The 112,220-nt window shown below is 42.9% G+C and overlaps 3 protein-coding genes across 14 annotated transcripts; all 3 read right to left on the reverse strand.

Annotated features, from left to right (window-relative positions):
- Positions 1–19,792: 19,792 nt before the first annotated feature.
- LOC132883074 (gastrula zinc finger protein XlCGF26.1-like) lies at positions 19,793–53,839 on the reverse strand. 7 transcript variants are annotated; one of them, XM_060916244.1, is made up of 9 exons: positions 53,525–53,829; positions 50,971–51,119; positions 47,921–47,982; positions 41,923–42,027; positions 41,144–41,261; positions 40,955–41,044; positions 40,712–40,795; positions 36,932–38,032; positions 19,793–20,434 (listed from the first exon to the last, which is right to left on the reverse strand). In XM_060916244.1, exons 4-9 carry the CDS (start codon positions 41,992–41,994, stop codon positions 19,968–19,970), a joined length of 1,932 nt encoding a protein of 643 aa, XP_060772227.1. In that variant the 5' UTR covers positions 41,995–42,027; positions 47,921–47,982; positions 50,971–51,119; positions 53,525–53,829; the 3' UTR covers positions 19,793–19,967. The 7 variants fall into 7 exon arrangements, with proteins under 7 accessions (XP_060772227.1, XP_060772221.1, XP_060772223.1 ...); XM_060916238.1 differs by lacking the exon at positions 19,793–20,434 and having other exon boundaries at positions 34,802–38,032; positions 53,525–53,690; positions 53,782–53,839; XM_060916240.1 differs by lacking the exon at positions 19,793–20,434 and having other exon boundaries at positions 34,802–38,032; positions 53,525–53,670; positions 53,782–53,834.
- A 9,961-nt stretch (positions 53,840–63,800) lies between these two features.
- On the reverse strand, positions 63,801–92,706 carry ilvbl (ilvB (bacterial acetolactate synthase)-like). Its single transcript, XM_060916230.1, has 15 exons — positions 92,324–92,706; positions 81,503–81,704; positions 80,734–80,861; positions 78,502–78,640; positions 78,281–78,392; positions 78,048–78,147; positions 73,541–73,638; positions 73,228–73,364; positions 71,706–71,840; positions 69,088–69,202; positions 68,801–68,970; positions 68,210–68,280; positions 68,044–68,115; positions 65,277–65,382; positions 63,801–65,104 (listed from the first exon to the last, which is right to left on the reverse strand). Exons 1-15 carry the CDS (start codon positions 92,423–92,425, stop codon positions 64,926–64,928), a joined length of 1,866 nt encoding a protein of 621 aa, XP_060772213.1. The 5' UTR covers positions 92,426–92,706; the 3' UTR covers positions 63,801–64,925.
- Positions 92,707–96,157: 3,451 nt separating this feature from the next.
- Positions 96,158–109,429, reverse strand: LOC132883077 (gastrula zinc finger protein XlCGF8.2DB-like). Of its 6 annotated transcripts, none has more exons than XM_060916260.1 (6): positions 109,380–109,429; positions 102,795–102,903; positions 101,705–101,819; positions 101,471–101,560; positions 101,172–101,270; positions 96,158–97,807 (listed from the first exon to the last, which is right to left on the reverse strand). In XM_060916260.1, the coding sequence occupies exons 2-6, from the start codon at positions 102,864–102,866 to the stop codon at positions 96,714–96,716; spliced, it is 1,470 nt and encodes a 489-aa protein (XP_060772243.1). In that variant the 5' UTR covers positions 102,867–102,903; positions 109,380–109,429; the 3' UTR covers positions 96,158–96,713. The 6 variants fall into 6 exon arrangements, with proteins under 6 accessions (XP_060772243.1, XP_060772245.1, XP_060772244.1 ...); XM_060916262.1 differs by lacking the exon at positions 109,380–109,429 and adding an exon at positions 109,077–109,096; XM_060916261.1 differs by lacking the exon at positions 109,380–109,429 and adding an exon at positions 108,092–108,128.
- Between the last annotated feature and the right edge of the window lie 2,791 nt (positions 109,430–112,220).

The following is a 112,220-nucleotide window of genomic DNA, read 5'->3' on the forward strand; positions in this document are numbered from 1 at the left end:
GCGCGCTCACGGGGCGTGTGTGGGCATGTGAGGACACTCCTCCTCACCAATCAGTGCACGGGGAGTGTCTCCTCACGCCCCCAGCCTCACTTGGCTCGCTTTGGCTCGCTTCAGCCCTACTCCAAAACGGTGCGAGTTTTAGGGGCTAAGCAGGGCTGAAGCGAGCTGAGTCGTGCTGGTTTTTGGTAGTCGAAACGCGAGCCGTGTCGGGCTGAAGTGAGCTGAAAAAGGGTAGTGGAAAAGGGCCATATGTCACCTAAAAAACAAGTTAAAACTTTGCAAATTCATCAGGGCGCTCTATTAAAGTGAGGAGATGAGAGTTGGACACACTGACGTTAACATCCCTAACGAAGCTAAAGTTAGATTAATGCTAATTATCAGTGAGATCTTCTACATTGATGTTCTCTGTTTGCTGTCTTACACTGATGAGATTGTGTTTGGACAAGTGGATAACTGCAGTGGATACTGTGACGCTAACGTCACTTAGCTGCAATCAAATGGTGTTGCGTCCTCAGTTGTTTCATGTCTCGGCTAGAGCCAGGTGACGACAGTCCAGTGTATGCGCGAGAGAGCATGTACGTGTCCAGCGGGGGAGGGGAGGGGGCTGACAGGGCGTGTGATGCTTTTCTGAAGCAATGGGGCAAAACACAACATGTGTGTTGTTATGAGAAGTGCAAAGACATTTTTGGTTCATAATGAAACTCTGGCGGGACAAATTAGATGATCATGGGCCGCCACAGTCTCGGTAATTAATGGGAAGCACTGTATTAGGAATTTTCATGTTTATGCTGCACGATAAGGTTCATTTATCCAAAATGAAAATTATATTTTCAAGTTACTTTTTTTTTTTAACTGAATAGAAGTGGCCCTTGAATTTGTGCACATTAAGCACTCAAGTTCGAACCTCTTTTCAATCATGTGTGTGTGGTTTTTAGGAGTGTGAACAATTGCACGAGGCTTACAACATCTTGAAGATCTTGTATGATGAGATGGAGAGGACTCTGAAACACAATGCAGAGACACTGAAGGTAAAATTTCTTCTCATGAAACTATCACTATAATTGTGCAAATATGTCAATAAAACCAACAAGCTTTAATTGTTGTATTTTTAGCTGTCCTTGGCTGAATCAGAGCACAAACATCTAAAGGCTCTGGAGACCATTAAACGGCTGGAGCAGCGGTATTTCTAGCTATTGAAAAGACCGGGGTAAGTCACGTTTTCTTGGAGCTTGTACTTTTTAAGCGACATTGGCATTGAGAGGTTGTTGAGGTTATATCTAACTTTACAAGATATCACCCACACACATTTTTCTTACTGATTTCTGCGCTGCTCTTTTTAAATTTGTGTCGTTCACTTCAGTTTCTGTCTCATTATTATTATTATTATCATCATCATCATCATCAATAATTATCAACTTCACCAGACAGACTTCAAGAGCTGTTGGACCTAGTAAATACTGTGTCCATGGAGTACAGTCTGGAGATCAGACTAAGACCAAGGTCACGGCAACAACGAAACAACCTACAGAACTGAAGATCTGCTGCCAGGGGGTCCTGCTGGAACAGGTGTCAACTTTCAAGTACCTGCGTGCCATTATTGATGAAACAGCTGGAAGCAGTCGCGAGGTTAGTGCACGCTTAGGAGCAGCGTGGGCAGCCCTTAGTTCCCTGGAGGTCATCTGGAAGGATAGAGACTTAAGGATGTCCACCAAGCTGAGGGGGCTGAAAGCCCTGCTCTGGCCCGTAGTGACGTACAGCTACAAAGCATGGACACTTCACACTAAGGATACTCAGAGGATCCAAGCCTTCGAGATGAAGTGCTACAGGAAGCTACTGAGGGTCAGCTGGACAGATCACACCAACATCTCAGTTCTGGAAGAGATGGGGATGGAAAGAACACTCCTAACCATGGGAAAAAGACAGAAGCTCCAGTACTTTGGACATGTCACCAGAGCCCAGAACATCTTAACCTACATCCTGCAAGGAAAGATCTGTGGCATCAGAAGCAGAGGGAGACGACGTCAGGGACTGGACAGGCAGGACACTATCAGACTGTACGCAGAGAGCTAAAGACAGGACAGGATGGAGGAAGCTGGTGCTGGAAGCTACCATAGTCCCCGACCCTCAAAATGAGGATGGGACAAGGTGAGGTGAGGTGATCAACACCCATAATGTCTCAGGAAACTGAGGCACGTGTCAATGGACTATTAAATACCACTAGTAATATTTATCATCAGTTTAATAAAAATATATAATTTCTCACACACATCTCTCTCTTTTAGGACCACAAAGACAAATTCTAAGCTACATTATTATATTACAACATTCAAAATCCCAGATGACATCCCATCTTACAAGACTATGATCATATGTCTTCCAAGTTTCTCTCTCTCACACACACACATACAGAAATACCATTTTCTCCAACACATCTAGGCTCAGTGGACTGCAGTAGCTCATGTGTAGCATCTGGACAACACATTTACGTTGACATTAACACTGCATGGCCAAATAAATAAATAAATAAATAATCTTTCTATTTTATCCCGATCTGTGACTAATATACCAAAGGCTGGCTATGGGATGGTCGGCTGGCTGCTTCTGCGTAGGCTGCATGTAGCGTTAAAACATCGGATTAAATTACGTCAGGGCAACTGTTAGTGTCTCCATGAACACAAAGTGTTGTTGACCTGTTCAATAAACTCAGTCGGAGTAAACAGACCCCCACTGGATATTTATTAAACCACTCAAACTTTTGAGCTCGCCTGGCTCACTAATCATACAGACCCTACGCTGTAAATTCAACATCACCAGCTACATGGAGCGGTTTCTGCACAACAACAACTCAAAGTTTCATCTTTATGCTGCATGATGAGGCTCATTAAACCACAATGAAAACAAATTACTAGTTGTTTTTTTTAACTGAATGGAAGCATCCCATTAAATGTGTGAACATTAAACACTCGAGTTTAAGCTTCTTTTCAACCTTGCCTGTGTTTTAGGAGTGCGAGTGAGTGCGGAAGGCTGACCGCATCCTCCAGGCAGAGAATAATGAGATAAAGAAGACTTTGATGCACAATGAGGAGCTATTGAAGGTCAATTCCATAAAATAGTGTATTTTATATATCTCTCTCTCACAGGGCAGCACGGTGGTGTAGTGGTTAGCGCTGTTGCCTCACAGCAAGAAGGTCCGGGTTCGAGCCCCGTGGCCGGCGAGGGCCTTTCTGTGCGGAGTTTGCATGTTCTCCCCGTGTCCGCGTGGGTTTCCTCCGGGTGCTCCGGTTTCCCCCACAGTCCAAAGACATGCAGGTTAGGTTAACTGGTGACTCTAAATTGAGCGTAGGTGTGAATGTGAGTGTGAATGGTTGTCTATGTCTATGTGTCAGCCCTGTGATGACCTGGCGACTTGTCCAGGGTGAACCCCGCCTTTCACCCGTAGTCAGCTGGGATAGGATCCAGCTCGCCTGCGACCCTGTAGAAGGATAAAGCGGCTACAGATAATGAGATGAGATGAGACAACCTGTAATTTAAATTTTTTTTTTTTTTAAATCTGAATTTTATGTAATGGATCTGCACCAAATAGTCTAAAGTTGGTGAAGTGAAATGAGAAAAAAAATATTTTAAAAATATTTAAAAATAAAAAAACTGAAAATTGGCGTGTGCATATGTATTCACCCCCTTTGCTATGAAGCCCCTAAAAATTCTGGTGCAATCAATTACCTTCAGAAGTCACATAATTAGTGAAAAAGTCCACCTGTGTGCAATCTAAGTGTCACATGATCTGTCAGTGTGTGTATATATATATATATATATATATATATATATATATATATATATATATATATATATACATACACACACACACACCTTTTCTGAAAGGCCCCAGAGGCTGCAAACAAATCAGGGACAAAGTTGTTGAGAAGTACAAGTCACGGTTGGGTTATAAAGAAAAAAAAAATCCAAATCTTTGATGATCCCCCAGAGCATCATCAAATCCACCATCATCAAATGGAAAGAACATGGTAGCACAATAAACCTGACAAGAGGGAGCTGCCCACCACAACTCACAGACCAGGCAAGGGCGGCATTAATCGGAGAGGCAGCACAGAGACCAAAGGTAACCCTGAAGGAGCTGCAGAGTTCCACAGCAGAGACTGGAGTATCTGTCTATACGCAGTGGTTCTCAACCGGGGGGCGCGCCCCCCTGGTGGGGCGCGGAGGTACTCCAGGGGGGTCGCGAGTAGGCTTCATGTATGGAGGAAAAAAAAAAATCTGGGGCTAACAGGCTATAGTAGCTAAGCAGATGCAACACATTTACCCACGTCAAAATGCAGGACATTGGACTATTACATACAAATCAATACTATTATAAAATCTATCATCAATCTATCATAAAATCTTGTGTGTGTGGCCGCATCAGTCGGGGGAACTGTGATATGTTCCCAAGCCTTGCAGACTTTATCAGTAATGCAGGCACTTCCCACGATTTCTCATCTGTCTTTCAAGCAGCGTCAGAGCACCTGTCGGTAATGAGAAAACAGTTTGCGGCATACTTCACAGAGGATTATCGCTCTTTTGCGTGGGTTCGAGATCCATTTGTGTGTACTGCTGACGAACTTCCAGTTGACATGCAGGAGCAGCTTATTGAGCTGAAGAGTGACAGTAGACTTAAGGCAGTCTTCACCTCATGCCCTCTTTCGACATTCTGGGCAGCATTGATGCAGGAGTACCCGCAACTGTGTGACGTAGCCTTGAAACTGCTCATCCCATTCGCATCGACCTACTTGTGTGAGGCAGGATTTTCAAAAATGACTGCGCTCAAAACGAAATATCGCAATCGTGCGCAAATTGAGGATGACTTGAGACTGCTTGTCAAACATTTCGCCAAGAATCGAGGATCTTTGTAAGGCAAAGCAGGCTCAGGTCTCGCATTAACGCAAATGCAGATCACAAAGGCACAGTAAAAAGTAAAACCTAAATTCACGCCTGGTCCCAATTCCCAATGATATCAATAGCCAGCTAATGATAAGCCTAATAAAATACCTAATAAAAACACTAATAATAATAATAATAATAATAATAATAATATCAACAACCAACAACAGCAATAATAATAATAATAATAATAATAATAATAGGCCTAATAATAATAATAATGCCTGAAAGAACATAAGTCTTGTACTACTGCCAACAGCTTAGTAATGATAATAGGCCATAATAATAATAATAATAATGCCCGAAAGCAGATTAGAAATGTGGTGCTACTGCCAATTATAACAATAGCCTAATAATGATAATAGGCCTATGTATTTCTATGGAATGGATAATGCTACTACTGCTACTACTACTACTAATAATAATAATCTAGCCCAGGGCTATCTATCTATCTATCTATCTATCTATCTATCTATCTATCTATCTATCTATCTATCGGTCGATATAAGGTGCTGTAGGTCGGGTGGCGTAACTGCGGGTGAGTGTGTTTGGGGGGGGGGGGGGGCGAGAAGAGGGGCCCCCAACTGCAATGAACCAGCTTTGGTGGGGCCCAGGTTGCAAAAGGTTGAGAACCCCTGGTCTATAGGACCAAAATAAGCTGTACACTCCACAGAGCAGGGCTTTATGGAAGCGTGGCCAGAAAAAAGTAATTGCTGAAGAAAACGTGTTTGGAGTTTGCCCAACAGCATGTGGCAGACTCCCCAAACACATGGAAGAAGATTCTCTGGTCAAATGAGACTAAAATGTAACTTTTTGGCCATGTGTGGTGCAAACCCAACAGCCTGAGAACACCATTCTTACAGTGAAGCATGGTGGTGGCAGCATCATGCTGTGGGGATATTTTTCATCTGCAGGGACAGGAAAGCTGGTCAGGACTGAAGGAAAGATGGATGGCACTAAATACAGGGCAATTCTGGAGGAAAACCTGTTTGAGTCGGCCAGAGGTTTGAGACTGGGATGAAGGTTCACAGTCTAGCAGGACAAATGACCCTAAACATACTGCTAAAGCTACACTGGAGTGGTTTAAAGGGAAGCCTTTAAATGTGTTGGAATGGCCTAATCAAAGCCCAGACCTCTATCCAATTGAGAATCTGTGGTCAGACTTGAAGATTGCTGTTCACCAGTGGAACCCATCCAACTTGAAGGAGCTGGAGCAGTTTTGCCTAGAGGAATGGACAAAAATCCTAGTGGCTAGATGTGGCAAGCTCATAGAGACTTATCCAAAGTGACTTGCAGCTATAATTGCTGCAAAAGGTGGCTCTACAAAGTACTGACATTAGGGGGGTGAATGGTTATGCACGTTGAAGTTTGTTATTTTGTCCTATTTGTTATTTGCTTCAAAATTTAAAAAAAAAAATTCACACCTTCAAATTTGTAGGCATGTTCTGTAAATGAAATGATGCAAACCCTCAAACAATCCATTTTAATTCCAGGTTGTTGGGCAACAAAACCCGAAAAATGCCAAAGGGGGTGAATACTTTTGCAAGGCACTGTATATATCATTTAATTGTGTACCAGCACCCAAAATCCCATAATCTGGAGCCACATTATGGAAACAGTGATTTCGAATAAATGTGAGGTGAAAAAATTGGTTTGATATAAAAACTGAAAAAATAAATATATATCTCGTGTTGTTAGGTGATCGCAGTCACCAAGCACATCAGGCAGGGAAACTGCCACGACGGTACTTCAAAAAGTTCTCGCCCTCAACCAAAAAACGTCACAGGAGAAAGATTGTTGTTGTGTTATTTTTCTACATCATCTCCTTTGACTTTAATGCACTCGGTCCACCAACGTTCAAGCTTCACTATCCCTTCACAGGTAGTCACATCTTGAGCCTCCAGAGCCTCTTTAACAGTACGGATGACTTCATCACTCTGAACATGGCGACCATGTGAGTGGGATTTCAATTTGGGAAGTGGAAAGAATTCAGACGGTGCCAGGTCGGGTGAGTAAGGTGCATGAGGCAACAGTTCAAAGCCACATTTGGCTGCTTCTGCCCCACCACTTACGCTGTGTGGACGGGTGCATTGTCCTGGAGCAACAGCACTCCAGCTTGAAGCGTTCCTCTCTTCTTCTTTGACTGCTTCTTTTGTTTAAGTTTTTGTGGACAGTAATACAAGGCTTTATAGTATACAGTTATGCCCCAAAATGGGAGGTATGCCCCTTGTTTCTGGGTGAGGCTGAGAACTTTTTGAAGTAACCCTCATACAGTGGTGCTTGAAAGTTTGTGAACCCTTTAGAATTTTCTATATTTCTGCATAAATATGACCTAAAACAACATCAGATTTTCACACAAGTCCTAAAAGTAGATAAAGAGAACCTAGTTAAACAAATGAGACAAAAATATTATACTTGGCCTTTTATTTATTGAGGAAAATGATCCAATATTACATCTTTGTGAGTGGCAAAAGTATGTGAACCTTTGCTTTCAGTATCTGGTGTGACCCCCTTGTGCAGCAATAACTGCAAAGTTAATGTTTCCGGTAACTGTTGATCAGTCCTTCACACTGGCTTGGAGGAATTTTAGCCCGTTCCTCCGTACAGAACAGCTTCAACTCTGGGATGTTGGTGGGTTTCCTCACATGAACTGCTCGCTTCAGGTCCTTCCCCAACATTTTGATTGGATTAAGGTCAGGACTTTGATTTGGCCATTCCAAAACATTAAATGTTATTCTTCTTTAACCATTCTTTGGTAGAACGACATGTGTGCTTAGGGTCGTTGTCTTGCTGCATGACCCGCCTTCTCTTGAGATTCAGTTCATGGACAGATCTCCTGACATTTTCTTTTAGAATTCACTGGTATAATCCAGAATACATTGTTCCATCAATGATGGCAAGCCGTCCTGGCCCAGATGCAGCAAAACAGGCCCAAACCATGATACTACCACCACCATGTTTCACAGATGGGATAAGGTTCTTATGCTGGAATGCAGTGTTTTTCTTTCTCCAAACATAACACTTCTCATTTAAACCAAAAAGATCTATTTTGGTCTCATCCATCCACAAAACATTTTTCCAATAGCCTTCTGGCTTGTCCACATGATCTTTAGCAAACTGCGGATGAACAGCAATGTTCTTTTTGGAGAGTAGTAGCTTTCTCCTTGCAATCCTGCCATGTACACCATTGTTGTTCAGTGTTCTCCTGATGGTGGACTCATTAACATTAGCCAATGTGAGAGAGGCCTTCAGTTGCTTAGAAGTTACCCTGGGGTCCTTTGTGACCTCGCCGACTATTACATGCCTTGCTCTTGGAGTAATCTTTGTTGGTTGACCACTCCTGGGGAGGGTAACAATGGGCTTGAATTTCCTCCATTTGTACACAATCTGTCTGACTGTGGATTGGTGGAGTCCAAACTCTTTAGAGATGGTTTTGTAACCTTTTCCAGACTGATGAGCATCAACAACACTTTTTCTGAGGTCCTCAGAAATCTCCTTTGTTCGTGCCATGATACACTTCCACAAACATGTGTTGTGAAGATCAGACTTTGATAGATCCCTGTTCTTTAAATAAAACAGGGTGCCCACTCACACCTGATTGTCATCCCATTGATTGAAAACACCTGACTCTAATTTCACCTTCAAATTAACTGCTAATCCTAGAGGTTCACATACTTTTGCCACTCACAAAGATGTAATATTGGATCATTTTCCTCAATAAATAAATGACCAAGTATAATATTTTTGTCTCATTTGTTTAACTGGGTTCTCTTTATCTACTTTTAGGACTTGCGTGAAAATCTGATGTTGTTTTAGATCATATTTATGCAGAAATATGGGAAATTCTAAAGGGTTCACAAACTTTCAAGCACCACTGTATGTTTAATGTTTTGTGTGTGTGTGTGTGTGTGTGTGTGTGTTTGATTTGATTGCTACTTTATGTATTTAAAAAAAAAAAAGTGCCCTGTGATGACCTGGTGACTTGTCCAGGGTGAACCCCGCCTTTCGCCCGTAGTCAGCTGGAATAGGCTCCAGCTTGCCTGCGACCCTGTAGAACAGGATAAAGCGGCTACAGATAATGAGATGAGAAAAAAAAGTATAGTTTTCAGGTGTGTCCTGTATCAAAGGCTCAAATGGCTAAACTGTATTTATTTGCACCTTTAGCTGATGTGTAAATATGAAAAGAATTCAAATACTTGGGCTTGATAATTAAATCAGCCCTATATTGCAGGATTAATTCCATCACAGCATGTGTTTGACACATTTTTAAACAGTAGATCAGAAGTGGGCAATTGCAGCTGTAAACATTCAACACTTGAGTTTGAAACCTTTTTTTGCCCCAGGTGCATTTCAATAATGTCAACAAGAATGGAAGGCTCACAGCATCCTGCCGTTGGAGTACGAGGAGATGAAGATGACTCTGACCTACAACAAGGAGTCCCTAAAGGTAAATTTCTTCATGAATCCATGAGGACTGCTGTAAAGCGTGCATGTGCGCATGTGTATCTATTTGTTTCCTCACATATTAGTGGTATTTTGTGGGGTTTTTATTGCCTGCAATCAGCGCTCGAAACTAACGGTGTCCCGATGTCCCGGGGACCATAAAAAATGTCATCGGGACACAAAATTATCATATCTGGGACAATCCCGGGACAATGGAAAAAAAATAGATCTAGAAAAAAAGTTCTACATTAATATTATTTACAAAGCCGTAACACATACGTAGACATTCACCTAATTTGTCAATTTTAATTTTAAAACGTTAACAGCGAAAAATACATAGTAGCTACACTTTCGATGCACCTGCATCCGTAGGCTACAGAGCAGCGCATTCTGTTCTAGAATCTTCGGCCGGAGTCCGCATTATATGGACCTGGAATGGAATTGCTACCGCACACGCTGCGCCGACTCTTGCCAGAACAAAAATGCTGAAGTGGTTGAAGCGGACCGACCGCGGGGAAGAAACTGAAAGCCCAGACATAACGTCTCCGGGACCTTCAGGATCCAAAGTGTCATCGCCTGGTCTGCAGGCAACGCTAGCAACTGAATGAACTGAATGAGCACTGTTAGACACGTTATAAAATACAACAGGAATGATGTGGATGATATTGACGGAAGATACCGTTCAACAGAATAAGTGAGTTTTCTTGGTGTCTTTCTAGTTCAGAAAGTTTAGTCAGTCAGCAGCACAGCTAGGCTCGGACCTGCCACTATGTTGCTGTTCCACCCACGTTTCGGCAGCGAAAGTTCATAAAATGGATAACGGAAAGTTCATAAAAATGGATAACGGAAAGTTCATAAAATGGATAACGGTAATGGTGAAAATTATAAGTTGGCCTTATAAGTGCCAACAGATATTCAAGGTATAAGTAGATGAAATGAACATAAAAGGGGTCTTATTTTCAGCTAAAGTGTACTGCAGATGTAGGGAGTTGAAACATTTTCTGAATGAGCTAGTTGGCCCCTTTAAATAAACGGGTATCTATTCATACAGTGAGATCGCCAAAGTTTAATAAACTGAAAATGCAATAACTGTAATTTTGAAGTAGATGATGTATAGGACATGTGTCGCTTGTGTCTTATTGTAAAAATGATATAAAGGGTTCAAAATCGCATAGTTACAAATATAATAGTAACTTCATATGATAATATTAACCACTGGTTATTTCAGAGAGGAAAAAAATGGGGACACTATTGCTTCCATTCGGGACAATACAACACAGAATTCGGGACCACTGGGGGACACAAAGAAAAAAAGTTAATTTCGAGCCCTGCCTGCAATACATTTGAGGGTATTCTACTGAATGATGAGCCAGTTTGAATGTGAATGCGTGTAGAATTAAATAAAACCAACAAGCCTCAGTTGGTTGAACTTTCAGGTCTCTCTGGCTGAAGCTAAGAAGAAACAAAATGTATGAAGGCTGTGGTGTCAGATGCTGCAATTCAAGCCAAGATACCCAAGCTGCAGTACCAGATGGAGACAGTGCAAGACACAACGCATGACAGCAACATCAAGGCTTTTAACCACCAGAAACTCAACAATGCAGTCAAACCCAACAAACAGTCTATCAACTTTATAAGAAGCCTTTGCTCTTCATTTTAGTCTTGATTTTTAGATTTAACATTCTGTCCTTATTGCATTGTAGAAAACGCGAGTCTAAGTTACTTTGTACAGTAGGACCACCGTGTCCACACACACCTGCTTTCACATTGGATATCTCGCAGACAGCCAGCGAGTTTGGTCCAAAAGTAATTTCTGAGTCACTTGGTGCAGCTCTGAGTCGCTGTAGCAGTTTAACTGGCTCATAACGGCCACCACTTGGGTCATTTCCCCACCTGAGACAGATCGGAAAGACCTCCTTGGGGCTGCAATGACAAGTCCGCAAAAGGGACTTTGGCAAAAAAGGAGCCATCATAGACATTCATTAGAGGACAGAAGGTTTTTGTTTAACTTTCAGTCAAAAACTTTCACCTCATCTCCTGGATATGTTGTTCATTATGAATTGTATAACAGTGATTAGAATGAGTGCTACTTAACCTGTTGTACAGAAATACAAGTTATCTTCCTCTTTTAACATTAATGGCCTTTAGCAGATACCCAGAGCAGTATACCGTACCTGGGGAGCAGTTGGGGGTTAGGTGTCTTGCTCAAGGGCACTTCAGCCATTCCTGCTGGTCCAGGGAATCGAACCAGTGACCTTTTAGTCCCAAAACTGCTTCTTTATCCATTAAGCCATGGATCCCACCAATGTCCAAACCAAGATGTTATTGATGTGCTTTATTTGAAACGTTCCATTCTGTTGGTCCAAATTTTCCAATGAGTTTGATGTCTCTCCAGCTGAAATTCCACATTTAAACACAAGAGAAAAGCAAACATTGATCGAGCTGTCCAATTCCAAATAACAGTTAACAATTCCACACTAATACATCCTGCCATCTTAGATGTAGTCTTCATCTTTAGGCTCTTCCGTTTTATATATTTTTCTGTTGGTGTCCCCCACAGGGCCTGATGTTGCTTCACCTGAAATTTCATAAACGGAATTCAAATACTGTCATTTAAAGTCTGGAAAGAACAAAACATACAAAAGGGGATAGGTCTGTGACTTGGGGTTGGTTCAGCCACATTACAATTAATTTTATTACAATTACAATGATTACAAATGTAATTACATTACAATTAATAACATCAGAATGGGCTGAATGTCCCTGACAGATGGTCTTCATCTTCAGGTTTTTCCATGTTCAACCGGTATGATGTGTCCCTCATTGCCTGATGTCCCTCCACCTGAAGCCGTACAAGTTTCTGTCCGCAAATCCCATAAAGCTAATGGCCAAGAAAGTCAACAATATTTATAGATACTGACCATACTGTCTGAGGGGACAGTAAAACTTTGGTTTGTTTAATTAGCAGGATTGTACAGAAGGAAGCGGATTGCCAACCAACCATCCATCCATTATCTGTAACCGCTTATCTTGTGCAGGGTCACGGGCAGGCTGGAGCCCATCCCAGCTGACTATGGGTGAGAAGCGGGGTACACTCTGGACAAGTCACCAGATCATCACAGGACTGGCACACAGAGACAACCAACCATTCACACTCACATTCACACCTACGGTCAATTTAGAGCCACCAATTAGCCTAAATCTGCAGGTCTCTGGACCGTGGGGGAAACCGGAGCACCCGGAGGAAACCCACACAGACACGGGGAGAATATGCAAACTCCACACAGAAAGGCCCTCACCAGCCACGGGGCTCAAACCCAGGACCTTCTTACTGTGAGGTAACGGCGCTAACCACTACACCACCGTACCGCCCAGCTGAATACCAATAAAATGTTTTCACAGGCAGGAGAATCTTTTACTTATTAAAACATATAAACCAACCTGTACTCTGAGATGAAAGAGCTGTTGCTGACTGCAGTAATATTTTATTGTATTTGTTACATTATTCTGAGAGCCAGCAGGAGTTTGTGGATTTTTCTCGAAGAGCATGGTTAGACCTCCACGGATTCCATGATAAGGTTTTAGGAGTTCTAAAGGGTTGTGATCCTGTAAAAGGAGTCTCAAATTATAAAACAGAACTTTAGAAGTTTCTGTAAAGCAATACACTTCATGAAAACTGAGATTACTTTAAAAGACCTCAGACACCTTTGGTGAGAATGCAACAGGCTACTTTCCTTTTTTTTTAAGTGGGAGAGATGCAGAAAAAAATTCCTGGTTAAAAAGCCAGTTTATCTGAATGAGAAAGGACACAGACAGAAGGAAAAGCAAATAAAGTTCGGCTGGTCCCTATCGAGATGAACTTTAACCCTTACCTTACTGGTCCCTTGACCGGGGGTAGTCGTGGGGGCGCTGTGCAGAAGTATATGCAACCTCTCTCCATTTGTGGCGATTATGTGCCAAACCCCGGGTTTTGGCAAAACTCGTGTCCATTCAGTGGTGTTATCAGCCCATTTCTTTTTCTGCCTACCCCTTCTCTTTCCTTCAACTGTACCCTGCAGGATGATTTTTGCCAGTCCATTTGTTCTTGTGATATGGCCATACCAGTTCAGATTTTTCTTTTTAATTGTCAGAAGGTCTTCATGGTGCTTGGTTTTTTAATAGTGTTTGTTTGTTACGCGGTCCAGGTAAGAAATGTTTAAGAGATGTGTGAGCGGCATGGTGGTGTAGTGGTTAGCACGGTCGCCTCACAGCAAGAAGGTTCCAGGTCCGAACCCAGCGGCCGGCAAGGGCCTTTCTGTGTGGAGTTTGCATGTTTTCCCCATGTCTGCGTGGGTTTCCTCCGGGTGCTCCGGTTTCCCCCACAATCCAAAGACATGCAGTTAGGTTGACGTGGGGCGGCCTTGGGCTGAGGTGCCCTTGAGCAAGGTACCTGACCCCTGACTGCTCCCCGGGCGCTCTGGTGTGGCTCCCCACTGCTCTGAGTGTGTGCGCGCGTGTGTTCACTGCTTCAGATGGGTTAAATGCAGAGGATGAATTTCACTGTGCTTGAAGTGTGCATGTGACGAATAAAGGTTTCTTCTAAATTTGTCTACAACACCGCACCTCAACAGCCTGTATTCTGTGTAGCTCTGCCGTCAATGTTCAAGCCTCGCAGGCATACATGAAGATTGATATGAAAAATGCTCACAGTCATAGTTTGGTCTCGAGTCTGATGTTTCCATCTTTCCATATCGGTCTGAACCTTGCCATGGCTGCTGATGTCTGCACTGCTCTTGAAATTACCTCCAGTTTTTGACTCTTCCTCACTGATGGAGCCCAGGTATTTGAACTGGCTCGAGTTCTTGTCCACAGACTGTTATTTGTTGTAGTTGGCCTTCCAATATTTGTCATCAACTTGGTCTTGTCTGCATTTATTTCCATACCAAATTTTGAAAATATGTTTCATCCATGCATTTTACCAAGTTGGCAAGCTCCTGTTCCCTTTCTGCTAGTCCATCAATGTTGTCAGCAAACCGAAGGTTTGTGATGGTTCTTCCTCCGATGCCGACTGTGCCACGATGGTTCTCAAGGGTGTCAGTCATGAGCCGCTCCAAGAAAATGTTGGAGCATAGGCGACAGGAGGCAGCCTTGTCATACACCCACTGTGGTATGGAACCATTCTCCTACAGTGCCTTGGACAAGTACTGCGCTGCTGGCCTTGGCATACAGTTGTTGGATGGTGTAGATCAGTATTTAGTCCATGTTGTATTGCTTCATAGTTGCCCAGAGTGCATCATGCCAACCTCCATCAAATGCTTTCTTAAAATTGATGAATACATGGTAAATGTCTTGTTGGTGCTGCGAGTATTTCTCACCCAGAACCCTCAGGTTAAAGATCTGTTCTGTGGTACTCTGTCCACTGTGAAACCCAGCTTGTTCCTCAGCAAGGATGCTTTCTGCCTGTGAGTTTAATCTACTGAGGAGGACCTTTAGCATAACTTTACTAGCATGACTGATGAGGCTGAGCTGTAGTTTTGGCAGAGTTGGAGGTTTCCTTTCTTGGGTAAAGTGATGACAAGGGACTTGGTCCATGGTGTTGGCCAGTCTCCTGTCTCCCAGATCTTGTTGCAGATTCTTGTTAATAGGTCAACTGCTGAGGGTCCTGCATTTTTTGATCAATTCTGCTGGGATGTTGTCAACACCCGCAGCCTTACCATTCTTCAAGATTTAATGGCCGCTTCTACTACTTCTCTCAGAATTGGGAAATTGTCCTCATTTGTTGAGTCTTGGACTGTAGGGACATCAGGGTCACCTTGAATCTGGTAATTGTAAACGCGGTTCCCAATATTCGGTCCATCTGGCAATGACGCCACTTTTTTCTGTGAGGCACTTCCCCTCGTTGCTTTGAATAGTGCTGACCCTTGACTGTCTGTGCCTTGTCAGGTCTTTCACTATCTGGAAAGCCTTTCTTCTGCTGTTTTTCTCCAAGTTATCTTCAATCTCTGTACACTGCTATTCAATCCATTTTTCCTTTGCTGTTTTCATATTTTCCTGATCCTTTTGTTAATTTCCCTCTACTCGGCTGTCTCTGTTGTGTGTCGAACCTTCTTTAGCTCCCTTTTGGCATCACACATTTCCAAGATCTCATTTGTCATCCACTGTTTGTTTCTGTGGCAGAGAGTCCCAACAATGTCCTTGGCTGTTTCTGTCATAAGTTCATTCAAGCTGTCCGTAAGCGCTTCAACCTCTTCTTCAGCTGTCAGAAATAGTGCAAATTTGCTGCCAGTTGTTGCTGGGAAAGACTCGTGTACAGTAGGGTCCTTTAGTCTCTCAAGAATAGTGGAAGTCCTCTGCCCAATGGTGCCATGTCAACACCATCCCCTCACACCGTTTTGCCAGCCAGCTGAGGCCATTACCCAGGGGTTGGCATGTGGAGCCAGGCATGAGAGATTTTTTTGGGGGGGGGGGTGAGGACCAGTGTGCATAGCCACTCTTAAGTTTTTAAGAGTGCAGCTGCTAAGCTATCAAAGGAACTTTAACCCTGGAACTTCATAAACACGAAGGTTATTTAAGAACCATGACTTCTTTAGGGGGGGTCCTGCTAGGTGGTAGTCCTGATATGCAGATATACAATCCTGATTCCAAAAAAGTTGGGACAAAGTACAAATTGTAAGTAAAAATGGAATGCAATGATGTGGAAGTTTCAAAATTCCATATTTTATTCAGAATAGAACATAGAGGACATATCAAATGTTTAAACTGAGAAAATGTATCATTTAAAGAGAAAAATTAGGTGATTTTAAATTTCATGACAACAACACATCTCAAAAAAGTTGGGACAAGGCCGTGTTTACCACTGTGAGACATCCCCTTTTCTCTTTACAACAGTCTGTAAATGTCTGGGGACTGAGGAGACAAGTTGCTCAAGTTTAGGGATAGGAATGTTAACCCATTCTTGTCTAATGTAGGATGCTAGTTGCTCAACTGTCTTAGGTCTTTTTTGTCGTATCTTCTGTTTTATGATGCGCCAAATGTTTTCTATGGGTGAAAGATCTGGACTGCAGGCTGGCCAGTTCACTACCCGGACCCTTCTTCTACACAGCCATGATGCTGTAATTGATGCAGTATGTGGTTTGGCATTGTCATGTTGGAAAATGCAAGGTCTTCCCTGAAAGAGACGTCGTCTGGATGGGAGCATATGTTGCTCTAGAACCTGGATATACCTTTCAGCATTGATGATGTCTTTCCAGATGTGTAAGCTGCCCATGCTACACGCACTAATGCAACTCCATACCATCAGAGGTGCAGGCTTCTGAACTGAGCGCTGATAACAACTTGGGTCGTCCTTCTCCTCTTTAGTCCGAAAGACACGGCGTCCCTGATTTCCATAAAGAACTTCAAATTTTGATTCGTCTGACCACAGAACAGTTTTCCACTTTGCCACAGTCCATTTTAAATGAGCATTGGCCCTGAGAAGACGTCTGCGCTTCTGGATCATGTTTAGATACGGCTTCTTCTTTGAACTATAGAGTTTTAGCTGGCGACGGCGGATGGCATGGTGAATTGTGTTCAGATAATGTTCTCTGGAAATATTCCTGAGCCCATTTTGTGATTTCCAATACAGAAGCATGCCTGTATGTGATGCAGTGCCGTCTAAGGGCCCAAAGATCACGGGCACCCAGTATGGTTTTCCGGCCTTGACCCTTACGCACAGAGATTCTTCCAGATTCTCTGAATCTTTTGATGATATTATGCACTATAGATGATGATATGTTCAAACTCTTTGCAATTGTACACTGTCGAACTCCTTTCTGATATTGCTCCACTATTTGTCGGTGCAGAATTAGGGGGATTGGTGATCCTCTTCCCATCTTTACTTCTGAGAGCCGCTGCCACTCCAAGATGCTCTTTTTATACCCAGTCATGTTAATGACCTATTGCCAATTGACCTAATGAGTTGCAATTTGGTCCTCCAGCTGTTCCTTTTTTGTACCTTTAACTTTTCCAGCCTCTTATTGCCCCTGTCCCAACTTTTTTGAGATGTGTTGCTGTCATGAAATTTCAAATGAGCCAATATTTGGCATGAAATTTCAAAATGTCTCACTTTCGACATTTGATATGTTGTCTGTGTTCTACTGTGAATACAATATCAGTTTTTGAGATTTGTAAATTATTGCATTCCGTTTTTATTTACAATTTGTACTTTGTCCCAACTTTTTTGGAATCGGGGTTGTAGAATCATAACAGAACTTGCATATCACAGTTACATTTAATTTCAGCTTATTCAGGTTAACTACTGGGGAACTTTAGCTTCTGACTTAGTACAGTTTAGATATAGAGACAAACAGGATTTTGCTGAATCCTCACATTTCACGCCTCATACCTCCCATGGAGCCCCTCTGCTATAGAGCTCATCAAATTCTTGCTCGTCTAGGCCGAGATGCATGGAGGGCTCACCAATCTGGTTTATTAATGGGGCCATGTATATAGTTATCACCAGCCATGCTGGCAGACATTTGAATGAACTGTTTGGCTGCAGGACCTAAGCAGTTTGAAAAGGAGAAGATAGCTTTCAGAAGCTAAAAACCAGCATAACCAAATGAAGCAGGCACATGGAACCATCATACTGCCAAATCCAAATTTGATATGTTGTCTATGTTCTACTGTGAATACAATATCAGTTTTTGAGATTTGTAAATTATTGCATTCCATTTTTATTTACAATTTGTACTTTGTCCCAACTTTTCTGGAATCAGGGTTGTACTTGGTTAATAAACCGCAACACCGATTCATAGACTTCAAGAAGAAGCTATCCAAATGACTCCATTAGGTAACTAACTGGGGCTGAGTCACTGGTGATCTGTGAGTTTGTGCAGTTTATTTGGATTTGAGGTTACTGGGATACATCATTACACTACTGTTAAACTGTACTTGTGTTGTACCACGGTTCTGGACTTACACCGTCTCCTGATAATGTTCACTTTTATAGAGCTGGGATGGTAAGCATCTTCACAATCTTGATATTTTTAGAATATACAAAATTATGCTATCTGAATTTTTGGTCAAGTTCAAAAAGAAAAAAAAAGGTTAAACTATAAAATTCCAGCTAAAATATAATGATACAGGTAGTCGTCGACTTACGACCTATGCAACTTACGACCGATCGACTTTACGACCTTCTGGTTATGACTGGCAAGTGGTTCCCAGCTGAGCTAGCTGAGCGTACGACAGTTTCCGCCCCAGCTCCTGGCAGCGCCCAGCATCCAGCCTCTCGCCGCGTACAACAGTTTCCACCCCAGCTCCTGGTTTATGAAAAGAGCAAATCCTCCCACCAGCCCGAGCGCTGCAACAGCTGATGATGACGTAGATGACCCACAGCCAAGCACCAGTGATGCCAGCGGTCACTAAGTTTTGTATTTTGCTATGTTTTACATTTGTACCTTGGTATGTTTCAAACTAAAATGTTTTCTATTTTTCACACCTGTATTTTGTATTTTTTGCTTTGCACATATTAAACGAATTGTACTGTACGCAGTGTAGTATGCAGTGTTTGACTTAAACCAAATAATGAGCCAAGGTAATGAAATAAGGAAAATGTTGATAAAATAAGACTTTAAGATGATTACAATATCATTACACATCACAGTATACTTATATTCATTTAACATAGGCCGACTTACGACCAGATCGGTTTACGACCGGTCAGTCGCAACCAAACGTAGTCGTAAGTCAACGACTACCTGTAAGTCACAATAATTCCAACAATTTATGAAAAATAAAAAATCTCAGGGGGCGGCCTGGTGGTGTAGTGGTTAGCGCTGTCGCCTCACAGCAAGAAGGTCCTGGGTTCGAGCCCCGGGGTCAGCGAGGGCCTTTCTGTGCGGAGTTTGCATGTTCTCCCCGTGTCCGCGTGGGTTTCCTCCGGGTGCTCCGGTTTCCCCCACAGTCCAAAGACATGCAGGTTAGGTTAACTGGTGACTCTAAATTGAGCGTAGGTGTGAATGTGAGTGTGAATGGTTGTCTGTGTCTATGTGTCAGCCCTGTGATGACCTGGCGACTTGTCCAGGGTGAACCCCGCCTTTCGCCCGTAGTCAGCTGGGATAGGATCCAGCTCGCCTGCGACCCTGTAGAAGGATAAAGCGGCTACAGATAATGAGATGAGAAAAATCTCAGTATATGGATCACGAGGCGTTTCACTTTTGTTAAACTCAAGGCACATCTCTCGCCTGCACCTCATCTCCTGAGAACTTCACGCTGAAATGATTTAATACATACTGCATTAAGAAACTGTGCACCGATACAACTATTAATCTGGTAGAAACACAGTAGTGCAGGAGCTTTCCATTAATTTAGAATATTTTACAAATTGTAAGAAATCAGGCCCAAGACTCCATCTCCTAGACAGGGAACAAAAATCAGTTAAGTCAGGCCGAGCCCAGAGTAACTTTTTATTCTACTCCTCACGACAAAATTTTCAGGCTTAAGTGTAAAGACAACGTCAGATATAAGAGGCTTTCTTGGAAGACATTGTGATCGTATATGAAATCACACACACAGGTTAAACATATCATCATAACTCGTATTAGGTCAGGGTTTCCTCGGGAGCAGTATTAAAGCGAAGGCTCCATACTGGAGCACTTGTGTATGTTAAATGCACCTGAATGAGTAAATCTTCGTCCACACTGGACACACTGGAATGTTTTCTCGGTGATGTGAACACACTGGTGTTGTATTACATTGTCCTTGGTTATAAAACTCTTCCCACACTGTAAGCAGTGACAAGTTTTTTTCCCATTGTGAGTGTGCTGGTGTCGTTGGAGTTTACTGTGTTGGGCAAAACTCTTCCCGCACTCGGAGCAGCGATACGGCTTCTGTCCCGTGTGAATGAACTGGTGAGCTTTCAGAGTACTGTGCTGATTGAAACTCTTCCCGCACTGTGCACAGTGATAGGGCTTTTCTCCGTTGTGAATGCGCTGGTGCCGTTGGAGATTACCCTGCTGGGCAAAACTTTTCCCACACTCTGGACAATGGTACGGCTTCTCTCCTGTATGGACCGAGTGGTGGATCTGGAGATTGCCTTTGGTTGTAAAACTCTTTCCACACTGTAAGCACCGATACGGCTTCTCTCCTGTGTGACCACGCTGGTGTATCTGGAGATCACTCTGTCGAATAAAATTCTTTCCACATTGCATGCAGTGATGTGGCTTCTCTCCGGTGTGAATGCGCTGGTGACGTCGCAGGTTGCTCTGATCAGTGAAACTCCGCCCACACTGTGAGCAGGGATACACTTCTTTCTGCGATTGCTGATTCAAGGCGTTACTGCTGACGGTACCAGGAATTGTTTCCTCAATACTAGAGCATCCTGTGGTCATAAGACTGTCATCTTTCATCTCTCCTAGTTTTATCAGTCTGTCATATTCCTCATAGTGGGATCTTCTGACGTGTTTGTGGAGGTAAATTTCAGTTGTGTAGGAAAGAGAACACCAGGCGCAGGAGAAGACTTGCAACTGCGAAGCGTTCATTTCTGGAGCAATAATTGAGAAGTATTAGAAATATGTCTTATAAAATGGAACAAAGTATTCAAAAGTGTTTTAAGGCTACTATTGTAGAAATCATGATACAAAAATATGAAAATTACAGCATTTTAAAACTTCTGTACATTCTGTAAATTTTGGTACGTTTGGCATCTGGTGGATGCAACACTCTTTTTACCCTTGCTACTTTTTTGCTCCCAATAGGCAAGCTTGATTACCACGACCTGGCCTAGTGGTTAGTGTGTCCGCCTCTCGATTGGGAGACTGCGAGTTCTACTGGCAATCGGGTCATACCAAAGACCATCATAAGAGTGCTCCAAGAGCACAATATCCCCCGCTGGCAACTATGCCATAACTGGTAAAATGTGACCGAATTGAACGAAATTGTAATATGCGTATTACCGACATATGACAAAGAATTCTGTCAAGTTTCGTGAAATTCCTCCAAAAATTGTGAGAGGAGTTTATTTCAGAAGGCGAGTACCCTTCCTGGGATGGACGGACAGACAGACGGAGCCACGACATAATCCCCCCTTGGGCCAGCGGGGGATAAAAATGGTACCTACTGCCATCTGGCAAGGCCTGCTACAATAACGATGTGAGTGGGGAGTAAAACTCTCACGGTTACCAGAGGACCATCCCCCATCTGTAACCCTAGCTGTATAGGTGAGAGGCCGAGGGCTACAGAAGTGGAGATCGGCGCCGCCCAATACGCCTTAAGGGCCTGGTTAGTACTGGGATGGGAGACTGCCTGGGAAGGCCGGGTCCTGGCATGGGAAGGACTTTGACTTTTTTTTTTTTTTGGCGCAAGTTTGATTAATTAATAAATTACATTTGACCACACACCCTGCTCCATGAGTCCTAGAGACAGTTCAGAAACACAGCAACTGCCCACAGCACTCAGATTCCCAACAAAAGTATAACAAAAACAGTACAGGATATAAATAAAGATCTTCATGTATCTGGGTGAAGGCACATCAATTCAAGGCTCTCGAGCAGGTGATGCATGAAGTAAAGGCACACATCCGTTTCTTCTCATGAGCAAGGTCATGCTCATTCATACCTCCATGTTATCTAGAGACCCATCGACCCACCAATACTAGAAGTCGACAGGTAATTTTCTGCAACAGGCTTCAAAATTCCTATTGGAGAAAATTATGATGAAACAAAAACGAGCAACGTTAGTTGCACTGGCAGATCAAAATAAACGCCAGTGGACAAGTGGGAACTCCAAACAACACAATAAATCTGCATCCCACATACGTGTTCCTCTGGCACAGTCCCTTATTTCTGAAGCGGGCCGTAATTTGCTGCTCAGAACCAATAGTGTGCTCCCATTGGCCAGCGTGCGGTACGGCAACCAACCATAGTCCTTGTAGGAACAGAATAAAGATAGGCCTCCGCAACCAACTTAGCATCTGTACATCAGACCGCCTTGTTAGTTTAAGCTACGCCAAGGCAGCCACCGAGGACTTCCCATTTGAGGAAGCTGCAGGACTTTTCATGTAACCTCATCTGAACCTGCGTGTGAAATCTCTAATGTTTACACACGGTCAATACGTACATGTAAAGGTTAGCTTCTGTGGTTGGGACAGCCATTACCAATTTACCACACCATGCGAATCAGGACTGAGCATTGCAAAATTAGGCACAAAGGCTACATGTGCTATTAAATGGCATAAAATAAAGAATTTTCTTGAAACAATTTGAGTTGACCGATACCTTTTGCAGAAATTCACTACCTAAAACACCTTATTTTCAGAGCTTCTCCCAACTGCTGTTTCATGCCAAGATTGTACCACAGGGCCCCAAATTTGCTTCAATATTTAACATTTTCCAGGGGGAGCATGCCCCCCCCAGCAGTTCTTCACTTGGCCATCAGATACCCTTCTCTCAATTTCCAGATAATACCCTTGGTTCATACACACGTTTGGAACATCCACATCATAATCTGCGAGTGCTGTGTAGAGAAGGCGTGTTCTCTGACTTGCACAACCCGGTCAGGTGGACACAGACTCCTCTACATCGTCCTCCTTGCCATTCTAGATTTTTTTTTTTTTAATTTTGAATACCAACATTTTTGAGTGTTAGTGATACTTAACCACAGACTGTAGTTGTACAGATGTAATCATCTTCAGACTCATCTTTTACACCCTTCATTTGAAATCCTCTGTTCTGTTGGTCGATATTTTCCATTGAGCTTGAAGTCCCTCCACCTGAAATTCCAGATTTACATTTAAATCCTTTCGACTCGAGTAAAAAGTCTGATATGATCTGTGACAAAACCCCTGTTGTCTTACAGAGATAATCTTCATCTTCAGGTTCTTCCTTTTTCACATGGATGTGGTGGTCCTCAGGTGTCATGTGTCCCACAGAACCCGACACTGCTTCACCTGAAATTTCATCAGAGAATTTTAATGCTGTTATTTAACATAAATAACGGGGGCAAGTTAGTGATGTGGGGCTGGTTCAGTCGCAAGTTAAGACTTACAGATGAAGCCTTCCTCTTCAGCTTCTTCTTTCTTTATGGGTCTTTGATGGTCAAAATGGTTGATGTGGCCCTCAAAGCCTGATGTCCCTCCATCTGAATCGCTACAAAGCTAGTCACCAAAGATTAATAACACTTATTTCGCCAAAAAAAGCCAACACTATTTATACAGTGCCATGCAAAAGTTTGGGCACCCTTACTGAAAATGTCTGTTACTGTGAATAGTTAAGTGAGCAGAAGATGAACTGATCACCAAAAGGCATAAAGGTAAAGACGACATTTCTTTTCAGCGTTTTCTGCAAGATTTGTGTATTATTTTTGTTTTGTACAATTGGAGGAGAGGGAAAAAAGAAAAAGAACACCATGCGAAAGTTTGGGCACCCCAATACGTTTGAGTTCTCAGGTAACTTTTACCAAGGTTCCAGACCTTAATTAGCTTATTGAGCTGTGGCTTGTTCAAATTCTTCATTAGGAAAGGTCAGATGATGCAGATTTCAAAGCTGTATAAATTCTCTGACTCCTCAAACTTGTCCCTAAAATTAACAGCCATGGGCTCCTCTAAGCAACTCCCTCGCATTCTGAATAATAAAATAATTGATGCTCACAAAGCAGGAGAAGGCTACAAGAACGTAGCAAAGTGTTTTCAGGTAGCTGTTTCCTCAGATTGTAATGTTAAGAAATGGCAGTTAACAAACAGTGGAGATCAAGGTGAGGTCTGGAAGATGAAGAAAAGTTTCTGAAAGAACTGCTCGTTGGATTGCTAGAAGGGCAAATAAAACCCCTGTTTGACTGCAAAAGACCTTCAGAAAGATTTAGCAGAGCCTGGAGTGGTGGTGCACTGTTCTACTATGCAGCGACACCTGAACAAATATGACCTTCATGGGAGAGTCATCAGAAGAAAACCGTTCCTGCGTCCTAGCCACAAAATTCAGTATCTGAAGTTTGCAAATGAACATCTAAATAAGCCTGATGCGTTTTGGAAACAAGTCCTGTGGACTGATGAAATCAAAATCGAACTTTTTGGCCACAATGTGCAAAGGTATGTTTGGAGAAAAAAAGGGTGCCAAATTCCAGGAAAAGAACACCTCTCCAACTCTGAAGCATGGGTGTGGATCGATCATGCTTTGGGGTTGTGTTGCAGCCAGTGGCACAGGGCACATTTCATTGGTCAAGGGAAGCATGGATTCGAATAAATACCAGCAAATTCTGGAAGCAAACATCACACCATCTGTAAAAAAGTTGAAGTTAAAAAGAGGACGGGTCCTACAATAAGACGATGATCCAAAACACACCTCAAAATCTACAATGGAATACCTCAAGAGGCACAAGCTGAAGGTTTTGCCCGGGCCCTCACAGTCCCCTGACCTAAACGTCATTGAAAATCTGTGGATAGATCTCAAAAGAGCAGTGCATGCAAGACAGCCCAAGAAACTTGTAGAACTGGAAGCCTTTTGCAAGGACGAATGTTTGAAAATCCCCCAGGTAAGAACTGAAAGATTATTAGCTGGCTATAAAAAAAGTGTTTACAAGCTGTGATACTTGCCAAAGGAGGTGTTACTAAGTAGTAACCATGCAGGGTGCCCAAACTTTTGCTTCGGGCCCTTTTCCTTTTTTGTCATTTTGAAAATGTAAAAGATGAAAATAAAAAATTGTTTTTGCTTAAAATAAGGAGGTAGTGGTTAGCACTGTCGCCTCACAGCAAGAAGGTCCTGGGTTCGAGCCCCGTGGCCGGCGAGGGCCTTTCTGTGCGGGGTTTGCATGTTCTCCCCGTGTCCGCGTGGGTTTCCTCCGGGTGCTCCGGTTTCCCCCACAGTCCAAAGACATGCAGGTTAGGTTAACTGGTGACTCTAAATTGAGCGTAGGTGTGAATGTGAGTGTGAATGGTTGTCTGTGTCTATGTGTCAGCCCTGTGATGACCTGGCGACTTGTCCAGGGTGTACCCCGCCTTTCGCCCGTAGTCAGCTGGGATAGGCTCCAGCTTGCCTGCGACCCTGTAGAACAGGGGTGTTCAAATTGATCCATAAAGGGCCGTGTGGCTGCAGGTTTTCATTCCAGCCATGCAGCAGCACCTTGATTTGGCTTATTCAATCAACTGACACACCCACCCTTTAATCAAGAGTGGGTGTGGCTGCAAGTATTTGACTGTGTGAAGACAGTTCAGTTGATTGAATGAGCCAAGTCAGGTGTGCTGCTGCATGGCTGGAATGAAAACCTGCAGCCACACGGCCCTTTATGGATCAATTTGAACACCCCTGCTGTAGAAGGATAAAGCAGCTAGAGATAATGAGATGAGATATAAAAGGAATGTGTCATCTTTAACTATGTGCCTTTTGGAGATCATTTCATCTTCAACTTGCTTAACTGTTCACAGTAACAGCAGTTTTGACCAGGGGTGCCTAAACTTTTGCATACCACTGTAGATCCTGAACATACTGTCTGAGGGGAAAGTGATGACATTGGTCTGATCAGTTAGCAGGAAAACATGCGAATTATGAATGGATGGTGACTAAAGGAAGCACAGTCTCACAGCCAGGAGTCGTTTTACTTCTTAAAACATTTAAACTAACTCATGCTCTGTCTGAAAGAGAGTTCTCTTTATCATCATCATCAATTGTTGTTCAGTAATCGTCCATAGCATCTGTTCCAATATTTGGTCCCAAGCTTTCAGAAATCAAACAGATCCTATATTGTAAATTGTTACCTGTGAGCCAGATGGAGCAAGAGTTTGTGGAGGTTTTTGGGAATAGCACACTTGGACCTCGGTTGATTCCATGAGGTCTGAAGGTTTGCAGTTCTGGAAATGGAGACCAAATCATAAGCAGGACACTGCAATCACCTGCAAACTAATACAAATACCCCACCTTTTAGAAAATCAGAACACGGGGTTCTGTTGAGCAGATTTTCATGGCCACGACTGAGAGGTGCGTCACTTCACAAGGGCTGAGAAGCAATGACCTGAGCATCACCATGTACTGTACCTTCTGCAAGTTCTACAAGGTCAACATCACCCTTCCTGTGGTGGGAGCATGGTGATCTACACTGAGCACATTCCCAATTCCCAGGTGAATTGGTTCCTCAGGACACTCTGGGTCTCTTGGTGTTAAACACCGCAAAGGGAATTACAGCATCAATTACAAATGTTACTGTGGTTGTGTGAACACTGGATAACCACCAGTGTTCCGCATCATCAGGTGCGTTCGGACCAGTTCTAGTTGTAGGGACTCACTGAGAGGAACTACCCACTATGGAGCTCCCCCAAGGATGACACACCTTCAAAAGGCTTTTGTTTATTTGCAACACCAGTAGAAATGCTGAAGTGACATAATCCAGCCAATGGTTGCTATCGTGACAGTTTTTCATATGTATGTACATCTTGGTCACCAATGTTCTAGCAACATTATTAGTATTACTATTAGCAACATTACGATTTAAAACTTGTCTACTTGCGTGTGTCATGTTTCAGTCATAGGTTTCTATAGAAACAGATCATTCCACTGCACCATACAACAGAAGAGACCAGGAAGTGTGACGTGCTGACAGTAAATTCTTTATTTTACATCATAAAGAGCAAATTTGTGGTGGGAAATAGTTTGTGATTGCTTAAAACATGTTTGCCTGGATTATTATTTAACAGTTTTTCTTATGATGGCTTAAAAAATAAAAAAAAAAATCCATGGACGAGCACATTAAGATTTTTATTTATTTTGCTTAGACGCATCAAAATCACATTTTATTTCCTTTATCGCATACAGACGCAATAAAGTATGGACTTCACCGTTGGTCCATTTGTCTGTGCTCCAGTGGTGCATATGTTCTACCAATCAACACACAATCACTCATGGTTCCTTTTGTGCTGGGAGAGACCCTACGGTGAAGGAGCTTTAATTAAAAAAAAAAAAGTCCCTCAAAACGGCCTTCTACGAACTACGATTGTCCTCAGATCCTGCAGTGTGGACAAAAATAAACAAACAAACAAAAAAAAAAAAGAAAAAAAAAAGAGGGAACTTCCTCCAAAAAGTACAAAGACCTACAGTGGTGCTTGAAAGTTTGTGAACCCTTTAGAATTTTCTATATTTCTGCATAAATATGACCTAAAACATGATCAGATTTTCACACAAGTCCTAAAAGTAGATAAAGAGAACCCAGTTAAACAAATGAGACAAAAATATTATACTTGGTCATTTATTTATTGAGGAAAATGATCCAATATTACATATCTGGGCGGCACGGTGGTGTAGCGGTTAGCGCTGTCGCCTCACAGCAAGAAGGTCCGGGTTCGGGCCCCGTGGCCGGCGAGGGCCTCTCTGTGCGGAGTTTGCATGTTCTCCCCGTGTCCGCGTGGGTTTCCTCCGGGTGCTCCGGTTTCCCCCACAGTCCAAAGACATGCAGGTTAGGTTAACTGGTGACTCTAAATTGAGCGTAGGTGTGAATGTGAGTGTGAATGGTTGTCTGTGTCTATGTGTCAGCCCTGTGATGACCTGGCGACTTGTCCAGGGTGTACCCCGCCTTTCACCCGTAGTCAGCTGGGATAGGATCCAGCTTGCCTGCGACCCTGTAGAAGGATAAAGCGGCTAGGGATAATGAGATGAGATGAGATTACATATCTGTGAGTGGCAAAAGTATGTGAACCTCTAGGATTAGCAGTTAATTTGAAGGCGAAATTAGAGTCAAGTGTTTTCAATCAATGGGATGACAATCAGGTGTGAGTGGGCACCCTGTTTTATTTAAAGAACAGGGATCTATCAAAGTCTGATCTTCACAACACGTTTGTGGAAGTGCATCATGGCACAAACAAAGGAGATTTCTGAGGACCTCAGAAAAAGCATTGTTGATGCTCATCAGGATGGAAAAGGTTACAAAACCATCTCTAAAGAGTTTGGACTCCACCAATCCACAGTCAGACAGATTGTGTACAAACGGAGGAAATTCAAGACCATTGTTACCCTCCCCAGGAGTGGTCGACCAACAAAGATCACTCCAAGAGCAAGGCGTGTAATAGTCGGCGAGGTCACAAAGGACCCCAGGGTAACTTCTAAGCAACTGAAGGCCTCTCTCACATTGGCTAATGTTAATGTTCATGAGTCCACCATCAGGAGAACACTGAACAACAATGGTGTGCATGGCAGGGTTGCAAGGAGAAAGCCACTGCTCTCCAAAAAGAACATTGCTGCTCATCTGCAGTCTGCTAGAGATCACGTGGACAAGCCAGAAGGCTATTGGAAAAATGTTTTGTGGACAGAGGAGACCAAAATAGAACTTTTTGGTTTAAATGAGAAGCGTTATGTTTGGAGAAAGGAAAACACTGCATTCCAGCATAAGAACCTTATCCCATCTGTGAAACATGGTGGTGGTAGTATCACGGTTTGGGCCTGTTTTGCTGTATCTGGGCCAGGACAGCTTGCCATCATCGATGGAACAATGAATTCTGAATTATACCAGCGAATTCTAAAGGAAAATGTCAGGACATCTGTCCATGAACTGAATCTCAAGAGAAGGTGGGTCATGCAGCAAGACAACGACCCTAAGCACACAAGTCATTCTACCAAAGAATGGTTAAAGAAGAATAAAGTTAATGTTTTGGAATGGCCAAGTCAAAGTCCTGACCTTAATCCAATGGAAATGTTGCGGAAGGACCTGAAGCAAGCAGTTCATGTGAGGAAACCCACCAACATCCCAGAGTTGAAGCTGTTCTGTACGGAGGAACGGGCTAAAATTCCTCCAAGCCGGTGTGCAGGACTGATCAACAGTTACCGCAAACGTTTAGTTGCAGTTATTGCTGCACAAGGGGGTCACACCAGATACTGAAAGCAAAGGTTCACATACTTTTGCCACTCACAGATATGTAATATTGGATCATTTTCTTCAATAAATAAATGACCAAGTATAATATTTTTGTCTCATTTGTTTAACTGGGTTCTCTTTATCTACTTTTAGGACTTGTGTGAAAATCTGATGTTTTATGTCAGATTTATGCAGAAATATAGAAAATTCTAAAGGGCTCACAAACTTTCAAGCACCACTGTATGAAAAAGTTCCTCCAGTCTAAAAGTGCCTATTCAGAACTGCTGCTGACCCAGCAGGCTCTTGGCAAGAAGGTTCCAGGAACAGAAGTCATGTGTGGTATTTAAGGAAATTCTACATCACTATAGGCACATAAGGCACTTTTGAACAAAACAGATCCAGGAGCTTAAGAGGAACTACCCACTGGGGATCTCCCCCGAGACCTACAGACCTTCAAGGGCTTTTTACTGTTTGCATTTGCACAGTTCGGAGGAACACTGAAATGACATAAGCCAGCTTGACAGGGTGATGTTAGCAGGAAATGCTCATGATTTTTATATTTTGCTGAAATGCATCAAAATTGTGAAGCTTGGACTTCATGTTGATCCATTTCTCCATTTTTTTGAACACTAATGTTAAGAGCTGCTGTTTACACATCGAATGTTGAATGCAGATTTTAAAAATGGGGATTCCTAGTGCTGCATTGGCTCGTGTTCAACCAATCAATGCACACTTACATACCTCCTGGTTCCTCTTGTGCTGGGAGAGAACCTACCATGAAGTAGGAACTTAAAAAAAAAAAAAAGCCACTCAAAACAATCATTCCCAGTTCCTGCAGTACGGACCCACAAAACAGTGGGATTTTCTCTAAGAACGATGAAAAAGTTTCTCCGGTCTGAAAGCATCTAAAGCCTCTGACGGTTATTCGCGGTTCATAAAAACAGTGACATTTGTAACTGGTATTACTGGGTTGTGATTTGGGTTGCTGGTATATCATTACGCTGCTACTAAAATGGTTTATTATAATCTGCACTATTCCAAGCTCCTGCTACAGATATACACTCACCGAGCACTTTAACAGGAGCACCTGCTCATTTTATACTGTGATACAATCAGCCAATTATGTGGCAGCAGCACAATGCATAAACTCATGCAGATACAGGTCAAGAACATCGGTTAATGTTCACAAACATCAGAATTTAGAAAAATTGTGATCTCAGAGTGTGACTTTCTTTCTTTCACTGTGGTATGGGTGCTGGTTTGAGCCAGATGAGTATGAGGTTTGAGTATTTCAGAAACTGCTGATCTCCTGGGGTTCTCTCACACAACGGTCTGTAGAGTTTACACAGAATGGTGCCAAAAACAAAAAAACATCCTGTGTTGAAGGATCTGCAGGCTGAAAACACCTCATTGATGAGATCAGAGGAGAACCACCAGACTGTTTTAGGCTGACAGGAAGTTGACAGTCAGCCAAATAAGCACTCTACAACCGTGATGAGCAGAAAAGCAAATCTTGGAAGGTCCACTCTAGGTGATTCCCCCCCCAGTTTGGACTGAAATACTCAGACCAATAATCATAACATGGTTAAAAATCACAAAGATCATACTTTTCCTCCCACATTCTGATGTGAACACTGAAGCTCTTAACCCGTATTTGCATTATTTTGTGCGACATGATTGGCTGATTAGATGACTGCATGAATGTGCAGGTGTTTCTAATTAAGTGGACAATGAATGTATATGTATATAGAGTCTTTGGTTTTTAGTCAAGATGAAGGAGCACAACAGGCATGCTGGATCAAGTCAGACTGATCAATTAACGTTATTCAAGTCCATTTGGGATGGCACGGTGGTGTAGTGGTTAGCGCTGTCGCCTCACAGCAAGAAGGTCCGGGTTCAAGCCCAGCAGCCGGCGAAGGCCTTTCTGTGCGGAGTTTGCATGTTCTCCCCGTGTCCGCGTGGGTTTCCTCCGGGTGCTCCGGTTTCCCCCACAGTCCAAAGACATGCAGGTTAGGTTAACTGGTGACTCTAAATTGAGCGTAGGTGTGAATGTGAGTGTGAATGGTTGTCTGTGTCTATGTGTCAGCCCTGTGATGACCTGGCGACTTGTCCAGGGTGAACCCCGCCTTTCACCCATAGTCAGCTGGGATAGGATCCAGCCCGCCCACGACCCTGTACAGGATAAGCGGCTACAGATAACAGATGGATGATTCCATTTGTTGTTATATTGATATAAAACAGACACCAATTAAACACCCAAATAAATAAACAAAACTTATAACCAGACATTTAAACCACATTAATATCGAACGGTGATTCAATCGGTCGATTAACATCAAATCGAATTAGCTACAGCTACACCACACTGTCAGGTTTATACCAAGACTGAAGCCCAAATCTCTCCTCTTTCACTAGGTAGTTAACCTACATAGTGTGAATGCAGCTCTCCATCATTCCTATCACACTTCAAAATAAGGAAGGAGCCATTTAGGATCCAGCCCCTAACCCATATCCCAACAACTCACCATTTTTAACTTACCTCAGGTTTTAAAGTAGAGCTCAGTGAAGATCCTCAAACACAGACGCAGTAACAAGCATTTAGTTTTACACTGAACCCATGTGATACTGTAAAACCCAGACAGCAATCTTTTCAGGCTGAGATCATTACCTCAGGACAAAGCTCCAGTTCCCTCAGCTCCCCTTCTGCTGTGGCTTTCCAGCAGAGTCCGTGTCCACAGCGCCGCCTGTTGGACCACTCTGTTCATCACAGGTCCGGAAGCATGCACACAGGACAGATAGGGAACCTACAAGTGCTAATAATTTTCACACGTGTACAACATCTGTAAGTTAACACATCTGCAGAACAGTGGACATTGGGTGACGCCCACAAATCTTAAAAAAAAGTTCACAGTGCTAAAATGGCACATCAGCTTGGCCCATATGATCATGGACACTAAGCACATTATACAGAAGAACCGCTTTCTTTATTCAAAGCAAAGTGTCAGTGTTGGTAAGAAAGGAGGGGAAGAGGGAAGAGTACATCCTTTGGATGGGAACAAGTACAAACCCCATGCAATATAATAATAATAATAATAATAATAATAAAAACAAAGCCTTCCCATGCCGTGTGGCAGCACTGATCTCCATTTCCGTAGCCCTCAGGCCCCTCAAGTCAAGTCAAGTTTATTTCTATAGCGCTTTTAACAATAAACATTGTCGCAAAGCAGCTTTACAGAATTTGAATGACTTTAAACATGAGCTAATTTTATCCCTAATCTATCCCCAATGATGAAGCCTGTGGCGATGGTGGTAAGGAAAAACTCCCTCAGACGACATGAGGAAGAAACCTCGAGAGGAACCAGACTCAAAAGGGAACCCATCCTCATTTAGGCAACAACAGACAGCATGACTATAACATTAACAGTTTTAACATGAAGTCAGTTTCGTTGATGTTATAAACTCTTCATTGATGGAAACTTGAGTGCAAAACTGTTCATGACAACTGCAGTCCTAAAGTTAGCAAGTCAGCTGTAGTCCTCAGCCATAAAAGCATTACTGTAAGAGTCCAGAGCGTCCTCCAGGTGTAACCCTCAACTGTCCACATGGGGCCGTCCTCCACAGGAGCGATGCGATGAGACTCCAGCCAGACACAGAGCACCAGGATGGATCAGGCAGGTCCGAGGAGCAGAAGAGGTTCAGCATCTCGATCCCAGGACCGACATGTAACTCAGAGGATTTCGCCTATTACCTAGCTAGGGTTACAGTGGGGGGGGGAGTCCTCTGGTAACCGTGAGAGTTTGACTCCCCACTCACATCTGTATTGCAGCGTGCCTTGCCAGACAGCAGTAGGTACCATTTTTATGATGCTCTTTGGTATGACCCGACCGTAAGTCAAACTCACGATCTCCCACTCGAAAGGTGGACACACTAACCACGAAAGCCAACTCACGGTTTTGTTAATTCACATGAACCTTTATTTAACTGACAAAAGTACAAATAACAGCTGTTCAATAGTTTTACTAACCAACTAAAGTGCATTTTGTAAATATAAACGAAATTAGAATTTGATCCCCTGCAACACAGACAAAGAAAGAAAGAAAAATTAGGACAGAGGCAAAATAAGCCTAAAAAGTTTACCGGATATTCAAGTAACACCATTTTGGAAGATTCCACAAAAAGCAGGTTAATTGGTCACATGATTGGGTAAACAAAAGGAGAAGCACCAAAGACTCAGTCTGTGCAAGGACGATGGGCGTGGCTCACCGCTTTGTGCCAAAATGTGTGACAGAATTGTTCGTCAATTCAAAAAGAACATTTCTCAATGCAAGATTTTAGGTCTTTCAAAATCTACAGTCCATAATATTGTGAAAAGATTCAGGGAATTCGGAAACATCTTGGAATGCAAACGGCGAGGTCGGAAACCACTGTTGAATGGGCGTGACCTTCAATCCCTTAGGTGGCACTGCATAAGAAACCGTCATGCTAATGAGACAAATATAACACGGGCTCGGGAGGACTTCAGAAAACTTAACACAGTCCACCGCTGCATCCAGAAACGCAACTTGAAACTGTATTACACAAGGAGGAAGCCATTCATCAATTCTATACAGCAACACAGGCGATTTCTCTGGGCCCAAACTCATCACAGATGGACTGAAAGACAGTGGAAGTGTGTGCTGTGGTCAGATGAGTTACAGTTCAGCTCATTTTTTGGGAAAACCGGACATCGTGTTTTCAGTGCCAAAGGTGAACACGACCATTCAGTTTATCAGAGAAAGATGCAAAAGTTAGCATCTGTGATGGAATGGGGGTCATCATTGCCCACAGCATGGGTGTTGATATATTGGGATTTTAGAGAGACACATTGCCATCAAGGCGACGTCTCTTCCCAGGAAGTCCGTACTTATTTGAGCAGGACAATGCCAAGCCTCATTCTGCACAGGCTACAACAGCGTGGTTTCATAGACAGAGTGTGTGCGCTTGACTGACCTGCTGCCAGTCCAGAGCTGTCTCCTATTGACAGTGACCCCTCACACCCTCATTATGGACTGTTCTCCCTTCTGGAAAGAGGTTCCGCAGCATTCGGTGCAGGACCACCAGGTTCTGCAGCAGCTTTTTCCCCCCCAGGTCACCAGACTGCTGAACTTCAAACCCAGAGCTTCTATTTATAACTTGAACATTCCAAATTCCACAGGTCACTTTATACTATTGCACTTTATAATATTTCTGCTGCTGTATAATTTAATACTCTTCATATTTATTTCTGTGCTGAGCCAATTTTTTTTTGCTGCAACAAAATTTCGTTTGGCGTCCACTTGTTGCGTACTGAATGACAATAAAGGTTGTTTAAGTATTGAGAATGGGTGGCACATCATGAAGAGGAGAATCAGACAACGGCGACCACGGACTGTCGAGCAGCTGAAGTCTTCAAAAAGTTATTGAAAATCTTTTCTCTCTCAGTTAAATAAAGGTTCACATGAATTAATTAAAAAGATTGTTTGTATTGCAGTTTGGAAAATATCCCAACTTTTCTGGAAATGAGGTTTATAAAATTATTGTAGAATATTTCGTGCAAAGACCTGGAATTTTATTTAATTGTGGTTCTCTCTCCCTCACACACACACACACACACACACACACACACTTTCAAACCAGCTTTATTAAGGGTTGAGTTGTTCTACACAGACCTTTGTGTAACTGTGTTCAGGATAATAGCATTAACTAAGGATAAAAGGTCTCAGCGAGTTTTCAGTCCCGCTACAGTGGATATAAAACTCCTGTTAAAATGGCAGGTTTTTGTGCTGTAAACACTGAAACCATGTTACGTTAGGTCATTTTTTCCATTTAATTGGATATAACCAGCCAACAAACTTTAAGTGAAAAACAAATGTAAATGTTTTAGGGGAAGAGAAAAAAAAATGCTTACAATAATCTGGTTACCACAGCACTGCGTTTTATAAAGGGGCATGCGACTGTGCTCAGATTTAAACATCATTCAAACTAATGTTCAAAGTTAATTAACATACACCCGCCATCAATGACATGATCCTGATTAACCCCAAATAAAGGTCAGCAGTTTTGTAGGATTTTCTTGACCTCACGGACTATAAAAAAAGTCCATAAAAGTGCCGACAAAGCATGTACAGAATCTCATTGATGAAAAGGTATCAACCAGGAGAAGGGTACAAAAGGTACTTCCAAAACATTAAAATATACCATGGAACACTGAAGGCCATCAAGAATGGAATAAACAGGACACCACAATGATGAGCAAGAACAGGAGGTTCCTCCAAAACTGACAAAAGGATGAGATGAAAAAAAAAAAACTCATGGAGGAAGTTGCCAAGAGACTTACAGCTACATTAAGGGAACTGCAGGAACAAGAACTGAACACTCCCTGAATTTGACCATGTCCATTCATTAGTTTTCTATACTCATTCTTTCGCTTATCCATTGTGGGTCACGGGGGAGTTGGAACCAATCCCAGCTAACTGGCAGGTTAGAACCCAGAACCTTCTTGCTGCGAGGTGATGGTGTTAACCACTGCACCACCATGCTGCCCCATGTGACCACAATCTCTCATGCTCTTCACATGCCTGGGCTATGGGGTGGGGTGTCTAGACTGAAGCAAAGCCTGACTAAATCACCCCAAATCAATTTCTCCAATCAGACAAAGTCAAAACATTTGGGGCATAATTCTAAAAAAGATAAGTTTGCTCTAAAACAAGACAAAGACTGCATATTACCCAAAGAACACTATATCTGCGGTGAAGCACGGTAGTGGAAGCATGACGTTATAGGGTTGTTTCTCTTCAGCTGGCACTAGGGCTCTCGTCAATACAGAGCGAATGAATAGCTCCAAATGCAAATATACTGTGGCAAAAAACCTGCAGGCCTCTGTCAGACAGCTGAAGAAAAAGTCACCTTCCAGCACAATGACCAACAGCACAAACCCAGATCAACAAAAGAACAGCTTCAGAAGATGATCAAAAGTTCTGGAACGGCCCAGTCAGAGCCCAGGTGGATAAGGCGCCACACCATAAATCCAGGGACCCAGGTTCGATTCCGACCCAAGGTCATTTCCCAATCCCTCCCTGTGTCTCTCTCTTTCCTGCTCATTTCCTGTCTCTACACTGTCCTAAAGGTGAAAAAAAGCCCAAAAAATATCTTTAAAAAAAGTCGAAAAACCGGCGTTAAAAAAAAAAACAAAATTAAACCGCACAAACGGCACTCACCCGGCTGGTGGACCGGAAACAGAACATTTTTTAATAATGGCCTCATGTTGCTCTGAAACGTGCACTTTCTGAAACAAGTTGCTGGCATTTCAGCTTCAACATTTGATACGTTGTCCTTGTTGACACTTGCAAAATCACATTTTGTTTTTACGTACATTGTACACAGCGTGCCAACTTTTCTGGAATTGGGCTTGTAAAAACATTTATTCATTTGCCAAACTACTCGCACCTAAACCGTTATCAATTTAGTTTATTTCCTGCATCACTGTCTCTACTTCACAGTCAGTGAAGTTCACCTTCTTCGACCTTTTAACATGCAGCATATCATCTGCAACAAGCCGTGCCATAAGCAAGCTCCTGGTGCGCTTTGAGAGGACTTGTGAACGAAACGCTTCCCACGCTGTAACACGGCTTCTCTCCCGTGTGAACACGTTGGCGTGGTCGGAGGCCGCGATGTCAAGTGAAGCTCTTCCCCCACTGTGAGCAGTGATGCAGCTCTGGTCCTGCGTGAACGCGCCAGTGTGCTTTCAGAGTGCTCTGTCGAGTAAAACTCTTCCCGCACTGTGAGCAGCGATACGGCTTCTCTCCACTGTGGGTGCGCTGATGAACTCTGAGATTGGTTTTATCGGTAAAACTCTTCCCGCACTCTGAGCACTGAAACGGCTTCTCTCCTGTATGGGTACGCTGGTGTCGCTGGACATCGAGCTGTCGAGTAAAACTCTTCCCACAGTGTGAGCAGCGATACGGTTTCTCTCCGGTGTGAATGTACTGATGTTTTATGAAATTACTCTGACGATTAAAACTCTTGGAACACTCTGAGCAGTGATGCAGCTTCTCTCCGGTGTGAAGGCGTTGGTGTATGTGGAGTTCACGCTGTCGGGAAAAACTCTTCGCGCACTGCGAACAGCGATACGGCTTCTCGCCCGTGTGAATGTGCTGGTGTTCTTTCAGATCTCTCCGCTGAACAAAACTCGTACCGCACTGCGAGCAGTGAAACGGCTTCACCCCCGTGTGAACGGACTGGTGTCGTCTGAGATTGCTCCGGTTAGAAAAGCTCCTCCCGCACTGCAAGCAGGGATACGGTTTCTCTCCGGTGTGAATGACCTGGTGCTTGATGAGATTACTCTGACGATTAAAACTCTTTGAACAATCGGAACAGTGATGCATCATCTCTCCGGTGTGAATGCGTTCGTGTATATTGAGTTCACGCTGTCGAGAAAAACTCCTCTCGCACTGCGAGCAGCAATACGGCCTCTGGCCCGTGTGAATGACCTGGTGTTCTCGGAGATCTCTCCGCTGAATAAAACTCGTATCGCACTGCGAGCAGTGAAACGGCTTCACCCCCGTGTGAATGTACTGGTGTCGTCTGAGGCTGCTCCGGTTCGAAAAGCTCCTCCCACACTGGGAGCAGAGATGGACGTCTTTCTCCATTTGTTGGCTGGAGGTATCACAGACTGTCTGATGAACACTGTTGCTTATTGTGGGCAGAAGATTCACAGCTTTCATCTCTCCTGATTTTAATTTCTCATATTCCTCATAGTGGCATCTTTTGATGTGTTTGTGGAGGTAAATTTGAGACGTACAAGAAAGTGAACACCATGAGCAGGATAAGACTTCTAACTGGGCAGCGTTCATTTCTGGAACAGAAAGTGAACAGGATTAGAAACATGATGCAAAATAAAATTATTTAACCCAAAAAAACACAAACACAATGATAGGCTCTTTGAGTTATATCTGACCAGACGTCACTTCCCATCCCTGATGAAAGCTCCTGAAGGAGTTGAACGCTTGGGTATGGCCAAGAACTTTGTGCAGTAAAAAGCTTTAAAAACCTTTCTATGGGAAACAGCTGTTGTGTGAAGGGTTGTTCGCAGAAACACCTGGAATCCAGGCACCAAAATGCGGCATGTTGAATTTCTGGGTAAAATCATACCTCAAGATATGGACGCCTGAACCTTTTCTACTACAGTTTTGACTGCTTCACTAGTTTTCATGCAATCGTCAAGCCAGTCTAGAGGTTTCATTTTCTAACCTCAGACATGAACAGTGTGGGGAAATATCCCTATTCAGCCCATCATCCGTAAACAGATATTCCATATAAAATATAAACGCTAATAGAGGACAAGACGATGACTCAACACCATAAAACCTTGTTTTAGAACAACAACGTAAAGCTTTTACAAACTGGGAATAGTTTGACTCAATAACCGTTTCATCTTTGAGTAAAAAAAAAAAAGATTTACTCTTATGAAATGTTTCACAAATTGCTCCTTTAAACAGGAGTGAGGAAAATACCAGGTAACAGTACACGCGCAGCAGCCAGGAACTTGTATGGCTTCAGGCTTTGCTTTGTGCATTTCCCTGGCATCAAAATCAGGAACATATAAATATCAGGAAACCCAATTCCTGGCCACGTCAACGTCTATGCACCACTGCTTCTTTGGAAGACTGTGGAACTCACTGTCGAGTCCAAATGCATTTAACTTAAGCAAATAATCATGTGTTTTACTCCCAGTTTTGCAGTTATCCACAGTAAGGGCAACCTTTTGGAGTATTTTTTTAAATTAGTCCAACTGAGGGGGCGTGTTCCAGTAGGAAAGCGATCTCAGCGTATACACTTTATTAGGTTTTCATACCATACTAAAACAGCAGGATAAAATAATAATAATAATAATAATAATAATAATAATAATAATAATAATAAATAAATAAAAAACCAAGGCTTTTTTCTGGGGGGGAATCTAAAATAAACGGAAAGTGTATGTCATGTCCACTTTAAATTAACTACACTGATAGAATAAGTTGAGGATATTAGTGCTCTTTAATTACTGTAGGTGTCACAGGTGTACAGAGAAAGAGAAGTTCTGTTCATCCTTGAACCCGAGGTTAGGTGATGACAACTCTCATCATCAGGCAGAAACACACTCACCGGCCACTTTAATAGGAACGTGTTGTTGATTCTAAGATCCCTGTTCTTGGCTGCAGGAGTGGAACCCAATGTGTTCTTCTGCTGTTGCATGCTGAGATGCTTTTCTGCTCACCACGGTTGTAAAGAGTGATTATATGAGTTACTATATCCTTCCTGGCAAAAAAGCTCAAACCAGTCTGTCCATTCCCCTCTGACCCTCTCTTATCAACAAGGCGTTTGTTTCCACCCACAGAACTGTCGCTCACTCACTCAGTGTTTTTTGTTTTCTGCACCATTCTGTGTAAACTCTAGAGACTGTTGTGTGTGAAAACCCCAGGAAGGAGATCAGCAGCTTCTGAAATACTCAAACCAGTCCATCTGGATCAAACCAACACCCAGACCACAGTGAGAGAGTGAGTGTGTGAGTGTGTGTGAGAGTGAGTGAGTGAGTGAGTGAGTGAGTGAGTGAGTGAGTGAGTGAAAGAAAGAAAGAAGAGGGAAAGAAAGAAAGAGGTAAGGAAAGAGAAAGAAAGAAAGAAAGAAAGAAAGAAAGAAAGAAAGAAAGAAAGAAAGAAAGAAAGAAAGAAAGAGAAAGAAGAGGGAAAGAAAGAAAGAGGTAAGGTAAAGAAAGAAAGAAAGAAAGAAAGAAAGAAAGAAAGAAAGAAAGAAAGAAAGAAAGAAAGAAAGAAAGAAAGAAAGAAAGAAAGAAAGAAAGAAAGAAAGAAAGAAAGAAAGAAAGAAAGGTAAGGAAAGAGAAAGAAAAAAACAGGTAAGAAAGAAAGAGGTAAGAGGGAAAGAAAGAAAGAAAAGGTAAGAGGGAAAGAAAAAGAAAAGGTAAGAGGGAAAGAAAGAAAGAAAGGTAAGGAAAGAGAAAGAAAAAAACAGGTAAAGAAAGAAAAACAGGTAAGAAAGAAAGAAAGAAAGAAAGAAAGAAAGAAAGAAAGAAAGAAAGAAAGAAAGAAAGAAAGAAAGAAAGAAAGACAAACAGGTAAGGTAAGAAAGAAAGAAAGAAAGAAAGAAAGAAAGAAAGAAAGAAAGAAAGAAAGAAAGAAAGAAAGAAAGAAAGATTGAGATGACAGTGTTTCCCGTTGTGATGTTTGAACATGGTGAACAGTATTAAGTGAAGCTGTTGATTTGGATGTGCGGGACGTGGTGGACGGTGCTGCTGGCGACGGCTCGGCTCGTTACAGACCGCCACAAAAGAACAGCAGGTGGATGTACGGGTGTTCCTAATAAAGTGGCCAGCGGGTGTACATCTGTCTACACCCAAAAACACACGGCGTCCCGTACGACCCGTTTCGAGCAAACTGACTGAAAAGCAACATCAACTGATCCACGGACTCGCCCAGAGACTCCAGCACATTCGCTAATCAAAGTCTGAGCTTTCAACCAAAAACGTTCCTCTTACCTCTGGCTAGACATTCAGACTCTTCCTCTTTTACGTGCTTCGTTGGACATCCTCTGTTCTGCTGGATTAGGTCTTCCACATCGTCTGAAATTGCACCATTTACATGTAAATACTTCCATCTCAAGAATAATAAACGGTTGTAGGATCAAGGTGTTGGGGAAGCGTTGAACTGATCCTCTCATAAACCCAACATAAATCGTTACTGAGCTCCTGCCTTGTCACTAATACACAAGATTTTCTTACAGATATCGTCTTCACCTTCAGCTTCTTCGTGTTTTACACGGATCCGCTGATCGGGGGTTATTTCTCCCACAGAGCCTGACGTCTCGCCACCTGAAACGTCATCATCAATTAAAACCGATGTGGTTCTCTCGCATTAAAAAGCGTATTCCTGATCAACAGACAGGACTGAAACGCGTCCTGCTGACTTACAGAGGTCGTCTTCATCTGCCAGTTCTTCCTTTTTTATATCTTCCGGATGACCAAAAGGGGTGACGTGTCCCACAGAACGTGATGTTTCTCCGCTGTCTGTGGACACACTCCCACAAACCTAATGACGAGAGTAATATTCAGATTTATTCAGCAAAGGAAATCATCACTGTTTATCGACCTTGAGCAAACACTCTGAGGAGATAACAGCAGCTTTGGTTTACTTGATTAGCAGAACAACCTGCAACCGGGAGCCAGAGTAGGAAGCTGACGAAGAATGTTTGCACAGTCTGCATTAGCGCTCTGGCTAAACTACATACGCTAGCCTGTTTAGTTGTTCAAAGTTTTTTTTAAACCCATGTACATTAAAATACAAGTCAGAATCAGTAATAAAACTTGTTATTTAAAGCTTGGTGTATAAATATTAACAAAAAAAATTTCTTTAATGCAGAAACTCTAGGTTATACTGTCTGAAAAGGAAGGTCTTCAGAATTTTGCCAAGTAAATAAATCCACTGGGATGGCCAACAGGAGAAGGAAGAGCCAGGACACTAAAGATACGAGCATGTTTAAACCTCAGAGACGAATCTGCCAGGTGCCCTGAAGTAGAAGACCTGGTTTAGAAGAACTAAACCAGGAAAGTCAGGTGACTTGTGTAACGTTAAAACCAACCCATACTCTGATCTGAATTCGACTATAGTAATCGATTCCTCTTTCAATATTCTGTTGTCCAAAGCTTTAAAAATGAAACATCAGACAGACAGACGTATAACTAATCATTACCAGTGTACCAACAGGATCAGGAGTGTGTGGAGATCTTCTCGAAGAGCACGGCTGAACCTCTGCTGACTCCATTTACAAGGTTTTAAGGTCTAAAGCATGGCGTTTCTGTCGAAGGAAGAAGAGCACAATGAGGCTCCAACCATAACTCCAGAATCATCTGCCAACTAACACACTTCACACAAGGGTCATTCTAGAATCCGGGGTCCATTTCACATCTCTGAGGGCGTATTCACACTTGCGTTGTTTGGTCCAGACCAAACGAACCAAATTTCCCTTGGTCCGGACCTTTTGGGTTGGTCTGAATACAAACCACCGAACTCTGGTCCGGACCAAACAACCGGACCGAGACCGAGCTGCAAGGTTGGACTCGGTCCGGACCAAAGGAACCCTGGTGCGGATCTTTTGGAGGTGTGAAAGCAGACCGGACCTAATCTGACAGTTTTGCTTTTTTGTACCTCGGGAGCTTCCATCGTTTGTCGAGCATTATGGGAAACAGGAGTCTTGACACTCCACCGCAAAGTGCAAACACTGTTTCGGTTGTCAAGGGAACCTTACAACAGTCGTTCAGTCATTCAGACCAGTGGTAGGCTAGACTACAGAGTACAAAAAATGAGTAGGGGGCAAACGTGGGCCGAGGAAGAAACGCGTACCCTTGTGGATATATGGGCAGATGTCCACATATCTGAGCTTTTGGAGAGAACACACAAAAATGCCGACGTGTTTGCTGTATTCAGTGAGAAAATGAAGGAGAAGGGGTTCACGCGCTCCCCAGAACAATGTCGGCTAAAAGTGAAGAAACTCCGTCAGACCTACATTAAAATCAGGGACATTCTTTCAAAAAGTGGCGGTACTAGCGACGCAAAAAAGAAATTCATCTATTGCGTGAAGAGCCAGAACTGTCACAACATGACGTGCACTCATCAGCGCTATCCTCCGTAGCCGCCTTGCCCTTTGAAGTCGTCGTTGATAAATTACTTGTACGACAGCATAGTAACCGCACAATTGTGAAAACAGTAAAAACTGGAAAAAACATTTAGCTTTGATGACATTAAAAAGAATAACAGCACGGAAAGCCTCCATGACTACTTTTGAACTTAACGCTTTGTGCGCGTGTCGTCTCTGACCAATAGCTGAACGGCCTCAGGGCGCGTGGCTTTGTTGACAGATTTTGGTCCGCTTACTAAAATGTACAGTGTGAAAGCGAACCGCACCAAAATGAAAAAATAAAAAAAACATTTGGTTCGGACCAAAGCAAGTGAACTATCGAACTATCCTGGTCTGAATACACCCTGAGAGAAACCTTTTATTTTTCCACAAAAGAAATCTTTATCGGATCAATTTTTGAACAATAACGCAAATGACAAACTTTCATTAATAGCATTGCTTGATGCCCATTTTAGACCCAATTTATCCAGAAAACATTAACTAAATGACTCCCACATTACTGACTGTCTTCGACTCCTGATTCATCCGTTCAACTCCAATAAACAGGAAGTGATTCAGTCGAACACTCTGTTTTTTGGAGCTTATTCTATTCACCGTTATAAAATCAAGTGCATAGAAAGACCATTTTCGGTATTATGTGAAATTTCTGTCATAAAAAAATATATATATTTTTATCCGTCCCAATGTTCTTGTCAACTCGGTTATAAAACCACATAAAATCCACAAAGACTTTTAATAATACACATGACACCTGCACCGAATGATGTCACTTCCTCTGGCGGGAAACTTCAGAAAGGCAGTGAGGTGTGTTCTGTTTCTTCTCATTAATTTGAACAAACTATTGAGGATTGTACACCAACAGTAGATTAATTATTCGTCAAATCTGTTACTGAGATACTGGAGTGAATCTGACTTAAAAATAAAATGTGATTAAAATCCATAAAATTCTGTTTTTATGCACGCCGTGTGGTAGCTAGTTCTAGGTTAGCGTGTGGAGTTAAGACAAAACGGTGGGAGAATGTCAACTCTGTTAACGGCTTGCCCAGTTTAACAATAACAGAGTTGACAATGCCTAACAGAGTCAACACTTGAAACGCACCCGCAATTATAGAACGGGCCACAAACTATGAAGAATTAATTTAATAGGAAATAGAGTGAGAAATATTCAACACGTCCATGAATTAAAACAAGAAGAAAAAAAAAACCATTATAATGCACCACCATCATTAACATCTGATTATCTCATCTCATTATCTGTAGCTGCTTTATCCTGTTCTACAGGGTCGCAGGCGAGCTGGATCCTATCCCAGCTGACTACGGGCGAAAGGCGGGGTTCACCCTGGACAAGTCGCCAGGTCATCACAGGGCTGACACATAGACACAGACAACCATTCACACTCACATTCACACCTACGCTCAATTTAGAGTCACCAGTTAACCTAACCTGCATGTCTTTGGACTGTGGAGGAAACCGGAGCACCCGGAGGAAACCCACGCGGACACGGGGAGAACATGCAAACTCCGCACAGAAAGGCCCTCGCCGGCCACGGGGCTCGAACCCGGACCTTCTTGCTGTGAGGCGACAGCGCTAACCACTACACCACCGTGCTGCCCAGCTGAATATCATTCTCAAAAAATAAATAAATAAAAGAGTAACCTGCTCCCGAAGCCGATTCAGACAGCTTTAGCTCCGTTTCTTTAACTGCAATCGAGACCAAACACTTGACTGGTTAAAAAGCCAGCTTACTCACATAAGAAACGATTGTCTTGATAATCAATTAATCCATCAATTATTATTCTGATTAACAAAAAAAAGCAGCATTTCAATCAACTAACATGACTACAGAACTTTTAACGAGGTTTAATTAAACAAGAGGTCATTAACTGCAATCCAACTTCTGTCACGTCATCAGAATATTATCAAGTGTCAACCAAATGAGACCCAAACTAACACAAGGTGATGGAACTCTGTACATTTTAGTTCTGCCGCAACATAAACATCCACTGGCTCTCCTTAACTTCAAGATTCTGGTGCCAAGTTCTTGCTATATGTTCACACAAAGCGAATCGACTCCAAGGCTTTCAAGTTGACTCTTTTTCCAGTTTCCACTGCCTAGAATCAGTCAGTGCGTTTACATGCACATCCAAATCGAGCTGCTGTCGGTAATCGAGCTAAGGGTCCCAGCAGGGGTGCCAGAGAAATCCAATCCTACATGCACACAAGGAAATCGAGCTATTGTGTGAGGTACATTGTGCACCCGAGCCACAGGTGGCGCTACACGCCCCATCGTGTTGGTACACTTCCGGTTGTCGTCATGAAGAAGAGCTATTCAAGAGTGTAAACAAAGTTATCAGTTCCGTGTTCTGCTCGCCATTTTCTCTTCTTCGTTCGTTCGTTCTCCTTGTTCCTCCTGACCTCTTCTGCTGCTCGCTACTACTACTGTTGTCTTGCCGACCGAGGCTGTCGTGTTTCCTGCTTGTGGTCTCATCACTCGTCACTTCCGGAAGGGGCAGTGCTGAAGTAAGTAGCTCGACTACGTAGCTCGATAGGGTTTACATGCACTAAGTAGCTCAGCTACAATCGCGTAATCTAGGTCACGTAGCTCGATTACAAGAAATCCAGTTCGGTTCGATTTCAGCCGAGCTAAGGTGTTTCCATGGCATTTAGAACTTCGATTTCAGTTGAGCTATGGCAGAAATTCGATTTTCTCTATGTGCATGTAAACGCACTGAATGAATCAATTCTTTTCCAAGTCGACGCTCAGGACTGATTCTGGGCTTGTTTGGGGCGGTGCTCAGAATCGTAGGTTTGTGTTCACGTAGAAGAAATCCTTCTGAGCCTGTCGCTTGATTGCACGCTTCCATACATCACTTCTGTGCACTCGCATGTGCAAAATGGGCGGCAGTGGATTGTGTTACCAACACTCACTGTACATGGCCAAGAAAAACTCGCTTTGGTTACAGGGCATTGTGCAGGGAAACATGCAAACAAGGAGCTCGTTTTGTTTGCTGGACTACGAACAGAAAGTAATGTGAGAAGTAGAACGAATCACATTACTTGGCACGCAGCCCAGAGTGTGGACAGCTGGAGTTCAGTTGACGTGACAACCATGTTCCAAAATTTCCCTTCATGGCATCAATAAAGTTGCCAGAGCACCAGGGATCAGATCTCTGGACCCTTCCTTGGTCCAAAAACTGCATTCAAATGTCACCAATCATACTAAACTTGGGGCGCAAAAAAAAACCCCGCCAGCATGACGACGACATTACGCTTCTGGAAACAGGTCCTGCAGGTTTTATGGGGTTGATGAATTGCTGCTGGTTATTTGAAGCCAGGTTTCTGCTGCTACTGAAATGGTTTCCTATTCCAGACTGCTGCTACGCACAGACTCCATATAATCCGCACACCTCTCTCTCTCGGTACACTACACATCCACACACATTTTACTATCTATCTATCTGCTTTGACCTGGGTCTTATTGTATCTCGTGCTGGTTTTTCATATAAATATGCCGTTTTACATACACTACCGTTCAATAGTTTGGGGTCACCCAGACAATTTAGTGTTTTCCATGAAAAGTCACACTTTTATTTCCCACCATAAGTTGTAAAATGAATAGAAAATATAGTCGAGACATTTTTCTGGCCATTTTGAGCATTTAATCGACCCCACAAATGTGATGCTCCAGAAACTCAATCTGCTCAAAGGAAGGTCAGTTTTATAGCTTCTCTAAAGAGCTCAACTGTTTTCAGCTGTGCTAACATGATTGTACAAGGGTTTTCTAATCATCCATTAGCCTTCTGAGGCAATGAGCAAACACATTGTACCATTAGAACACTGGAGTGAGAGTTGCTGGAAATGGGCCTCTATACACCTATGGAGATATTGCACCAAAAACCAGACATTTGCAGCTAGAATAGTCATTTACCACATTAGCAATGTATAGAGTGGATTTCTGATTAGTTTAAAGTGATCTTCATTGAAAAGAACAGTGCTTTCTTTCAAAAATAAGGACATTTCAAAGTGACCCAAAACTTTTGAACGGTAGTGTACGGCATATTTATTTCATTGCCCTCTTTAACTGCAGTGTTGTTTTGCAACATTTAGGTACTTAAAGCCAAATAAAACCCAAAATAAGCTCCTTTATACTGATAGACACCCATACAAGACTTGTTTGAGTGTTCATACCGTATTTGTACCTGTATACTGTGTACAGATAATAAAACTTCCCTGGGCGCTGCCATCTTACTCTCTCGGAGGTTCAAATATTGCACTCGGAGTACAAATTACGCAACAGAGTCTGAGATCATGACGTCACTTACACGCCATGACTTACCGAGGGGGAGATCGAGTGGATACACCGCTTCTAAATTGTTGCAAACGACCCTGAGGATGCCCAAGTGTCTGGATGTAAAAATAAACCTGAACGTCGCGAAGGGAAATCATGTTTTTGCCATCCCCGATCCTATAAAGGATATTACTGTGAAGGAGCAAGAGGTGACATGGCTGCATTCATCACTTCTGGCATCGCTGGAATCACTTTCACCGTTTGTTTTTTCCTCCCCAGGCTCATATTATGGTTCAAACACTTTTTCCCTCAGGCACATCTTCCATGTTTGCACAGCAAAACTACAAAAAAAAAAAATTACAGAACATTTCCGAGTCGTTGGTTCTGTGTTACTGAGGCAAACAGTGCACTCATACCGTATGTAAGCAACATCACAAGAGGAGTGCAAATGGCCGCACCCAGGCAAGCCTACATTTTACAATATTGCAGGGCTCGGCATGAACTCTTTAATCCACTCGTCCAATCAGACAAGCGGGAAGATTTTTCACTCATCTTGACCATAACCTTTTTGTTCCTGTGTATTTACTCGTTCAATGAAAGGAACGCGATTAACAAAGTTAATCAAAAAGCAGGTATAGTTACGATCATCGTTATGCTTTAATGATTTATAATTTTTCAATAAAACTCAAATTTTATTGTAACAATAAACAGAAACGATCCAAAGCCCCGTTATGGTGCGTGTGTGTGTGGTTCTAACCCATTACCTGATCTGCAGTTTTAAGAGTTAGGACTGTCGTCTTTTTCACTTTCTTTCAATGAAACGAATCTGAAAGAAAGCACGGTGGACATGATAAGGGTGAAAGAATCACGTTGGGAATAAAAACAAACCGTAAAGTTTGGCACTGTCGAATTCCCCCGAAATACTTTAACACATTTGTGATGGTTAATGTGAACCATACAAAAGAAAAATACACTGAATGTCCGAATGAAATGAAGATTCACCACAGATGTTAGTTTTATACAGGGAGTGCAGAATTATTAGGCAAATGAGTATGTTGACCACATTACCCTCTCTATGCATGTTGGCCTACTCCAAGCTGCATAGGCTTGAAAGCATCCTACCAATTAAGCATACCAGGTGATGTGCATCTCTGTAATGAAAAGGGGTGTGGTCTAATGACATCAACACCCTATATCAGGTGTGCAAAATTATTAGGCAACTTCCTTTCCTTTGGCAAAATGGGTCAGAAGAGGGATTTGACGGACTCAGAAAAGTCAAAAATAGTGACATATATTGCAAAGGGATGGAGCACTCTTAAAATTGCCCAGCTTTTGAAGCGTGACCATCGAACAATCAAGCGCTTCATTCAAAATAGTCAACAGGGTCGCAAGAAGCGCGTTGAAAAAAAAAGGCGCAAACTAACTGCCCGTGAACTGAGGAAAGTCAAGCGTGAAGCTGCCAAGATGCCACTCGCCACCAGTTTTGCCATATTTCAGAGCTGCAACATCACTGGAGTGTCAAAAAGCACAAGGTGTGCAATACTCAGGGACACGGCCAAGGTAACAAAGGCTGAAAAACGACCACCACTGAACAAGACACACAAGATGAAACGTCAAGACTGGGCCAAGAAGTATCACAAGACTGATTTTTCTAAGGTCTTATGGACAGATGAAATGAGAGTGAGTCTTGATGGGCCAGATGGATGGGCTCGTGGCTGGATCAGCAAAGGGCAGAGAGCTCCAGTCCGACTCAGACGCCAGCAAGGTGGAGGTGGGGTACTGGTATGGGCTGGTATCATCAAAGATGAGCTTGTGGGACCTTTTCGGGTTGAGGATGGCGTCAAGCTCAACTCCCAGTCCTATTGTCAGTTTTTGGAAGACACCTTCTTCAAGCAGTGGTACAGGAAGAAGTCAGCATCCTTCAAGAAAAACATGATTTTCATGCAGGACAATGCTCCATCACACGCATCCAAGTACTCCACAGCATGGCTGGCCAGAAAGGGTCTAAAGGAAGAAAGATTAATGACGTGGCCTCCTTGTTCACCTGATCTGAACCCCATAGAAAACCTGTGGTCCCTCATCAAATGTGAGGTCTACAAGGAGGGGAAACAGTACACATCTCTGAACAGTGTCTGGGAGGCTGTGGTTGCTGCTGCACGCAATGTTGATCGCAAACAGATCAAAACACTGACCGAATCCATGGATGGCAGGCTTTTGAGTGTCCTTGTAAAGAAAGGCGGCTATATTAGTCACTGATTTGTTTTTTTTTGTTTGTTTTTGAATGCCAGCAATGTATATTAGTGAATGTTGAGTTGTTATATTGGTTTCCCTGGTGAAAATAAATGAGTGAAATGGGTATATGTTTGTTTTTTGTTAAGTTGCCTAATAATTATGCACAGTTATAGTCACCTGCACACACAGATATCCTCCTAAGATAGCTAAAACTAAGAAAGCCCTACTCCAACTTCCAAAAATACTCAGCTTTGATATTTATGAGTCTTTTGGGTTCATCAAGAACATAGTTGTTTTTCAATAATAAAACTAATCCTCAAAAATACAACTTGCCTAATAATTCTGCACTCCCTGTAGATGACTTGCAACCACGTGATCAAACTGTGCGTGTGCATGAGCGTCCGCCATGATGGTGGATTTACAAAGCAACTAGCACTACGTTCACACTGCAGGCTGAAGTGACTCAAATCCGATCTTTTCGCCCATATGTGACCTGTATCCGAACTTTTATTGACAATATGAACGACACAGATCCGATTTTTTCAAATCCGACCCAGGCCGTTTGGATATGTGGTCCTAATTCCGATCCCTATCCGCTCTTTTCATACGCGACTTCAGTCTGAACCGCCAGGTCGCATTCATCCGACTTACACGTCATCAGCAAGCCACAAACGTCACTATTCTGCGCTGAAGTAGGCGGCGGGTCTCTCAAAAAAAGTTACAACATGGCGCATGACATCAATGCGACTCCGCACCCACACGTTCGTTTGAACGGAGGTTGCAGTCACTACCCCGCAGAACGCCTGAGCCAAAACCCTTGCCCTCTTCCTTCTCAACCTCCTCCTTAACATCAGGCTATTGTGCATGTTCTGGCTCCGTCGCAACAACAACTGCATCATCGCCAGGTACTCCATGCTGGCTACTGTCATACACAGGAAACTTTAGGTTACTTCTGTAAACACTGGCCATGCTCACTGCGTGTGACGTCGTCGTATCCTGCAATGCGCATGCGGAACACTTTTAGGTCGCTTTTCGTTCATACTGAGGATCACATACAAGTTGCATATATTTGTTAATGTGAACGACCTCACAAAAAAATCGGATTTCACAAAAAAATCGGAATTGAGCATTAAGCCTTGCAGTGTGAACGTAGTGTAGGATGGCAGCCGCTGAAAGCGTGTCTAAACAATGCTAAACTTTCTCAGTATTACCACGATTTGAACGGTCGAGCAAAGATAGACGTGCGTGGTTTTGACCCGTATTATTTCAAAAACTCAGACTTTTCTGAAAACAAGACGCTTCTACTGACCATCGAGTACCCAGATATCGTGTTCCATTTGGTTCGGCTGCCGAAAAATCAAGTCCGACCTTGGACGAAACACGGCCCATTTTCTGAGTGGCCGCCCAGTCTGGATTGTTTCTATCATATAATTTTGCTGGCGCTCCTAGAAACGAAATGGTAATACATGTATTAAAATGGCCGAGTGAACCACGACAAGAGAACGCTCATTTTATAGCAAAATTCTAGCAACACGAAATAAAACTCTTCCATGATATTATCAAGAAAGCTTTTGAATCTCACCTGAGATAAAATGATCACCGCAAACACGAGCTGTTTTGGTTTTAGCCTCTGTTGGATCAGCCCTGCCGATGTCGTTCAGCCGCGCTCGTCTCCTCTCCGTACTAAACCTCAGAGTTTCCTCGCCCTCTTTCCAAATCACGGACGGAATTCTAAAAAAAAATCGGAACGTGCCACGGTCACGAGTCCTGTTGTGACCACAACCATATACAGCACAAAGATATGGCAGAGCTAAAAGAACGCTTAAAGCAGTGGAAAAACAGAGTTGTGCACGTGACTATGTTTTGTATGGAATGTCGCTTGACACCGCATTTGTACATCTACAAACATGGCCGACATCCGGGTTTCTATTTTGCTTTGACGTCACTCACAAGTCAAGGATTGAGGTGTTTGATCGCCATTTCTCCGATTTCAATGAAGTCTAATAATCTATAATTAGAAATTATGCCGAGCCCTGTGATGACCTGGCGACTTGTCCAGGTCATCTGTCTACAGCAGAAAAAAATAAAATAAAATGCCAGGGCTGTGAAATAGAAATGACAAAATCCGAGGAAACAATTTTAGCAGGGGGCCTGGGGGGCACAGGGCCCCAGAAGCTGAACAGATTTTGTGTATATTCAACAATTTCTTTTTATCATCATAAACTGAATATATAAATGTGAACAAGATGGTCTACCTGGTAATCTATAGTTCGACAGCTTCAATTTCACCAATTCCGCATGTTTTTTTTTTCCTTTAACATGGTCAACCAAACGCGTTCTTCCATCAGAACATCCTGATGGCACAAGATGCAGTAAGCTTTCCCCGGTTCTTTTATCTTCCGTACGTGCTCGTGGAGATATTCACTACTGACTTTAAACTCCAGCCATCGCCAATTCCATGGATTTTTGATGCCGTTTTCCTTGTCAATGTTTTTGACATCGTCAGTCTCACCGTCCTCCCTCTGAATGATGTCCCTCTGTGACACGGACATACCGCGAAATTCTCCTTTTCAAAACTGTTGAAATCGAAAGCGTGTTTAAAGAGCACAATGGTAAAACGAAAAGAACACAAGATTCGTGCTGTGGTTTGTAAGCTTGGCGCAAATGCCGTAAACCGGTCTGTCATTGTCGCAAAAGAAACCTACCCCCCCCAAAAAAATTTTTATTGCAAAATTAGATGATTTACTAAAATGGCATTTTTGGCGACCAAATTCACGGAATTTTCACAGCCCTGAATGCGTCTGGAGCCAGACTCGTGACGTCACCTGCGGAAGCGCCAGCAGGCTGCGAGAGCTTGCACGGTTTCAGTGCACAGCCTGTGTAGACCAAGTTTAGCAGCGAGCGATTTTGCATTGAAATATGGAATTGTACCTGAGCGCAATGTGGGAAACGATGAGTACTAATCCCATCAAGATTGGTGTTGCTACACCTTCCTACGATACATCTGTTAACCATTTTAATAATTACACGATAACGTTGAAGAAATTTGCAGAAAACCACCAGGTCGGTTTCTCGTAAACAAACCAGCGCTGGCGTAGGATTCAGAAGGAGGTGTCCCGCACGCGATGTCACGAAAATCGATGTTCGCTGGGAAATCCAAACGGCAAGTTTTTTCAGAGGCGGACCAATTCGCCTCAAATGGTTTGATTTCAACTGAATTTTTCTGGTATTGCACAAGGGGAAAAAAATTGCACAAAATGCAGAATGTGACAGATATTTGACCAAAGTTTATTATAAAATAGGAGAATTACACTGATCTTGCTCCGGAATTTAGCCGTGATATGCACTTTAATATGGGACGGCCTTGGGCTGAGGTACGCTTGAGCGAGGCCCCGAACTCCCACCTGCTGACAGCGTGGCTGCCCACGGCTCGAGGTGTGTGTGCGCGTTCACTGCTTCAGATGGGTTAAATGCAGAGAGGAGTTTCACAAGCGTGTAATGAATAAAGTTGTGCTTTGTTTCGGGACGAAGGGCACCGTTTGGGATTTAGATATTAACCGTGAGCAGAAAGGTTTAAATTTAAAGGGTTTAAAGTAGAAGACTGAGAATGAAGATTTTCTGGAGTAAAACCTCCTGTTCACCTCAGGGAGGATTATGTTAATATGCAGACGTCACTGATGGATATTTAACTCTCTGGACGCTGATTGGTGCATTCAGACCCCGTATGTAAATGAGGTGTCCGCCATTTTGCAGCTGAAGCACAATCAGACTAAACAAAGCTCCACTGCATGTTGGGCCACTTTTATCCAAAATTTTACAGACTAGACCCTTACAAAAACATGCCATGCGTCATCAGGGACATTTATTATTTATCAGTAATTAATAATAATATTAAATATACATAAATTAGAGCCAACATGAAGAACAAGCATTCAGATCTCATTTTATCTTCTATTATTTTTAATAATACTTTAATTTTCCTCGACACAAATATAAATGTTACTGTACAATAAGTGTTAAGTTTCCAAAATAAATTATTTTTCCTGGGTTTTTTGTTTTAGAGTTAATCTGGAATACTGCTTGCACACCTTTCCAGCTGTAACTCCAGATGTGTTGCTTTGAAGATGAATTCTTACCTGTGCAGGTGCAGGCTCAGGGCTCTGCTGAGGTGCCCCAGCACTGCCTGTCAGGGGAAGTGAGGATCATTTTCTCCAGCCAGATCCAGAGGAATGCTGCACCTTCACACTGCGACCAGGATGACTAGATCTGAAACCTTCTTCTTCTTCATGGAGAAACAAACAACTGGTACAGAATCATAAAAATGTAAAACTTCTCACCTTTACAAATCAGTCAGCAGTTTCTACGCCATCTAACTGTTTGAGTAATTAATAACCTGTGCCTGCAGACAGCACTGCTCTCACTGCTAATGCTCCTGGGACAGGGAACACGAACATGGAAGTGCGTGACGTCATTAATTTCGACCAATAGGCCAGCGGGACGTTTCTTCTTCTTCTGTGGTGAGTTTCCGGGGGAGTTAATATTCACAGCGCCGCCTGCTGGAGCACTCAGTTAACAAATCCGCTCAGGGGATCAATACGGTTTAGCTGGGAGGAAAATAAATATAAAATCACTCACATCTCATCTCATTATCTGTAGCCGCTTTATCCTGTTCTACAGGGTTGCAGGCGAGCTGGATCCTATCCCAGCTGACTACGGGCGAAAGGCGGGGTTCACCCTGGACAAGTCGCCAGGTCATCACAGGGCTGACACATAGACACAGACAACCATTCACACTCACATTCACACCTACGCTCAATTTAGAGTCACCAGTTAACCTAACCTGCATGTCTTTGGACTGTGGGGGAAACCGGAGCACCCGGAGGAAACCCACGCGGACACGGGGAGAACATGCAAACTCCGCACAGAAAGGCCCTCGCCGGCCCCGGGGCTCGAACCCGGACCTTCTTGCTGTGAGGCGACAGCGCTAACCACTACACCATTGTGCCGCCCTGACCTGTGACCTTTTAACCTCAAAATCTAATCAGTTCATGGTTGTCCCCAAATGCACAAATGGTGAAAGTTTGGTGAAATTCCTTTCATTAGCCTTGGAGATATCGTGTTCACAAGGTTTTCGGACAGACATTTGACCTCACAGTGACCTTGACCTTAGACCTTTTGATCTCAAAATCTAATAATTTCATCTTTGTCCCAAAGTGCACAAATGGTGAAAGTTTGGTGAAATTCCTTTCATTAGCCTTTGAGATATCATGTTCACAAGGTTTCGGGACGCACGCACGCACGCACGGACAACCCGAAAACATAATGCCTCCTGCACCTTAAGGTGGTAGAGGCATAAAAATATTATGGAGTCACTTTGCAATTACCAGCACAAATCTAAAAATGCAAATCAGTCCGCGGACACGGGGAGAACATGCAAACTCCGCACAGAAAGGCCCTCGCCAGCCACAGGGCTCGAACCCAGACCTTCTTGCTGTGAGGCAACAGCGCTAACCATTACACCACCGTGCCGCCCAGCTGAATACCAATAAAATGTTTTCACAGGCAGGAGAATCTTTTACTTATTAAAACATATAAACCAACCTGTACTCTGAGATGAAAGAGCTGTTGCTGACTGCAGTAATATTTTGTTGTATTTGTTATATTATTCTGAGAGCAAGCAGGAGTTTGTGGATTTTTATTGAAGAGCATGGTTAGACCTCGACGGATTCCATGATAGGAGTTCTAAACCCACGCGGAAATGGGGAAAACATGCAAACTCTGCACAGAAAGGCCCTCGCCGGCCACGGGGCTTGAACCCAGACCTTCTTGCTGTGAGGTGACAGCGCTAACCACTACACCACCGTGCTGCCCAGCATAATATCTAATTACAGATTATTAGACTTCATCAAAATCGGAGAAATGGTGATCAAACACTTCAATTCTTGACTTGCGAGTGACGTCAAAGCAAAATAGAAACCCGGATGTCTGCCATGTTTGTAGATATACAAATGTGGTGTCAAGCGACATTCCATACAAAATATAGTCATGCGTGCACAACTCTCTTTGTTTTTCCACTGCCAGGTCATCGCAGGGCTGACACATTCACGGTCAATTTAGAGTCACCAGTTAACCTAACCTGCATGTCTTTGGACTGTGGGGGAAACCGGAGCACCCGGAGGAAACCCACGCGGACACGGGGAGAACATGCAAACTCCACACAGAAAGGCCCTCGCCGGCCACGGGGCTCGAACCCGGACCTTCTTGCTGTGAGGCGACAGCGCTAACCACTACACCACCGTGCCGCCCCTCCACTGCCAACCCTTTATCCCAAAATAATAGGACATAAAATTTTTTGATGGCGAGTTAGTTGTCCAAATCAGTGGAGCAGATTTAAGTTTTTGTGTTTGATCCATTCCTCAGACTGAACAAAATCACCTCAGGTGACCAAAACGGTTCGACACAATTAGATTAGATTAGACTAGATTAGATTAGATTCAACTTTATTGTCATTGCATATGTCACAGATACAAGGCAATGAAATGCAGATTGCATCTAACCAGAAGTGCATAGCAGTAAATAGCATTAGTGTAATATACATACATATAAATGTACAGGAATTACAGGTATGGAATGGTATAATGATATGATAGATATTTACAGTATGTTCAAAATGTTGCAATATGAACGAACTGTAGTGCAATGGTATAATACATAGATATTTGCAGTATATACAAAACACAGTATGAATAAACAGTAGTGCAAATAATGATAGCGCAATGAAGTCAGTTCAAGTCAATTCAGTTTGTTTGGGGGGGGTTGTTGATGAGTATGGGGGGGGGGGGGAGGGGGGGGGGAACATGGGGTGAGAGAGCTGAAGGAAAAAAACTGTTCCTGAACCTGGTGGTTTTGGTCCGAAGGCTCCTGTAGCGCCTTCCAGAGGGCAGGAGAGTGAACAGTTTGTGTGCTGGATGGCAGGAGTCTTTGTTGATGTTCTCTCTTTGTTGAGGCTCTACTAAGACATTGCTTCCTGTAGACATCCTCAATAGCAGGAACTGAGGCTCCCGCGACACGCTGGGCAATCTTCACCGCCCTCTGCAGTGCCTTACGGTCCGAGACAGAGCAGTTCCTATACCACACTCTAATACAGTTGGTTAGGATGCTCTCAATGGTACAACGGTAGAAGTTTACCAGAATGTCTGAAGAGAGGTGGTTTTTCTTCAGTCCTCAAGAAAAAGAGACGCTGGTAAGCCTTGACCAAGTTGGAGCAGTTGGTTGTCCAGGTGGGGTCCTGCGAGATGTGGATCCCCAGGAATTTGAAGCTGGTCACACGCTCCACTGCTGCACCGTTGATGTGGATGGGTGTGTGTGTGTGTGTCAGCATTCCTCCTGAAGTCCACGATGAGCTCCTTGGTCTTATTGGTGTTGAGCAGCAGGTTGTTCTCACTACACCACACAGCCAGGCGGTCCACCTCCTCCCTGTAGGCTGACTCATTGTTGTCCTTGATGAGGCCCATCACTGTGGTGTCATCCGCAAACTTGATGATGGTGTTAGTGTAATGTACAGGTCTGCAGTCATGAGTAAAAAGGGAGTAGAGCCGGTGTTATGATAAGGGTGGAGGAGCAGTGATGGTCTAAATGAACATGTTGGGGCCTGTTGGTTAGAAAATCCAACAACCAGTTGCAGATGGGAGCACTGATGCCCTGATCTATGAGTTTGGTGATGAGCTTAGAGGGGATGAGAGTGTTAAATGCTGAACTGAAGTCTATGAACAGCATTCTGGCTTATGTGTTGCCATTATCCAGGTGCGAGAGGACAGAGTGCAGTGCTAGGGAGACTGCATCTTCTGTGCTCCTGTTCTTGCGGTAGGCAAATTGGTGGGGGTCCAGGGTGGGGGGGAAGACAGGAATTGAGATGTGTCAGGACCAGCTGCTCTAAACACTTTGTAATGATGGGGGTGAGTGCTACTGGACGGTAGTCGTTGAGACATGTTGGAGTGGAGTGTTTTGGTACTGGCACAATGGAGGTGGTCTTGAAGCAGGTCGGAACAACAGCATGGGCCAAAGACATGTTGAATAAGTCTGTCAGGACCCCCGCCAGCTCCCCAGCACATGCTCTGAGCACATGTCCGGGGATGCCATCAGGGCCTGCAGCTTTATGTGGATTGATCCTGCTCAGCACTGCTTTAACATCATTGAGGGAGAGTGTTAGGGGTTGGTGGTCTGTAGTCAGCCTTGCCCTGGATGCAGACTCCTGGTTGTCCTTCTCAAACCAAGCATAGAAATTGTTGAGCTCGTTGAGAAAGGAGATATCAGAGGATGGGGGGGAAAGGTTGTTGGACTTGTAGTCGCTGATGACCTGAATGCCTTGCCACATACATCGAGGGTTGGAGTTGGAGAAATGCTCCTCAACCTTCTGTTTGTAGCAGTGCTTGGCCTTCTTGATGCCACACTTCAGGTCAGCTCTGGCTGTACAGAGGAAGCGTAGCTCTCAATGTCTGTGTGGGAGTGACAGATTGCTTGAATGGCAAACATATTCCAGTCTGTGTGTTTGAACTGGTCCTGCAGCACAGAGTCTGTCCCCTCTGGCCATACTTTTATTGTCTTCATTATGGGTTTCACACGTTGGATGAACAATGGGTAAGGTCATGTTTTTTCACACATTCCAACACAGTTCTAAAACTGCATTTTACAACATCTTCATTTATCTGTTTTTTTAAAAGTACAATCATAACATACATACTACATAGATATTATTGTACAGTGCCTTGCAAAAGTATTCATACCCCTTGAACTTTTTCACATTTTTCCACCTTACAACCACGAACTTAAAAGTTTTTTATTGAGATTTTATGTGATAGACCAACACAGAGTAGCACATAATTGTGAAGTGAAACGAAAATGCTAAATGGTCTTCAAAATTTTAAACAAATAAAAATCTGAAAAATGTGGTGTGCATTAGTATTCAGCCCCCTGTACTCTGATACCTCTAAATACAATCCAGTGCAATCAATTGCCTTCAGAAGTCATCTAATTAGTTAATAGAGTCCTACTGTGTGTAATTTACTCTCAGCATAAATACACTTGTTCTGTGAAGGCCTCAGTGGTTTGTTAGAGAACACTGAAGAACAAACAGCATCATGAAGACCAAAGAACTCACCAAACAGGTCAGGGATAAAGTTCTGGAGAAGTTTAAAGCAGGGTTAGGTTATAAAAAAATATCCCAAGCTCTGAACATCTCAAGAAGCACTGTTCAATCCATCATTCAAAAATGGAAAAAGTATGGCACAACTGCAAACCTACCAAGACATGGCCGTCCACCTAAACTGACAGAGCGAGCAAGGAGAGCACTGGTCAGAGAAGCAGCCAAGAGGCCCATGATCACTCTGGAGGAGCTGCAGAAATCCACAGCTCAGGTGGGAGAATCTGTGCACAGGACAACTAGAAGTCGTACACTCCACAAATCTGGCCTTTTTGGAAGAGTGGCAAGAAGAAAGCCATTGTTGAAAGACAAGCATTAAAAAGTCCCGTTTGCAGTTTGCCAGAAGCCATGTGGAAACACAGCAAACATGTGGAAGAAGGTGCTTTGGTCAGATGAGACCAAAGTTGAACTTTTTGGCCTAAATGCAAAGCGCTATGTGTGGCGGAAAACTAACACTGCTCATCACCCTGCACACACCATCCCCCCTGTGAAACATGGTGGTGGCAGCATCATGCTATGGGGATGCTTTTCTCCAGCAGGGACAGGGAAGCTGGTCAGAGTTGATGGGAAGATGGATGGAGCTAAATACAGAGCAATCCTGGAAGAAAACCTGTTGGAGGCTGCAAAAGACTTGAGACTGGGAAGGAGATTCACCTTCCAGCAAGACAATGACCCTAAACATACAGCCAGAGCTACAATGGAATGGTTTAGATCAAAGAATATTCATGTGTTAGAATGGCCCAGTCAAAGTCCAGACCTAAATCCCACTGAGCATCTGTGGCAAGACTTGAAAATTGCTGTTCACAGACGCTCTCCATCCAATCTGGCTGAGCTTGAGCTATTTTGCAAAGAAGAATGGGCAAAAATTTCAGTGTCTAGATGTGCAAAGCTGGTAGAGACACACCACAAAAGACTTGCAGCTGTAATTGCAGCAAAAGGTGGCTCTACAAAGTATTGACGCAGGGGGGCTGAATACTAATGCACACCACATTTTTCAGATTTTTATTTGTTTAAAATTTTGAAAACCATTTATCATTTTCATTTCACTTCACAATTATGTGCTACTCTGTGTTGGTCTATCACATAAAATCTCAATAAAAAACTTTTAAGTTCGTGGTTGTAAGGTGGAAAAATGTGAAAAAGTTCAAGGGGTATGAATACTTTTGCAAGGCACTGTAGCTGGACTTGTGCTGAATACAAAAAAGTCACTAGATTCCTATTTAATACTGTAGCAAAATTAAGCAGGAATAAGTCCACTATAGACTCATGCACACCTGCAGTATGTAATAGTAACGATTTCAGGAATTTTTTTAATGACAAAATTGAGAATATCCGACAAAAAATTCAGACTACTAATTTAAGGTCAGACAATGTAAGTGACCCTGTAGTTAACAATATAACTGTATCAGATCATCAGTTAGAATGTTTTACTCCCCTTAAAGAAACTGAATTACTTTCATTAATCTCCGCATCAAAAGCCTCAACTTGCGTACTAGATCCCTTACCTACACGTCTATTCAAACAGATAATACCTGAAGTAATTGAACCGCTTCTAAAAATAATAAATTCCTCTCTCATGATTGGCTATGTACCCAAATCCTTTAAACTAGCAGTTATCAAACCCCTGATTAAAAAACCTGACCTTGATCCCTGTCAGCTGTCCAATTATCGGCCAATATCAAACCTCCCCTTTATCTCCAAGATCCTTGAAAAAGCTGTGGCACAGCAGTTATGCTCATATTTACATAGGAATAACATCCATGAAATGTATCAGTCAGGATTTAGACCTCATCATAGCACAGAGACAGCTCTGGTTAAAGTAGTAAACGACCTACTGTTGGCGTCTGATCAGGGCTGTGTCTCGCTGCTTGTGTTGCTTGACCTTAGTGCAGCATTTGATACCATTGATCATTCCATTCTTCTGGATAGACTAGAAAATGTTGTGGGAGTTAAGGGAACGGCCCTCTCCTGGCTCAGCTCTTATTTAACTGATCGCTATCAGTATGTTGATATAAATGGTGATATTTCTAGACATACTGAGGTAAAGTTTGGTGTTCCACAAGGTTCTGTCTTGGGTCCACTGCTTTTTTCTTTATATATGTTACCTCTGGATGATATTATTCATAAACATTGTATTAGTTTCCACTGTTATGCTGATGACACACAGTTGTATGTTTCTGCAAAACCTGATGAGAGACACCAGCTTAATAGAATTGAGGAATGTGTGAAGGACATTAGACACTGGATGCTTATTAACTTCCTTCTGCTTAACTCTGACAAGACTGAAGTACTTGTACTCGGACCACATGCAGCTAGAAGCAAGTTTTCTGATTACACAGTAACTCTGGATGGCCTTTCTGTTTCTTCACGTGCAGCAGTAAAAGACCTCGGAGTGATTATTGACTCCAGTCTTTCATTCGAAACTCACATTGATAACATCACCGGGATAGCTTTCTTTCATCTCAGAAATATTGCTAAGGTAAGAAATTTAATGTCACTACATGACGTGGAAAAACTAGTTCATGCTTTCGTTACCTCCAGGTTGGATTATTGTAATGCCTTACTGTCTGGATGTTACAATAAGAGCATAAACAAGCTCCAGTTAGTTCAAAATGCAGCAGCAAGAGTCCTTACTAGAACTAGAAAATATGACCCCATCACGCCTGTCTTATCCACACTGCATTGGCTCCCAATCAAATTTCGTATTGATTATAAAATACGACTATTGACCTTTAAAGAACTGAATGTTCTCGCACCACAGTACCTGAGTGAACTTCTGCTCCTCTATGACCCGCCACGCCTACTTGGATCAAAAGGTGCAGGCTATCTGCTGGTACCTCGTATAGTGAAGGCTACATCAGGGGGCGGAGCCTTTTCTTACAAAGCCCCACAGTTATGGAACAGCCTTCCAAGTAATGTTCGGGAATCAGACACAGTCTCAGTGTTTAAGTCTTGGCTGAAAACATATCTGTTTAGTCAAGCCTTGTGTTAATGGTGTTTATGAGGTAAAGGAGTAGATCTGGAGGATCCTCAGAGTGTTTTGGTAAACTGGGATGTATGGATGCTGTCAGTCCCCACTCACTTGCTCACTCGAGTTTGTTGACGGTGTAGTGGCTGCTGCTTTATGTCCCGGGGCCCCTCATGCCTGTGTTACCTTCTGGCTCTCCCCTTTTAGTTATGCTGGCATAGTTAGTTGCCGGAGTCCCTGCTTGTACTCAGTGCAATATGTATACTGTTCCTACTTATTCAGGTGACATTGGGCATACCTAACCACCTGTGTTTTCTCTCCCTCTGTCTCCCTCCCTCCCCCCAAATCTGTCCTTCTGAGTTACATGGAGTCAACAGGAAATCTTTTGGTGGAGAGGGTGGAGACCTCGACTGGCTATCGTAGCCTGCAGGGAATCGGCCGTCAGACATTCTGTCGCATGTCCCAGACCCGGTGAAATGTAACTGAATTGTCTTGGCCAGCCCTAAGGGTCCCATCTGCATCCCATCATTGCTGAGGAGTGTGCTCCCATCACCCAATCAAGCATCCAGCCAGAGCAGATCATGATATTTTTTAACCATATTAACATGCCATTGTTGTGTATTATGCCTGATGTCAGGACTCTCGTCTCTGCGAGCCTACCACACAAACTTAATACTTGTGTCATTTTTAGGGCATACCTAACAACCTGTGTTTTCTCTTCCCCCCCCCCCCCCCCCAAAAAAAAATCTGTCCCTCTGAGTTACATGTCGGTCCTGGGATCGAGATGCTGAACCTCTTCTGCCCCTCGGACCTGCCTGATCCATCCTGGTGTCCTGTGTCTGGTTGGAGTCTCATTGCATCGCTCCTGTGGAGGACGGCCCCATGAGGACAGTTGAAAGTCACACCTGGAGGACGCTCTGGACTCTTACAGTAATGCTTTTATGGCTGAGGACGACAGTTGACTTGCTAACTTTAGGACTGCAGTTGTCATGAACAGTTTTGCACTCAAGTTTCCATCAATGAAGAGTTTATAACATCAACGAAACTGACTTCATGTTAAAACTGTTAATGTTATAGTCAGGCTGTCTGTTGTTGCCCAAATGAGGATGGGTTCCCTTTTGAGTCTGGTTCCTCTCGAGGTTTCTTCCTCATGTCGTCTGAGGGAGTTTTTCCTTGCCACCGTCGCCACAGGCTTCATCATTGGGGATAGATTAGGGATAAAATTAGCTCATGTTTTAAGTCGTTCAAATTCTGTAAAGCTGCTTTGCGACAATGTTTATTGTTAAAAGCGCTATAGAAATAAACTTGACTTTGAAAATACTGCTTCGATTTGTTGAAATTGACAACAAACTCGGAGCATACCAAAATCATTAGAGTGACAGAAAATACCCTCAGACCCCAGAGAGTTAAAGTCTACTGACTTTGCAGGTAAATGGACCAAAGATGTTCAGTATACACAAGGAACCAATGTTCTTCACTTATATTTTTACCATCATGTAATTTTGTTATACTTATATGATTACCATTATTGGTACCTATGATTACAAATACATCATGTTTCCTGAGTAAAATTACGATTATTACGATGATTACAATCACGATTACCCCATGTCGACATACAGGACACTTTTTCGATGGAATAAAAACGTGCTCTATTCCCTTCTAGCAGGTTTCATTCATTTGGTTTGATAGCATGCAATATTGTTAGCATATCGCTTATCCTACATGCATTACGTCACTCTACCCAATGGAGAACGAGTGTTGAATATGGTTTACGATATTGCATGATTGTCAAGACAACATGACGTCACACGTCGGAGCTGATGTGAATATCCAATGAGAGGTTTCTGCTGCGCATGCACACAAGCATTTCTTTATTCGCCAGGAAAGAGAAAGGCACGCTGAACACCCGAAAGGCTCCCAAAACTTCATTAGATATTCTTCACGCCTATTTACAAGAGAAAAACATATCGATGGACATCGATAACTAGAAAAGAGTGTGTGTATGCATAATAATAATAATAATAATAATAATAATGGCTTTTTTCATGGTATATCAGATATATTCCATTCAGCTGGCATGATATTGAACTTGTTTTTGATTTGTTCAGTGTCATGCTCGCTGAATGGAATGTATCTGATATACCACTCAACACCAGCCAATATTATTTAAAGATGTTCTGGTTGCATTTAATAATTTGTCCATCATCAAATGCGTGGATTAATACGTTCTTGAATCAACTGCTGACTGGTAACTCAAATTTAATTATGATGTTACAATAATGTGAAATTAAACATGAGTTGTGCAACATTCTTGTTTACACTTATATAATAAAATATTTTGACACATACCGTACCAGTAAAAGTTTGGACACCCCTTCTAATTCAGTGTTTTTTAATTAATGAAAATAAAGAAAAGTCACTTCAGGTCAAAGTAATGATGGATGTCGTTTCTCTTTACTTAGTTGCTCGGTTCTTGACATAATATGGATTACTACAGTTGTGGTGTTCAATAGGGCTATTTTATTATTTGTATTTTTATTATTTACTGTTTGATCTCAAACGCATTAAGAAGGCAAGAAACTCGTCAACTAATTAACTTTTGATGCGACACACCTGTTAATTGAAAAGTATTCCAGGTGACTCCCTCATGAAGCTGCTTAAGAGAATGCCAAGAGTGTGTAAAGCGTCATCAAGGGAAACGCTGGATACGCTGAAGAATCTAAAATATCAAACGCATTTTGTTTTTTAACACTTTTGTTTTACTACATCATTCCAGATATGGTCCAGATGTTATTTCATAGTGTTTGATGTCTTCAGTTTTGTTCTACAGTGTAGAAAATAGTCACAATACAGAAGAAAAAAAACAACCTGTGAATGGAGTAGAGGATGGGGTGTACAAACTTTTGACTGGTACTGTAATTCAACATTAGTTTTTGTAAACAACATTAATATTACAATAAAATGTCATGTCTCTTGTCTTTCAACATAATTAATAATTTAATTAGTATAAACAACATAAAAAAATCTTAAAGCCTCAATTCAACTCCCTTTATCTTGAAATGTTGAACAATCTTTAGTTAATGGTTATTACTTAAAAACAAAATTATTTCCTTTTTTAGTGAATACAAACAGTAAATCTTCAGGAAATCATTCTAAAAAAATACTAAATAAAGCATAAAGCAGGAAAAACTTCCTGACCTGAAAACAGTAATTCTTTTGAAAGATCAATACTAAAGCCGTGGAGGTTTCCAGCGCCCGTCTGTTTTTACCGTCTGCTCGTATCTTTACTGCTTAATGCACATTACACTAAATAAAGCACATGCGAGTGACAGGTTCTCAGGATCTCAGTCGGTGGAGTACAGGATCTCTACACAGAAATAGAACCATCTCGGAAGTTGGTTTTCCCGATGAGTACGTTCAGTAATACTGCCTTGCCCTCTTTACACTCCTTCTGTGCTTCTTTTACAATGCTTTCAAGACGCGACTCGTCTTCCCGGCCAATCAGGTAACCTTTACCACCGTAACCATCGGCAACAACGTGATAATCTGGAATAAAAACAAACAAAAAAAACCCAGAATATCATCTCAAGCTTGTCATCAACACTGAAATATGGCCGAAGAAAAGTCTGGGTGAGAAAAATGGCACAGTGCTGGAAGATGTAATTTGTCACTTGTACCCACAAGTTAGTATAAACTCGTAGGAAACAGAACACATTACCTGTAAATGCGAGGCCACAAGCTACATTGCTGCCAAGCAGGGGCACCTGTTCCCGAGAGATCTGACTCCAACAAGCATCATTTCCCACGAGTGCAATTACAGGAGTCTGGCAAAGGAGAAGAAGAAGGAAAAAAAAGTCAATGTAATTATACAGTATATAAAAAATAGTAGCATCAGTTAATTATTTTATGTTACTAAGGGAGTTTTATTCTCAATATTACGATTGTGGTAATTACCAAGGTGTCACATAAACATATATATTACACAGACACGAGTGTTTTACTGGGAAATACAGTACACCACTCGTGTTTTTCATACGAGCTCCATCTGGGACATGGAGAACCAAAACCGTGATATAAATCTCTATACGTCACTCGTGAGGAAATCAATTAATTGTTTTGATAAATGTCAATCCTTTTTGTCTATGAATGTGTCGATATAATAAAAAGAAAATCACACGTTGGCTTGAACACGTTGGGCCACATTTTTCAGAAGAAATACATCGCGGATCTGAGTGACGTATTTAAATAATATTGGCTGGCTTTGAGTGGTCTATCAGATATATTTCATTCAGCTAGCATGATACTGAACGAGTCGAAGAAGAGTATATCTGATATACCACAAAAAAACAGCCAATATTATTATTATTATTATTACACTACCATTCAAAAGTTTGGGGTCACCCAGACAATTTAGTGTTTTCCATGAAAAGTCACACTTTTATTTCCCACCATAAGTTGTAAAATGAATAGAAAATATAGTCGAGACATTTTTCTGGCCATTTTGAGCATTTAATCGACCCCACAAATGTGATGCTCCAGAAACTCAATCTGCTCAAAGGAAGGTCAGTTTTATAGCTTCTCTAAAGAGCTCAACTGTTTTCAGCTGTGCTAACATGATTGTACAAGGGTTTTCTAATCATCCATTAGCCTTCTGAGGCAATGAGCAAACACATTGTACCATTAGAACACTGGAGTGAGAGTTGCTGGAAATGGGCCTCTATACACCTATGGAGATATTGCACCAAAAACCACACATTTGCAGCTAGAATAGTCATTTACCACATTAGCAATGTATAGAGTGGATTTCTGATTAGTTTAAAGTGATCTTCATTGAAAAGAACAGTGCTTTTCTTTCAAAAATAAGGACATTTCAAAGTGACCCCAAACTTTTGAACGGTAGTGTACATACACACTCTCTTTTCCAGTTTTTCGATGTCCGTTGGTGTGTTTCTCTCTTGTAATCAGAAGGGAGCCATCAGGGCCTTCTAGGTCTTCAGAGAAGCCCAAACATATCAGCATTTCAAATGTTATATTTAATTTCTTTAATTTCTTTCATAATTTCATTATAATTATTCTCTTCTACTTTGGCCTCATTTCCTATCAAATGTGCTTCAGAAATGAAAGGGTTACTGTCCTGAAAACATTAAAATCGATTTCTCCAACGAGATCGTTTTGTTTGTTGTCTCTAGGCTGAGAAGAGTTTAGAGCTGCTCACTCATTGGTTAGGACTTCACTGCCGGGACAGAAGGCCATGGCAGTGTGTGTTTATGTAGGAAGTGACAGATGAATTAACCAATCAGATTTTAATTTATAGTGGGAGGGACCAAAAATGTATCACCCTCGGCTTTCTTGAAGGCCAACATAAGTTTAACCGCAAGTCGGCGCCGTCAGCGCAGCAGTGAAGTCGCCTTCCAGCCGGTGTAGCGTTCATCAGTAGTGTTAGCGAATGCTAATAAAGCAGTCAAGCCAGTGCTATCTATCGAGAGCAAGTAGCACAGGCTAACGACCGAGAAACTAAGATTTCTGTCTCCAGACTCTTCTTCCACGCTGCACGCTGGCTACAGTATTTTTCACGCAGACTTAAGGATTCATTTCCCTGTGGAATTTACTGAGTTACTTTTCAAATCAACATCAACAGCTACACGCAACGGCGCGACCTGGCAGCCTGACGCTAATCCCTTACAAAATCCTTCACCCTGTTGCTTTTTTGGTGTCTGGCTCAGTTTTGGCTGAGCTCCAGTCCCAGCTCTAATAGTATCAGCTCGCCAATGCTTGTAAATATGCGTGAAGAATATCTAATGAAGTTTTCGGAGCCTTTCAGGTGTTCAATGTGCCTTTTTCTTTCCCGGTGAACAAATAAATGCTTCTGCGCATGCGCAACAGAACATTTTTTCTCACTGGATATTCGCATCAGCTCCGACGTGTGACATCATGTTGTCTTGACAACCATGCAATATTGTAAACCATATTCAATGCTCATTCTCCATTGGGTAGAGTGATGTAATACACGTAGGATAAGCGATATGCTAACAATATTGCATGCTATCAAACCAAATAAATGAAACCCACTAGAAGGGAATAGAACACGTTTTTATTCAGTCAAAAAATGTCCTATATGTATAATAATTCCCAATATTTCACTCCTAGTGTTTTCCCGCTGACTAGATGCGCGTTGTCAAAATGGCGAACCGGTTCAAAATTGAAATTCTTTTGATTGACTTGCATATTTTTTTGTGGGTGTGTCCATATAATACAAAGAACATTACACGGTGGAACAGAGACATGAAGTTTATCTTCTCGTGATGCATACATTCACCACTTGAAGATAAACTTCATATCTTTGCACCACCATGTAATATCCTCTATATGTGAATGAAATTTCAATCTTGTGCCATTTATTCATGGAAATAATTTCTAAAGGATTTACAAATTGCTTTCATTCGACAACCCTGACACTTGGTTGGCTGTTGAACATGATTTTATACCTTGTGTCTGGTGAAAGTATCAAATTCTGCCACGCTGTAACCAAGGGAACCGTCACCATAAACAATCCATACCTAAGAATGAGACATCGTCAGTTTCCCCACAATAAAGCCTCCTTTCCATGACCGATACATCATACAAGTGAAGTTTCTCTTGGTTAGAGCCTACCTCCGAGTCAGGACGACAGAGCTTTGCTCCCAGGGCAAAACCTCCTCCAACACCAAGAGTCCCAAAAGCCCCTGGAGAGAACACAGGTCCATGAGATTGGATGCCTTTGAAAGCCCAGACACATACCATACTACAGGCAATTTAGTTATTTATTTTTAGGAATATATATATACCAGAGATACGATCTTTTAGATCTTCATCCAGGACAAGACGAGAAATTTAAAAGCTGACGGAAGGAAGACTTAAGAACTTTCTGGTACAAAATTTGAGGTAAAAATATGTTGTCGCTCGATGTTCTACGCCACATGGATTCACCTCAGACATGTTCAAACATATCACGCTGTGACTCAACCCAGTCTTACTCCCAAAGGCATTGCACAAGGCCTGCCCGAGATCTAATGAGGGCTCTAAGGCACGATGGGGAACTGGTTGCCTGCTGGTAGATCACCGTCAAGTTGTCTGTCTGCCTTAAGTACACTTTAATAAATAGGCAAACTAAGTGGCCTCCATTGCGTCAAGTTATTGAAAACGAGGTTTATTTTTCTACAACAGTCAGTGTTGGTCAGTGTGAACCTTGCCCATGGTTCTGACCTGGGTCCAGCCAGCAGAGGGGTCCTCGTGGTCTCATTATGTAAGCAGCAGTGCCTACAAAGTCTCCTCCATCAGCAACAATGATACTGTCTTCCACCAGGAGCTCATCAACACAATGCAGGACACTCAGAGGATTCAGATGCCGCTCCACCTTCTCATGGGCCTTATCTCTACGAGGGGAAAGCATTACATTATCCAAAAGATCAGACTGACAGTTTTGGCAAGTGAAAACAACACCCACAGGATGTCCACATCCTTCACGCTACCTCCCACAATAGTGGCCTAACCTGTTTGCCTTCTCTTTTGTCTTGTCCCGATCCTTCAGGCACTGAAGCCATTCTTTAGAACATCTGTGTCCCACCAAGCCCTTTGACAGTTGCAGCAAGAAGGAACCAACATCACCTGAAAGAACAGTACCAACATTTTTCATTTTTAAAACGTTATTTATCTATGATTAAGAAGAAGGTGGTCACATCACAGGCTCCATGGTCCGACTGTGAGCTTATGAAAATAAGTATGTTTGTTCTAATAATGTAAATATGTAATATACACAGGCGGCACGGTGGTGTAGTGGTTAGCGCTGTCGCCTCACAGCAAGAAGGTCCTGGGTTCGAGCCCCGTGGCCGGCGAGGGCCTTTCTGTGTGGAGTTTGCATGTTCTCCCCGTGTCCGCGTGGGTTTCCTCCGGGTGCTCCGGTTTCCCCCACAGTCCAAAGACATGCAGGTTAGGTTAACTGGTGACTCTAAATTGAGCGTAGGTGTGAATGTGAGTGTGAATGGTTGTCTGTGTCTATGTGTCAGCCCTGTGATGACCTGGCGACTTGTCCAGGGTGAACCCCGCCTTTCACCCGTAGTCAGCTGGGATAGGATCCAGCTCGCCTGCGACCCTGTAGAAGGATAAAGCGGCTACAGATAATGAGATGAGATGAGATGAGATGAGATGAGATGTAATATACACATGGTGTCTTGGTGAACGTCTTGAAACACACACATGCCCAGTGGGACACCCAGGAATTAATCTGAATGGTTCACACAGAAAAGGGACTCAAGCACACATGTTACTCATGTCTCAATCTGATGAACTTTTCCTTCATCAGTTTCCCTCATGGCTGATACAGGGCACCTTTTCAACACTCGTGACTGTATGTAGAAGAGTAATGATTTATAACCTATGTCCTTCACAAGAGAATGGATTCCTTTTAGAGCTTGGATCCTTTCAAAAATTTCCTCCTCGTGTTGTCTGAAACAGTTTTTACCTGCCAGTGTGGCTAAAATGTCGATTGTTAAAAAGCTATACAGATAAAACTAAATCATCAAGGCTGCCCTTCAGGAACAGCTCCACATGCTTAAATAAACTCTGGAGGCTGCATGTTAAAAATACTTTGTAGAACAGAATGTAGTTAGATAAATTAAACTCACCATATTTGATGTTTCGGGAAATTTGCAAATTGCAAGAACGAGATGACGGTTCATCAGTTCATACGCACACACTCCAAGAGTCAATTTAAAAAAAAAAAAAGTCACCACACCAGCATTTTTTTTCTTTTAGCAGATATCAGAATACGCAGTTCCTTAATCAGCCGATCCCCTGATGCATAAACTCATGCAGATCCAAATCAAGAGCTTCAATGTTCAAACATCAGAATGGGAAAAATCGTGATCTCAGTTTTCGTGTGACTTTCTCTCACTGTGGTCTGGGTGTTGGTTTGAGCCCAATGGACTGGTTTGAGTATTTCAGAAGCTGCTGATCTCCTGGGGTTTTCACACACAACAGTCTCTAGAGTTTACACAGAATGGTGCGGAAAACACTGATACCCCTTTTCCACCAAATCAGTTCCAGGGCTGGTTCGGGGCCGGTACTGGTGCTGGTTCACAACTCGTTCAACTTGCGAGCCAGCTGAGAACCAGTTTGCTTTTCCATAGCTCACGGTGCTAAGAGGAGCCACGTCATTACTTCACTGTATACGTCAGTTGCGTCGCTGCATTTGCATAAACCTTGGCGCGAACATCGAAGCAACAACAACATGGAGAAGAAGAAGCAGCAACAACAATAATAATGGATGACTTCGCGTTTGTACAGCTGCTGCTTCTCGTCGCTTAAAAATGGCGATCTTTCGCGGTCTTGTTACTGTTGTTGGTCTTAACAGCTCCGCCCCCCCGCTGACGTAAGCGGTTCTTTCCTCTGGCCCAGCAGAGAGTTGGTGCTAGCCTGGAACCGGTTTTTCTGGCCCCAGAGCCAGTTCTTTGTCAGTGGAAACAGAAAACCCGGTTCCAAACTAAGCACTGGCCCCGAACCAGCCCTGGAACTGATTTGGTGGAAAAGGGGCATGAGTGAGTGAGCGACAGTTCTGTGGATGGAAAGCAAACAAACACCTTGTTGATAAGAGAGGGTCAGAGGGAAATGGACAGATTGGTTCAAACTTTTTTGGCCAGGAAGGATATAGTAACTCATATAATCACTCTTTACAACCGTGGTGAGCAGAAAAGCATCTCAGCATGCAACAGCAGACAGAAGAACACATTGGGTTCCACTCCTGCAGCCAAGAACAGGGATCTTAGAATCAACAACAAGTTCCTATTAAAGTGGCCAGGGAAGGTATGTACACAGCAGAAAATGCAGGTGTTGAAGAGTTTAGCGTGATCGTGTGCCAGAAGGACTGTAAGGAAATGAATCATATAAAAGAAGCATTATGGAAACAGAACCACCAAGCTGTTGGCCTTATCCTGTACTTATCTGTGCATCGTAAAGTCCAGTTGGTGGACTGAATTCTGGCAGTTCTACTTTTTGCCTCATCTTGTTTTCAATTATAGTTTAAATAAAGGGTTTGGAGCCTATCGACGGTGAATGCTTGGCCATGGTTCACTTCCTGTGTGGTTTGTGGTGTTACTGTAATTGAGTGCCTCACCCTGAACAGCCACTGTGGGTTTCCAGAACAAGTCCGAGTTCTTCAGTAGCTGAGTCTTGTCTCGGTTGACTGCGATAATTTTACTGCGTCTGTTCAGCACCCTGCCGTAACTCAATCTGAAGTCACACACCGTCCCTGTTCAAAATAAAATTCAAAAAATAAGCGCTCATCATAATCCATCTGGGGAAAACCCAGGAATGTCTCTTTAGGTCTTAAAGTGCATATCACGGGTAAATTCAGGAGCAAGATCAATGTAATTCTCCTATTTTATATTAAACTTTGGTCAAATATTTGTCACATTTTGTGCAATTTTTTTTACCTTGTGCAATACCAGACAAATTCAGCTGAAATCAATCAAGCCATTTGAGGCGAATTGGTCCGCCTCTGAAAAAACTTGGCATTTGGATTTCCCGGCAAACATTGATTTTCAGGCGGCACGGTGGTGTAGTGGTTAGCGCTGTCGCCTCACAGCAAGAAGGTCCTGGGTTCGAGCCCCGTGGCCGGCGAGGGCCTTTCTGTGCGGAGTTTGCATGTTCTCCCCGTGTCCGCGTGGGTTTCCTCCGGGTGCTCCGGTTTCCCCCACAGTCCAAAGACATGCAGGTTAGGTTAACTGGTGACTCTAAATTGAGCGTAGGTGTGAATGTGAGTGTGAATGGTTGTCTGTGTCTATGTGTCAGCCCTGTGATGACCTGGCGACTTGTCCAGGGTGAACCCCGCCTTTCACCTGTAGTCAGCTGGGATAGGCTCCAGCTTGCCTGCGACCCTGTAGAAGGATAAAGCGGCTAGAGATAATGAGATGAGATGAGATGACATTGATTTTCGTGACGTCGCGTGCGGGACGCCTCCCTCTGAATCCTACATCAGCGCTGGTTTGTTTATGAGAAACCGACCTGGTGGTTTTCTGCAAATTTCTTCAATGTTATCACGTAATTATTAAAATGGTTAACAGATGTATCGTAGGAGGGTGTAGCAACACCAATCATGATGGGATTAGTACTCATCGTTTCCCAAAAGACCGGACAATGAGAGAGAAATGGGAGCGCTTCGTGCGAGGCACCCAGAAGCCGAGGACCAAAGCAGAGCCGAGAAAAAGATCAAGAAAATCGGCGATTCACAAGTTGACTGTTGCCAGGGTAAGAAATAATTCTGACATCTCATTATATTCTTCATCCAAAGGTGAAGTCACATTGCACTCAGGTGACAATTCCATATTTCAGTGCAAAATCGCTCGCTGCTAAACTTGGTCTACACAGGCTGTGCACTGAAACCCTGCAAAGCTCGCGCAGCCTGCTGGTGCTTCCGCACGTGACGTCACGAATCTGGCTCCAGACTCGCTTGGGATTTTTCCAGACGCGTTTTGTTATTTTATTTTTTTCTGCTGTAGACAGATGGCCTTGTGCAAAATTACCCTTCTGGATGAGTGTGTAAAGGGACAGACTTTCATATAAAAAAAACCCAAACGAAATTTGGTCCAGGATATGCCCTTTAAAGCACCAAGGTATAAAAATATGGCTCTCCTTACCCGCCAGCAGCACCAAATCCGCCTCTTTCAGAGCGTCTCGTCTGTTCTGTCTGATGTGCAGAGGACTGTCCTTCCCCAGCATCCCTCTGGACATCCCACCCAGGAAGCAGGGGATGCCTAAAGACTCCAGAGCTTTTCTGGAACAGGGTCAAAGCAGAACCGGTCACATGGCTCAAAATAAACTGGCACAAATACAAGTCTGAGTGTTTGTACAGGATCCCAAGAGAGTCGAATGAACCATAATTTGGACTGAGATCACAGTCATGAGTCGGTGGTGAAGCTGTCCATTCACTGTTTAAGATGACAAATCTACCTGATCTCTGCGACAGGTGTTGGTGGGAGTGTCGCCTGGCTGCCTAACACGATCACTGGCTTCTTCGCCCTGCTTACCAGCTCGATACACCTTTGCACCTGGAGGAGAGACAAAAGTCAAAGGCCAGGGAGGTGAGTGTGTGTTATGTGACGTCAGACATACTGAGGTAAAAGGTTACCAATTTCAACACTGTAGTTTCTCTATCTCTTTAAACATTGGCCTTCAGCTAATCACAGCCTGAATGCACTTTCCATGCAATATAACGAACTAACAAAATCCTCATTTAATTTGATTTAATTACGTAATTGAACACACACCTGAGAACATTCCTTCTCAAAACAACAGGACTACACAGGTCTAGCTGTTTCCTGGACCACAGTATGACAGTTGGACATTAGGGAAGTCTTCACATCACTATAGCAACCACTGTTCTACCCTGGGCTCTTGTCACACTGTGTGCTATCAGATAACAGAGACAGTTCGATAGTAACTGATTAAACTATCTGCCATAACCACGCTAAACCACTGAGCATGGAGAAGGACTTTTAGAGATTTTGGCAGAACACAAGATACACCGTTTTTGGTAAAGTTATTAAATTACATTATCATCAAGTGTCTAATTATGATTCTTTTTATAAGCCTGAGAAATAAATACTGTATGCAAGTAAAATTTGTTCTACACCCTATATCACATACTTCCCAGCTTCAGGTTGCACTACACTACCGTTCAAAAGTTTGGGGTCACTTTGAAATGTCCTTATTTTTGAAAGAAAAGCACTGTTCTTTTCAATGAAGATCACTTTAAACTAATCAGAAATCCACTCTATACATTGCTAATGTGGTAAATGGCTATTCTAGCTGCAAATGTCTGGTTTTTGGTGCAATATCTACATACAGTGGTGCTTGAAAGTTTGTGAACCCTTTAGAATTTTCTATATTTCTGCATAAATATGACCTAAAACATCATCAGATTTTCACACAAGTCCTAAAAGTAGATAAAGAGAACCCAGTTAAACAAATTAGAAAAAAAATTATACTTGGTCATTTATTTATTGAGGAAAATGTTCCAATATTACACATCTGTGAGTGGCAAAAGTATGTGAACCTCTAGGATTAGCAGTTAATTTGAAGGTGAAATTAGAGTCAGGTGTTTTCAATCAATGGGATGACAATCAGGTGTGAGTGGGCACCCTGTTTTATTTAAAGAACAGGGATCTATCAAAGTCTGATCTTCACAACACATGTTTGTGGAAGTGTATCATGGCACGAACAAAGGAGATTTCTGAGGACCTCAGAAAAAGCGTTGTTGATGCTCATCAGGCTGGAAAAGGTTACAAAACCATCTCTAAAGAGTTTGGACTCCACCAATCCACAGTCAGACAGATTGTGTACAAATGGAGGAAATTCAAGACCACTGTTACCCTCCCCAGGAGTGGTCGACCAACAAAGATCACTCCAAGAGCAAGGCGTGTAATAGTCAGCAAGGTCACAAAGGACCCCAGGGTAACTTCTAAGCAACTGAACTCTCACATTGGCTAATGTTAATATTCATGAGTCCACCATCAGGAGAACACTGAACAACAACGGTGTGCATGGCAGGGTTGCAAGGAGAAAACCACTGCTCTCCAAAAAGAACATTGCTGCTCATCTGCAGTTTGCTAAAGATCACATGGACAAGCCAGAAGGCTATTGGAAAATGTTTTGTGGATGGATGAGATCAAAATAGAACTTTTTGGTTTAAATGAGAAGCATTATGTTTGGAGAAAGGAAAACACTGCATTCCAGCATAAGAACCTTATCCCATCTGTGAAACATGGTGGTGGTAGTATCATGGTTTGGGCCTGTTTTGCTGCATCTGGGCCAGGATGGCTTGCCATCATTGATGGAACAATGAATTCTGAATTATACCAGCGAATTCTAAAGGAAAATGTCAGGACATCTGTCCATGAACTGAATCTCAGGAGAAGGTGGGTCATGCAGCAAGACAACAACCCTAAGGCTGCTGGGCCATAGAAGGTTCACGCTGCACGCTGCATGCTGCACGCTACACGCTACACGTTCACGTGAAGAACCGGACCCTGGGCCATTAAACTTCATGCTTGGATGTTCACGTGTTGTGTCTGTTCTACTTTGACCGAGTAATACAACAATAACCAACAATATGGACTCTTCGGATGACGACGATTGCCTCATTCTGCTTTTACTGAGACAGAGGAAGAGAAAAAGGAACAGAATTTGGAGCCGAGAACACTTCCTTCTGAGAGAAACCCGTGGTGAATTTCACCGAACATTCTATAATCTGCTTGACAATCCCGATGAAGAACTATTTTTCAATTATACCATTCAATTATATTTTTTCTGAAGTTTTCCCCTGAAAGCATAGAGTTATCTCCCTAGACCCGTTCTGATTGGCTGGCGCGGCGGTGACCGCATGCATTGACTGGAATTTCCATCTTCACGCCTAGAAAAAAGTGTGCATGTTCATTTCACGCTTCACGCGTGAAGTGTGCAGCGTGCAGCGTGCAACGTGAACGCCGTTCTATGGCCCAGAGCAAGTCATGCTACGTTTGTCCACTTTTCTTTACACGCGTGTAGCGTGTAGTGTGCAGCATGCAGCGTGCAGCGTGAACCTTCTATGGCCCAGCTGCCTAAGCACACAAGCCGTTCTACCAGAGAATGGTTAAAGAAGAATAAAGTTAATGTTTTGGAATGGCCAAGTCAAAGTCCTGACCTTAATCCAATGGAAATGTTGTGGAAGGACCTGAAGCGATCAGTTCATGTGAGGAAACCCACCAACATCCCAGAGTTGAAGCTGTTCTGTACGGAGGAACGGGCTAAAATTCCTCCAAGCCGGTGTGCAGGACTGATCAACAGTTACCGCAAACGTTTAGTTGCAGTTATTGCTGCACAAGGGGGTCACACCAGATACTGAAAGCAAAGGTTCACATACTTTTGCCACTCACAGATATGGAATATTGGATCATTTTCCTCAATAAATAAATGACCAAGTATAATATTTTTGTCTCATTTGTTTAACTGGGTTCTCTTTATCTACTTTTAGGACTTGTGTGAAAATCTGATGTTGTTTTAGGTCATATTTATGCAGAAATATAGAAAATTCTAAAGGGTTCACAAACTTTCAAGCACCACTGTAGGTGTATAGAGGCCCATTTCCAGCAACTCTCACTCCAGTGTTCTAATGGTACAATGTGTTTGCTCATTGCCTCAGAAGGCTAATGGATGATTAGAAAACCCTTGTACAATCATGTTAGCACAGCTGAAAACAGTTGAGCTCTTTAGAGAAGCTATAAAACTGACCTTCCTTTGAGCAGATTGAGTTTCTGGAGCATCACATTTGTGGGGTCGATTAAATGCTCAAAATGGCCAGAAAAATGTCTCGACTATATTTTCTATTCATTTTACAACTTATGGTGGGAAATAAAAGTGTGACTTTTCATGGAAAACACAAAATTGTCTGGGTGACCCCAAACTTTTGAACGGTAGTGTATATGCTCACCAGATACGCTTCTGGAATTTACTCCATAGTTCATACGTCACATCAAGTCCATCACAGAAGAGAAACGAGACCATCAATGACGGCGTAGCTCACTCCGGCCCCGTCTAGTCCAGAAGGAATGGTCTAAAGTGGCCCACCTTGCACAATAAATGTTGCGAGCTATATGCGCTATATAGAAGCTATATATAGAAGTGATATCCACCCTAGGAATACCGACCTGTTTACCAGAAAGAATCCAAAACGGCGAGGAATTGACTGAGAAGAAGCGATTTTTGTTGAACTGCTCATTAAGGCTTAATTAGTCCATAACTTCATTAAGAATTGTAATGAAGGAAATCTGGGTAGAAGTTATATGCACCCTACAGTAGGTACCCCTACCTTCATGATAGAAAGAATCAAAATCGGTGAACAATTGAGGGAGAAGAAGTGATTTTCGTGAAATGTGGACGACGCCAGAACAATGGACAGAACACATGATGGCATAAACTCATCGTCTGTTGGCCAGATGAGATAATAATATATCCAAACATCGCCATCACAATAATTAAATAATATTATTGAGTTGAAGAGGAGTAGCTGAATGGAATAGATCTGATAGACCACAAAAAAAGCCAGTGAATATTATTATTATTATTATACATACACATTCCTTTCGGGTGTTTGACGCGTCTTTCTCTTTCAAAATTCTCTCAAAATCTTCCGTATTTAACAAAGCAAACCTGGCGACCATGTTTGTTTACAAATTGTCACAGTCGCGCACTAGCGCAGAAGTTTTACATCTCTGATGTGTGACGTCATGTTGTCTTGACAACCGTGCCATATCGTAAACCATATTCAACACTCGTTCTCCATTGGGCAGAGTGATGTAATACACGTAGGATAAGCGATATGCTAACAATATTGCATGCTATCAAACCAAATGAATGAAACCCGCTAGAAAGGAATAGAACACGTGTTTTTATTCCACTGAATATGGAAATTAAACCTCACCTCCTCGTTTGTTGCTTTAGGTACATGCACAGGCAGAGGGGAGAGATCCCTTTCTTCCCATGCTCCAGCAAAAAGGTTTGTTAGATGATTGCGAAGGTACCTACAAGGAGAAAAGGCGGTGTTCAGGACTCAGTCAGGTTTCCTTTAAACACATTAAAGGCTAAATTAATAATTAGCAACTAAACAATCAAGCATTTTATAACAAACTGTGCTAGCTATCATCATTGTCATACCATGAAACAACTTTTCCAACAATTCCTTTAGGAGGGCTTTTAGGAGAGATCTCTTTCTCTACGATATGATATGGATAAAGAGTGTCTATGGGGAACTCGATAAACACAGGACCTGAAAAACAAATATAATCGTTCATCACCGTCATAAAAAACTGTCATAATAAAGATATGTTCAAGCTGTATCCTGGTGTGAAGGGCATTAAAACATTGCTGCTGTGTACCTGGTGTGCCAGACTGGGCGATGGCCAGGGCTTTTCTCACAGTGGGCACGATCTCCCTCACTCTCCTGACAGACGCACAGAACTTACAGAGTGGCTTGAAAAGGGACATCTGATCAATGTCCTGCAAAGCTCCTCGACCCTACACACACACACACACACACCATTCAGTCCACTCTGTTCCGTGTTCGTGAATATAATAACATGTAATCCATTCAAACACACACTTTGTAATATCTCTGCTTCAAACATTAATTCATGTCAGTAAATCTATTTCTGCTTTTAATCTCCTGGGTTGTGGATCATTTTGATTCTGCTTATTCTCTAATTGTTTTAATTCACTCTGTAGACTTGAACAGAGTGATGATAGTCAAGCACAGTCCCCTCCGAAAGTATTGGAATGGCAACGCCAATTCATTTGTTTTTGCGATACGCTAAAAACACCTTGGGTGGCAGACCAACAAGTATTCAGGCAAGCAGAATTACTGATGCACTGAACTTTATTCTTGCCTACATCTTTTTATCTTTAAAGTATCAGCTATGATTTTACCTCCAGGGCCTGCTTTAGATGCACCTCACAGATTAGTGGAAGATACACAAGATGTCCCCTCCGAAAGTACTGGAACAGCAAGGCCAATTCTTTTCTATTGGCTATACATTAAATACATTTGGGTTTGAGATCAAAAAATGAATATGAGGTGATGGATCAGAATTTCATTTCCAGATACATTGAGATGTTTTAAACCCTGAAGTTTTGGTGAGTTTATTCAGTCTCTCCTTCAGAAGGTGAAATGCTGCGCAATTGCATCAAGGTCTGGTGATTGACTTGGCCAGGTGAAACCATGCTAGCCCAGCCCATGACACGACTCCTACTGTGCTTGTATGTTTTGGATCATGAGCAGATCTTTTCCTTCTCCACACTTTGGCCTTTCCATCACTTTGGTAGAGTTGGTTCCAGAATGTTTGTGGATCATTTTTGAATGAGTGGTTTTTGTCTTGTGGTATGGCCTTTATGTCTTCTTTGAACGGCGGGCTATGAAACCTTCACTCCTGCTGTGGAGGTTCTTGTTGCCATCACTGACTCATTATGGGGATTTTCCTTCACAGCTCTCACAATTTTTCTGTCATCAACTGTTGTTGTTTGCCGACTTGTTTGATGTCTGGTTGTTAGAAAACCAGTGGTTTCTCTCTTTTTCAGGACATTCCAAATTGTTGTATTGCCCATGCCCAATGCTTGTGCAGTGGCTGTGAACCATTTTCCCTCTTTTCTCAGCTTCAAAATGGCTTGCTTTTTCTCCCATAGACAGCTCTCTGGTCTTCATGTTGGTTTATCCTGTTTAACAACTGCTGCAGTGTTCATAGGCCAAAAAACCAAGGGTGAAGCCAAGAGCAATCACTCAGAGCTATTAATTGCTTAGACAATCTAACAAGACACACCTGGGCAACAAGAAATACCTGTCAGTTAGGTGCATCAATATTTCTGCTTGCCTGAATATTTGTTGGTCTGCCACCCAAGGTGCCTTTAGCGTATTACAAAAACAAATGAATTGGCTTTGCCATTCCAATACTTTTGGAGGGGATTGTTTTGACCATTATCACTCTGTTCAATCCATCCATCATCTATACCAAAGTTGGCCACAATGTTCAAACATGGAATCTTCTTGCTGTGAGGCGACAGTGCTAACCACTGTACCACCATGGTGCATTGTTTTATTTTTTTTGTATTATTTTGCTCTATCCAGTCACGCAATTTAACATAACGAGGCTCCCTATCCAGGGCGTACCCCACTTCTCACCTGAAGTCAGCTGGGATTGGCTCCAGCTCACCTGTGATCTTGAGTAGCCTACACAGTATAGATGATGTCTAAAAGTCTTAAGTCCTTCCCGCACCATATGGCGCATTAAGCGGCTCCAATCTCTGTTTCTGCAGCCCTCGGCCTCTCGCCTATTACACAGCTAAGGTTACAGTGGGGGGCTGGTCCTCTGGTAACCGCAAGAGTTTGACTCCCCACTCACATCTGTATTGCAGCATGCCTTGTCAGATGGCAGTAGGTACCATTTTTATGCTGGTCTTTGGTATGACCCGACCACAAGTAGAACTCATGATCTTACGATCGAGAGGCGGACACGCTAACCACTAAGCCAACTTAGTCTTAGTATAGACGATGGTTGGATGGATAACAAGGCTCCTTCACTGACAGCTGACTGACTTGCCACAATTCTTTCATTTCTGACCTGTAGCAGAGTGGCAGCTGCTCCACCCATCAAAAGCAAAGGTGACTCAGCCATCTGAGCATTCTTCACTGCAGTAACCGTGTTCGTAAGGCCTGGTCCTGCTGTCACTGCAGCCACACCTACTGTACCTGCACAGGGGAAAAATTCACAGAATTTACCAATCGCGTTTTTACACGTTTGACATACTGAACCTTCACTCAGGCATACACATACAGCAAGTGGAAGGCAGAGACATCAAAATTATTTTCGGTAATTACACTTGTGTCCAATGACAGGTCGGCCACACCCAAAAAAAAAAAAAAAATCATGTTGTTGATGTGTTGGAGTAAACAATATCAAGCCACATCAGTAACATATTTTCCAAAGTATAAATATTAAAAGCATAAGTACTTATAGCTTGCATAAGTATTCACGCCCCTTGGATGATGATTATAGGTCATGAATCTTCACAAAATACTCCACGATATTGAAGTGGAGAGTAAAAAAAAAAATCTAATTTTACAAACAGCTTGTAAAATTATCCACCAATAAAAAAGCGTAAACGTTTTGATTCCATAAGTACTCATCCCTGTTTCTGTGAACCCCCTACATTTTGTTCCTTTGGAAAGAGGCAAGGTTACAGTATCAAATTTTCAGCTCGATAACAAAATTATATATTTATTGCCCGATTGTACCCCTAGTGAAATTACAGAGACCAGCTGGGTTTTTTTCCCCTTATCTTTCAATTCGAATGCGCTCCATAAGACAATTTTAACGTAGAACAGATTACCAGAGAGTCTTGCGACTGCATCAGCAGCAAACACAGCTGTAGCTTCGTGACGGGTGTCCACAATACGGATCCCCAGTTTCTCACACGCCACCAGGATCGGAGAGATGTGTCCGCCAACCAACGTGAACACAAACTTGATGCCATGAGCCTGAAGCACCTGTGCCACACTCTCGCCTCCTTGCCGAGGGCTCGTCCTGTCCGCCTGAGAAGAGTTGGAGGAGTTAATGCAGAAAGCACACAAGGATCTTAAGTGATAGCCAGTTTAGACTGTAAGCTCAGTTAGCATTTTTAGCTGTTCCTATAGATGTGGAAAACCAGTGTATATTTTGTAAAACACTGATCTGGTTTACCAAAGTGCTTGATCACTGGTGTACATGCTGTTCAGTGAATCTTGATGTGCTGTAGATTCAGAGATCACATTACACACGCTTGCAAACAGCTGCACTGGCTACCAACGTTTTTCAGGATTGATTTTTAGATAAAATATCTCTGAATTCCAAATGTCTCATGACACCATACCTCAGTGAACTCATTATCTCTCGGATCAACAAGCAGAAATACGCCGCTTGTATTCGCGACCTGGCTAAAGCGTGGTGAGGCTGGTTTTTGTTTTCCTTCTCTGATGAGCTCTGGTTAATCTGGGCATATTTACAAGAAAGCTAAAAAAAACCCACATCTGTTCTTCAGAGCATTTAATTCTTTCCAATTTTCTCTCTTAACTGTTTCACTTAATTGTCTGATTTTATTCATATGATTTTCGTCTATGATGATGATGATGCTGATGGGGTGGCACGGTGGTGTAGTGGTTAGCGCTGTCGCCTCACAGCAAGAAGGTCCGGGTTCGAGCCCCGTGGCCGGCGAGGGCCTTTCTGTGTGCAGGGTGTCCGCGGGGTTTTAAAAAGTATTAAAAAGTGATAAAACGCAAAATTTAATGGCCTTAAAAAGTGATAAATTTGGTCAAAAGGTATTATTTTTAAAGAATAGGTATTAATTTTTTCTTTTGGACAATGACTGGTTTCATTTTGATGAAATAGACAAAATAAAGGGCGGCACGGTGGTGTAGTGGTTAGCGCTGTCGCCTCACAGCAAGAAGGTCCGGGTTTGAGCCCCGGGGCCGGCGAGGGCCTTTCTGTGTGGAGTTTGCATGTTCTCCCCGTGTCCGTGTGGGTTTCCTCCGGGTGCTCCGGTTTCCCCCACAGTCCAAAGACATGCAGGTTAGGTTAACTGGTGACTCTAAATTGAGCGTAGGTGTGAATGTGAGTGTGAATGGTTGTCTGTGTCTATGTGTCAGCCCTGTGATGACCTGGCGACTTGTCCAGGGTGAACCCCGCCTTTCACCCGTAGTCAGCTGGGATAGGCTCCAGCTCGCCTGCGACCCTGTAGAACAGGATAAAGCGGCTACAGATAATGAGATGAGATGAGGCAAAATAAAATAAATCCTTTCTTGCTTGCGCCGCTACTTCAAAAATGAATGTGTGATATGAACTTGATATTGACGTCATATCAATGCATTGTATTCATTGGTCGATAGAAATCTGAAATCGTCTGCGTGCGCATAGCTAAGTCCAAGTGGAGACGGAAAGCAGTGCTAAATGAAACAGTATCTCTTCATCAAATTCTAGCGGGTGGCAAAAAGTTTAGAAATGGGGAAATGTAAGTTTTCCCGATCCTGGCTCCGGGATCCAAGCTTTCAAGCTTGGATAAGGCCTGTCGTCGGGAACGACAGGCAGGCATACTGTAAAGTATGCCTCAAAATCATTAATATTAATTGGATGGGGGCTAATGCGCTCAGGTCGCACATGAAGTCGGAGAAACACGTCAGGGGAATGCGCGGTCGTGGGCAGCAACAGTCTATCACCTCGACAGCTAGCACTAGTGCTATACCAACGGCCACACCACCGCAGCTGCACGAGCAGACCAGACCCGTGGACCCGACTCAAGACTTGAAGATTGTGCTGGGAGGCAATGCCACGCTTCGGGCGGAGACTCTGTGGTGCCTTAACACGGCTTCAAAGCACCAGTCTCTGAACTCGAACCAGGGAATAGGGGAGCTATTTGGCGCCATGTTCCCTGACTCCGTTGTAGCCAAGTCGTTCACTTGCGGAAAGGACAAAACTGGTTACATTATTCGATTTGGCCTCGGGGCATTTTTTAAAAAGGAGCTGACGAAAAACATCTGCCAGGCTGGGCACTTTGTGATTATGTTCGACGAGAGCCTCAACCACTCAAACAAAAAGAAACAGCTGGACATCCATGTCCGGTATTGGGAGGATGGAGAAGTTAAGTCCAGATACTTCAGGTCTCAGTTCTTGGGTCATGGGAAGGCTGAAGACTTGTTACATCAGGTAAAGGTAAGTCAACCCTCTTGTTTTTTTTGTTTGTTTGTTTTTATTTTTCATCTCATCTCATTATCTCTAGCCGCTTTATCCCTCTACAGGGTCGCAGGCAAGCTGGAGCCCATCCCAGCTGACTACGGGCGAAAGGCGGGGTACACCCTGGACAAGTCGCCAGGTCATCACAGGGCTGACACATAGACACAGACAACCATTCACACTCACATTCACACCTACGGTCAATTTAGAGTCACCAGTCAACCTAACCTGCATGTCTTTGGACTGTGGGGGAAACCGGAGCACCCGGAGGAAACCCACGCGGACACGGGGAGAACATGCAAACTCCACACAGAAAGGCCCTCGCCGGCCCCGGGGCTCGAACCCAGGACCTTCTTGCTGTGAGGCGACAGCGCTAACCACTACACCACCGTGCCGCCTGTTTTTATTTTTATTTATTATTATTTATGTGGTGACATTCACGAAAATCCATTGGAATCAATTGGAAATATTTTACTCGCAAGCCATCAACGAAGCTAACGCCCGAGAACATGACGATGATTCCAACGTCGAATCAACGCCCTTTTGCTATCTGGGTTCGTATGCGGTTGAGGTCATATTAATAATTCACACTGGAAAAAGAGACCATTGTTCTTAAGAAAACAAAACGTTATAAGTATGAAAAAATAATTAACCACCAAACACAACAATAATTTCCACACATGGTATATATCAGTTACACACTTTTATAAAGGTAAAACGAAGGGTTTTATTTTTCAAATAAAGAAGTTTGGTGGCATTTTCTACTCCGTCCGCCATGTTTCTAAACGGTATTTTTTTTTGTCTACGCACGTGTAACAGAAAAGGCTTTCCGTTATGATGTCTGTCTCCACCTGCGTGCGTTTGCGCTGCCCCTTGTTAATTTGGTGATTGACACTTCAGCTGCACCCGGTTAACTGCGGTCAGCGCAAACGCACGCAGGTGGAGACAGACATCATAACGGAAAGCCTTTTCTGTTACACACGCTTTATTCACTTGGCCAATTTGTTAGACTTAGGCTACGTTCACACTGCAGGCTGAAGTGACTCAAATCCGATCTTTTCGCCCATATGTGACCTGTATCCGATCTTTTATTGACAATATGAACGACACAGATCCGATTTTTTCAAATCCGACCCAGGCCGTTTGGATATGTGGTCCTAATTCCGATTCCTATCCGCTCTTTTCATATGCGACTTCAGTCTGAACCGCCAGGTCGCATTCATCCGACTTACACGTCATCAACAAGCCACAAACGTCACTATTCTGCGCTGAAGTAGGCGGCGGGTCTCTCAAAAAAGTTACAACAACATGGCGCATAATCACGGGCGCAGATAGAGGGGGGGACGAGTCATATTTAAATTCACCTCGTTCGGTCCCCCCCACTTATAGGGAGGAAAAAACATCTATGCTGTCTTTCTTTGCATAAGGCAAACCTCACGGAAAAATCAAAAGACTAATTACCATTCGGTTTATTGAGGTGCACAGCAGTGTATACATAGTTGCAACAACTCACATAAAACAAAGACTGATATTCGGTTGGTTGAGCTGCGCAGACTGCACAGGTTGCGAGCTCGAGCTTGGTTGCTATGGTAACCCACAACAAGTTTGACAGGCATATCGGGGTTGGGGTTGGTTTGCTGGCAGCTTTGTCCCCCCCCAGTTTTTTGTCCCTCCCAGTTCAAAAAACGTATCTGCGCCCCTGCGCATGACATCAATGCGAGGGACGCTTCGGGCTGTGAAGGTTCTGAATCTTCTCAATGGAAGGACGCAGAGGTTAGGGAGCTGATTTCCATTTGGGGGGATGCAGCTATTCAAGCTAGATTGGATGGGTCATACCGCAACCGGGCGGTTTTACTTCCGTAAACACTGGCCATGCTCACTGCGTGTGACGTCGTCGTATCCTGCAATGCGCATGCGGAACACTTTTAGGTCGCTTTTCGTTCATACTGAGGATCACATACAAGTCGCATATATTTGTTAATGTGAACGACCTCACAAAAAAATCGGATTTCACAAAAAAATCGGAATTGAGCATTAAGCCTTGCAGTGTGAACGTAGCGTTAGAGTTTTCGGCTCTTTAAACGGAAAAGCGGAGTTTACGGGGATATTTTTCTTACGCGCCCGAAACGGATGGATTTGAAATGTAAACAAGAACAGTGCCTGGTTTTCTCGGGTTTCTATAATGACGTACGTCATTCCGCAGCTATTTGAGTTGATGACAACATTTTTGTCTGCTTGTTTTTTTTTTTTTAATCAAATGCTGTATAGAATAGATTCAACTAGTTGACTCTAGACCTGTGTTCATTGCAAGTAATCAAATGTACAGTAAAGCTGTATCTGAATGATAATTGCAATGATGCTTTCTCTTTTGTCCATTCACAGGAGTGTGTTGCACCACTGAACATGAGGGAGCTGCTGTCCATTGGCATGGATGGGCCCAATGTGAATTTTAAGTTCATGGAGCTCCTCCAGGCAGAGCATGCGGAGCTCTATGGTGGTGGAAAAATCATTTCTGTGGGAAGCTGTGGGCTGCACACGCTCCACAACGCCATGAAGGCAGGGTTCAACGTGTGGCACCTGGACAAGTTATTACGCGCACTCCACTTTGTCTTTCACAATGTCCCTGCCAGGAGAGAGGATTACACCACTGTTACTGGATCCTCCAGCTTTCCGTTGGCCTTCTGTGGCCATAGATGGGTGGAGAATGTTCCTGTGGCTGAGAGAGAGCAATCGAAGTTTGGCCTTTCTTTCTTTCTTTCTTTCTTTCTTTCTTTCTTTCTTTCTTTTTTTTTTTGCTTCTCCAAGTATTTTGTTAATTTCCCGGTTGGAAATTAAATAAATGTGCAATATTTTTGTCTAAATCTCTTCTTTTGTAGTATTTGTAGCTGTCGCCGAATGGTTGGAAGTCAGTCTTCAAGAAGGTTGTAAGTTTAAATCCAGTACCATTCCATCACTTAAATGAAGCAAACCACCCCACCTCACATTGTTACTGTAACTAATGCCCTGTTGCGAAATATGCAACCGAGTCTCCTGGATAATGGTAATGATGTAAGTAAGTGTTGGATGACAAAATCTATGTGCATGTCACAAAATCTTTCTGATTGATACTTGGTGCAATTCGATGTCGTGGTGGTTGTAAAAAAATCTGAAGGTAGGAAAAAAAAGGTATTAAATGGTAGTAAATTGACTCAAAGATTGGTGTATATACCCTGGTGTGGAGTTTGCATGTTCTCCCCGTGTCCGCGTGGGTTTCCTCTGGGTGCTCCGGTTTCCCCCACAGTCCAAAGACATGCAGGTTAGGTTAACTGGTGACTCTAAATTGAGCGTAGGTGTGAATGTGAGTGTGAATGGTTGTCTGTGTCTATGTGTCAGCCCTGTGATGACCTGGCGACTTGTCCAGGGTGAACCCCGCCTTTCACCCGTAGTCAGCTGGGATAGGCTCCAGCTTGCCTGCGACCCTGTAGAACAGGATAAAGCGGCTACAGATAATGAGATGAGAAAAAAAAGTTTGTATCTGAGCAGCATATTCCATAAGAGACACTTTTCAGATGAAAAAAGAAAGCATAATGAAGGCTGCTGGGTTTTGGTGTAAAATGAATAAGTGAGTGTGACAGTCAAAGTGTCCAGAAGAACTGTGGCTGGTTCTTTAAGATGCTCAGTAAAACCTACAGATCATTTCCACATAAAACTGACCTCACTGGACCTGAGACGGAGATTTTTTTTAAAGCAAAGAGTCGTCTCACACCAAATACTGACTTACTGATTACTCATTATAGTATTTTTTAACGTTGATACATTTAATCATTTTTAAGCCATTTTTGGTCGACAACATTTCTTGACACGTGCCTAAGACTTTTACGCTGGGCTGTATATAATTACATCACTCTCTGTAAAGCATGTTGTGACAGGATGCTACAGGGGGTCCCGATTAACAGCCTCTTTTAAATTCCTTGGTGTCCACATTTCTAATGACCTCAAATCGTCTGCCCGGGAGCATCAGTACTTCCTGTGTAAGCTGAGACAGGTTGGAACGGCCCTTGACGTTGCCATGAGTTAATTATACAGTAGTTGCACAATTGAGAGCATTCTCAGTCAGTGCGTTTACATGCACATCCAAATCGAGCTGCTGTCGGTAATCGAGCTAAGGGTCCCAGCAGGGGTGCCAGAGAAATCCAATCCTACATGCACACAAGGAAATCGAGCTATTGTGTGAGGTACATTGTGCACCCGAGCCACAGGTGGCGCTACACGCCCCATCGTGTTGGTACACTTCCGGTTGTCATCATGAAGAAGAGCTATTCAAGAGTGTAAACAAAGTTATCAGTTCCGTGTTCACAAGAAGAACGACGACGAGGACAGCAACATCGAGAGAGAGAAGATGGACAACAACGAAGCAGCTCAGCACTTGCTGAACATTCTGTACACCATCGTGTTGTGTTTCCCGCTTGTGGTCTCGTCACTCGTCACTTCCGGAAGGGGCAGTGCTGAAGTAAGTAGCTCGATTACGTAGCTCGATAGGGTTTACATGCACTAAGTAGCCTGGCCAGAATCGCATAATCTAGGTCGTGTAGCTCGATTACGAGAAATCAAGTTCGGTTCGATTTCAGCCGAGCTAAGGTGTTTCCATGGCATTTAGAACTTCAATTTCAGTCGAGCTACAGCAGAAATTCGATTTTCTCTATGTGCATGTAAACGCACAGAGTGATTACATCATGGCCTGGTAACGGCAGTCTTTCTGCTGACAAACTCACGGACCTACAGAGTTTCAGCTGAGCTCATCACCGGCCAGAAACCGACCTCTGTACAGGACATTTATCTGAAACAGTGCCTGATGAGAGCCAAAAGGATCAGCAGTCACCCAGAACACCTGCTCTTTCACCTGCTTCCATGCAGCAGCTGCTACCGGAGCATCCGGGTGCAAACAAGTCGACTCGTACAGTAATCTGTAACCTTCCCCAAGCTATCAGACTCTGAAACAGTCAACGATCGCATAAATGCACAACCATCTTTTTGCACACTGCACATTTATTTATTTATTAATTATTTATAACAACCACCACACATACTCAGGTGCATCATTTCCCTACTCAAAAATTCAAATTTTGAATCCAATTCTGTCCTGCAATTCTATAATGGTTTATTTATTTGGTCCATCGGGACAGGGAATAATTTCATTAATGACATGAATACACTTTATTTCATTATTTAGGTTTATATGCAGAACATTACAGAAAACTTTATCACCATGCTTTGGGAATACAACGCCCAACGTTCCCCAGAACACCAAATTTAACAGAATATATCATGAATAAAACCGATCATATTTAACTGAATTAAAGCCACGATATCAAAATCATTGAGCAGTCGTCACTTGAAGTAAACTACCGCGAGAAAACAAGCCTCAGAACGTTTCGGGACAACTGTAGACGAGTTTAATTTTCTGGATATTGGATTCCTGGTGGGTTTTTCACCTTAAAGGCTTACATCAGATGATACTTTGGGAAAATTCAGTCAGATCGCCAATACACACACACACACACACAGTCTTTCTCCTGGCGTATAGTACGCTGAATGGCTCAGTGTGCTTTTGTAAAGAACGAAATATAAAGAAAAATCCACACTCACAATTCTAAATAACTTGATTTAACACTTATATATACATAAATGTTAATGCGGGTGGCACGGTGGTGTAGTGGTTAGCGCTGTCGCCTCACAGCAAGAAGGTCTGGGTTCGAGCCCCGGGGCCGGCGAGGGCCTTTCTGTGTGGAGTTTGCATGTTCTCCCCGTGTCCGCGTGGGTTTCCTCCGGGTGCTCCGGTTTCCCCCACAGTCCAAAGACATGCAGGTTAGGTTAACTGGTGACTCTAAATTGACCGTAGGTGTGAATGGTTGTGTGTCTCTGTGTGTCAGCCCTGTGATGACTTGTCCAGGGTGAACCCCGCCTCTCACCCATGGTCAGCTGGGATAGGATCCAGCCCACCCGTGACCCTGTAGGACAAGATAAGCGGCGACAAATAATGGATGGATGGACGGATGTTAGTGCATACATCTTCATAACGGCCCATAGTGATGTATAAATAAATAAATATTTATTAAGCTTGACGTGGACCTTCTAAGAACTAAAAGAATTAAGAAATCTTTTTGAAGCCTTTCAGTTTTGGTCACTGGTACATAATTAGGATGGGGACAGATTAATTTTAACACTTTGCAAGCACCCAAACCTTTATATTTTGTGTACGTGCAGTGTATTTTTGTAGACTGAAAGTTTTGACCTGTGTGTGTTTTGTATTTGTACATTCGAATATTTTGTTTATTGTCTGTTATTCTATTCCATTCCAGGCATTTAGCAGATGCTCTTATCCTGAGTGGTGTACCAGGAGCGTGTGTACACACACACACACACACACACAGCACCTGGGGATCAGGTGCCTGGGAATTGAACCGGCAACCCTTTGGGCCCAAGGCTGTTTCTCTAACCTTGAGGCCATGGCACTCCACATGGTGCAAGATAAGATCGCAGTGTGCAGTTTTACTTGCATTGACTGCAGATAACAAAGTAAGACCCGACATCAAAGGTCACTGATTCCGTCTCATCCTTTCTGTTACTCATTTGTAGACTTCAATCAGACTGCAGAAAATTCCTTCTTTCTTCTGACCTTTGACCTTGCTGTGACTTTGACCTTGTTGAGATCAGTTTCAGTATATAACCAGTTCACGTGCTCACGGGCGATTGCTCTAAGACAACGAGGGAGGCTCAGCCTCCTCTAAAAATGACGAACATCGAATCATAGAAATATATGTGCTCAACCCACTACAGTGCGAAATCATTCCGTTATAACTTTCCCCAGTTCGCCTAATGTGTGCGTGAGTTTTTCCCCCTCGTGACAGCGCGATGCAGCCCAGCCTCAGTGCACTTCAATGGCATTGGGAGCTATGCGCTTTCAATATCAAAATGCAAGATGGTTATTGGACAAATACTGCGAAAACGCCCGCCTACGGACTCCCAGCCTCACATGGGAGGGACATGGCAGTTTCCGCGAGGAGACTGGTGATTGGTGAAAGCGGCCGGATATTTTCTTTGATTGACAGCTCGTTTCAAATATAGACAGGCAGCGGTGAATCTCAGTTCAGTCCCATGCGGATTCGCAAGTGCTGTGGTGTATTGTAAGAGATCGGCTTACATTTCGATTTCATTCATTACATACGGTTTCTACCAGCTTTTTTAGTTTGTATATATTTTCATTGTAAATAAAGTGTAAATATAGTGTTGTCAAGTTTGCTATCTTAGTTCCAGAAATTTCGTTTATTTGAGTGACTGAACTTGAACTTGAGGGGGCTAGTCAGCTAGCAAGAAAGCTGCGCACGGATGACAAGCATTGCTGATTTAATTTTGGCGAAGCCATTTGCCAGTCTTCCTTTCGAGGAAAAAATTAAAATTAAAGAGCAGGGTAGACCAACGCCTCAAATTGACTTGGTGAAAAAGGTAGGGAATAATACTCATTCCTTTCAGCTCTCCTGGTACGAGAAAGTGAATTGGCTAACAGCAAGTGACCCACATCAACAACAGTAAATAGGCTACTTTAGTAATATGTCATGGATGGACCAAAAATATAGAATCTATTTAAAATGTTTATGCTGAGTATATTATATTGGAATATATATTTTTCTGGATATGAATTAAACACAGCTACAATTTGGAAAACATTTTTAAACAAAAACACAGCCGAGAACATTTCACACTACAGACCTGGATTAAAAGTGAAGGGTTATCAAAATTGTCAATAAAACATTTCTCAGTCAAAATAAGTAAAATATAGGGAAAGTGTCATTGAATGAAATGTGTGGCCCCCAGCTCTATGTTTGGCTCCCCAAGGTCAGTGCTTGTGCCTATTCCAGAACACTCTGCTGTTACTGCTGAGGTTCCTGACAAAGAGCTGCTTTCAATAATGATCAATTTTTAAACAACATGCCACAATTTTAAAATATAAAATGTTAAAATATACCCCTCCCCCCCCAACACCACCATCATGTATATTGGACAGTAGGCTAATGGGCCAAAAGAACCTGTTATTTCACAGTTTGTGACGCTGCCAACAATCAGCCAGATCAGAGGCAAGAGTATGGGCAAAACTGATGTGTTTTTTCTTTTAAAATCTGGAAAATATCGTAACCGACCAGCCTCCCCTGTTTGAAAGACTACCAGCCGCCGCTGCACGTGCTGGCTGTAAATGATCTGTTCTATAAATCATACAAAGACTCAGGAACTCTGGGTTGAACATTTGATTACTGAGATGTCTGAAGAATGAACTTACACAGACATAAATAAAGATTGTTCAGCGTTGTTGTTGTTTATTGTTATGATAAGTAGGAGCAGATGATTCCTGCAGTCTCTGAAAGCCTGTAAGTCAATAACAGAAACCAGAGAGAGTGAGAATGTTCAGGTCGCCTACCTGATGGAAGATCTGGTCCAGTAAGCCCAGTCTGTGGGCAGTGAACATTAAGCCCAGCAGCACAGCCAGCACACAGAGACCCAGCACAGTCCACAGGTCCATCTGGAGGAACTGTCTGAATCAGCCACACAGACTCCGTGCTGCAGGGATCAAACCCAGGGATCAGCACCACTCCACAACACTGCTCTCTCTACTGCTCTCCTTCTGCTCTTCTGAACATTACACACCTGATCTGTCTGTCTGACACATTACACACAGCTCCTCTGATCCTCCACCAACCCCAACTCTGGACCTGTGCCCAAGAACCGCCTGCTTTCCCCGCGGTCCGCTAACTGCGCAGCTCTCCTGCATCCCGGTGACGTCACTCACTGACGCTCAAACACGAGAGCGCGGTGAAAGGTGAAGGTTGAAACCCGAACGCGCGCAGCTGTGCGCATGCTCCGTCCCTGCACGCGTCACCTCGCACAGTCTCGCGCTCAGAGCGCCGCCTGCTGGAGCCTTCTGTTCATCACCAGTGTGAGAGGGTGAGTGAGTGTGTGTGTGTGTGTGTGAGAGTGAGTGAGTGAGTGTGTGTGTGTGTGTGTGTGTGTGTGTGTGTGTGAGAGGGTGAGTGAGAGTGTGTGTGTGTGTGTGTGTGTGTGTGAGAGAGTGAGTGAGTGTGTGTGTGTGTGAGAGAGTGAGTGAGTGTGTGAGAGAGTGAGTGCGAGTGTGTGTGTGAGTGTGTGTGAGTGAGAGAGTGAGTGTGTGTGAGTGAGAGAGTGAGTGAGTGTGTGAGAGAGAGTGTGTGTGAATGAGTGTGTGTGAGTGTGTGTGTGTGAGTGAGAGAGTGAGTGTGTGTGAGTGAGAGAGTGAGTGAGTGTGTGTGTGAGAGTGAGTGTGTGTGAGTGAGAGTGAGTGTGTGAGAGTGAGAGTGAGTGTGTGAGAGTGAGAGAGTGAGTGTGTGTGAGTGAGAGAGTGAGTGAGTGTGAGTGAGAGAGTGTGTGTGAGTGAGAGAGTGAGTGAGAGAGTGAGTGAGTGTGAGTGAGAGAGTGAGTGAGTGTGTGTGTGAGAGAGTGAGTGTGTGTGAGTGAGAGTGAGTGTGTGAGAGTGAGTGTGTGTGTGAGTGCGCGCGCGTGTGCGCGAATGTGTGTGAGAGTGTGCGCGCGTGAGTGAAAGTGTGAGTGAGAGAGTGAGTGTGTGTGAGTGAGAGAGTGTGTGTGTGAGAGAGTGAGTGAGTGTGTGAGAGAGTGAGTGAGTGAGTGTGTGTGAGTGAGTGTGTGTGTGCGAATGTGTGTGAGAGAGAGTGTGCGCGCGTGTGAGTGAAAGTGTGAGTGAGAGAGTGCGCGTGAATGTGAGTGTGTGAGTGCATGTGTGTGATCACAGGGTTGATCATCACACAAACATCAACATCTCATAGGCACTGAAATTCCTCACCTTATCACTTCCATATGTAGAAGTTATATAAGAATCCAGTTCAGAATCAATTCCGAACTCTGATTCTCATTTATTTATAGATCCAGTGTGGGAAATCAGGCCGGACATCGACTGGTAATTTTCGCATTTGTCCATCTGTATTTCAAAAGCATCTGACCGGCTGGCCCATGAAAAAAATTATAAAGATACGGATCTAATCCAGACAGCACGGTGGTATAGTGGTTAGCGCTGTCACCTCACAGCAAGAAGGTCTGGGTTCGAGCCCCGGGGCCAGCGAGGGCCTTTCTGTGTGGAGTTTGCATGTTCTCCCCGTGTCCGCGTGGGTTTCCTCCGGGTGCTCCGGTTTCCCCCACAGTCCAAAGACATGCAGGTTAGGTTAACTGGTGACTCTAAATTGAGCGTGAGTGTGAGTGTGAATGGTTGTCTGTGTCTATGTGTCAGCCCTGTGATGACCTGGCGACTTGTCCAGGGTGAACCCCGCCTTTCAGAACCTCATCTTACAGAACCAGACACAGTTCTTCTGGACACTTTGTCACATTCACTTCTTCATTTTACACCAAAACCCAGCAGCCTTCATTATGGTTTCTTTTTTCATCTGAAAAGTGTCTCTGATGGAATATGCTGCTCAGATACAAACTTTATTTTCTGTAGCATTTAATTTTCTGCCAGAAAAAAAGAAAACCAACGTTTGGAACTCTAAAATGTTTTTGTACTGACTCGATAATGTAAAGTCATAAAATAGAAATCTATAACAAAAAGTCTGTATGAAAAAATATATATAGGGTGCCCAAGACTTTTGCACAGTACTGTGTATGTACAACCCCGATTCCAAAAAAGTTGGGACAAAGTACAAATTGTAAATAAAAACGGAATGCAATGATGTGGAAATTTCAAAATTCCATATTTTATTCAGAATAGAACATAGATGACATATCAAATGTTTAAACTGAGAAAATGTATCATTTAAAGAGAAAAATTAGGTGATTTTAAATTTCATGACAACAACACATCTCAAAAAAGTTGGGACAAGGCCATGTTTCCCACTGTGAGACATCCCCTTTTCTCTTTACAACAGTCTGTAAACGTCTGGGGACTGAGGAGACAAGTTGCTCAAGTTTAGGGATAGGAATGTTAACCCATTCTTGTCTAATGGAGGATTCTAGTTGCTCAACTGTCTTAGGTCTTTTTTGCCGTATCTTCCGTTTTATGATGCGCCAAATGTTTTCTATGGGTGAAAGATCTGGACTGCAGGCTGGCCAGTTCAGTACCCGGACCCTTCTTCTACGCAGCCATGATGCTGTAATTGATGCAGTATGTGGTTTGGCATTGTCATGTTGGAAAATGCAAGGTCTTCCCTGAAAGAGACGTCGTCTGGATGGGAGCATATGTTGCTCTAGAACCTGGATATACCTTTCAGCATTGATGGTGTCTTTCCAGATGTGTAAGCTGCCCATGCCACATGCACTAATGCAACCCCATACCATCAGAGATGCAGGCTTCTGAACTGAGCGCTGATAACAACTCGGGTCGTCCTTCTCCTCTTTAGTCTGAATGACATGGCGTCCCTGATTTCCATAAAGAACTTCACATTTTGATTCGTCTGACCACAGAACAGTTTTCCACTTTGCCACAGTCCATTTTAAATGAGCCTTGGCCCAGAGAAGACGTCTGCGCTTCTGGATCATGTTTAGATACGGCTTCTTCTTTGAACTATAGAGTTTTAGCTGGCAGCGGCGGATGGCACGGTGAATTGTGTTCACAGATAATGTTCTCTGGAAATATTCCTGAGCCCATTTTGTGATTTCCAATACAGAAGCATGCCTGTATGTGATGCAGTGCCGTCTAAGGGCCCGAAGATCACGGGCACCCGGTATGGTTTTCCGGCCTTGACCCTTACGCACAGAGATTCTTCCAGATTCTCTGAATCTTTTGATGATATTATGCACTGTAGATGATGATATGTTCAAACTCTTTGCAATTTTACACTGTCGAACTCCTTTCTGATATTGCTCCACTATTTGTCGGCGCAGAATTAGGGGGATTGGTGATCCTCTTCCCATCTTTACTTCTGAGAGCCGCTGCCACTCCAAGATGCTCTTTTTATACCCAGTCATGTTAATGACCTATTGCCAATTGACCTAATGAATTGCAATTTGGTCCTCCAGCTGTTCCTTTTTTGTACCTTTTAACTTTTCCAGCCTCTTATTGCCCCTGTCCCAACTTTTTTGAGATGTGTTGCTGTCATGAAATTTCAAATGAGCCAATATTTGGTATGAAATTTCAAAATGTCTCACTTTCGACATTTGCTATGTTGTCTATGTTCTGTTGTGAATACAATATCAGTTTGAGATTTGTAAATTATTGCATTCCGTTTTTATTTACAATTTGTACTTTGTCCCAACTTTTTTGGAATCGGGGTTATATATGGTAACTGAACATTTACAGCTGCTTTTGGTAATTTGTTTACTCTTAATTTTTATGGCGCTATACAATTCCAGTAATTATTATTGTTCATTCTCATGTTTGTATATTTTAACTTATGATTTATGATAAGTTAAAAAAAATTGCACGAAGAGTTCAAACCAAATGGGCGACGTCAGCTACTTTAGTTGTTCACTTTAGCTGCTGAGAGATTCCATTCATTTTTCTGGGGAAAAAAAAAAGTTGACAGAAAAATAAGCTTTGATTAGCTCTGTTAGTTTAAGTACATTAGCAAAAATAAGCATGCACACATAGCATTTCAGGGATTTGCTCTGTAGTGCCAAGATGATCTTCATGCCACTGAGATCTCTCCTTCTCACATACAGACAGCTTTGAGAGTGAACATGGACTGTGCTGGCATGAACACCTGAAACACCTCTAGTGTAGCTGGCATCAGTGAAACAATACACATTTCCCTGCATACAACATTTTAATCCATTTTTCGCACATGATCAGTTCAAAATTAAATATCACACTCAAATCCAGATTTTAGCCTTCAGATTTCTAACGTCATGATTTTCACTCCATACTTCTGTTGTGCGTGAATGATCTGGTGTGCTTCCAGTGTGCTCTGTCGAGTAAAACTCTTCCCACAGTGTAAACAGTGATACGGCTTCTCTCGCGTGTGAACGCGCTGGTGTCGTTGGAGATCACTCTGTCGCGTAAAACTCTTCCCACACTCTGAGCAGTCATATGGCTTCTGTCCCGTGTGGAGGTGCCGGTGTGATTTCAGGGTGCTCTGTCGAGTAAAGCTCTTCCCGCACTGCGAGCACTGATACGGCTTTTCTCCCGTGTGAATATGCTGGTGTCGTTGAACATCAACCTGTCGAGTGAAACTCTTGTCACAGTGTAAGCAGTGATACGGCTTCTCTCCTGTATGAACACACTGGTGTCGTTGGAGGTAACTCTGGTGAATAAAACTCTTCCCGCACTGTGAGCACTGATACGGCTTCTCTCCTGTGTGAAGGAGCTGGTGTTGTAGAAGATTACTCTGTCGAGTAAAACTCTTCCCGCACTGCGAGCAGTGATACGGTTTCTCCCCAGTGTGAATGAACTGGTGTTGTTGTAGATTACTCTGACGATTAAAACTCTTTGAGCACTCTGAGCAGTGATACAGCTTCTCTCCTGTGTGAATGCGTTGGTGTATATGAAGATCACGCTGTCGAGAAAAACTCTTCCCGCACTGCGAGCAGTGATACGGTTTCACCCCCGTGTGAATGACCTGGTGTTCTCGGAGATCTCTCAGCTGAATAAAACTCTTCCCACACAATGAGCAGTGATGTGGCTTCACCCCTGTGTGAATATACTGGTGTCGTCGGAGATTACTCCGGTCACTAAAACGCTTCCCACACTGTGAACAGGGATGGACGTCTTTCTTCGTTCGCTGATTAAAGGTATTACTGTTGACAGGACCAGAGACTGCTTGATGAATACTGGTGCTTATCATCCTCGGATTTATCTCTCCCGCTTTTAACTTCTCATATTCCTCATAGTGACATCTTCTGATGTGCTTGTGGAGGTAAATTTGAGATGTACAAGAAAGTGAACACCACGAGCAGGATAAGACCTGTAACTGGGCAGCGTTCATTTCTGGAACAGAAAATGACCAGGATTAGAAACATGTAAAATAAGATATTTTATATTACTTTTAGGAAAATACTATAAACTAAAAAAATAAAAAATAAAAAATAGGCTCTATAAGCTGTGGATGATCAGAGATATAAATTCTGGTGAACCCTCACAGAGGGTGGCTGGGGAAAAGAAAAGAAACAAACATACCCATTTTCCACCAACAGGGAACGGGTTCTGTTCTGGTTCAACCACCAAATTTTGAACCGTTCAGAGCATTCTGACCAAAATTAAATTGCCTGAAAAGTTGGTTCCCAGCTTGAACCAAAAGATAGCTCTTTTTTCCAGTGTGAACCATAATGACATCACTGGGCATATCACGAGTTTGGAGTTTCAATAAAATTAGTAGTTGGTGCATGCTTGTTTTGTTTTGTTTTTTGGATGAAAAAAAAATCTTTGATCTGCAATCAAAGAACAAAAACTTGCAGGTAATTAACACGATCCACCATCTTGCTACTACTGTTTACTTCCACTTTGTGTTGTGCAACACCCTCTGTTGATGATCCTTGATTACAATACTCAAAACTGGTCTAAGCATGGGCTGGTTCTCTAGCTGGCACCAAGGTTCAAAGAATCCTGAATGAAACTAGTTCAAGAACCCATTCCCTGTTGTTCAAAAAGTAGTAACAGTATGTTACTGCCAGTAATATCAACGCTTTTCTTATCTGGATAAACTCCTATAGTAAATATTTTTGAGAGACTAATAGATCCCAACAAGGTGTAGTAAATATTCCAGGATACCACACCTTCATGAGTCTGGCTGAAAATACATTTACATCTCTAGCTCTTTATAGCTCTGTCCCCTTACATGTGATGGGAGATTTGGGCAAAATACACTACATGATCAAAGACTTGTGGACACCTGACCATCACATCCATATGTGGGCCTTCTCAAAACTGTTCCCACAAAGTTGGAAGCACACAGTTGTACAGAATGCCTCTGTATGCTGTAGCATTATAGTTCCCCTTCACTGGAACTAAAAGTCCAAACCTGTTCCAGCATGACAATGGCCCTGTGGACAATGAAGATATGGTGTGTTAAGGTTTGAGTGAAGAACTCAAGTGACCTGCACAGAGCCCTGAACGAATTCAACTCCACCAAGCACCTCTGGGATGAACTGGAACACCGACTGCACCCCAACCTCCTCACCTAACACTGGTAACCCTGACCTTCAAGCTCCCTTTTAGGAAGAGTTGGGTTTCATCTTCCTCACCACAGTGTGCATTCAGAAGCTCAGTAAAGGAGGCTTCTACCATAAGCTGACTGTTGGCCTGGGAAAATGTTGCATTGGTGAAGCATTAAGAAAAAAAAAAAAACTTACTGTTTCCTTTGGGAAATATTGTTCTATGTGGCATCAACTGCAAGGCAGAATAAACTGATAGGAGATACTTGTTCATCCTGGTACTGGCTGGCAGTCCAGACCTGTATACAGCCCGATAGTTCTGTGTAACCAAACGGTGATGTAGTGGTTAGCACCATTGCCTCACAGCGAGAAGGTTCTGGGTTCAAGCCCAGTAGCCAACAGGGGCCTCTGTGTAGAGTCCGCACACTCTCCCTGTGTCTGTGTGGGTTTCCTCCGGGTGCTCCGGTTTCCCCCACAGTTCAAAGGCATGCGGTTCAGTTAACTGACTACTCTAAATTACATTACATTTAGCAGACGCTCTTATCTGGAGCAACGTACAAAGAGTGCAAGAGTCAGGTATACACTGTGCTGAACTTCTAGACAAGAAAGTTGTACTGCCAACTAAACAAGTAACAGGGGAAATACCGATACTCAAACAGCCAAGGAAAGAAACGAACCATATAAAGTACAACTAAAATAGAGAACTCAAAACGGCTAACCCCAGGCTAGACCGTGCACAGCCTGGGTTGGTTACACAGTGGGCAGGGAAGCAGGGGAGAGGTGCAGCCTGAAGAGGTGGGTCTTCAGTCTGCGCTTGAAGGTGGTCAGGGAGTTGGCAGTTCTGACCTCAATGGGAATTGTCTAAAGGTGTGCGAGTGTGTGTGAATGGTTGAGAGAAGAAAACCTCTATAATAATTCAGCAGAAGGCAACAGGAAACCACTACTGTAATTCTTCCCTTGAAACTTTGGTGGCTGAAGCCATCAGAGCGGACCTGCTCTCAGGCAGAACACTAAAGAAGAAGACGCAGCATACCTGCTGCCCTGAAGTAATATAATGTATGAGGTAATATAATGTATGCTGCCAAAGCACAATCCATTGGGGAGGGTTTAGAATGTTTCAATGAATAAACTGCACACGGCCAGGCAGAGTAATACACTTAAAAAGGTCTGTCCCAGAATGATGGTCTGTCCCTCTATATAAATGTCTAAAAACTGTTGCTGGGAACAGTAGAAGGAAAGAAATTGGCTTTTGAGCTGCATGTGTTCTATAACCAAAGATGGTTTGCATATCTTTGGTTTCTTCCTGCAAAATGCTAGGCTCATTAATACCATAGTCATAACCTGAGATTGGTACAGCTGAGAAGAATGTGTCTGTTCTGGCTTGCCCATCCCAGTGGCGAGGCCAGAAATTGAACAGTGTGTGGGCATGGGTAAAACAAAGTAGGCAAAGGTGTGAAAAGAAAACTCAAATGCAAGTAATCAGTCAAAAATGGCATAAATGCTTACAGAAAGAATAAGCCGTTTTCTCAGAGAGGTGAGGAAACTGGGGTGATGAAGGCAGTATAAATGGCATATGATAAATACATCAGTCTTCCACCAGATACACAAATGGGTGGTGCCTCATACTACCCGTTTTAATGAACTGACTGAAAGATCGCAATTCACGCAGAGGATTAGGTGGATTTCCTCGCAAACTTTGACCTTACCTTTCTGAATATTCACTCACTTTCAGAAAACACTTTATTCTGATCAGGGTAAGAGGGTTTTTTTGGGGGAGGGGTGTTGATTCAGGATAAATCTATTAGTTCATTTGTTTAAAATCTTTAATTTTCTGTAAAGCTGCTTTGCGACAATGTCTACTATTAAAAGTGTTATACAAATAAACTGACTTGATTTGTGAATACACCATGAATGGGATACAAGTCCGCCACATGGCACCATACTGTATACACACGCACACTTTTACACCCAGGGGCATGTTCACCTACTGCCAAGTTTTCAGAAGCCGGAACCTGTAGGACACAAAAGAAACCCATAGCAACATGGAGAAAGCCATGCAGAAACAAACATGCAGGATCAAACCGGTGATCCTGACGCTGTAAAGTGGCAACACCACCTCCTGCACCACATTTCAGTATTTTTCTCAAATGAGCTGCATAGAAAACTTTAAAAGGAGTGTTACAGTGGCCGTGTTACTTAACCCATTGTACGAGGGTAGTCTTCATCTTCAGACTCTTCCTCATTTACATGCTTCCTTTGAAATCCTCCATTCAAGGATTGATCCGCTGATGTCCCATCACCTGAAATTCCATCATGCATGTTTAAATATTCTCATCTCAAATACAACTCTGAAGGTCAAAGGTTGGGAGGGTTGGGAGTGCAAGTATTGAAAGACTGGGCCTTTCATAAATAAACTCAATTTATTTATATGAAGAGTTACTGAGTATTAGTCCTGTATTAGGCTCCAGTCTGGAGGATTGTATACACCATGTTTTCTTACAGAGATAGTCTTCTTCAGGTTCTTCCTTTTTTACATGTGTGTGTTGACACACAGGTGTGATGTGTCCCAAAGAGCCTGTCATGGTTTCACCTGAAATTTCATCAACTGAATTTAAATATTTTCATGTAATGTAAAAAATGTGAAGTACATTGATGTGGTTCACTCACGAATTAAATGAAGCTGAACTAAAAAGTATTACTGATCGTCAGACTGGACTGTGCCATGTTTACTTACAAATGTACTCTTCATCCTCAGGTTCTTCCTTTTTTATATCTTTCTGAAGGTCCATGACATGTCCCACAGGGCCTGATGTCTCTCCACAAGGTTCCATTCGCACATTATCACAAACCTAGTGACCAAACAGTAATAATACTTATTTATAGCTCCTGAGCATATGCTCTGAGATGATGATAACTTGATAGTATGCAAGTTTTAAATCACGGAAGGAAGCTGATTAACAGAAGAATGATCACAGATTGCATTAGTGCTCTGGCTGAACTACGCTAGCTTGAGTGCTAAAGTTGTCAGTGGTGACAATGAGTTTTTTTTTTTTTTAACTTATGTGCATAAAAATACAAGATAGAATCAGTTACAACAACAATTTAAAGTTCAGTGCATAAATAATAATATAAACAAAAAGGGAAACACAGGGCTGCTCAGAATGGACAAGGATGCTCACTCCACCACTGAGGTACCAGGACACTGAAGGAGCAAGAACTTGAAACAATATACACTATAAAGTCAAAAGTTTGTGGACACCTGAACATCACACTCTTATGTGTTTCTTGAACGTTCCATTCCAAATTTATTCTCCCTTTGCTGTTACAATAAGCTCCACTCTTCTGGGAAGACTTTCCACTGGATTTTGGGGCGTGGCTGTGAGTTGTTGTCCATTCAGCCACAAGAGCATTAGTTAAGTCATGTCAGCCAGGAGAGGAGGCCTGGGGTGCAGCTGGCATTCTACATCATTGCAAAGGTGAGCAGGAAATTCTGAGCAGGAAACTCGAGTTCTTCCATTCCAAACTTGGCAAACCATATCTTCATGGAGCTCGCTTTGTGCATAGAGGCACTGTCATGCTGGTACAGGTTTGGATCATCCTATACAATTGCATACTTTCAGCATTGTGGCAATAGTCTGGGGAGGAACCACATATGAGATGGACAGGTGTCCACAAACGTTTAACCATACAGTGTATATATACCCATGCTCTGAGCTGAATGTGCTGCTTTTGACTAAAGTAATCCATTACTGTTCCAATATTCTGTTGTTCTAAGTTTTAAAAATGAAACACATCAAGCAATTACATACATCACTAATCCTTACCTGTGAGTCAACAGGAGTACAAGTGCATGGAGGTTTTCTAGAACAGCATGGGAGGACCTCTGCTGACTCCATTTTAAGGTCTTATTAGGAGGTCTAAAGGGTTATGTTTCTGGAAAAGGAGACCCAAATCAAAAGCTGAACTCCACAATCAATCATTGATATACTAATAAACCACATGGATTTAACTTAAAAGGAAACAGGGAGAGAGCAAGAATTAGTCAATGTGCCCTTTTTTGTTAAGCAAGACCACTGAGTCCTGTGTGCACACTAGCGAGTGACAAGTTGCTTATGTCACTTGTCATTTGTCCCATGGAGCAAGCGCTACTGTTGTTGCTCATGGGTGTATCCAGTCTGTCCAGCTCTGATGAGAAAGAGTCATGGCCAAAATCTAGGAAGCGGCACACTATTTACTACAATACATTTTTTATTTGTCTTTAAAATGTCTTCTTCTTCTTCATCCGTCCAGCGTGTCCTGGGTTGGGTCTCTTTCCTAGAGTTTCTTGGCTAAGTGTAAGTACAGCCGGCTAGCCACTCCTCTGCTGTACTGCTTTTGGTCATGGACAATTTAGAGTAGCCAGTTAGCCTAACTGTATGTCTTTGGGACTGTAGGGGGAAACTGGAGCACCCTGAGGAAACCTACACAGACACGGGGAGAACATGCAAACTCCATACAGAAAGGCCCCTCGTTGGTCACTAGGTTCGAACCCAGAACTTTCTTGCTGTGAGGTGACTGTGCTAACCTCTACACCACCATGCCACCCCTTTAAAATGTACTTAAAATTAATTCCAATAGTTTAAGAAAATGAAAAAAGTGTAAACATTGTTTGGTTGGTACAGTATGTGCCAGGCTTCATGTTAGCTATTAAAAGTGCAAGCTAACTGTACTAGCTACAAACACTCTCCAGAGACACCAATGATTGAAAGATTGCACATGACAGGATAAGATGAAAACAATTTTCATTCCATTCTTTTTTTCTTGAGAGAAGCCATACATAGAAACTATAGGGAGGGAAAGTGAAACACAGCGCTCCTAGTGGTAGCGTTCCTAAGCCGAGAGCCATACTATTGAAAATCCCATAGACCCGATTTAAAAAAAAAAAAAAAATCCCACAAAGTTATGACGTGGAACTTGTACACCCCCAAAAAACATGTTGTATATGTTGGGATTATCTACTAACTGTGAAAGTATCAGGTGAAATTTTTCTGTCTTTTAAAAGATCGAAATTGCACCTAACCTGTCAGAAATGGACTACAACCAAACTGTCTAGTCAGAGTCGCCCATATTACATCAGCAGTAGGCTTGATAAGTTTTGTTCTTCATACTAGCCCTTACGAGTGCTGACAGCTCTCCCTGTGAATAGCGGCAGTTGACTACATGCCCTGATCTGTAATGGTTATCCCCACGAGGGATGCATTTCTTACTGGTACAGAAATACTCCGCCAACCACGCTATACAAATCGGCATGTTGATGTAGGCTACTCGCCAGCCGCTACCTGCTACAGATTTGGAAAGGCGCTAGACTTGCGGTGACGTCACATACGCAATGTCGGGTCCGTGTAGTCTTTGATCAGCTTATTAAAAAACATTCAAAACAATTCAAATCGGGGGCGGCATGGTGGTGTAGTGGTTAGCGCTGTCGCCTCACAGCAAGGTCCGGGTTCGAGCCCTGTGGCCGGCGAGGGCCTTTCTGTGCAGAGTTTGCATGTTCTCCCCATGTCCGCGTGGGTTTCCTCCGGGTGCTCCGGTTTCCCCCACAGTCCAAAGACATGCAGGTTAGGTTAACTGGTGACTCTAAATTGAGCGTAGGTGTGAATGTGAATGGTTGTCTGTGTCTATGTGTCAGCCCTGTGATGACCTGGCGACTTGTCCAGGGTGTACCCCGCCTTTCGCCTGTAGTCAGCTGGGATAGGCTCCAGCTTGCCTGCGACCCTGTAGAAGGATAAAGCGGCTAGAGATAATGAAATGAGAATTCAAATCGGTGGAAAAAATAAAGTATGATCACCAGGATCGATAGAGCTGCCCGACATGCACAATATATGGAAGCCATTGTCTTAACTTTGAAGTGTAACCCGAAATGTAATTTTTTGAAAAGATATTCCCATTCATTTTGCCATAGAGGTTGGAACGCATCCAGTAGGGGGCAATGAGATTACTTTCCCTCCCTATGTTGTTAGAGGTAAAAGTATGGTACCATGCATACCATATAGAATTGGTTCAAGGAATCATCAGTCAGTAGTTTGGATTGTTGGCTTTACCATGCCTAACTGTAATGTTTTAATCGAGAGACCAGTCATAGGCAACATGATCCAAGAGGCCTAGGTGGCAGTCCAAACGTGAGGTCTGTGGGCATCCACAACTCGTGGCCAATCAATCATGGCCAGTGTAAACCCTGACTAAAGGGAAGTGATGGTCCTGGTCATGTTGGTGGTGGTCAGCGACAGTCAGCTGCATGGTCAGCATCCAACTAAACCATATGACCAGTCCATCAGTCTGTGGATTAAAGGTATTTTCTGGACCCCCAGCCGTTGACATATTTCCACCAATCACCTGGGACTCAATGTTTCACCCCGATCACTGTGTAGCTCCTCTGAAAGACCAAAATGACAGAAGAAACTTTCCAGGAGCCTCACCAGAGGGGTCATAGCACTCTGATCTGGGATCATAAACACCTCATGCCACATATTCCAATCGTTCATGGCCACAAGGATATCAGTTACCAGCTTCGGTGACAGGAAACAGCCTCAATACGTCCACTGCTGCTCCTTCCATTGGAGTAGAGCCCTCAAATTCTCAGATGCACCTTTTTCATTGTACAAGCATCACAGGAGTGTACAAACAATTCCACATCGGTTTGGTGCCCCCAGCCAGTAGAAGCACTGTGTTGCAGCTGCTCCAGGGTCTTTGACACCTTAAAATGCTCCACTCCAGCATGGCCATGTACTCAGGTATGCAAACTGCAGGGAACCCAGAGCTGCCTCACAGAAGTACCTAGAACTGAGTCCTCCCAGTGCCAGCAAAGTAGCTCATCACTCTACTCCAGACTGCCCCACTGGGAACCTCTTTGTGGTCCGACCACTCCAGCCTCTGCCCACCTTTATCCAATAAAACAGTCTACTAAGCACAGAGTTGTTGGCCTGAAGTGGAGATTGGCCACTTTGATTACATTACAGACGCTGTTATCTAGAGCGACAGACAACATACCCAGAGTAGCTAACTGCGGAACAATTGGGGGTTAGGTACCTTATTCAAGGGCACTTCAGCCATTCCTGCTGGTCCAGGGAACAGAACCAGTGACCTTTTGATCCCAAAGCTGCTTCTCTAACCATTAGGCCATGGTGTCCCCATTTGATTGCTGTAAATGTCAACTGCAGGTAGCAGATCACATCAATGAAGCTAGGTGCGTACATAAACAGGTCTTACAGATAGACAGTGCACTACTCCTTTGGGATGCCCACCAGCACACGCACCATTCTTTCACCATTTGAAGGTGGCTGGTGTATTGAATAGCCTGAACTGCATCAACCAAATTTGCTACAGGGCAATTCCATGTAAATGTCAACCTCACCATGCAAAAATAAAGCAACATGTAATACATCAAAACCACTCCCAGAGATCTCACCTAGGCCTGTATTTTACAGATGTGAATAAGTTGAACCAATTTGTAACCAACCTAATGTCACTGTCAGTCTTTCTTTCTTATAATGTAAAACCCAAGCTAAAATCAACTTTGATCATGGACAATTCTATATTATTGCCACAAGCCACAGAAATGTATGCCAAAATCCACAAAACAGCAAAACAATAGCCATCCTAAATATTATTTAAGAACTTTGATAGTTTTAGCTGATATTTAGAGAGTTTTTCAAAGGGTTATGGTGGTTAAATTGCTGATTTTCTAAACATATGCCATGTCTATTTCAGATGCGTCACATCCATAACGGAATTATGTCACATCCATAACGCTGATTTTTTCTTCCTAGATTCTGCTTGAAATAGAAAATATTTTAAACAAAGGCTTTTTTATTTTCAGCTAAGACTCCTTTATTAAATGCATGCCTGCATTTGGATATTATGTTTGCAATTTCACAGAGTTTGATGAATATGTGTAGTCACCCTGGAAATGGGGTATTTTTTCCGTCACATCCATAACGCATGTCTTTTTTGGCATTTTCTAGAGTTCTAAATGTACTATGGGAATTCCTTTTTTCCCATGACTTCTCCAATATGAGAGGTCTTAAAAATATACAACAAATTTTAAAATACTGGAAAGGAATAAAAATTAACTAGGTCAGTTGTTGCCATTTTGAGTCCAAATGTCACATCCATAACGCTGGAATTGCTCTACAACAGCATTCCAAGTGTAAACGCCATCTTCTCTCTGGCCCCTGGAGTGAGTGCATCATCAATACGGGGCAATGGGTAAAAGTTCACATTTGTGACAGCATTGAGGCAGTGATAGTTGATACAGGACTGCCAGCTACCATCCTTCCTTTCCAGGACCACTGGAGCTGCCCACAGGCTACTAGATGGCTCAATGGCCCCTGCTACTGCCACCTCTTTCGGGTTCTGCTTGGCCACCTGATGCTTGGCGATAAGGAGATGGTGTGCTTGCTGTCCTTGTGGCAATTGGCCGGGCTATTCAGGTAGTGCTCTGTCTCCACTGCATGCTATAGCCTCCTTCAGCTGGTGTTTGGTAGGACCAGTCCTCCCCCATCACAAGATCATGGATTTCACATTCCATGGTTTCAGTCTCCTTGGCAATATCCTACTTCTGACACCAATGTGACGTTTTAGTGAAACGAAGCCCACTGAGCCAGTCTCATTTCTGTTTCCTTACGTGGGATTAAGTCAGGAATAAAAAAAACTACCTGGTTACAATCACAGTTTACTCAGATGAGAAAGGACTCAAGGAGAGGAAGAAGAACTTAAACTTTCTGCTAAAGATTATTGCATGTTCTACAAATGTTAATATGTGTTTCTGCTATTTATTTTTGGGTGAGGATGCTGGTGTATATCATTATGCTGCGCCTGTACATGATGGCTTACTATAACCTGTGGTGCTGTAAGAATCTTTAGCAGAAATATGGACAAATACTTATTTTTCTCATTATCTTGTTTAACTGCAGTGTTGTATCGCACCATGCAGGTTCTTAAAGAAGGTTGTTTCCTTCAGTTACATGCAGATGATTATAAAAGTTCTTTACTATATAAAGCTATCTAAAAATATGGAAAAGTTAGACATATTATCTGACAGATTCAATTTTTACTAACTTTATACATAGCCTTTTTTACTAACCCCATTTCCAGAAAAGTTGTTGTGATCAGATGAATCCACATTTCAGCTTGTTTTATAGAAAACCAGACATCGAGTTCTCAGTGCCAAAGGTGAACATGACCATCCAGTTTGTTATCAGAGAAAGGTGCAAAAGCCAGCATCTGTGATGATATGGGGGTCATCAGTGCCCACGGTATGGGTGAGTTGCATGTGTGTGAAGGTACCGTTGATATATTGAGGCATATTTTGGGATTTTAGAGAGACATATGTTGCCACCAAGGTGACACGTCTTCCCAGAAAGTCTATGTTTCTTTAAACAGGACAATGCCAGGCCTCAATCTGCATGAGCTACAACAGCATGGCTTCATAGTCACAGAGTGCGTGGGCTTGACTGTCCTGCTGCCAGTCCAAATCTGTCTCCTGTTGAGAGTGTATGACGCATTATGAAGAGAATCTGACAACAGCGACCATGGACTGTTGAGCAGCTGAAGTCTTGAAAACTATTGATAATCTTATCTTTGTACTTTTGTCAGTTAAATAAATGTTCACGTGAATTAACAAATCGCAGATTTTTAAAAATTGCATTCTGGAAAATATCCCAATTTTTCCGGAAATGGGGTTTGTACTTTCTGAAGCACTTCAGAAACAGTATAAACTATATAAACACTCGTTAAATTAATTGTTACAAAATTAATAATTTATAAATAACTGCATAACCTACTCTCTAGAAAACAATAACCACAATTATTTATCACAATTATTCAGACAATTTTTTTTGGGGGAAAAGCTTTATTGTCCTTTTATATGTATATTAAATCTACACTTACCTGTTCCTTTATCTGGAAAAATATCACATAATAATAATAATAATAATAATGTTCCCTTTCGCCATATTTAGTGTTAATCTTTTAAATGCCAAATTATGAACACATTTAGACCCGAAATATTCACTAAGAATCAAACATTTAAATCATATAAATAAAGAGCTTTGATTTAAAATACTTACAAAAATGAAAACTAGACCGAATCCCAAATCTCTCCTCTTTAACTATGTAGTGAACTACACAGGGTGAATAACGTCATTGTATTATTTTCTACGAATTGCACTTCGAAGGGAACAGGGGGCGATTCGGGACGCAGCCACTGTCTGTTAGCAGAAGAGCTCAGCTAGTGTAATTTACCTCAGGATTTAAAGCAGAACGCAGTGAAAATCCTCAGATACAAACAAAACAACAAGCTTTATGTTTAAACTGATCCGATATGTTAAAATAAAGCTCTGTCAGAAATGTTTTCACATTAAAATTATTACCTCAGTGAGAAGCTTCAGCTGTTAGCGCATCTTCTTCTGCTGTGGCTGTACAGCCTTGTTAACGTTCACAGCGCCGCCTGCTGGAGCGCTTTGGAAGCGGGATTACTGCAGCCCAGTTTCAGGCTCCTGTTCTCCAGCAGGTTCCTCATGGACCCGGGATTCACAGCTCCATCACTGAAGTAATAATGTCTACATGAAAATAATCTTAATTTAAGTGATACTATCTAGCCCTGGTCCTGGGGTCAACTGTCCAAAGTAATGGTGAGAGCGGAATCTGCATCAACGGGGCCCAGGTAGAGAGAGTGGACAATTTCAAATACCTGGGTGTCTACATCTCACAGGACCTCTCTTGGTCCTGTCACACCAACACCCTGGTTAAGAAAGGCTGCCAGCGCCTCTACTGGATACTTTTTACTGTACAAGATAGTAATTTACTGTACAGGATAGTAATTTACTGTACAGGATAGGAACCGCCTGCATAATATTGTCAAGGTGTGTTCTAAGATTATTGGACTTCCTGCTCGCCACCTGAATACTGCATACGAGCAGCAGGCTAGCGGCCTGGCTCGTCAAATTCTTAAGGACTCGACTCATGCTTTGTTCCCGGCATTTGAGCAGCTGCCATCTGGTCGCAGGTTCCGCTGTCCGGCCTGTAAGACCCAGAGGAGGAGAGCAACCTTTGTTCCAAGTGTTCTTCTCCTCCTGAACTCTAAGAAGTCTAAGACAGCTGCAATAACTTAAGTCTTCTGTACAATACTCTAGTGCAATATCACATGTCCTGATGTGCAATATTACAATATCACCTTGTCACTTTAACTACAATGTCACTCTTATCATATTGTCATTTTAATTTTAATTTTATCCACGCGTCATTTTATTTATTTGCCATATTTTATCTGCTGCCTTTTTTTTTTTACTTTGTTACTGGCAACAGGCCTGCCATTGTATATTGTACATAATACACTGGTGTTTTTTTGTTTTGTTTTTGCCCACCCATTTTTGTGATTTTTATTCTTTTTGTGATTTTATTTTCTTGCTCTTTTAATGTACCGCTCTTCGCCCTTCTAATTGCCCTTCGGGGATAAATAAAGTTTTGTCTAAGTCTACTTTCTAAGGAGACTGAAGGACTTTAAACTCCCACTCAGGGCACTAAGGAACTTTTACTCCTGCACTAATGAGAGTGTCCTGAGTGGGAGCATCACTAACTGGATGGGAAGCACCACCAGGAGAGATCAGCTGGCTCTCAGGAGGGTGGGTCGCTCTGCTGAGAGGACCATCAGGACCACCATCCCTAACCTACAGGACATTTATTCCAACCGCTGCAGGGACAGAGCCAGGAAGATCACCAGCGACCCCAACCACCCAAATAATAGACTGTTCTCCCTGCTGCCTTCAGGGAGACACTACCGACAGCTGAAGGCCAACACTGAGAGGATGAGGATGAGGAGGAGCTTCTTCCCTCAGGCCGTCAGACTGCTGAACTCTTCATAATGATAACAATGTACACTACTATGCACTACTGCACTTTGGACTTTAAGGACTCATAACCACACAATCATCACATCTCTGCCATGTTTTCACTCATTAATATAGTTTTAGAGGGTTTTTCCCTTTCCCCCCTTTATTTCTATTGTTTTTAATATATCTTATTTTATCTATATATTTTTATACCCTCAACGACCTAAGGTACATAAGAATTTCACTGTAATTACTTGTAATTATATGTGACAAATAAAACTTGAACTTGAGAAATGAAGAAGAGAGTTCAAGCAGGTTGGAATGGATGGAGGAGAGGGTCAGGAGTGATTTGTGACAGAAGTTTGGCAGCAAGAGTGAAAGGGAATGGGTACAAGACAGTAGGAAGAGCAGCGATGTATGGTTTGAAAAAATGTGACAAAGTAAGAGAGGCAAGATTGAGATGGTTTGGACACATACAGAGGAGAGATCTAGGGTATTTGGGGGGGGGATATTGGAGATGCTGCGATAACCTGGCGACTTGTCCAGGGTGTACCCCGCTTCTCGCCCATAGTCAGCTGGGATAGGCTCCAGCTTGCCTGCAACCCTGTTGAACAGGATAAGCAGCTACAGAAAAATGGATGGATGGATGTTGGAGATGGAGTTGGCAAGTGGAAGGAAAAAAGGAAGACCAAAGATGAGATTTATGGATGTGGTGAAGGAGGACATGACAACAATTGGTGCTACAGAAAAAGATATGGAGGACAGGAGGAGATGGAGGTACATTATCCGCTGTGGTGATCTCTAACGGGAACAGCCAAAAGATGATGAAGAAGAAGAAGGTTGAGCCCTGGTCCTGGTCCTGGAGTGCCAGCTGTCCAATATATTTTAGTGTTTTCCTTGTTCCGAACACACCTTATTCAACTCATCAGCTAATTCACAGCCCTCATTGATTGAAGTTGGGTGTGTTCAAGCAGGAAATGCTAAACTGTGCAAGAAAGGAGGTTCTCCAGGACCATGGTTGGTAACCTATGAACTATTGCATATCTAACTTTGTCCATCTGATGCTGAATGAATATATTAACTCTGAATGTCATAATCTGTGAATATTCATATTACATTTTGTGTGCAAAATCACAGCTTGAACAAAGGACATTTTGCAGGATTGGATATGTGTCTGGGTGGCATGGTGGTGTAGTGGTTAGCGCTGTCGCCTCACAGTAAGAATGTCCTGGGTTCGAACCCAGTGGCCGGCGAGGGCCTTTCTGTGTGGAGTTTGCATGTTCTCCCCGTGTCTGTGTGGGTTTCCCCCACAGTCCAAAGACATGCAGGTTAGGATCATTGGTGGCTCTAAATTGACCGTGAGTGTGAATGGTTGTTTGTGTC

The sequence above is a fragment of the Neoarius graeffei genome, chromosome 3 (assembly GCF_027579695.1).
Source record: "Neoarius graeffei isolate fNeoGra1 chromosome 3, fNeoGra1.pri, whole genome shotgun sequence".
Taxonomy (NCBI): domain Eukaryota; kingdom Metazoa; phylum Chordata; class Actinopteri; order Siluriformes; family Ariidae; genus Neoarius; species Neoarius graeffei.

Bases quoted from the DNA above. Each gene is read 5' to 3' on its own strand.
- LOC132883074 (XM_060916244.1), bottom strand. From the start codon at position 41,994: ATGGAGTCAGCAGAGGTTCAGCCGTGCTCTTCGAGAAGATCTCCACAC. The intron at 41,045-41,143 runs GTAAGTCAGCAG...ATGACGTTTCAG, and splicing joins GGCAGATGAAGACGACCTCT to GTGGCGAGACGTCAGGCTCT. The intron at 38,033-40,711 runs GTAAGAGGAACG...TTTCTGTTCCAG, and splicing joins GTCTGAATGTCTAGCCAGAG to AAATGAACGCTGCCCAGTTA.
- ilvbl (XM_060916230.1), bottom strand. From the start codon at position 92,425: ATGGACCTGTGGACTGTGCTGGGTCTCTGTGTGCTGGCTGTGCTGCTG. The intron at 78,641-80,733 runs GTCAGAAATGAA...GTGTGTGTGTAG, and splicing joins CAGCTGCCACTCTGCTACAG to GGTCGAGGAGCTTTGCAGGA. The intron at 68,281-68,800 runs GTCAGAACCATG...TGTTCTCTCCAG, and splicing joins CCTCTGCTGGCTGGACCCAG to GGGCTTTTGGGACTCTTGGT.
- LOC132883077 (XM_060916260.1), bottom strand. From the start codon at position 102,866: ATGGAGTCAGCAGAGGTCCTCCCATGCTGTTCTAGAAAACCTCCATGC. The intron at 101,561-101,704 runs GTAAGTAAACAT...ATGAAATTTCAG, and splicing joins TGAGGATGAAGAGTACATTT to GTGAAACCATGACAGGCTCT. The intron at 101,271-101,470 runs GTAAGAAAACAT...ATGGAATTTCAG, and splicing joins ACCTGAAGAAGACTATCTCT to GTGATGGGACATCAGCGGAT.